The following is a 144179-nucleotide window of genomic DNA, read 5'->3' as shown; positions in this document are numbered from 1 at the left end:
AATCGCGAGGCAAAACGGCCTGAAGAATGAGCATGTCGCTTCTTTTTCCTCGAGCTTGAAAAAAACGGCTCCTGGAAAAAGAGACCTGAGCGTCTCCCATTGATTTCAGGCGGATACGGCCTCAAAATCCTGACCAAAAATCCCTACAGTATGTGAACTTACCCTAAAACAAATCAGACATGAGCCGGCCAACCTAAAATGAAACGAATCCTGAAATCTTGAAGCTATACAAGTTGCATTACCACAACAATTGCAGATCAAACTTCTACTCCAGGTGGCAGAAGGAAAATGTCTTTGCTTTGTAACATTTATGTGATATATTGACATAGCAGATATCAAGTAGTGAGATCGTGTAAATTATTGCATTCAGGAAACCTATTCAAAACCTGGAAAAACTTTATGAGCAGGCCTGTGGATTCAGAGTCGTGGAGTTGGGGCCAATTGTGGCTGGAATTGGAAAAAGTTACTGTTGATACATCTATTTAATTATACAATATTAATAATTGTACAGTTTGTTACATATTTACATTCATAGGAATACTATCACTAGCTTCTTTATGAATTAGAGGATCTTTACTGCTTCAGACCGCTATTTATAAAGGAGTTGGAGTCTGGGTTGATCTGTATATAGGGGTGTCGTAGTTAGTAGTTTAGTCTACTCACTCCACGGCCCTGCTCATAACTCAGTGGGATACCATGGAATCTGTTTCAAGAACGGAACAAAAGGATTCTGTGATAGACCCTTTAAAAATTAAAGCCGGGACACCAGTGTGAACAACACCGTAAATATACTCTTGTTCTACATCAAATGGAAAATAGGAAACTTTGTTGGTTGTGGTGGTATCATGTCATATTCAGGCCACCATTTACAGTCCTATGAAAAAGTTTGGGCACCCCTATTAATCTTAATCATTTTTAGTTCTAAATATTTTGGTGTTTGCAGCAGCCATTTCAGTTTGATATGTCTAATAACTGATGGACACAGTAATATTTCAGGATTGAAATGAGGTTTATTGTACTAACAGAGAATGTGCAATATGAATTAAACCAAAATTTGACCGGTGCAAAAGTATGGGCACCTCAACAGAAAAGTGACATTAATATTTAGTAGCTCCTCCTTTTGCCTCTAGTCGCTTCCTGTAGCTTTTAATCAGTTCCTGGATCCTGGATGAAGGTATTTTGGACCATTCCTCTTTACAAAACAATTCAAGTTCAATTAAGTTTGATGGTCGCCGAGCATGGACAGCCCGCTCTCAAATCGTCCCACAAACAACTCTCAAATGATCTGAAAACAAAGATTGTTCAACATAGTTGTTCAGGGGAAGGATACAAAAAGTTGTCTCAGAGATTTAACCTGTCAGTTTCCACTGTGAGGAACATAGTAAGGAAATGGAAGACCACAGGGACAGTTCTTGTGAAGCCCAGAAGTGGCAGGACAAGAAAAATATCAGAAAGGCAGAGAAGAAGAATGGTGAGAACAGTCAAGGACAATCCACAGACCACCTCCAAAGAGCTGCAGCATCATCTTGCTGCAGATGGTGTCACTGTGCATCCGTCAACAATACAGCGCACTTTGCACAAGGAGAAGCTGTATGGGAGAGTGATGAGAAAGAAGCCGTTTCTGCAAGCACGCCACAAACAGAGTCGCCTGAGGTATGCAAAAGCACATTTGGACAAGCCAGCTTCATTTTGGAAGAAGGTCCCGTGGACTGATGAAACAAAGATTGAGTTGTTTGGTCATACAAAAAGGCATTATGCATGGCGTCCAAAAAAAAACAGCATTCCAAGAAAAACACTTGCTACCCACTGTAAAATTTGGTGGAGGTTCCATCATGCTTTGGGGCTGTGTGGCCAATGCCGGCACCGGGAATCTTGTTGTAGTTGAGGGTCACATGGATTCCACTCAGTATCAGCAGATTCTTGAGAATAATGTTCAAGAATCAGTGACGAAGTTGAAGTTACGCCGGGGATGGATATTTCAGCAAGACAATGATGCAAAACACCGCTCCAAATCGACTCAGGCGTTCATGCAGAGGAACAATTACAATGTTCTGGAATGGCCATCCCAGTCCCCAGACCTGAATATCATTGAACATCTGTGGGATGATATGAAGCGGGCTGTCCATGCTCGGCAACCATCAAACTGAACTGAACTTGAATTGTTTTGTAAAGAGGAATGGTCCAAAATACCTTCATCCAGGATCCAGGAACTGATTAAAAGCTTCAGGAAGCGACTAGAGGCAAAAGGAGGATCTACTAAATATTAATGTCATTTTTCTGTTGAGGTGCCCATACTTTTGCACCGGTCAAATTTTGGTTTAATGTATATTGCACATTTTCTGTTAGTACAATAAACCTCATTTCAATCCTGAAATATTACTGTGTCCATCAGTTATTAGATAGATCAAACTGAAATGGCTGCTGCAAACACCAAAATATTTAGAACTAAAAATGATTAAGATTAATAGGGGGGCACAAACTTTTTCATAGGACTGTATATAGTTGACTAAATACATTTTGAAGCAACTTTGCTTAGAAGCCATGTCATCATTTCAATCTTTTTAATTCAAAAATGAAAAAACAAAACATCAAGGTTTCTGCAAACAACTTTTTCAGCTGCTATTAGCTTCTCAAGAGAGAAAAAAACAAGACACTAGGGCAAATCGTGTTAGCAAATAAAAGTATTTAATGCCTTGGTAGTAAAGTGTACTTCAAAATGAACAGCGCACAAGTTTCTATTCAAAGCCTTTTAGTCACATCAAGAGTGAATAAGCTTATAGACATATCTACTATAAGAATAATAATAATAATGAATAATGAATGAATAATGAAAGAAATAATGAAAGAAAAAGAAGTAAAGTTTATCTAAAGCATTTTCCTGGTAGTCTGAGTCAAAATAAAAAGCTGTCTAATGCTAAAGGTAAGGAGCAAGTGCACAGAAGACGTGATAAACGGATGGTTATTACATAAACATGGTGGAATCAATGATACTGCAACACAACCTGACACTGTATCACTGTTCAGACAATACCTCAACTAGAACCAGATCTAGGACATTTATTAAGGAACCTCAGAAGATCTGATCTATGGGTTACATATCAATGCGCTTTTGGCAAGTCAAGAATGTCAGAAGTCCAGGTGAAAAGATCATATCATCAATGAGTGCAGGGGGTACAGAATAATGGAAGATCTATAGGATGTATGGACTATATGGTGTCTTGAACACAACATACTTTATTTGAGACCCATTGAACAATATAAGATTTTCCCTTTCAGTCTCTAGATTACTGCTTGGGTACTATAAGATGATTAGGGATGATTGAGAGAGAGGCAAAGTCCCTCCAATGGTCGGGGAAAGCCATGTCGCCAGAACCCCTTTCCAATAGATGCTTGCCCAAGGGAAGTGACTTAAAAATAAAAAAATACTTATACTCACCTCTCTTAGTCTCAGCATCCTCTCCAGGCTCTTCCCACCTGTAACAATTTTTAGACACCTATTTCTCACTCACCACACCTCTCACTCACCCTTCCTTTCTCAAACACTCCCCCTTCCCTGTTTCTCTGTTCCTCCCCCATAAACAGGAATTGAGCCAGCAGACTCGGCTTATAATGAATGTCTTCTCCTCTGCTCGCTGAATGCAAGCAGTCTGGGCTGTGATAGAATGCCAGCTAATGTGCAAGCAGAGTTCACACGCAAGTTCATGCTAGCCGGCATCTCTCCAGCCTTCCCTATGGCTGGGGGGGGGGGAGTTCTTCGTGGATGTCAAGTGTGATGTCACTTCCGGAAGGTAAATATAGTGTGTGGCTTCCCAGCACTATTGCGTGTGCGTGGGGGGGCTGCACACAGAAGAGGAGAGGTGGGGATGATGCATCTGCCCGGGTCTACAGGAAAAGGTGAGTATAAAACAGCTAGCGGGGATAAGGCCTTTTCCTGACGTAAAGGGTCAGTATATGGATTATACCGATGACCCGTTACGTCAGCGGAAAAGTTAAAAATGTAATATATGTTTGTCACATGACCTGCGTATATTACTGTCTAAATATACAATATGTTTAATAGATATATATTAGAAAATTGGGAGGGCAAGGGGGGCTTAGTTAAAAAATATTGTTTATACTGAACAACCCCTTTAAGTTATGCTACTGGGGCCTTCTCTACTTTCATTTATTTAAAAAGCCATATGACGGCTGCCAGGATTCTTAGAATAAGCCTGTGAATCTTTATGACTCCACCTCTTTACTGATGATTGGCAGCTCTCCTTGTATGAGAATATACAGTATGTACATGTGGGTGTGGTTACCAAGACTCACAGACTTCTAGAATGAGTCCTGGCAGAAATGTAACTGGTTTCAACTCATCATACCTGGGAAACTACTGGTACTTATACATAGTTGTAGAAATCTGGACTTCTCACACCTCTTCTGTTCCTCCTACTGATATTATTCCCCATTGAATGTTTTCTTTAAGCTGCTGAGGGCGTCTTCCTTAGTAATTTCCTTCCAGCCATTAGGCAGTACAGCTGGTTTAGCTTCATATTCTTGAGCAAATTTTCCATTATATTGGACAAAAATGTATTTCCAGTAATTTGAGGACTCAATGCTGCCGTCGGGTTGGATGGCCCATTCTGGATAGATGGCGCGATAATCTTTGTATGGATGGCAATTACCACATGTATCTGAATTCCTAAACTTCGCTTCAGACACGACAGATGTTGAACAAATGTCTGTGACTAGCATAGAATTCCAAAGCCATCTGTATTTTCCTAAACCTTGAGGTCTGTGGATTGATGCAAAGTGTCCCGTATGGCCCTTACCTCCGGCCTCACAGGGGACTTTACAGAACGGACATTGATGTTCACATCCAATCACTTGTCTGAACAACTCATCCTGAGGCTTCAATTTGATTTTGGAAAGTAAAGATTTAAAACTCATAGACTTTAGATCTGAGTGAACTTGCTGTTCTGTTTGATCAAGGAAAAGTTGGATATCAAAAGAGAATTGAGGAACATTCACCTTGTTATTGAACATAATAATTTGCATTGCTGATTGAGAAATAACTAGCTTAATTTTTAGCTTCTCCAGAACACTTTCTAAGAACTTGGGAATGTCTTTACTCTTCAGAGTTGTGTCTTCTTTAAGAATGTCCCTCACGTCTTTGATGATGGAGCGGATGAGATCTGCCTGTAATGGCTCTAGGGCTCCCGGCTTCTGATAGATTTCTGATAATTTATCCAGGATCCAGTCCTTTGAAAAAGTTTCATAATGATTAATGTATTTAACATATTTCTCAAAAGACATTTCTTCCAATAAGTTCTTCAGGAGATTGTACTGGAAGAAGCTTCTACTTTTGAACATCTGGTTGTCTGAACCATGTAAAATGTCATCGACCATCACTTTCCCCAGATGGCCATACACATAATCAGTTATTGCTGGGGTCAGGCACTTCTCACAGAACTGCTTACCTCGGCTTAGAGATTCATCTTTTGCTTTAAAAACATCAAGAAAGACACTCAGATAATCTGGCTTCAGGTTGTCCATGCAGGTTCTGGGGTCATTTGCTTCAATAAACCTGTCATGTATCTGCTGAAACCTTTTAGACGTTATTCCAAAAATGAAGATCTTGATGTCCAACTCAAATTGTGCAGTGAAGTGAAGAGACTTAAATTGATCAGCCTCAACTTTTGTATTGATCATCTGTAGAATTTCCTGGCAGTAAGTGTCATCGTAGTCCTCAGTGGTTTTCTCCTTCTCGGTGATGTATCTGTCACACATCTCTATCAGTGAGGCAGCAAAGTCTCCGAGCACTTCATAAGGTTTATCACTTTTTCCCCGTACTGTATCCCACATTTTTTTATACCAAACTCTGTCAACATGGCTTACCTTAACAATAAAACTGGTACAGGGCTCTATTAACTTTTTCACAGCCAATAATGTTTCATTTATATCAGGTCCTTTGTTGCTCATGTCTTGTCTAAGCTGTTGGAGAATTGCTTGGCTCACATTACGTCTGTTCAATTTCTCAATCTGTAAATCTGACAGGGTCTTCTTCCACATGGCATTAAATGCATATTCTACCTCTCCATCACTTAGCTCATTGTTCTTCTCTCTGCAGGATTTCAAAAGTCCATCAATTTTCTCTTCAATTACCGTCTGATATTTTTTCTTAATCTCCTGAATCTTTAGGTTTCCTTTTTGTATAGAAAGTGTTTTTTCATACTTGTCAATAGCATTTCTCCTGAGCTCTTTTCTTAGACTTGTAACGCTCTTTATAAAATCCTCACGATATCTTTCTATCAGATTAATGTTTTCTGATTCACTTTCAAAATATTTCTTTATAAGGTCAATCATTTTATTCTCTTCTTTAATCAGAAGAAGATCAAGATCTGTTTTTGTCTCATCTCTGTTTTCATCAAAATTGTGAGTTTTCTGATTTCTAATGACAGTTTCTTTCCTCACTACCCATTCATGGACCTCTTTGGTAAAATTCCATTCCCACAGGGAGAACTGCATTGATAACTTATTATAAGCTTCCGCCACCAGACTGTTTCTGAAGCTGAAGATGAATTTCTCATGTTTGACAGCCGTCCACAAACTCCTCACCCATTCACAAAATTCAGGTATTGTTGAAGCTCTGCCTTGATGTTTCTGGTTTATTAGGAATTGTAATAGATATTTCTTAAGCTCAGAAACATGTTCGCTGTATCCTGAATTTACAGGAGCCATTGGTGGGACCCCCTGCCACAGTCCTGGAATGTACCAGTTGTGTTTGTCCAGGTCATAGTCCATGATATCACTGAATTTTAGAATGCCACTTTTCTTTTCCATTCTTGCAGCCACCTCTGTCATTTCATCTAATTGTTCTAGAAGTTTCTTTCTGTCTCTCATATTCTTGTCATGGGCGGACACATCACTCACATTCTGATGGACAAACTGACAGTTTGGTTTCTTCCCAATCTCTTTCATCCTTAGAAATGCGTGGACTACAATCTGTAAAATATCTTTCATCTCTGTGGTATTCTCCATGGCCATGTTGACTATGGTGATGTCACTCAACCCAACCACTAATGTGGCCAACTCATTGTCATGTTCATAACTGTCATCAAGTGAAGACAATTCAGGAGCTTTTAACCCTTCAGTATCAATCACAAGAATAAATTCACAACTAAGCTCCTTCTGAAGGTTCTCCTTTACTCTAATAAGGGTCATGAAGGCTCCTCGTGTGCATCGTCCACTGGCTACAGGAAACTGTAGACCAAACATGGTGTTCAGAAGGGTGGACTTCCCTGTACTCTGCACTCCCAGCACAGTTATCACTCTCATCCTACATTGTCCTCCAGTCTTCTTATCCAGCTCAGTCAGGACATCAGTTATCCATTGTAAGGGAATGTTGGAGGCATCTCCATCAATCAGCTCCAATGGGAATCCATCCAGCAGGAGATCGGCAGCAGTGCCTGGGAGGTGACTGAACTGTTTATCAGATTGATTTTTTACTGTGGAATATTCAGATTCATAGAACTGTCCTAATTCACGGAGAAAATGCTCAATTCCTAATGAACTCTCAGAAATTTTCTTGTCAAGCTGCTTAAGTTCTTGAGGGTTGGCTGATGCATCAGTTTTCTTACACTTTTCTTTATATTCAGTCTGTAATTCAGATAAATTTTTTCTAGCAATGGAATCAAGATCAAATTTCATCCACTTCAGAAAATGTTGTTTTTCCTCTTTAGATAAATGAGTAATTGCATTAATAAATAACACCATAGCTTCAGGAATATCGTGCTCGTTTTGTTTTTTTAGAAGTGAATTACGATCATCTTGTAACTTTGACACATACATTTCTTGATTTTCTCCACCTTGTTTTGTCATTCGGCATAATTCCTTTTCTAATTTAGACAATTGTCTCCATAGATCTCCTTGTAATGTCAAGCTCTGATTCTTAAACTTTTCTACATCTTTTATCATTGAGGTGATCTTCAAGACATAGTCCTTTGTTGTCTGCAACTCAGGAGAAGCTTCATCTATATTGAAGTTAAGATTAGAAGCTTGTTTAGTGATATCCTTCAGTGTTACCAGTTTAGGCTTAGCTTTTAGATGATCATCTATGATTGTTTGTATCTTGTTCATGAACTCGGCATCATTAATGGTAGTTGACTTTAGTATGACATTTGTTTTCTCAATCTTTAGGATTGGAATTAGATTCTGTATGTGTTTTCTAGTCTCTGGGTTAACAGTCTTGTTTTTACCTGGAGTGACAATGAAATAAAATGTGGTGTCAGATGGACCGCAGGATGATAATAACCTGAATTGTCTCTCCCACATACTCTCAACAAATATAAAGGTGGCCGATGAGATTTTGGTGAGAAATGTGACCTGTTCCCAGTTGGACTCCAGGTCTCCACGTAGGTTGGCCACAGCAATAGGCTCGAAGAAAACATCTGATTTCCCACAAGGAAAGTACCAGGACATCTCCACCAGCCCATCAGATATCTTCCTCTCAATGTTTCCTCCTTCCATGTTGTCATGTATGAAGAAGTCATGATGTTGTTGTGCAGGGTTCAGAACCTGATTTAGTACTTTAGATTTAGATAATTTATTTGGCCCCAGCCTGACGAAAGAGAAGATCGGCATTTCAATATTCACCACGTTGTCTTCTCTGAATCCTTTACTGTCTGCTAGTGACTGAGGTCTCCATTTCTTCACAATGTCTCTCATTGCCCAAAGCATGAAGGTGCAGCCTGAACCATCACCACTGGGAAGCAGGAGAGGAACAGCAAACTGGCACATGGACATTTTTGATACCAGCTCTTGCTGAAGACATTTATTTGAACAACTCAGGACAGCGCACAGAACATCTAAGGGGTGGATGGATTTTGATCTCCGATTTCCTGTTGATTTAATGTCAAAAAAATCAAATGGATCATCGTCTACACTTGATTCTGGATGAGACACATTATTGTCAAGTTCCATTTTTCTTGCATTTCTGTCCAACGCTATAATATTCAGTAGGACATGTTGAGGGAGATCTACTATGGTTTTAGGATTAAAATGGGTTAAGGTCTCCAGACCAATGCTCAAGACATTCCTCAGAGTCAGCTTTGAATTTACGTATTTCTCCATTCCCAGTTCAACCAAGTAGTCTTTGAAAGTCTTTGTTTTGCCTACAAAATAAATCACATTCACAGCAGATCAATAAACTACAACTTGAATACATTGGATGAATTAAATATTCAATATGCAGATTGTTAAAAATTAACATTTTCACATAACTAGTATCATAACACTTTTTTGACCCTACTAATGTAAATCACTATTAGCTATAATTTCACTAAACAGCTTGACTCTATCTGATTTAATGATGGATTCAGCAATCTTTCGAACTAGTGGTTATATTAAAGGGAAAGTGTTACATTGAAAATACAGTATAATCTGCAGGCAGCACCTCATGGAGCAGAAAGAGCTGATTAAATTGATATATACAGTCATAGCCAAAAATCCCAAGTTTTAGCCCGTCCTAAGCCTCCCAACTTCTCCCCAACCATCCAGGTGACATTTTATAATAATATAGACGATTACACAGTAATTAAGCGGCCATTTTCTTGTGACCTGTGGGCATGCGCAGTCGCCTCTGCGCAGGCCCAAGGCCTACAAGTTTCACCGCCTACGCCGGAAGAAGACGCAAGAAGAGGATGTTCCTGATGGAAGTGGCGCTGGAGAGAGTTCTCTGGCAGCATTAGGGACTCCCCAGTGCTGTTTGAGCGCTGAGGACTGCCCCCAGTACTGCAAGAGAACTCATTTGCATACCGCTAAAAACCGGTATTTCTACCGAACGGCGGCCCGGAGAACACATCTAAAGGTAGGAGATGAATAGCCTTTCTTAAGGCTATTCCGACGTGTTAGGGACAAAAAAATTACTTCTAAATGATAGGATCCCTTTAAAAGTACAGCAAATATCAAATATTTATGATGGCCCTGGGGTGAACCCCCACAGAGTCAGTCGCCGTTGCCTTTCCTCCTTCCCCCCCAACATAATCTTTTATAACTTGAGTGTTTTTATATTTATAATTTAGCAGAAGGACCCGGCTTCACACAGGTATATTTAATTTTTGTTTGTGTAGTGGCCTCATAAGAATTGGCACTGCTCTATTTTGTATATGGTTTGTGTGTAGTATAAATATGTTTCAATTTATAAGAATGCTGACATCAAGTATGGCAGTCCAGTATAGGTAAAGTCTATTTATGGCTGTGTTGTTAAAGATGACCTTTCATCAGATTGGGCACAGGCAGTTTTATACACTGCTGGAAAGCCGACAGTGCACTGATTTCAGCACACTGTCGGTTTTCCCGATCTGTGCCCCGGGTAAAGCGCTATAGGTCCCGGTACCGTAGCGCTTTACAGTCAGAAGGGCGTTTCTGACAGTTAGCCAGGGACGCCCTTCTCCACAGCAGCGCCTATCGCGCTGTACAGTGTGAGCGGGGAGGAACGCCCCCTCCCCTCCAGATAATACTCGTCTATGGATGAGCACTGTGAGTAGAGGGAGGGGGCGTTCCTCCCCGCTCACATTGTACAGCGCGATAGGCACTGCTGTGGAGAAGGGTGTCCCTGGCTAACTGTCAGAAACGCCCTTCTGACTGTAAAGCGCTATAGTACAGGGACCGATAGCACTTTACCCGGGGCACAGATCGGGAAAGCTTTTCCAGCAGTATATAGAACTGCCTGTGCCCAATCTGATGAAAGGTCCTCTTGAAGGAAACCTGGTAAATTAAATGTGAAGTTATTATTTCTGATACACATCATACTACTGAATATTTAAGGACCTGCTATTGACTAATGCAGCTCATAAATAGCTTGGTTGTTGTGGAAACCTGGTCTAAAGCTATATATATCAAGACTGAAGAACCTGCGAGTTTCCGTTGGTCCATAAGCACCATGTGATCATGTGTATCTCCGTTTGGATATCAGTGAAAAACATGCGAGCAGTTGTTATGGAAACCTGGAGTAAGGCTGTGTGTATGTGACCTTGCATAAGTGTCATCCACAGCACCCTGTCCCTTTAAAGCTGACCTACAGCAGTGAAGAAATATGGCTGGGTTGTTATGGAAACTGGGAGTAAAACTGTGTGTATGTGACCTTATGAAACATTGTCATCCACAGCGCCTGCCCCCTTTAAAGCTGACCTACAGCAATGAAGAAAAATGATTGGGTTGTTATGGAAATCTGGAGTAAAGCTGTGTGCATGTGGAAACTAAGCGCCTGCGAGCTTCTATTGGCTGATAAGGGACATGTGACCATGTGTAAGGCAGTTGGAACACAAGTAAAAGACTTGCAGGCTTGTATTGGCTAATAAGTAATTTTATGGGGAATACTGTATCTCAGGGATGGTACGTCCCAGAGAACTGAGACCTGGTCTAAAACCTTCCCGGACACCTGATGTACACTGTTGGTCAAAAGTATTGGCACCCCTGCAATTCTGTCAGATAATACTCAATCACAAATTCTTTGGTATTATCTTCATTTAATTTGTCTTCAATGAAAAATCACAAAAAGAATTGTCAAAAAGCCAAATTGGATATAATTCCACAGCAAACATAAAAAAGGGGGTGGACAAAAGTATTGGCACTGTTTGAAAAATCATATGATGCTTCTCTAATTTGTGTAATTAACAGCACCTGTTACTTACCTGAGGCACCTAACAGGTGGTGGCAATAACTAAATCACACTTGTGCCAGTTGAAATGGATTAAAGTTGACTCAACCTCTGTCCTGTGTCCTTGTGTGTACCACATTGAACATGGAGAAAAGAAAGAAGGCCAAAGAACTGTCTGAGGACTTCAGAAGCAAAATTGTGAGGAAGCATGAGCAATCTCAAGGCTACAAGTCCATCTCCAAAGACCTGAATGTTCCTGTGTCTACTGTGTGCAGTGTCATCAAGAAGTTTAAAGCCCATGGCACTGTGACTAACCTCCCTAGATGTGGACGGAAAAGAAAAATTGACAAGAGATTTCAACGCAAGATTGGATAAAGAACCTCGACTAACATCCAAACAAGTTCAAGCTGCCCTGCAGTCCGAGAGTACAACAGTGTCACCCCGTACTATCCGTCGGCATCTGAATGAAAAGGGACTGTATGGTAGGATACTCAGGAAGACCCCACTTCTTACCCAGAGAGATAAAAAAAAAAAAGCCAGGCTGGAGTTTGCCAAAACTTACCTGAGAAAGCCAAAAACATTTTGGAAGAATGTTCTCTGGTCAGATGAGACAAAAGTAGAGCTTTTTGGGAAAAGGCATCAACATAGAGTTAACAGGAAAAAAAAAGAGGCCTTCAAAGAAAAGAACACGGTCCTTACAGTCAAACATGGTGGAGGTTCCCTGATGTTTTGGGGTTGCTTTGCTGCCTCTGGCACTGGACTGCTTGACCGTGTGCATGGCATTATGAAGTCTGAAGACTACCAACAAATTTTGCAGTGTAATGTAGGGCCCAGTGTGAGAAAGCTGGGTCTCCCTCAGAGGTCATGGGTCTTCCAGCAGGACAAAGACCCAAAACACACTTCAAAAAGCACTAGAAAATGGTTTGAGAGAAAGCACTGGAGACTTCTAAAGTGGTCAGCAATGAGTCCAGACCTGAATCTCATAGAACACCTGTGGAGGAGAGATCTCTTGATGGCAGTTTGGAGAAGGCCCCCTTCACATCTCAGGGACCTGGAGCAGTTTGCCAAAGAAGAATGGCCTAAAATTCCAGCAGAGCCTTGTAAGAAACTCATTGATGGTTACCAGAAGCGGTTGTTCGCAGTTATTTTGTCTAAAGCTTGTGCTACCAAGTATTAGGCTGAGGGGGCCAATACTTTTGTCCGGCCCATTTTTGGAGTTTTGTTTAAAATGATCAATGATTTGATTTTTTTTTCATTCTCTTTTGTGTTTTTTCATTGCAAGCAAAATAAATGAAGATATTAATACCAAAGAGTTTGTGCTTGCAATCATTTTCTGGAAGAACACGAGTATTATCTGACCGAATTGCAGGGGTGCCAATACTTTTGGCCAACACTGTACCTGGGTGCCTAATTTTGTGAGGATTAATCCAGTCATTTTGTTGCCCATAAAGAACAGACAGACAGAAACTCATTTTAATATATATAAGAGACTAGCAAGAGGACCCGGCTTCGCACAGATATATTTCATTTTTTGTTTGTATAGAGGCCCCTTTAGAATTGCCCAGTTTTGCACTGGTTTATTTTGTATGTCGTTTGTATGTGTGTCCATAAGCGGTATGTGATCATATGTATCTCAGTTTGGATATCAGTGAAAAACCTGTCATTGGTTGTTATGGAAATCTGGAGTAAAGCTGTGTGAATGTGAACATGTGTAACAGTGTCATCAACAGCACCCTGCCCCTTTAAAGCTGACCTACAGCAGTGAAGAAAAAATGGCTGGGTTTTTATGGAAACCTGGAGTGAAGCTGTGATGTGGGATGGTGTCTGCTGAGCTGTGTACCTAATCCTCTGATGTGTGATACTGTGTGATGAGCTGTGTATCTAATTCTCTGATGTGTGATACCGTGCTGAACTGTGCAACTTATCCTCTGGTGTGTGATTGTGTGTGTTGAGCTGTGTATCTAATCCTCTGATGTATGTATCTCAGTTTGGATATCAGTGTTGGATATCAGTGTTGGATACACCTGGAGTAATGCTGTGTGCATGTGGAGTGACCGTGTGTATGGAAGTTGGAATATGGTTGAAAGACTTGCAGGTTTGTATTGGCTAATGCAGGTCATTGTTTTGGGAATACTGTATCTCAAGAACAATACGTCCATGAGAGTTGAGGCCCAGTCTAAAAGCTTCACGGACACCTGATGTATCTGTGTGCCAAATTTGGTGAAGATCGGTCCAATCGTTTGGTTGCGCATAAATAACAGAGAGACAGATAGACAGACAGAAACTCATTTTTATATACTGTATACCAGTATATAAGAGAAACTTTGTAACAGTTTTATTATTTGGCCGTGTTACTCATGTTTTTTTTTTTGTGGTTCTATCTTCATTAACTAGTTTAACATTTATGTGAATCTGAGGACATCAACAGATAAAAATTCAGCATGGGATTATGGAATAAAGTCTCAGTAACCTGTCTTTAGTAATATCTTAAATTTAAGTATAACATGTCAATTTGCATTGCTCTTTAGAAGAGGAGTACTCACAGTCCTTGAAGTGTTGAGACACCTTAGACAATCCTGGAAATCTGGGAATCATGTTCTCTAGATGATCAAGGAACGTCTTACAGGCTTCCTCTCCATTTTGAAGAATCAGTTCTATCAGATTAAGGGTTTTCTCTACTGTGCTGATATCTCCGCAAAGATATATGTATTTCTCAGGTTTTATTAGCTGGAGAGAGTCCACTTCATCCATGAAACCATCCACGTTCTCCTCAAACACCTCGGCTAATTTCCATTTCAGTCGTGTAATGGTCTTTGATGCTTCCATGACAACTGAATATCAACCTGGGGAAAACAACTGAATATCAATGTGGAAAATTTAGGCTGTTATATTGGGTATGACAGGATTCATGTCAAATATGGCCACATTTACAATATCTATACCTGTACCAACTATAACCCTGAGGGAAAACTTCTGAGCCTGATGCAGAAAAAATTTAATTAGTTAGCACAGAAGGAATGACAGGAGGACACTCAGGGTGGTCGAGGAAAACATGCTAAGGAGGATAACACCAAAGACAGACAAGTGAAGGCCACCGAAGAAGGACAAGAAGATGACTGCAGAGGAGGAAAACACCCGGGTAGATTACAAGGGAAAGGTTGTAAAGGTGGAAGACACCAAGAGAAGGACAAGAGAAATCCTCCATAGAAAGGAAACAGGATAGACAAGAGGAAGACTCACAGAAGAACACAAGGAAAATTACAGCAAAGGTCTGGCGTACATGATGTGAGAAAGCAGAGGGTGCACCACATTTATGATGTTAGGGACATTAAAGTGTCCTCATAAGAGTATGTTGCAGAGTTCCAAATTAGATAATTAATTAACAGGCCTAGATGGCCTGCAGCCATTTTCTTTAAGCCTGGAGAACTGATTAAACACATGATGGTAGTGTATCAAAAGAGTTCTCCTTTATTATAAGAAAAAGGTAGTTTAAATACATTACAGACAAAGAGCCGGCTTGGCTACTCTAATCAGGTACAACATAATTGGTTATAGAGATATAAGACAAGCCTGGCACATGGCTATTGGCTGAGGCTCATTATAATTTTCCACACTGGGATGGACTTTCCCATGAAAAAAAGAAGGATTTGAAATACTTATGTGTGAGCTAACATCCCAGACTGTCTATATGTGTATATCATGGCAAAAGAGATAAGATGACATGTTCCAACTTAATTAACAATTAGCTACATAGATTCTATCTATACAAACTCTAATTGACCTTCATAAACCATAAAATATGACAAAGTGCCCAGATACCATAAAATTAATACTTTTGTCAGTTATGTGTCCATACATCATGTAAAGGAGGTAAGAGATATACAAAGTCAGCTGCATCTTCTCAAAATGAGGCCCTTGAGAGATAAGGATTAGCAACCTCTGCATTAACGTTCATTATCACATTCCTTAAAGTCTAACAAAGGGCCTCCTTGACTTAAGCAGAAAAATCAGTTTATATGTGAAAGAGTATAAGATGGCTGCCAAAATACAAAGATGGAGGACTTAACTCTAACATTTCCCCCATTTTGAGATGGTTGAATACAGAAATTAACATGTAAGTACTTCAGTGACCTAATGTCCACTGCCGGATTTCCCAGATTCCCTACATGTGTTTTTCTGCATTTCAACCTTTATCTCAAAAAATCCTTCTTAGGGGTCTGGCCTCTCAAGTTTTGTATTTTCATCCGGTTGCATAAGTGTTGTACTAGTTTAAACAAACAAAAGAAACATAAGATTAGTACTGCGACTTGCTTATACTATGTATCATTCCTAAAATATAAGGTGGTATCTTCTTAACTACATACTTCAAACATTTCCTGTTATGTCATGAAAACAGTTATATATAACATGACTGAGGCTAATATGGGGCTATGAGTACATATCCTACAATCTGACACATTCAAATCTTCCTTCAAGATCGTATGATGTTTAAGAAACTTATTGTCCCACTCATTGTCAAATGTTCTATGCAGGCTTATTGCCAGGACCATCTGTAACAGTAACATCAGGAGAATCTTCATCGCTTTTTGTGTAGATTCTTCCTTGCAATGTGAAGCATGGATACAGTTAGGTTTTCCTTCAAGCTTCATAGAAACACTGGTTATCAGCAGCACTTGGAAGGACCATCAACTCTTGGGTCCAAGGTTTTTCTCATGTGTCTCTTTATCACCATCAATCTCTTGTCTCAAACGAATAGGTCCCGTCCACTAACTTAAAATCTGAGAGGGAGAAGAAAACTCAAAACTATACATTAGTCAAATGTTTTTGCCAAGACATCACATAGTCAGTCAGTACGCCATAATACAACTCTAACCTAGGGGCTGACCCAAAGTAAGTTTGCTATGGGCTAAAACCAATTCTTCTATCAGGAGGGTACCTTACAGAAAATACAAATACAAGTGACACACTACTTCTTTAGTAGCCGTCTATCTGCAGCCCCGTTTGTGATGGCTTTCTTCACCAGATATGCCCCAGGCCATCCTGAAAAGAAATCACTATACACACAAGCACGTACTTATACCGTCTTACCTTTAGTAGTTACTAAAGTTATAATTATATCATATAGTTAACCTGCAATCTCTGGAACAGGTACAAGGGCTCCGGGCATGGCTCACAGAAACTTTTCACTTCTTACTATATTGTGTTTAACACGTCATGCAGGCTCACACATACAGTCCTATGAAAAAGTTTGGGCACCCCTATTAATCTTAATCATTTTTAGTTCTAAATATTTTGGTATTTGCAACAGCCATTTCAGTTTGATATATCTAATAACTGATGGACACAGTAATATTTCAGGATTGAAATGAGGTTTATTGTACTAACAGAAAATGTGCAATATGCATTAAACCAAAATTTGACCGGTGCAAAAATATGGGCACCTCAACAGAAAAGTGACATTAATATTTAGTACATCCTCCTTTTGCAAAGATAACAGCCTCTAGTCGCTTCCTGTAGCTTTTAATCAGTTCCTGGATCCTGGATGAAGGTATTTTGGACCATTTCTTTCTACAAAACAATTCAAGTTCAGTTAAGTTTGATGGTCGCCGAACATGGACAGCCCGCTCTCAAATGATCTGAAAACAAAGATTGTTCAACATAGTTGTTCAGGGGAAGGATACAAAACGTTGTCTCAGAGATTTAACCTGTCAGTTTCCACTGTGAGGAACATAGTAAGGAAATGGAAGACCACAGGGACAGTTCTTGTTAAGCCCAGAAGTGGCAGGCCAAGAAAAATATCAGAAAGGCAGAGAAGAAGAATGGTGAGAACAGTCAAGGACAATCCACAGACCACCTCCAAAGAGCTGCAGCATCATCTTGCTGCAGATGGTGTCACTGTGCATCGGTCAACAATACAGCGCACTTTGCACAAATAGAAGCTGTATGGGAGAGTGATGAGAAAGAAGCCGTTTCTGCACGTACGCCACAAATAGAGTTGCCTGAGGTATGAAAAAGCACATTTGGACAAGGCAGCTTCATTTTGGAAACAAAAATTGAGTTGTTTGGTTATAAAAAAAGGCGTTATGCATGGCGGCCAAAAAGAAACAGCATTCCAAGAAAAACACTTGCTACCCACTGTAAAATTTGGTGGAGGTTCCATCATGCTTTGGGGCTGTGTGGCCAATGCCGGCATCGGGAATCTTGTTAAAGTTGAGAGTCGCATGGATTCCACTCAGTATCAGCAGATTCTTGAGAATAATGTTCAAGAATCAGTGACGAAGTTGAAGTTACGCCGGGGATGGATATTTCAGCAAGACAATGATCCAAAACACTGCTCCAAATCCTCAGGCATTCATGCAGAGGAACAATTACAATGTTCTGGAATGGCCATCCCAGTCCCCAGACCTGAATATCATTGAACATCTGTGGGATGATTTGAAGCGGGCTGTCCATGCTCGGCGACCATCTAACTTAACTGAACTTGAATTGTTTGTCCAAAATACCTTTATCCAGGAACTGATTAAAAGCTACAGGAAGCGACTAGAGGCTGTTATCTTTGCAAAAGGAGGATCTACTAAATATTAATGTCACTTTTCTGTTGAGGTGCCCATACTTTTGCACCGGTCAAATTTTGGTTTAATGCATATTGCACATTTTCTGTTAGTACAATAAACCTCATTTCAATCCTGAAATATTACTGTGTCCATCAGTTATTAGATATATCAAACTGAAATGGCTGCTGCAAATACCAAAATATTTAGAACTAAAAATGATTAAGATTAATAGGGGTGCCCAAACTTTTTCATAGGACTGTATCTTACTATAGTGATGCTAAATCCTGCCGCTGCCCATCCTCTGCTCACCAGGTCACACACGGCTACTACTAAACAGTGCACTTAATAATAATAATAATCTGCTTATGCCATCAGTGGGGACGATGCTCTCAGTACATACTCTCTTACCACCAGACACCAGGAGTTATTCATCCTCTTTTGATCCTTGCTATTTCCAAAGCTTCTTTCCTCCTGGACCATTTTGGTGCCTCAGTATTGTAAAACCTGAAAAGAGAGCTAAAACGGGTTTGGGCCTAGTATAATGACCAATTATCAGTAAAGCATATCCCCTAGGCCTATGCAGCTGGGCTAGTGGCAGTGTCTGCCCACATGTTACCTCTACTTTCTTTCATATCAGCCTTGGTGTGTGCCTTCACTTCTGACTATACCCACCTGTGTGGGGGCAGCAGCAGGGTCCATCACTATCTGAACAGCCTGGAAATCCTTTTAAGCTTCACATTAACCCTACAGAAAGCTCTCGCTCTCCAGATTGGACCATAGTCCCACTATATCAAACACCTACCCTCAGGCCTTGTACCCTGTCTCAGTGATGGCTTCTAGTTCAGCTTCATGAGCTGAGACCCATACAGTTCTATAATGGTTCTACTTTGTGCTTGGTTCACCCTTGGTTTACCTCATATTCAGTGACCATGACATATCTGGTGCAGAATCCACCATCATCCCCAAATCGAGAATCATCTAAAATAAAAGAACTCAAAATTATCAATAGATTCATATCATTTTCATGACCAAATCAGCAAAAATTGTTTAATTTTAAGTTGTCTCTATTCTCCTTACCCCCCCCCCCCCCTTGAAACTATTGATAATAGATTAGGAGCGACTTGTAGTGCAGAGCAGAATGCAAAGCTTATATTAGAAGACATAAATAAGACACACCACAGTCTGAGTTGTCCAGCCATTCCCATCTTTGCTTTCAATGCACAGAAGACACTTGTTAGCAGTGTCTTCTGGTGCTACGCAGCCCACACATAGCTGCGCTCCCTCACCCCACACTTCTGTGTGTGTGTAGGACTACAGGATTCAGCAAGCTCCAGGGCACACTTCTTAAAGGAACAGAGACACATTCATATAATCTCATTAGCAGAGAAGGCAGAAACACTGAACAAAGGATCACAGCAGTCTCCAGATCACATAACACAATTACACACAAAGGACATCACACAGCAGATATAGAGGTGGCTTCTGATTCACCTAGTATAAAACAAAATAATTTTCCTCTCTTTTTACTTTCTAAAACCAAAACATCGTCTGTGCTACATCTTTTTATCAATCAGCATACACACACACACACATGTTGCTTTAAAATTTCAAAACTTAAGACAACTTTTTAAATTGTCATAACCGTTATCCTACAATGGGGAACAATCCTGATTTATAGGAGCATGGTTCATTATAAGAGAACACAGAATGTAACAGAGCAGAGTATACTGTGTACGTCTGAGAGGGTCCAGTGTTGAAATCAAAGATGGCGTCGAAACACTAGGGCGACACCCCTCCTCCTGCATTCCATTGTAGAACAATGATACCCAATCCTTAATGGCGGATAGTGAATGTTTACACAGTATAGGTGTGGATATATATATACTGCTGAGACAAAGAAAGGTGTGATTAGCATAATCAACATAACAGAACACAAGATAAAGTTACAACACAAGTTGAACACACAACCATTGAACATAGACACATAAACAAAATCAGAATATTCTTTGTTCCCTGAACTCTTGCACAAAAATTTCAACTTGGGATAAAACCCCAACTTGTGGATTGCGGAGGCGACGAAAGGGGAGTGGCCAGTTCCCCCTGCGTGATCTCCCATACCCATGCTATAAGGATTCAAAACTTTTCACTATCATTTTTTTTTTTCCCTTTCTTCCAGATGCAACAGTTTAAATGTCAATAACAGACAAACAATGTAACATAACCATCATATACTTGGATATATCCCTGTATACACATAGTCAGTACATTTGACTGAGATTAACCTTTTGTATGCCCAACCATGTTCCTTTGAACACCATGCAACTTTTTGAATATTTTCATAGCAAACCCCACTTTATAATCACCACAGATGTTTAGAACCTCTTACACTATATCTGAGATTTACCTTGAGGGCTGACTGCCAGACTTTTTTTTTTTTTTTTTTTTTTTTTTTTAACACTTTCCTTTACAAGATTCCAATCACAATTTTACCACTGTAACACATCACAATAATCTTACACAAGTCTTTTAAAGATCAATCACTGACATTGCGAAAAACAGCTTACCCTATACAGTTACAAATTATTAAACCATATATTCATAATTCTCCATACATTATACCAATGGTGTTACATTGTTGCAATCTCACTTATATTCTACCAAACCTGTATATACTATATACCTCTACTGTGGATATACAGAGGACAATAGGAGGTGGGGGAGGGGCCTGACACTCATTTTGAATTTATCTGGTACTTGGGAAAGCTGGGTGGATTCCTCCTTAGTTAGTACAGAAACAGGAAATGACTCAGACAATGAGACAGCCAGCATACAAAATTCATCAGTGGTAATAGCTGATGTTTCCACTTGTACCTCTCCACTAGGATCAAATTTTATATTCGCACCAAGCACCGTTAACACCTCACATTTTGCCCTCTAAGTTTCACATTGAGTGGCACTGTTCAGTCTTCAGCTCATAAGGTATGTGGCATCCTTTAACAACAGAAATGGCAGCCCCTGTATCCACTAAGAAGGGGATTTCTTCCCCCAATACCTCCCCTTTTATTTATTATTGGCACACCTTCTTCTGATGTTTTTGCAGGGAGGACTGGTACAGGGTTGCCAACTCCTCATTGAGGGGTGTTGGCACATTGGTCAGTGCCCTGAGCTGGGGGGTTTCCAGCTTTTAAAGACCTACAGTCCTTCCTAAAATGGCCTGGCTTCCCACAGTGATGACACTTGTAATTGTGTTTTTGTTTGCCTCCTTGTCTGTTGTGAATTCTCTGGCCAGAGTTTTTATTATTGAAGGCAAGCAATACCTTTTTCTCCTTCTCAGACCTGTGATCTAACTCAAGGCCCTTGGCAGCTTGTAATAAGGCAGGGGCTTCACTATGCCGCCATTTTGGTTTACAGGCTCTTTTCTGACCACATCTAGCACATGTCCATCCATCAGGATTACCTGGAGCAGATGGTGCAGAGTTTTGCCCATAGGGAGATGGGTTTTTCTCAGGGGGGGGGGGGGGGCATAATACATGACTCCCTCATGTTCCTTATTTCTATACCCCTCCCTTTCTATTTCCCTGCTTACCTGCCTCCAATTATCCAATATCTCACCTAGCTTGTGATCCTGAACCCAGCCTCTGTACTGAGAGGCAAATCCTTCACAATGGCTGCTGTTTAACACTCCATTTGCACTACATTTTGCTTTCTTCAATAGTTTATTGCATCCTCTTCCAACTGCTCTCTTCCCTGCTCTTTCTCTAACTATCTCTTGAGCTGACTTCCATACTGGCTGACTTTGCACTCCTCCCATTCTGTTCTGCGTGAATTCTTTTCTCACCTCCTTCCCACTGTCTTATCCTGCCCCAAATTCCTATAAGACTTCCTCAGTATAACATATACTGTATCTTATTCAATGGAGACTTTAAAGATCAGTTAGAGGCTTCCCTCCTTCCCTTCTGTCCTTTTTTCCAAGATACTACACACTATATATACTGTATCTATCAAAAGTGACTTTTAAGGTCCCTCTGCCTTTTTCCTGCCCTTTTTTTCCAAGACACTACTGTATCTAAATCAAAAGTGACTAAGGTCAGATGGAGGGGTTTTTTTTTTTTTTAGGGATCACTATGTCCCTTTGTCATGTGACTACTTCCCTTTGTCACGTGACTACTTACTTTCCACAGAACACAAATGAATACAATGAATGCACAACCACAACAAGTCTGCTAACAATTTCAGCCCAAGTTCCTATCTAGCAACACCCATACAACATACTGCTCTTAGGTTCTTGCAAAAAGCTTGAGATGTTTATATAAGGAACATATGTGTTTACCTCACACTCGGACAGGAAAACAAAGTCCTTAGAAACACAGATCAAATTGGTAAGATAAAAGCTCTTACCTGCAGCTGCTGACTTTTTAGATCTGCGGTCCCAGGAACTTCTGTAATCACTGGTTGTCCGGGGATCAGCAAACCTTCTCCTTATCTCTCAAGCCCACCCAGGGACGCCAGATTTGTTAGGGACATTAAAGTGTCCTCATAAGAGTATGTTGCAGAGTTCCAAATTAGATAATTAATTAACAGGCCTAGATGGCCTGCAGCCATTTTCTTTAAGCCTGGAGAACTGATTAAACACAAGATGGTAGTGTATCAAAAGAGTTCTCCTTTATTATAAGAAAAAGGTAGTTTAAATACATTACAGACAAAGAGCTGGCTTGGCTATTCTAATCAGGTACAACATAATTGGTTATAGAGATATAAGACAAGCCTGGCACATGGCTATTGGCTGAGGCTCATTATAATTTTCCACACTGGGATGGACTTTCCCATGAAACAAAGAAGGATTTGAAATACTTATGTGTGAGCTAACATCCCAGACTGTCTATATGTGTATATCATGGCAAAAGAGATAAGATGACATGTTCCAACTTAATTAACAATTAGCTACATAGATTCTATCTATACAAACTCTAATTGACCTTCATAAACCATAAAATATGACAAAGTGCCCAGATACCATAAAATTAATACTTTTGTCGGTTATGTGTCCATACATCATGTAAAGGAGGTAAGAGATATACAAAGTCAGCTGCATCTTCTCAAAATGAGGCCCTTGAGAGATAAGGATTAGCAACCTCTGCATTAACGTTCATTATCACATTCCTTAAAGTCTAACAAAGGGCCTCCTTGACTTAAGCAGAAAAATCAGTTTATATGTGAAAGAGTATAAGATGGCTGCCAAAATACAAAGATGGAGGACTTAACTCTAACAATGAGGAGACATGCGTTTTGTTATATATAAGACACACCCTCCACCGGCTCAGGGACTATGAAGAGTGGCGTTATTAAATTCATTGTGTATGAATAAAGTCAAACCAAAGCATCTCTTACAAAAGGAAAAGACAAGTATTTCAGGGTAATTGCCTCTCATCAGTGCAATTCACCATGCTGGTTTGTCTATGTCATTGACGTGTGTCAGAAGAGATACTGTGCCTCTTTAGGGAGACCCTGCCTTTGCAGACCTCCTTATGTTGTGTAGAGTTTGCCAGACAATGCAGGCTCTCCTAGGAATTCTGAATAAGGAATATGCAAATAAGTTCTCTTTGATGGAAAAAGAAAACTCACTCTAGTGCCACCTCTTGGAAGGTAGCACCCTATTGATAAATGCCTGTTTTTTTATGACACTTAGAGATATTCGAGCAGACTCATTAAGACTGATATATCGTACGCCAGTCTTAATAAACGCTCTGACTGGCAGGACATGAGTGATTTATGAAGAATCAGCCACACATCCCAGCACTAGAATGGAAATCTACGCCAGTTAGGAATCATGATCATATTCCTTCCAGAAATATACAACATACATTGGATAGGTTTCTTCTATATGATTTTACAGTGAAATACTGAAAGCACTATGTAAAAAGCATTTCAATAACAGGCATTTTTATGGAAGTTTTTCTGGGCTCGTAAAACTACAAAATTTATGTTTTCTTTCTTTACAAGAATTTTTTGGGACTTTTTTTAAGCATTTTTCTTTCCTAGACCAAAGAATACAGTTCAGTGCTAACTTGTTCTCTATTGGGAAAACACCTAAAATAACAACGTGGGGCATTATGAAAAATAAGGACAAGGCGCAAAAAAATACAAAAGTCAGAAACCTGCAAGAGTTTTAGAACAGTTTAGAATTTCCTATTGGTTTTTAGCTAATATCAGGACATCGTGTCTGTGCTGCAAAAACTGTGCCAATAACATGCAGAAAATAGTAATAACATATAAAGTAGTGATATAGCAGGGACTCACCTCAGGTCCACGGTGCGCGCACCTAAAACGTCTCTGCAGAGGATTCCAGCACACAGGATTTCTGTCCCTTGCTGACGCCGCTGTATATATAAGGGCTGGAAGCAGAGGGGTATCTGGAACACAGCTGATTTCCAAGAAAAGGGAGAGGTTCATTCTGCTTCCACTTTCCATATCAGATGTTTTTATTGGAATTCATCACCCTACGTGGTGAGTAACCCTTTCAATCCTGATTGTGTAAAAGCCAAACAGCATTACATACAGTATTAGCTACATAGTGGGGGGTTAGTATAATACAAATGTAAGGTAATGTAAACACATATGCCCTGCTGTTGAAGTGTGATGCATAATAGAAATGTTTTGTAATTGGAAGGGACCATACACAAGTCCAGGCTGGTAAGGGTTAAAGAAGTTGTTCAGGATAATTTATTTATTTTTTATTTTAGGCCGGGAAGTTAGAAAAAAAAAAATCATACTCCCCTGTCCAAGGCGCTCTGGTGCCTCCTAGCACAGTCCTGCTGCTCCGCTATTTTCTTCAGGAGGAAGTCCCCACCACACGTGACTGCTGAGGCCAAACGGCATGGGACGTCGCAGTCGGTGACATTGGAGCAGAAGGACTGGACCGTACTGGGAGGCATTGGTGTATTGGGACAGGTGAGTATGTTTCTTTTCTTTTCCACCTTCCCCAACCTAAAATAAAACTAAAAAAAATATATCCTACACAAACGCCTTTAAGCTGGCCATACACATTAGATTTTACACAGCTGAAGTGGCAGATTTGGACTGTCTGCTGTGGATTGGTCATACCTAAACCTAGGCCAGTCTGTCCTATACAGCCAACCATCAACTCAAGTTGGTCTGAACAAAAATTTGTCATGTTGGATTTTTTCTGCCATGATTTGTTGTGTATGGACTAGACTGACAGACCTGGGGGGGGGGGGGGGGCATTTTTGTATTGTGGACGTGTGTTTGTACCTTATAATACACACCCACAACATATCCGTCATTTCCTGTTTTCAGCACTTTATTAGCACTGAATGGCTTTAATCTGTTCATTTTCTACGTGTCTGGGGTAGTTGAACGCTTATTGGAAGGTTTGTGGCTGTTCATCTGTTTGGAGCAGTTGACCATATATATGGCCAACCATAGTTCATTTCAGACAAGTGATGGCAGTCTAAGACTAGATGCACACACATCCTATATGGCAACGGACCATTAGAATTATGGTCAGGTGAATAGCCCCCATTCACTGACAGTGAAATGAATGCAAAGAAGAAGAGCAAAAGACTGTTTGATTCAGGTGACCCTAATAAATCTATCTGCAGGGCTGGGGTGATATGTTGGGTTTTGGTGGCCCTAAACTATCTATAATTTGTGTCAGGTATTTCTAATGCTAGGTTCACACCAGCGTTCTCCTGTCCGTTAAGTGGTTTCCGTCTTCTGCATGCCAGAAGATGGAAACCACAGACCGGGTCCGGCCGTGAGCGGCGGTGAGCGTTTTAGGCTCTCCGCCGCGAAACCGGATTTTTTTATCCGGACACAGACTACTGCATGTCCGACTCTGTGTCCAGATTATAAAACCCGGTTTCGCGGCAGAGAGCCTAAAACGCTCACCGCCGCTCACGGCCGGACATCTCTCTCACCCATTCAAATGAATGGGTGAGAGAGACTCCTGCAGGTTTCCGTCTCCTGCCTCTGTTTTAGGCAGGAAACGGAAACCTGAAGTACGGAGTTCACAACGCTGATGTGAACAAGCCGTAAGTGATGTTGGTGATGGGGTGGACACTTATGAAACCTTTGCACGTAACTCAAGATCAGTACATGATAAGTAATGTAATGTATGTAGGCAGTGACTTTACCAGCAGAATAGTGAGCGCAGCTCTGGAGTATAATACAAGATGTAACTCAGGATCACTACAGGATCACTACAGGATAAGTAATGTAATGTATGTACACAGTGACTGCACCAGCAGAATAGTGAGCGCAGCTCTGGAGTATAATACAGGATGCCTGGTGTGTGGGCTGGTCAGCATACATGCATGCTGTATCTATGGGTATGTAGAAAAACTTTTCAGCTATTATGTTTCCTGCTCCATGCAGTCTATCCCTTACTAGTGTTTTGATTGACCATATGCATTTGCTTTGTGACTATTCCACCCTTGCTGGCTGGACTAGCCAGCTATGAGTATATAGATATGACTGTGGATACATCTGATATCTGACATATTCTATACAAATTGGATTGTCCCTTTTTGCACTAGCCATGAATTTGTCACTTTATGACACATGTTAGGGATTATCTAATTATTTTTTACTTTGCCTAACTTTTTCAGATGCATTGGAGCATTTAACCCATTGTTTGATATATACACACCCTTTACTTACTGAACCTGCCCTCATACCTACCTGTTGGTAGAATATGTCCTGTCACTTTTTAATATGTTGTCCCTTGTCTTTTGTAATTAATAAATAATAAATTTTATGATTATTGGTAGCATTTTCTTTCCGTTTCTTTTGTTTACCCCTTGTGTTGGTCTTGAAAATGCATGCATACTATGACCTCATACTGGGTATTCTCACTAGATGTGTCAATTATTGATCTTTTATACCCTTTCCTCATGCTTGTGTATTTGTTATTCAGTACAGGATAAGTAATGTAATGTATGTACACAGTGACTGTACCAGCAGAATAGTGAGTGCAGCTCTGGAGTATAATACAGGATGTAACTCAGGATCAGTACAGGATAAGTAATGTAATGTACGTACACAGTGACTGCACCAGCAGAATAGTGAGTGCAGCTCTGGAGTATAATACAGGATGTAACTCAGGATCAGTACAAGATAAGTAATGTAATGTATGTACACAGTGACTGCACCAGGAGAATAGTGAGTGCAGCTCTGGAGTATAATACAGGATGTAACTCAGAATCAGTACAGGATAAGTAATGTAATGAATGTACACAGTGACTGTACCAGCAGAATAGTGAGTGCAGCTCTGGAGTATAATACAGGATGTAACTCAGGATCAGTACAGGATAAGTAATGTAATGTATGTACACAGTGACTGCACCAGCAGAATAATGAGTGCAGCTCTGCAGTATAATACAAGATGTAACTCAGGATCAGTACAGGATAAGTAATGTATGTACACAGTGACTGCATCAGCAGAATAGTGAGCACAGCTCTGGAGTATAATACAGGATGTAACTCAGGATTAGTACAGGATAAGTAATGTATGTACACAGTGACTATACCAGCAGAATAGTGAGTGCAGCTCTGGAGTATAATACAGGATAAGTAATGTAATGTATGTACACAGTGACTGTACCAGCAGAATAGCGAGCGCAGCTCTGGAGTATAATACAGGATGTAACTCAGGATCAGTACAGGATAAGTAATGTAATGTATGTACACAGTGACTGCACCAGGAAAATAGTGAGCGCAGCTCTGGAGTATAATACAGGATGTAACTCAGGATCAGTACAGGATAAGTAATGTAATGTATGTACACAGTGACTGCACCAGGAAAATAGTGAGCGCAGCTCTGGAGTATAATACAGGATAAGTAATGTACTGTATGTACACAGTGACTGCACCAGCAGAATAGTGAGCGCAGCTCTGGAGTATAATACAGGATATAACTCAGGATCAGTACAGGATAAGTAATGTAATGTATGTACACAGCGACTGTACCAGCAGAATAGTGAGTGCAGCTCTGGAGTATAATACAGGATGTAACTCAGGATCAGTAGTATATAAGTAATGTAATGTATGTACACAGTGACTGCACCAGCAGAATAGTGAGCGCAGCTCTGGAGTATAATACAGGATAAGTAATGTAATGTATGTACACAGTGACTGTACCAGCAGAATAGCGAGCGCAGCTCTGGAGTATAATACAGGATGTAACTCAGGATCAGTACAGGATAAGTAATGTAATGTATGTACACAGTGACTGCACCAGGAAAATAGTGAGCGCAGCTCTGGAGTATAATACAGGATGTAACTCAGGATCAGTAAAATTTAAATGGAAATTGCTGAAGTGCTGAAAGCTTGATGTTCTGTTTGGGAAAAAAAAAAGTGCTGAAGGGGGTATACTAGGAAGCATCTGACACCTGAGCACAATTTGACTTAAGAAAATATCTTTATTAAAAAGAGTTAAGTATATTTTGAAGCAATAAAGCAAAGTTCAGAACAGAAGACGTGAGGGGCAGGGCTGCATATTTATCACCTCTTTCTAGCTGCTAAATGTGTTTCCTATCTCTGGCTCTGTTACCAAACTACAACTACCAGCAGGTCCTTACAACCGCCTGGATGCAAATACTTGGAATTATAGCTCCCAAACTTGCCAAAACGTCTGCAGAGTTTCCTCATATAATTATCTGCATAAAATACTCTAATCGCAATGACTGCTAACATAACAATGTACAGGCAGGGAATGATGGGAACTACCAAAATATCCGTCCATGTAAAGGAGGTCAAAGCCACACGTCATCAATTTGGATCTCCTATGATTAGAGGAAGGAGGGGGTGGGTCACTGGTCTATGGTATCCTAACGTTAATCTTGAATAATATTATGGGATTACCTATAAACAGAGCACATTCGTCCTAAATGAAATTCTCCTGGGAATTTTCTTCCATTAACTTTAAAGGAAAAATAATTCTGCTGCCCTGTTCCTTTCTCCCCATATTAGATTTACTATTAGATTTATTTAGTATAGGGGCTTTTTATAGATCTAAATCGGAATCCACCTCATTGTCCAGACATTCACACAATGACTCCGTAAGGCAGAGCCGCCAGTGTGTGAGTTGTCATACGAAGTGGTTATAATGGTATACAGAGTCCTTCTGGTCTTTACTTGATGACAGTAGAATTTATTTTACACGGAATGATTCCTTCAAACTTTCGAGAGCTTGCTCCTTGGTTATTTCATACCAGTCTTTGGGTAGACTTGCAGGCTTCGCCTTGTATTTCTTTGCAAACTGGGCATTAAACTCTTTAAAGATAAATTTCCAAAAGTCAAAGGCATTGATACTCGGATCGGGTTGGATCATCCAATCTGGGTAAAACTCCTGGTAATCTTTATAGGGATGAAATTTCCAATCAGTATCCGAGTTTCTGAATGAATTCTCAGTAACAACATCGGTAGAACATAGTGAGGAACACAACACATTGGTGTCCACATATCTGTATCTGCCCAGACCTTGAGGACGATGGACAGTAGCAAAGTGCTCTGTGTGCTCAACACACCCGGCCTCACAGGGAACTTTACAGAATGGGCACTGCTTCCCACATCCAATAACTTTGTTGAACAATTCTTGTTCTGGTTTTAGGGTTACTGAAGCAAGAACAGCCTCGATGGTTGAAAGTCCCATTTCAGACAGGATGTCTTCTCCAAGCTCAAAGAGGAAGGACTCGACATCCACAGCAAACTGAGAGACAGGCACAGAATTCTGAAAACTGATCACCTTCAGATCTTCTTCAGATATGACTAAATCCTTACGAAGCATCTTACGGACATTTCTAAGGAATTCTGGGACATTTGTTCTTTCCTGCATTTGGGAGTTTTGAAAAATGTTTCTTAATTTTTTGAGAATGGACAAGATTATGTTTGATCGCAATGATTGCAAATCTTTGGGATCTTCATATTTCTCTTTAATGAACTCTAAGATACATTCCTTGACAAATTGCTCATAGTTATTGATATACTTGACATATTGCTCAAATGAGTGGTCTTCTAGAAGCTTACAGAGCACCCGCAGCTGAAAGAAAGTGCGGCTCATGTATTTCATGTTGTCATCTCCATTCAGTATGTCGCTGACTATCTCCTGCCCGAGGTGGTGGTTCACATATTGCACTATGGCCGGTTTGAGGCAGAGTTCACAGAAGTGTTGGGCCCTGGTTTTGCATTCATCTTTCTCCTGGAATAAAGCTTTGAAAACAGAAAAATATTCAGATTTTAAGGTTTCCAGACGTAGGTATGGGTTGTTTAAATCTACAAAATGATTGTGTAATTCTTGGAACTTTGGTGCTGCTTTGCCTAACACCAGAAGCTTGAGGTCCAACTCAAAATGGTCGGTGGTGTGCAGGCTCTTCACATCTTTCTGTTGTAGTTTCTCGTTGACCATTTTAAGCAATTCTAAACAAAATGTATCATGATAATTCTCGTTCGTCTTCACGATTTGGTCGACATAGCTCAGACCTTTCTCTACCAAGTATTCTGCGACCTGCTTTGACTTAAAACTGTATTCTTCTTTATAGTAATCTTTTAAACCTGCAACTTTATACCAGATTTTGTCTTGACATTTTTTGTACCATTTTAGATCAATGTGTTCATCTCGGACCTCAAACATTTCACCTACAAATTCAGAAAGGGTCTTGATATTCAACAGTTTCTCATTGATGGCACCTGATTTGTGGTTCATCTCTTTCCGAAGTTGACAGAGCATGATTTGGTCAATGTCTTGTTTTTCTATAGATTTGACTTGTAGGCCTCTTATTGTATCATCCCACATGGCATCAAATTCTGCTTTAATCTCCTCAATGTTTAGTTTCTGTGTTCTGTCCCTGCACAAGCAGAAAAGCGTTGTCACCTTTTCTTCTATTTTTGATATGTAAATGTCCTTCAAACTTTCTATGTTACGGTTTATCTTTTGGATACGAATGGCTTCTCTGCTTTTTTTGGTTATTTCTTCATTTAATTCCTTTGTAAGACTTTTTATACTTTTCATGAAATCTTCCCGATATTTTTCTACCAAATGTGCATTTTCCAGTTCGGAATCGAAATAAGTCTCTAGTAAATGTTGCATTTTCTTCTCTTCTTTGGCCAGTATTTCTGAAGTGGACTGTATTATTTCAGTCAATGTTTCCAACGTTAGATTTGCCGTTGGCTCATTCTTTATAGATGTCAACACCTCGGTCAGCCAGTTATAGATTTCTTTTCTTAAGCTCCACTCCAGTTGTGAATATTTTATTGACAGCTGGTCATAGGCATCTGCTATTAGGCTGTTTCGAAAGCTGAATATAAATTTTTCGTGTTTTACAGCATTCCACAAACTTTTCAACCACTCAAGAAAATCCGGAATGGTTTGTGGCTTCTGTACTTTCTTTTTCAGGAACTCAAGTATATATTTTTTAAGTGAAAGAACTCCCTCACTGTAGCCGGTGTTTATGGGAGCCATGGGTGGAATGCCATACCACAAGCCAGGAATGTACCATGTGTGTTCATTGAGATCATAATCCATGATATCATTAAAGCTTGTTATCCCCTCCAATTTTTCCATTTTTGCTGCAGCTTTGGTCATCTGGTTGAGGTGCTCCAAGAGTTTCTTCCTGTCTCTTATACCCATAGCATGAGCGGACACATCACTCACATTCTGATGAACAAAATGACAGTTGGGTTTCTTTCCTATTTCTTTCATACGGAGAAATGCATGGACTACAATCTGTAAAATATCCTTCATTTCTGATGAGTTTTCCATGGATATATTAATGATGGTGATGTCACTCAATCCAACTACTAGTGTGGCCAACTCATTGTCATGTTCGTAACTGTCCACTAGAGAAGCCAATTCAGGAGCTTTTAACCCCTCAGTGTCAATCACCAAAATAAATTCACAGCCTAGTTCTATCTGGAAGTTCTCTTTTACTTTTATGATGGTCATGAAGGCTCCTCGTGTGCATCTTCCACTAGCCACAGGAAACTGTAGACCAAACATTGTGTTTAGAAGGGTGGACTTCCCCGTACTCTGCACTCCCAGCACAGTTATCACTCTCATTCTACATCGTCTTCCTGTCTTCTTATCCAACTCCGTCAGGACATCAGTTATCCATTGCAAGGGAATGTTGGAGGCATCTCCATCTATCAGCTCCAAAGGGAACCCATCCAACAGGAGACTGGCAGCCAATCTGGGAAGATCACTAGGCTCACTTTGTCCTAGATCTTTATGATTTGGTTTAAAAAACTGTGCCTCATGCATCTGCCCCAGTTCACGTAAGAAATGTTCTAATCCAAGTGAGCTGTCAGACATCTTTTGATCTATTTCTTTTAGCATCACCGTGCTGGTAGAATTTTTTAAATACTCAATTTGTAACTCTTTTAAATTTGATCGAGAAATATCATCAAGAAATATCTTCATCCACATCAAGAAATAAAGCTTCTTAGCCTGAGGCATGTCAGTGATTGCAAACAAAAACTTCTTCATGTTTTCCTGAAGTTCTTGCTGGCTTTGTTGTCTACGTAGCGCCAAAATTTCTCCTTTTAGCTCTGACTTGTAGGCCTCCCCACTAACATCTCCTTGTTTCGACATTCTGCAAAGTTCTTTTTCGTTTTTAGTAATCTTTTTCCACAGATCCCCCTGCAGGACCAGGGTTTGTTTCTTATACTTTGATACATCTATGATTTGACTGGTAATCTTCTTGGCTAGATCCTTGGCTCCCTGGCAGTCTTCCTCATTCTCATCTACAACGATTCCATGTTCATTGGAAATGTCCGCAACTTCCTCTAACGTCATAGATTTAGGAAAAGTCTTGGTCAAACTTCTTATATGGTTCTGTATGCCTTTTACAATTTCAGCATCATTTATCTTGGAATCTTTCACCAAAATGTGTTTTCTGCTCAAGTGAAGAGATGTCAGTAACTTATGTAGAGTTTTGTCTGTTTCCTCATTGCAATGTTTGCCATCAGGTAGAGAGATAATGAAATATAAGTTTGGATTCTCTAATGCAGAACTCTCCAATACTCTCCAGTGTTTTTCTTCTAGACCTTCAGAGAAAATAAAAATAGCAGAAGAGACCTTAGTTATCAAACTGAACTGCTTTGGATTTGATTCTAGATCTCCACGAAGATTCATGACAGCGATGGGGTCACATAAAATGCTAGAGCTTTGACTCCCACTGGGAAAGTACCAGAAGAGCTCCACGAGTCCATCTGATATTTTTCTAGGATGGTAACCACATTCAATGTCCTGGTGCACAAAGAAGTCATGATGAGTGTAGGATGGACTGAGGACATTGTTGAGGATTTTGGATTTTGAGAGACTACAATTGCCTAATCTGACAAATGAGAAGATCGGCATAGAAATGTTCACAAGGTTGTCTTCTCTGAAACCTTTGGTGCTTAGTAATGACATTGGCCTCCACTTCTTTATAATGTTTCTCATGGGCCATAGCAAAAAGGTACATGGCTTGTTCTCATAAGAAGGAAGTACAAGAGGAACTGCAAACTGACACATGGACATTTTTGAGAAAATGAATTGTTGCAGAAAGCTTTCAGCAGAACGCAGAAGAGCGCAAAGAACATCCAGTGGGTGAGGAGAATTTCTAGACAACATCTCCATGGTTCCAAACAGATCGTCTTCTTTGCTGAAGACACTTACGTTGTGATCAGTCATGGTATTTCGTGCAGTTTCATCCAGTGCAATAAGTTTTCTAAGAAAGATCCATGGTAGTGAAGTTTGAGCAGAAGATTCACCCTCATTCTCCTTTGTGATACACATGACATGTTCCAGACTAAGCTTGGCATCTTGGTAATCCTCCAATTGGAGCTCGGTCAGTAGGCAATCCATTCTTTTTTCCTGTCTTAAAAAACAAATAAGAAATCTTAGGCTGAGATATTCTTCTGTAACATCTACAAAACGTATAATAATGAAGAATTATAGACAAAGATTTTATATTCCAGTGGCCATTTCTGTCCCGTTCCAAGATATATAAAGATGTTACATCTACAGAATGAAAGTGTTTTATTCCTCTGTTTTGCAATGTACACACAGGTCTGAAGGTGGAGATGGTGACAATGCCAATGTAGTTAAGGTATTCCTGTGCATCTGCTGTGAACAGTGTTAGGAGTATTTTGTGTCGTGGGTATTGGTGCACACCTTCTGACTTGCTCGCACGCACTGTTGGTAGGCAGCTTGATTTCCTGGTTCATTAGTCTGTCCTCCCATTTGCACCTGGGAGGAGTGGTCTCTACTCTGTATTTAAACCCATGCCTCCCATGGTTCTGTGCTGAGTGTCGCTTTTACAGAGCTAGGCCTTAGCAGGAGGAGTAGGTGGTTATCTTGGATAGAGGAAGTTCCGTGGTTGGTTTTTGGGAGGTTTTGGGTGAACAAGTTGGTTTGTGTGTTTTCCCTTCTGTGTTCACCAATCCTCCCTCCGTGTATAATTGACTGTGTGAGTGAATTGCCTTATCCTTTGATTTCTACTCAGTTTCCCTGTGTTTGTTTCCTAGTGTACGGTTCCTTCCCATATTGGTTTGGGGAATTCCTTTCCTACATGTTTCCTGTGTGCTGCTTGTGTTGTTAGTCAGCGCACACCCTTGTCAGTCCCTGTCAGTAGCAGCTTCACTTGTTCGTTAGGGGTGACCCCCTTTAGTCTCCAGTCCCTAGAGATCTTATAGGGCATTCCTTCTCCCACTTCCCTCTAGGCCTACGGTGTCAGTGAGAGAGGAGCTGTCGGGGTCAGGTTTAGCCTGAGAACAGCCGACCTACACCCGTGAGGCAGGGACCGGGTTAGCTAGTGGGAGTAGTGCAGGGCGAGATTCCCTACTGCAATCCCTTAGCCCCGTTGCAGCTACCTGGACTGACATAACAGTACACTCAGCCGGTAAAAAAAAAAAAAAAAAAAAAAGGGAAAGGTTCGTTTGCATTATGACGGACCTGAAACAGTTGTACCAGGCGGTGCAGCAGATCTCCACTGAGATGGAGGGGATCAAGCTACGAATGGATGCCATCCAAGCTTCTGGCGTATCTCAAGTACAGCAGTTGGCTCAACACACAGCCTCTCAGGTGGAGGGCATACAGAGGCAGGTGAGTAGCGCCCCTGTGGGTCGGCCTCTGGAGCCAAAAGTCAGCTTACCTGAACCCTTCCGAGGTAAGAGGTCAGATTTTTTCCGATTTCAAAAGGACTGTCTTTTGTATTTCCGGCTACGGCCGTTTTCCTCCGGTTCTGAGGTACAGAGAGTTGGGATTATTATTACTTTATTGAGAGATGATCCCCTCATCTGGGCACATTCGTTACCAGCCGACTCAGCTTGCTTACTAACTGTAGAGGCGTTTTTCTCCACAATGGGGTTACTGTATGACGACCCAGACAGGGTACGCACGGCTGAGTATAACCTACGACGTGTGGTGCAAGGGGATCACGCTATAGAGAAATATTGCACAGAGTTTCGTAGGTGGGCAGCAGAAGTACACTGGAATGACCCCGCTCTACTTAGTCAGTTTGAGACAGGGCTCTCGGACCAGGTTAAAGATCATCTAGTTTCTCACCCTGTTCCTGGAGATCTAGATGAGGCCATGCAGCTGGCAATTAGAGTTGGACGGCGCCTCCGGGAGCGTGGAGACAAGAGTCCTGGGGGGCTTAGCCCTCCTCAATTCTCTGTTTTTGGAGAGGACCCGGGGGACCAACCCATGCAGATTGGGGCCACTGTGCGAAGTGCTAGACCCAAGAGTGAAGGGTCCCGCACAGTACGCTGTTTTGTGTGTGGAGGAATGGGACATTTAGCAAGGGTGTGCCCCTCCAGAGAATGGTTCGCCAAGGAGGGTAATAACCCCAGGTCTATTGAGAGTAAGGGGAGAAAACCTACTAAGGAGGGAGGTGTGCATATTTCCTGTACTCAGACTGCCGGGTTGACCCTTGATGGATGGGTAAATGGGCAGAAGTGCCGGATTTTGGTTGATTGTGGTTCGGCAGTCAACCTTATTGACTCAGAGTTTTGCGAGCAACTAAGGGTGAGTCCTTTGGTCTTGAAGTCTCAGATACCGGTGTGGGCTATTGATAAGACCCCTCTACAGCAATCTGTCATCTCCAAACAGGTGGAGGGTCTGGAGTTTATTGTGGGTGGCCACAGGGAAGAGATTGACTTGTTCTTGTTGTCTAAATTACCAGCACAAGTAGTGTTGGGGTGGCCCTGGCTGAAGCAGCATAACCCTATTATCAACTGGGAGACCGAGACAGTAGTTTCTTGGGGGCATGGGTGTAATGGTCGATGTCTGCCCATATCCGTGATGTCTTTGTCTATAGACAATTTGCCTCAAGAAATATGTGAGTTCAGGGAGGTCTTTGAGGAAAGGGCAGCCAAGACATTACCACCACATCGCACCTATGATTGCTCGATTAAATTTATACCTAATGCAGTGTTACCCAAGACAAGGTTGTACAATCTCACTATTCCGGAGAGGGAGGCGCTCAAAGAGTATATTGAGGGGAGTCTAGAGGTGGGGCATATTCGCCCATCTAAGTCCCCAGTAGCAGTGGGGTTTTTCTTTGTAAAGAAGAAAGATGGAGGGTTGCGCCCTTGTTTGGATTTTAGGGAGATTAATAAAATCACGGTGCGGAATCCCTATCCCATCCCGTTGATCTCGGATCTTTTCAGCCAGATTACGGGAGCTCGCTGGTTTAGTAAAATAGATTTACGTGGGGCGTATAACTTGCTGAGAATCAAGAAGGGGGATGAGTGGAAAACAGCGTTTAACACACCCCTAGGACACTTTGAGAATCTGGTGATGCCTTTCGGTCTAACCAATGCGCCCGCGTTTTTTCAGAATTTTATTAATGATGTACTAAGTGCCGTCATAGGGAGGGGGGTTGTGGTCTATCTGGACGATATACTCATTTACACCCCGGATTTGGAGACTCATTGGGAGAGAGTGAGAGAGGTTTTAAATCTCCTGAGGGTTAACCAATTAAGTGCTAAGCTGGAGAAATGTGTGTTCGCGGTCAATAAATTATGTTTCCTTGGCTATATCCTATCGGACAAGGGGTTCGAGATGGATCCTGAGAAGGTCAGGGCAGTCTTGGAGTGGCCGCGACCTGAGAACCTAAAGGCGGTCCAACGGTTCTTGGGATTCTCCAACTATTATCGCCAGTTTATTAAGGGATTTTCTGAGGTTGTGAAACCCATCTCGGACTTGACTAAGAAGGGGGCTGACTGTGCTAAGTGGTCGCCAGAGGCGCTAGCCGCGTTTGAAGAATTGAAGAAGCGATTCTCCTCCGCTCCCATTTTGAGACAGCCGGATGAGAGGTTGGCCTTCCGAGTGGAGGTGGATGCCTCCTCGGTGGGGGTGGGTGCAGTACTTTCTCAGGAGTTCGAGGAGGGTACGCATCCCTGTGCCTTCTTTTCTAAGAAATTCTCTGCCTCTGAACGGAATTATGACATCGGAGATAGAGAACTACTGGCAATAAAACTAGCGTTCGAACATTGGCGTCATTTCCTGGAGGGGGCCAGAAGGCCAGTCCAGGTATTTACTGACCACAAGAATTTGATTTATCTTGGGTCGGCGAAGAGATTAAATGCACGGCAGGCCAGATGGGCTCTATTTTTTGCGCGGTTCCATTTTACCGTGACTTATGTGCCGGGTTCAAAGAATGTTAAGGCTGATGCTTTATCCCGGTATATGTCGACTGAGGAGGAACGAGAGGCGCCGGCCACTATTCTTGGGGATGGAGTGGTGGTAGCAGTATTGGGCACGAAATTGGAGAAAGCCTTGATCGAAGCGCAACACGCTGCACCTTCCAAGATACCTAGAAACAAGCTGTTTGTCCCAACTACTCTCCGACAAAGTCTACTGAGGGAGTGTCACGAGTCGGTTCTTGCTGGTCACCCGGGGGTTTCAGAGACCATGAGATTGGTGTCTAGGAATTTTTGGTGGCCAGGGTGGAGTAAGGATGTCTTGCAGTTTGTTCAAAATTGTTCGGTCTGTGCAAGAGCCAAGGCGTCGCATACCCGTCCCCACGGTCTTCTACATCCGTTAGAACCTCCTAAGGCACCTTGGACTCATCTGTCTATGGATTTCATCACGGGCCTTCCAGTGTCTAAGGGTTTCACGGTCATTTGGGTAGTCGTTGACCGCTTCACGAAAATGTGCCATTTGATCCCGTTTTCCAGGCTGCCATGTGCCAAGACACTATCAGGGTCATTTATTAAAGAAATTGTAAGGTTGCATGGTCTTCCTGAGGAGATCGTTTCGGACAGGGGTCCGCAATTTGTGGCTAAATTCTGGCGGGCTTTTTGCAGCAGGTTGGGAGTTACACTGTCGTTTTCCTCCGGGTTTCACCCGGAGTCTAACGGGCAAACAGAGAGGAAGAATCAGGATGTGGAACAGTTTTTGAGGTGTTTTGTTCGAGAGAATCAGAATAATTGGGCTGACTTTCTTCCCCTGGCAGAATTTTCCTTAAACAACCATGATTCCAACGCCACAGGTACCACACCTTTTTTTTGCTCCGGTGGTAGACATCCTGTTTTCGGAGTATTTTCTTCCATTTCGTCCCCAGTTCCGGAGGAGGAGCTATTTTCTAAAAAGCTGCAAGGGGTATGGTCCCGTATCCGAGAGAATCTGGTGCGGGCGTCGCACCAGGCTAAGGTCCAGGCGGATAGGAAGAGAGGGGAGTTGCAGTTCTTCCCTGGTGAGATGGTTTGGTTGTCCACCAAGAATATCAGGTTGAAGGTTCCTAGCAAGAAGCTGAGTCCCAGGTTTGTGGGTCCTTTTAAGATCATCAAGATGGTAAATGAAGTGGCGGCGCAGCTGCAACTACCTAAAAGGTGGAAGATAAACCGGGTGTTTCATGTCTCCTTGTTAAAGAAGGCCAAGAAGGGAACGTCTCCAGTTAAAGTTCCACCAGTTTCTGAGTCCGGGGAGTATGAGATATCCCGAGTTCTGGATAGCAAATATGTTCGGGGGAAGCTACGGTATCTGGTGGCATGGAAGGGATACGGTCCTGAAGATAATTCTTGGGTTCTGGAGTCGGATATGTCAGCCCCCAGACTCGTGGAGAAATTCCACAAGGAGTTCCCGAAGAAGGATGCTCCTAGAGAATCCGGAGTCTTCTCCTTGAGGGGAGGATCCTGTTAGGAGTATTTTGTGTCGTGGGTATTGGTGCACACCTTCTGACTTGCTCGCACGCACTGTTGGTAGGCAGCTTGATTTCCTGGTTCATTAGTCTGTCCTCCCATTTGCACCTGGGAGGAGTGGTCTCTACTCTGTATTTAAACCCATGCCTCCCATGGTTCTGTGCTGAGTGTCGCTTTTACAGAGCTAGGCCTTAGCAGGAGGAGTAGGTGGTTATCTTGGATAGAGGAAGTTCCGTGGTTGGTTTTTGGGAGGTTTTGGGTGAACAAGTTGGTTTGTGTGTTTTCCCTTCTGTGTTCACCAATCCTCCCTCCGTGTATAATTGACTGTGTGAGTGAATTGCCTTATCCTTTGATTTCTACTCAGTTTCCCTGTGTTTGTTTCCTAGTGTACGGTTCCTTCCCATATTGGTTTGGGGAATTCCTTTCCTACATGTTTCCTGTGTGCTGCTTGTGTTGTTAGTCAGCGCACACCCTTGTCAGTCCCTGTCAGTAGCAGCTTCACTTGTTCGTTAGGGGTGACCCCCTTTAGTCTCCAGTCCCTAGAGATCTTATAGGGCATTCCTTCTCCCACTTCCCTCTAGGCCTATGGTGTCAGTGAGAGAGGAGCTGTCGGGGTCAGGTTTAGCCTGAGAACAGCCGACCTACACCCGTGAGGCAGGGACCGGGTTAGCTAGTGGGAGTAGTGCAGGGCGAGATTCCCTACTGCAATCCCTTAGCCCCGTTGCAGCTACCTGGACTGACATAACAAACAGAGCCTGTGCCCCCAATGGATAACACCCCTACCAAAAGAGCTCAAAAACCAACTTAGCCTTCTATACCTATTCTTTCTGGATCCGACTGACGGACACCAGCTCTATCCTCTTCATACCTGTACACACCTCTACAGCCGCTGTAGCCCTTACAACTACTACACCCAACGGGCACTGCAGCCTCTGTAGCCCTTAGAGCAACTACATTCAACGTCTACTGCAGTCTCTATAGCTCCTGCATTCCTACAGTCACTACATCCCATACAGCTACTATAGCCTCTATATCTACTATGAAAACTAGATCCCCTACATCTACTATAACTACTACAGCCCATACAAGTTGTACAACTACTACAGTCATTGCAGACAATACAGTTACTACAGCCGATTCAGCCGCTACACACACTGCCACTACAGTTATTACAGACTGTACAGCCATTAAAACCACTAAAGCCACTATATCAATACAGTCACTACAGCCACTAAAATCACTACAACCATTACAACCACTATAGTCACTACAGTAACTACAACTACTACAGCCATTACAGCAGTACAACCACTACAGTCACTACTGCCACTGAAATCACTACAACCATTACAACCACTACAGTAACTACAACCACTACAGCCACTACTGCCATTGCAGACAGTAAAATCATTACAGTTAAATACAACCACTACAGTCATTACAACTAATACAGCCATTTCAGCAGCACAACCGCTACAGTCATTAAAGACACAAAAATCACTATACCCAAATACAACCACTATATGCATTACAACTACTGCAATCAATACAGTCACAACAGCCACTACAACCATACAGTCAGGAGTGTAGCTTATAGGGTTGCAGAGGTAGAAATGGCTACTGGGCCTTGGAGCCTCAGGGGGCGGAAAGGCCTCTCCACAACATAAGACACCAATATTATAGATAGCACATTGGAAGTGGGGGCCCCATTAAAAATTTTGCGTTGGGGTCCAGGAGCGTCAGGTTACACCACTGCATACAGTCAACAGAGGCACTTCCAACCATTAAAATCACTACATTCTGTACATATGCTACTGCCAATACAACCATACAGTCACTACATGCGCTACAACCACTACAACCATGCGGTCTCTACAGTCAGCACATGCACTACAGGCAATACAGTCACTACATGCGCTACAACCACTAAAAACCATACAATCACTACAGTTAGTACCATGCACATGTACTACAGGCAGAACAGTCAGCACATGCACTACAGGCAATACAACCAAACGGTCACTACGATCAACACATACACTAAGTAGAATACAACCATACAATTACTACACTCAGCCATGCACTACAGCCTCTACAAGCATACTGTCACTACAGTCAGCACATGCACTATAGACAATACAAGCATACAGTCACTACAATCAACACATGGACTTACAACCATACAGTCAATACAGTTAGCACATGCACTACAGACACTACCACCATACAGTCACTGTTTAGCACATGTACTACAGGCAATATAACCATGCATATGCATTACAGGCACTACACTCAGCACATGTACTACAGCCTCTACAACCATACAATCACTACAGTTAGCAGTTGCACTACAGGTACTATAACCATGCACATACACTACAGGCACTATAACCATGCACATACACTACAGGCAGAACACTCAGCACATGCACTACAGGCTCTACAACAATACAGTTACTACCACCATACAGTTACTGGTTAGCACATGTACTACAGGCAATATAGCCATGCACATGCACCACAGGCACTACAGTCAGCATATGCACTGCAGCATCTACAACCATACAGTCACTACAGTCAGTACATGCACTACAGCCACTACAACCAGACAGGTATTACAATGAGCACACATACTACAAGCTGTACAACCTTACAGTCTATATACTAATTCCTTTAAAGGGATCCTATCATTGGATACCCTTTTCTTCTGACTAACATGTAGGAATAACCTTAAGAAAGGCTATTCTCCTACCTTTAGATGTTTTCTCCGTGCCGCCATTTGGTAGAAATCCAGGTTTTCTTCTGTATGCAAATGAGTTCTCTTGCAGTACTGGTTGGCGGTCCCCAACGTTCAAACAGTACTGGGGAGTTCCTAATGCTGCAAGAGAATTCTCCAGCGCCGCCTCCGTCTTCTTCTGAAACACCCTCTCCCTGTGTCTTCTTCCGTCCTGGGTTTCAATCTTCTAGGCCTCGGGCAGAGCCATCTGCACATGCCAGCAGCCACAAGAAAATGGCCGCTTTCTCAGTAAGCTGTGGCTATTGTGGTTGCATACACAGCTTACGGCCATTTTCTTGTGGCCGCTGCATGCGCAGTCAGCTCTGCCCGAGGCCTAGAAGAGTGAAACCCAGGACGGAAGAAGACACAGGGAGGTGGTGTTTCACAAGAAAATAGAGGCGTCGCCCCAGTAGAGGCTCGCATGCCGGCTCCCATAGAAATGAATGGAAAGTGTTCGGCAGCCCTGCTGTAACGCCGGCGTGTACGGCTGTGATACACACTGGCGTTACGTAGTGTGAATGCAGCCTTAAGGTTATTCCTACATGTTAGTCAGAAAAAAAGGGTATCCAATGATAGGATCCCTTTAATCTTTCCTCTAGATTTAGCTGCTCTTTCTCTGTCCTCTTCCCTGACATGTCTGGAATACTGTATACCAACCCTGGAGCCTCTTTTCTATAACTCTGTGTTATTCTGTTTCTCTACTGTTCCTCCTGGAAATTTATGGATACATTAACACTATCCGTTCAGGGCTAAGTTTGTCAGACTTTGGTATGGAAACACGCCTTCCTAGAAGGGAAATGGTAATACCCAGTTATCAATTTATTCCATGATTTCTGGGAGGAATAACAGAGGAACTGTGCAAAGCGGAATTAAGAGAAAATATTATCCAGAATTATTAAATGGGGAACACAAATATTGACTAAAACAGATAATGTCCTTTTTTAAGATTGCACTGTTACTCTATTGTTCTTCCTGAAAATGTCTGAATTAATTGACAACTGTGCATTACCATTTGCCTTGTGTCCTTACACTGTTTAACAGTGTGAGTACTGACTGAATATGTACAGGCACATCCTATTTTAAAAAAAAAGTTAAAGGTAACACCCATTTCGGTCATACATTTCCAGTAAGAATAACAGAGGAGCAGTAGAGGAGATGTTATAGCCATCTTACATTACACAGAGCTCTACGAAAGTATTTTGTCAGGAGAGAGAGCAGACATGTTCACACAGAGTTTTTTTGCAGGCGGATTTTGATGCAGAATCCGACTCAAAATCCGCCTGTAAAAACAGCTCAATGGGAGGAGGTCACACTGCAGCCTTGCAGCACTGGAGTCATGGTGTTCAAATCCCGCCAAGGGCAAAAAAACATCTGCAAGGAATTTGTATGTTCTCCCCGTGTTTGCGTGGATTTCCATCCCATATTCCAAAAAAGACATACTGATAGGGAAAAATGTACATTGTGAGCCCTATGTGGGGCTCTACACTTAAAGAAAAAAAAAACAGCTCAATGGGAGCCGCTCGCTTTTTTTCCCCGCTAGCTAGTAGCAGAAAAAAGAAGCAAGATGACCTACATTGCCATGGACTCCGTGGCTGAACCAGCCGCGACGTCCGCGGCTCGAGACACGCTCCTGTTTAGGCCCAATCATTCAAGCCTACTCAGGAGCGGTATGCCGTGACGGAATGTTCTCAAGGTGGAAAATGTTTCTGCGATCTTTTCCTCCGTGTACCCTACTACTAGGGTACTACTGTACCCTGATAGTGACACCATCCCGGCTTCACAAGGACCCTTCTCCATCCTGTGCTCCAGTAATAATTTCCGAGTCCTGGGTCGCCTGTTGTTATGGACACTACTCCTGAGGAGGTGACGGGTTAATACTCCTCAGATTGCCCCTCCATGGTTCCACGCCCATCCCAGTTGCCTTGTTACATGAACTACTATAGACTTATTTCTTGCCCTTTGCTGTAACACAGTGAGAAACATCCCTGGTTGTTCCGCCTTTAGTTATCAGGATATACTGGGAATTGTAGTCCCCATATGTTATTAGTTACCTGAGGTTCCCGGTCGTCTCTCCGTACAGTGCGCTCTGGGCTGTGCAGTCAGCTCACAATCACCAGCTTTTATTTTCACTTTCAGTTCTGCGTGGAGGAAAACTCCCTCTACAGGTCATGTATGTTATACTGGATCCAATACTGGTCAGGAATCATAGACTAGAGCACAATGTACAGTATAGTACAGTCCTATGAAAAAGTTTGGGCACCCTTATTAATCTTAATCATTTTTAGTTCTAAATATTTTGGTGTTTGCAGCAGCCATTTCAGTTTGATATATCTAATAACTGATGGACACAGTAATATTTCAGGATTGAAAAGAGGTTTATTGTACTAACAGAAAATGTGCAATATGCATTAAACCAAAATTTGACCTGTGCAAAAGTATGGGCACCTCAACAGAAAAGTGACATTAATATTTAGTAGATCCTCCTTTTGCAAAGATAACAGCCTCTAGTCGCTTCCTGTAGCTTTTAATCAGTTCCTGGACCCTGGATGAAGGGATTCTGGACCATTGCTCTTTACAAAACAATTCAAGTTCAGTTAAGTTTGATGGTCGCCGAGCATGATGGTCGCCGAGCCCGCTTCAGATCATCCCACAGATGTTCAATGATATTCAGGTCTGGGGACTGGGATGGCCATTCCAGAACATTGTAATTGTTCCTCTGCATGAATGCCTGAGTCGATTTGGAGCGGTGTTTTGGATCATTGTCTTGCTGAAATATCCATCCCCGGCGTAACTTCAACTTCGTCACTGATTCTTGAACATTATTCTCAAGAATCTGCTGTGACCCTCAACTTTAACAAGATTCCCGGTGCCGGCATTGGCCAAACAGCCCCAAAGCATGATGGAACCTCCACCAAATTTTACAGTGGGTAGCAAGTGTTTTTCTTGGAATGCTGTTTTTTTTGGACGCCATGCATAACGCCTTTTTGTATGACCAAACAACTCAATCTTTTTTCATCAGTCCACAGGACCTTCTTCCAAATGAAGCTGGCTTGTCCAAATGTGCTTTTGCATACCTCAGGCGACTCGATTTGTGGCGTACGTGCAGAAACGGCTTCTTTCTCATCACTCTCCCATACAGCTTCTCCTTGTGCAAAGTGTGCTGTATTGTTGACCGATGCACAGTGACACCATTAGCAGTAAGATGATGCTGCAGCTCTTTGGAGGTGGTCTGTGGATTGTCCTTGACTGTTCTCACCATTCTTCTTCTCTGCCTTTCTGATATTTTTCTTGGCCTGCCACTTCTGGGCTTAACAAGAACTGTCCCTGTGGTCTTCCATTTCCTTACTATGTTCCTCACAGTGGAAACTGACAGGTTAAATCTCTGAGACAACTTTTTGTATCTTTTCCCTGAACAACTATGTTGAACAATCTTTGTTTTCAGATCATTTGAGAGCGAGCTGTCCATGCTCAGCGACCATCAAACTTAACTGAACTTGTATTGTTTTGTAAAGAGGAATGGTCCAGAATCCCTTCATCCAGGATCCAGGAACTGATTAAAAGCTACAGGAAGCGACTAGAGGCTGTTATCTTTGCAAAAGGAGGATTTACTAAATATTAATGTCACTTTTCTGTTGAGGTGCCCATACTTTTGCACCGGTCAAATTTTGGTTTAATGCATATTGCACATTTTCTGTTAATACAATAAACCTCATTTCAATCCTGAAATATTACTGTGTCCATCAGTTATTAGATATATCAAACTGAAATGGCTGCTGCAAACACCAAAATATTTAGAACTAAAAATGATTAAGATTAATAGGGGTGCCCAAACTTTTTCATAGGACTGTATACTGAGCTTTACCACTGTATCTAATCTTGTCATGTGTGGTACTGTCTACAAACACTGTATCTAATCCTACCATTTGTGATACTGTCTGCTGAGCTGTTGTATCTAATCCTTTCATGTCTGGTACTGTCTACAGCCACTGTATCTAATCCTATCATTTGTTATACTGTCCATAATCGCTGTTTCTAATCCTGTCATCGTATAATACCATCCATTTTCAACCCTTTGGTTTTCGAAGGGGAGGGAATGCCTTCTCATCCGGCACGTCACTGCTCACACTTGGGTTAGGATCGTCCTCGGGGACAATATTTCTACTGGGCAATCTGGTGGTCTTTCAGGTCTCACACCCTCAGAGGGGCCTGTTTTATAGCCCGTCTGGAGCGATCTCTGGTGCAACAGAGAAGTTTTGGGGGGTCCTGGCCAATAGGACAGATTTATTAGATCGCTGTAAAAGTATCTTATTTACCCATATCAGCCAATCACAGCGCAGCTTTCATTTCTTGGAAGCAGAATACAAAATGAAAGCTGCACTGTGATTGGTTGCTATACAGTTTCACTTTTACAACACTAATAAATCTGCTGGACTCTAGAAGGCTTGGGGCCTATTTTGTGACATCCCAGATGTCACGTGGGCCGGGCTTACGTCCTAACGCGTCACGACGCAATTCTGACTCGTGATGTCTGATCCATCATTGAAGATGGCCGACATCAGCAGTATCCCAGAGCCCAGGAGACGTAAGTAACAGTTTTTTTTATTTTAATATCCTCCTCTGGGTCTGATCATTATACTCTGGGGTCTGAAAAGGTCAGACGGGGTTTTTTGGGGGGGGGGGGTGTCAGGGAGCCCATGTGAAATGCTCACCTTGGAGCCCCATCATCCCTAGTTACGCCACTGATCCCTTAGATGTGTATTATTATCTGACATCCTTTATATGCCCCATGAATTGCATTATTATTACCTCCTGACAAAGCCTAGCAGATGTGAAACGCGCATTGGGGTAGTAGGGGGGCGACTTTTCTGCTAACACATTGGGCACCATGTCTATGGTTATATCTATATTATATTTTTAATGAAGTGAATATTGGGGTACCTGTTATGTACAGCACCCTATTACCTTTACAGCTTAGGGGCCGTGATTTGGTATGTATTGAATTTATTTTGCATCCATTCTTTATTATCTTTGTCCGCTCCCCTACTTATGTCTAGTTATGTCATTCAATAAATATTTCTTATTTTACTAATTATTATATATCTGCTTTCGATGGTTTTTCTTTTTGCTTGATGATATTGTTCAGAGAGCTTAAGTTGAGTTATTGTGTATTTTTGTATTGAAGTTTAACCCTTCACTGAACCCCAAGACCCTCTCACATCTCTAACAAGAGAATGAGAAGAGGACAAAGACAAAGATAACTCTGAAACGTGACTAGGGGCGATGGTCTGTCAATATATCATTATGCTATTATAATCTATAGGACATAACTAGTACATGACACCTATGGGAGCAGGGAAAGGTGGAGGGGCTATACATGATCGGGGAAGGGCTATACATGTAGAACCGGTGGTTGACGATAAAACGGTCTTTCTCCATTTTTTCCATTTTTGTCCGGTCACTGTGAAAAGCTTTACATTCAATATCAGCAGAAGTTTGGTGCCCCCTAGTGGCAGCTTCTACAAAGTAAGGGTATATTCACATGATCACGTTAAAATTGTAAACATAGATTTTTTTTGTTGTAGATTTTGTTGCGTTTTTGAAGCCAAAGCCCAGAATGGCTGCAAATGGTATGGACTCACTATTGGAAGCTTTTTAAGAAGCTATGTTTTTCAGCACGTGATCTTTTTATGTGTGCCGATATTTCATAATTATATGTACATGCGTTTTTATATCTAGTTTGGTTGTTTTTATATTTATTCTTTTTTTTTTTTATTTACTTGCATTTGTAATTTTGTGTTTCTATAGTACTTTGGATCTCATGAAGGGGTACTCTCTGTGTAGCGTTTAAAAAAGTCCCGAAATGCGTTATCCATACCGATAAAAGTTCTTCGTTGTACTACGTGCATATCGTGTCCTACCTCTCTGAGAGAGAGCGCGAAATCTCAGAAGGATAAGGACAGAAGAAGGATACGGACAGAAGGATACTCTTATCTTTTACTGTGTAATTTTTTCCACATTAATTTAGAATTTTTTAATATATATTTTTTTGCTATCTCCAGTGATGGCTGTGTCTCGCAGACATATACGATATTCTTCTGATAGCGTGGCCCTTCTGATAGCATGGCCCATCTGTCCTGACCCATATTTCCTGCCTCCCCTTCCTTGTCCTTCAGTGGGAACCAGACTAGCCTGAGCCAGTAATGGAAGAAACCATCTTCGCTGAGTAGAGGGGGTGTTTGGAGCAGCTGCAGTGATAGAGAGTATAATATGGTTCACAGCAGCAGAGCCACACACAAAGAGAGGACAAGAATGACACCCTTCTGGCCGCTCTGAGGAGGCAATCAAAATCCAGAATCTCTCCAAAATCAAATCCATTCCAGTCACTTCTACCATCATGACCAACTATAAATTAGCCTGTTTTCTGAGTGCCCAGAGTCGGCGCCATCACTGCGCACGTATATCTGTCAGATCAAAAATATTCTATCTTCAGACGTTGGATATTGTGTTACTAATACCATGTTTACGACCCTAGCCGCTGTCTTATTTGAGGAATAAAGAGGTTGACTGTGTATATATGACCGTATGTAAAACGCCGCAACTATTATAATACCGCACTCGTATTGACAACGATAGTTTGACCCAAGATATGTCATATTGTATCTGGGAAAGCTGGGTGAGAACTTATATGTCCATGTATAGGAAAGGTGAATATTGATGGATTGTTGCCATGCAAGATTGTGGAAAAACATGGTTGATGATAGCTTCTATGACGTTGTGTTAGCCGAGGACATGGTCATCTCTTCATCGTTCCTTCCGTGTGTAGGTAAAAAATGGCAGGTTATCGTTACTTGGTGGCTGCTTCAAGTAAACCGGTATTAGCGCCTCCCCCTTCATACGTAACTGACGTATCCGCGACAAAAAACCTTCAGTGATTGTAAAAATGTATACATATACTTTTTTTAACGACCAGTTTTGATCCAACTGGGACCTGTTTTCACGGATCCCTCATTGAGTCTATTAATCAGTGAAAAAGCGCAAAAATAGGACATGAGTAGCCATATTGGGATAAACGGGGAGGTTTCTGAAGACTGAAATTTCTGCACCGACAGAGGGTGGCGTAGATTTTAGGGATGATTTACGCCGCATCCATCAACATATCCACTCTGAGGAAAGTAGTGAGGGCGGCATAAAAGAACACTGTTGCACGTAATCCCATCACGGGCACAAAGTGGAGTCTTTTTCACGCGTTTCACGCCTGAAAACTAGCGTAATAAATCTCCCTCAATTACAAAAACGGCCATGACACCCCATTTCTGACAATCGTGACTATGCTTTGAGCACGCTCATTAGACCCATGGTGGGGCCAGAACGATTGGCTATGGTATGGGCGTAAAAATACACCTGCAATATTCCTGTGAATCGGGTTTCAAGCATGTTCACACGTGAAGGATTTACGCATTCGATTCGACGCATATTTTTCAAAGAATCCGCAGCAGAAATCTGAGGCGACAGTGATATCACGTGTAAGAAGGAAAAAAGTGAAGCGGCACTGACGTTCTTATAAAAACATCTTTCTCTTTATTGGTAGCTCAATGCAGGACAAACATCGTGCAGTAGAAATATGCCATAGACGTTACGCGTTTCCACGCTTCGTCCCACCTCACGTAACGCAGCCATCTTCTTTTTGCACTGTCCCGAGCAGACGTAGGGACGTAATGACATCACCAAGGTAATACTGCGCATGCGCGTACTCACACAAGTGAGCATAGTGACTCCCAACACAAAAAAGTAAGATACAGAGACACCAGGCCCATCTGAACATGTTTACACAAAAAAACGTAATGATATTTTTGCCACGATTGTGCCTGTGATTTGCACCAGGATCGGCGCTTGTGTAAATTCGATAGATTGGTACTGAATTGGTGCGAGATTATAAAACCTGCCGCAAACATAAATTGTAGCACCATATTTTAACATTGCTCCGCAGCTGTATCGTATCGTAATGCGATTTACAATATTTTCTACCTCAAAAAAATAATAAAATGACCGCGTATTTATATGAGATGACGCTGCACATGTCACAGTATAGTTATATATGCGTAATATTGTATATAATGTAATATCAGCCAGGACCATAGACATACAAGTATATAATGATGCTGCCTGTATTACAGCAACAGCACCACACACCACTATTAGCACTCCCCCGCAGATCTGGCAGGATGGTTCGCCCCAAGTGCATATAAGACTCTGCACAGAGCCCGCCCCAATCACTGCAGCGTGAGGAGGCTAAGGAGAAGGAGTTTTTCTGTGTGAAATCAACCAGAACAACGATCATGGCGACTAACGGTAAGAAGCCTGGCCTCCGGTGTGTTCTGAGGGGTGAATTATAAGCCTGTGTGTTATATTTATACCCATACCCCGGGCAGCGGCGCTAGTGAGTGAGTCACCGAACCGGGCGGCTGATACCGCAGTGTGTCGGACCAGTAGTTGCTGTGTGTGCGCCGTCACGACCTCGGTATTTTTCGGTATGAGCCGCTGCCGGTTTTCCGGTATTTTTCTTTGTTGGCGGCCATTTTGTTGTGGTGAGGTGGCGCCATTTCACGCTGAGGGCGGGGGTGGTTGCTGTGTGGAGAGGCGAGCGGTGATTGGCTGCGCCTGTTACTAGGCAGAATAGACTGCATTTGATGGTGTGAGAGGATTTAAAGGGGCCGCAGAGGAGCTGGGTCTGTTAGGTTTTTCGGGGAGGGGTAGAAGTGGCTGTAAGGGGAGGTGCAGAGGATGGTGAAATTTTGGGGGTTCCAGACAAGGTCCTAAAGCCACTGCTTCGTCTGAGATCCCCCATTGATTTCTATATGATCCCGCTCAGAACACTGAATACACTCCTCATTTTCCATTGAGGCGGGGTCACTGCGACTGTCAGCGATTGGCTGAGCGGTCATATCCTTTGTTTCGTGAGGGATCGGGTTGTAGAGATCAATAAGGGTCTGAATAGAAGTGGGGGATCGCAAGGAGGGGGATGGGATGTCCTTTGTTTTAACCCATTTAGTTTCTATTGGGTGTCCGGCCAAATGTGCAAAAACCGCACTTGTGACTACGCTCGTTCAGTCTGCGGCCGAGTGAGGTTATTAAAAAAAAAGCTGCTATTGTGTGAATGTGCCGTTGGGCTATGTTCATACAACTGTGGAAAAATTGATGTACGGTCCATTTAATAAATAGAAAAATTACCATTTTGCAACCATGAGGTGCACGAGGGATATGTGAAATGGGACAAGTCGAAACACCAAAGGCTTGTGATTGGAACGCATCTATTTCGTCTTGCTTGCCGACTATCAGTATTTAAAGTCACAATTCTTTTTGTGCAAATTGATTCATTTAAAAAAAAAAACCTGCACCAAGCCGTGCCCCTGACCATGGCGTAAATAATCCCTGGAATCAGACATACCTGCTCACTTGTGTGGGGGCCCCTTATTTATGATGAGGCCTATAGGTCGTCATAAATTGCCGTGGCCGTTATCCGGGAGGTCGGGAGGGAAGTCTATGGCCTGTGTAGATTTTCTGCATCATATACCAAGGCTTTGTGGCACAAATGAAAATAAATCTGGTTGGGCCGGTGGTATGTAGAAATCAGCAGGGATAGGACCAGCTTTATATTTTGTAGCTCACATGGGTATGTGGTAACGGATCACACATGGACCAACACTACACACGTGTGCATGAAACGATCTCCCCTTCTGTGACACCACTGGTCTATTCCCCTGGGACCCTCCACCCCTAGAAGTAGTCAGATCCCTGCTGTCAGTGTCTGAATTAGACGAGGATCTACTGGATTATTAGTGTTGCACAATTCAGTTGTGATCTGTGGTTGATCTATGGACATAACGCCTGGAGCTGCTGTATTGTGCCTTGCTATAATATGGGGGGGGGGCTGTGTACTTACTACAGAGGTACTTACCTTCGTCTTCTGTTTTATTTGCAGATTACACCCAGCAAGCCAGCCAAGGGTAAGAATCCACAAGATTTGGAGACATCATAGCGGGGGATCCCACTATTAACTAGAAGGGGGAGCTACTAGTGGAAGCATCATTGCCCTGGCCTTATACTTTCTGGAAGTTTATGTATCTGAATGGATATCATCATGTAATACATATATGTGGTGATCAGATGATCAGTGAGGGTGGGGGTCTAGAAGAGACCATAAACCGGTCGTCTGATCTCAGGGCCAATCCATCCTATGTATGGGGACACAAATGTCAGGGGCATTCTCATCAATTCTCAGTCGCCCATGTGTCCTGTAACTGTACAGTGACTGCTATATTGGCCATTTATGCCATTATTTCAATTTGTTAAAGGGGTCTTCTAGGCTAAATTTATTAATGGCCCGCTCCTTTTAAAGGCATGTACTGGGTATGACACGGTATCCCCTGGAAACTGTAGGTGATAAGACTTTGATCAGTAGGGGTCCAACTACTTCGATCTAAATGGGGTTGTGTGTTTGTCTGACTGTTGGGGACACCGTTGATCCCCTTTTTTGTAGTATTTTTATACTAGGGCTTGTCCTGCTCCCTCAGTCTGTGATGTATATTCAGGTCCTGAGCTGTGGCATGGAAGTGATCCTCTGTAGACAGAGATAGATCAGTCAGTTTTATGCCCCATTTGCTCAGAGCGCCCTCTGGTGTTTCTATGAATTATATTTCTGCTTTTTCCTTTCTTTGATTAGGTATGGGGCCTACCCATCTCAGCCAGCGCAGAGCTATTCTCAGCAGGGCAGCCAGTCCTACAGCCAGCAGGGTTATGGCAGCTATGGCCAGTCTGCTGGGTCCTCCTCTTACGGTCAGGGTGGAGGATATAGCTCTTCCTATGGTCAAGAGCAGAGCTGTAAGTGTCCCCTATAGTCATTTGTTTGTGTGTTTTTTTCTTTTTGGAGCTTGCCTCATTCCTTTTCTGTTTACTTCTGTACAGCCGGCTACAGCTCCCAGTCAGCTCCACAAGGCTATGGGGCTGGTAACTATGGCAGCTCGCAGACCTCACAGACTCCTTATGGTGGGGGGCAGCAGCAGCCGTCATCTCAGTCATCGTATTCCAGCTACCCTCAGCAACCCCCCGCCAGCAGCAACTCAGGAAGGTAAGAGACTTTTCGCTCTTCTTACTAAATGATGCCAGACCCTTTGACCTCAGCTGTGCCTCTGACAGTCTACTGTCCTTTTATTGTAGCTACGGCAGCAATTCCCAATCCTCATCCTACCAGCAACAACAGCAAGGAAGCAGCTATGGCCAGCAGAGCGGCAGCAGTTATGGCAGCCAGCAGGGTGGCTATGGGGGGCAGCACCAGTCCAGCTATGGAGGACAGCAAGGCAGCAGCAGTTATGGAAGTCAGCAGCCAAGCTCTTATGGGCAGCAGTCCAGCTACAACGCCCCTCAGGGCTATGGCCAGCAACAGTCACAATACAGCAGTGGATGTAAGAACCCCAAAGGATCAGATGTTTTTGCAGACATATATGATTGTTTGCCATTCTGACATCTTTTTTTTTCTCCTTTAGCTGGTGGCTACAACCAGGACTCTCCTTCCATAGGTGGAGGTGGAGGTTACAGCAGCTCTGACCAGGGTGGCTATGGCGGACCTGAAGGTAGAGGCCGAGGGCGTGGAGGGTTCGGTGGCCGTGGAGGCTTTGACAGAGGTGGCAGAGGAAGCCGTGGCGGAAGAGGCGGCATGGGGTAGGTATCTGACCATGGGCAGTGTGTGTGGGCGGAGCATGGATGTCTGGATGCTGATTGGCTGCAGCAGAGAGGTCTTAATGACTAGACTATGCAATAAGGGTTTTACTACAGATATGTATACACTGGTGGTAAACTGATTCCTAAGCACTGACAACCCTGTGGCTGTAAAGAGAGGAATGAAAAGGGTGTAAATGTACCGCAAAGGTCAAGACAAACTGGTCAGTGCACTCTAGGCAGGATGACGGAGGGCTCCTTGTGGTTATATTCATAATTGTACAATGAAAAAAACCCCAAAAAGGTGAAAAATAATGCAACAAAACTGAACCTCAAACAAAATGTCTCCTGGGCTGTAGTAATGTGGTGTACAATATACTTGGGTACCATGATACAAGTGTTGTGTATTATAGTGGTTAAGTTTTATTATAAGCCGTAAGATTTCCAATAAATCACTGAGTTCACAAAGTGTCACGGAAACAAACGGAGCAATAACAAAAAAAAAAAAATGGTCAAAAGTGCGAAGGGCACAATATTATCCTTAAAGCGTGTTCTAGGTCAGAAGGTCTGTGTGTCTCTGTCTACGGCCGATTTGCTTAGTTTGTGTGATGGTGACGTGGGGGGGCGTGGGCAATGCCAATGGTGGAGGGTTAGGTGGGGACGAGCCGGACACAGGATGGGGGGGCAGCACGAGGTAAGTATGGAGAAGATGGCCGCAGAGTTAGGAATACAACTGCCAAATCATGTTTGTTGTGTTGCTCTGCTTGTTAACAAATTCTGCATTTTATGTGCTACAGGTTTTCAAGGTGTCGTCCGCTTTCACACTAGCTTTATATCAGCATAAATATATATATATACACCTAGCCTCTATAAGTGTAGCGTTACACAACCGTAACTACCCGTGTGCACATAGCACGGACAATGAGGTGAATTCTGTGCAAACCTTGGTATTAAAACCACAATGAGAGCTCGTAGAACGAAAAATAATGGTGTCGAACGTAAAGGTGTTGACTAGATGTAATGTCAAAGCCGAAATCGCGCAGAAGGCTTCCTAGCAACAAAGCCGCAAGTGTGTTAGTTGTACCGAGTGCGTGCACACCTAGACATTGTGTGTGACGGATCAGAACTACTTCTCTAGCCTCGGGAATCTCAGTACAAAATGCTTCAATTTCTCCTAATTGTCTTCTCAGCGGTGGTGAACGGGGAGGATTCAGTAAATTTGGTGGTAAGTGAAAGCGTTGTAAAATCTCCAACACAAATTCTTGTTACTGTTCATTTTCTTTGGGTTCATTCATGCCGGAGGAGATCTGGGGGGGGCTCATTCCACTGTCGGTGCCAGTGCACTTTATGTTCAGTCTTATTTTATTTCTTATTATTATTTTTGGTTTAGTAGAACATATATTCCAGGGTGGTGATGCTGACGGCAGCAGAAGCTGCAGGGGTCTGGTTAGTATTGGGGAGGCAGGAAATTGGTCAATGCATGTGCTAAGAGTCACGGGTCCATTAACTTTATCAACCTGGTATATAAGAAAAAAAACCTAAAAAATAAAATTCTCACGTGTGTAATGTGGAAAATGGTTTCAAGCTTAAACTTGTGTGACCAAAATCCATGGTGGTTAAAAAGGTACAAGACAAAGACACTGTGTACTGGTTATGACTTATCGTTGGGTAATATTTGTGGCTAAAAACAACTCAGGTGGTCAAAAAAAACAAACATCTAAAACTATGGTTCAGTGGACGTGAAAAAAAGTGCAAGAGTCACAAAAAACGAGGGTTGAACACAGGGTGCACTAGGAAGGTGGTCGTACATGGTGGCCGGTGTGCCGAGGCTCACATTGTGCCTTCATAGACTGGATGGATATTATAGGAGTACGGCACGCAGGAGTTGGCTCTGCCGCAGTGTATGGTTTGTTTTCTGCTCCTGACATGGCAGACCTGGGTCCTGGAGGAGACCCTAGAGTTTCCGTAAAGACCAGAGTAGACTTGTGTGTAAAAGTCTGTATTGATAATGGATAGTCTGAGCGTTCATATAGCTGTTTCTGTGTGTGGGGGGGTGGTAGCCTGCGTGTGCTGACAGACCTGTAACATGGCGTCTTCTCTCTGCTCTTCTCCAAAGGACCACGTGAAGGAGGACCCCCCCGACATGACATGCGTAAGTGCTCCTAGTATGTCCTAGTATTAAGCCAATATTGCCCTCTATACACTGCTATGATTACTAACAGCAGGTTGTTATTACAGCCGAACAAGATAACTCCGACAACAACACCATCTTTGTGCAAGGTCTTGGTGAGAACGTGACAGTGGAGTCAGTCGCAGACTACTTTAAGCAGATTGGAATAATCAAGGTGAGGGCTGGACATTGAGCCGTCCTGGGGTGTGAGGGCTTACACGTGTGTACATGCTATAGATTTGCTGCTTTTACAAGTGCCATCGCTCTGGCAGTAAATAACTAGCCTTGTACATGGCAGACTACTGCAAAGTGAGCCGTTTCATGGAAATATTGTTTCTACAGGTCTGCTCTTTTATCTGTATCAGTCATTTACACGATGTCATGGAGTATGTGAGCCTTGTCATTATGGTGCGTATTATACACCGCATTCAGACCACTTACATTATGTACGTTCCCTAAACAGACAAACAAAAAGACTGGACAGCCCATGATAAACCTGTACACCGACCGCGAGACGGGCAAGCTGAAGGGCGAAGCGACAGTGTCCTTCGATGACCCTCCCTCTGCTAAGGCCGCAATTGACTGGTTTGATGGTGAGTGATTGTTGGCGTATCTGTGCGCCCTCCATTGTGTGACTTACAGGGAGTTACATCTCTGTATTTATTCCATTCAGGTAAAGAATTCTCTGGAAACCAGATTAAAGTCTCCTTTGCCACACGAAGGGCAGACTTCAACAGCCGAGGAGGTGGAAACGGCCGAGGAAGAGGACGTGGAGGTATGTAAATGGATGCCTGGGCTATTTTTCTTTTAAACTATTGCACCTGATTTTTTATTTTTTTTTTTTAAAAAAGCTCTTAAGCCATGAGGGTGCACTCACATGGTGGTGTAAGGGTATGTTCACATGGCAGACGAAGAGGAATTCCTCTTTTTTTCCACCTCTGGCATTTTCACTGCGGTCTAGACAGGATGTGCAGCGCATCAGCATTCCCTCACTGCATCCCTCTCCTGATTAGGGCCGTACGAATGGGTCTAATCTATAGAGTCTCAAGCCGTGGACACACTGGGCTGAATCCACGGCAGGGTCGAGCAGGACACTTATTTTCTGCATCCTGCTGCAATCTCTGCTCCCATTGAAAAGAACGGGAGGTGGATTCGGGAGGAATCCGCTTCAGATTCAGGGGCAAAATCGGCTTCCAAATCTGCAGCAAATTCCTCCCTAAATACTGCATGTGGTTTATTTGAGAATTGAAAGTTAAGTTTGAAATCAAAAATTAAAGGTTTGTGGATGCAGCCAAGGCCCCATGTAGCAAATCGCCGTGAAAACGCATCACATTTTTTGCCGCAGCATTTTCATTTTTCTTTGCATTTTTCCATAGTTTTCCTCTGTGGACTTTCTGCCCCTATTAAATCTTTACAGAATCCGCCAGTGTTTCCACAGCTATAAGTGACCTGCTGCAATTTTCAAACGCTTTTCCATTCCAGATATTTTTTCCACAATGTGTGGATGGGATTAGCCAGAATCCCATTCACTTTCTAGGTACTGTAAAATGCAATGTTTTCACAACGTGCGGCTCCTGCCTTAACCCCTTCCCGACCCATGTGGTACTATTACCACATGGATGTCTAGTGCTTCACGACCGATGTGGTAATAGTACCACATGGATGTAAACAATCCCCGCAGCGCAGTGCGGGCGTTCTTGGAGCGGGTGTTAGTTGTATCTGACAACTAACAGCCTGCTCCATCACCCTCCATCGGACATGAGTGCCGATTTTGGGTTTTAACCCGTTGATTGCCGTGATCAAACATGATCACGGCAAACAACGGGTTGCCCGATCGTGTAGGGGTCCCCAGCACCCCCCGCTGCGAGATCGGGGGGTGCTGGTATCCCTACTAAGTGGCCAGGGGTCTGTTTAGTGACCCCAGCCAGCCCTGAGTCCCACTCACCTCACTCACCTTTGTATCCTGGCCGGCGTCTTCTGGAAGTGAGTCTGTGCCGTCCGTACGACTCACTTCCTGTTTCTAGAGTGATAACACACAGGCTGTCACTGCAGCCTGTGTCTCACTCTAAACTAGAGAATCAGTGATGCAATCATCACTGCTCTAAGTGTCCCATAGGGACACATGAAAAAGTTAAAAAAAAAAAAAAAAAAGTGGAAAAAAAAATAAGTGTTTTGAAACAATTAATAGTTATAAAGCCCAAAAACCCTTTTTCTCTATAGAAAATGAATTATATAGAAAAAAAAACTAAAAATTAATAAAAACAATACATATTTGGTATCACCGCGTCCGTAACAATCTGTACAATAAAACTGAAACAATATTTAATGTACACGGTGAACCACAGAAAAAAAAAACGGAAAAACCCGCCGGAAGTAGTGATTTTTCGCCATCTCACCTTACAGAATGTGCTATAAAAAGTGATCAAAAAGTCAAATGCACCTCACAACAGTGCCAATAAAAAGCACACATTGTCCCGCAAAAAATAAGCCCTCAACCAACACTGTCAAAGAAAAAATAAAAATGTTACGCCTCTCAAAATATGGCGATGCAAAAAACATTGATTTATGTCTCCAAATGTGTTTTTATTCTGCAGAATTAGTATTGCATAAAAAAATAATATAAATGAGGTATCGCCGTAACCGTACCGACTCGCAGAATAAAGATATGTTAGTTATACTGTACGCTGCATGGCGAAAAATTTAAAAGGTAAAACGCAATACCGGAATTGATTTTTTTTTTTTTTTTTTTTTTTTTTAATCCAGCAAAAAAAAGAGTTAATAAATTGTATTCGGTAAGTTGTAGGCACTCAAAAATGGTGTCATTACAAAATGCATCGCATCCCGCAAACAACAAGCCCTTATATGGCCACGTCACCAGAAAAATAAAGAAAATACAGCATCTAGTAATGCAAGAACAAAAGCCCGCAAAAACCGCCAAATTATTAGAACACGACTGGCTGCATCAGGTAGAGAATATATAAGCTGTGCGAGCGTATATCAGGGGACACCCCAGATTTACAGCTTATGAACGAAAAGACACCAGAAGTGACCCCCCAGAGTGACTCCCCCAATCATAGGAGCTACTGGGACATAGTAGGCAATTTGGTGTTTGCAATGTTCTCCATACTGCTTATATATTCCCTCTTCGCCATCCGCTGTGCAGTCACGTCTGGGATACTAATACTCACTACACCCCCTGATAAATTCTTTGAGGGGTGCAGTTTTCAAACTGGGGTCACTCCTTTGTGGAATCCACTTTTCCGGTACCTTACAGGCTCTACAAACATGACATTGCGTCCAGATACCAAACATCTGAATCTGTACTCCAAAAGCCTCATCGCGCTCCTTCCCTTCTGCCCCCTGCTGTGTGCCCAAACTGCAGTTTATGCCACATGTATGACACATGTATGACACTGGTGTACCCAGGATAATGCACGTAATGTCATATGTGGGAATAAACTGATATTAGGGCACAGCCAGACACAGAAGGGAAGAAGGGTTATTTGGTTTTTGTAGCACAGACTTAGACGGTTTGGGTTTTTTTTTTCTGGATGCCATGTCACATTTGCAGAGACCCTAAAATTGCCCTTACAAAATGGGGTCACTTCTTGGGGAATTCCAGTTCACTGGCACCTCCAGGGCTCTGCAAAAACAACATGGCACCCAGAAAGTCCCTCTAAATCTGTACCCCAAAAGCTAAAAAGCGTAGTGCTCCTTCCCTTCTGAGCCCTGCTGTGTGCCCAAGCAGCAGTTTATACCTACATATATAATTTTTTGCCCCTCGGGATCGCCCACTTAATAGTTTTAGGAGTGCAGGTCTCTGACAACACAAAGTGGGTGCAACGTATTGGGCACCGAAATGACATATTTCTTTAAAAATTAAAATTTTCATTTTGTACATTAATTTTTGGGAAGCATTTTTTAGGCTCAAAATGATAATACCCCTTGATTCATTCCTTGACGGGTGTAGTTTCTAAAATGGGGTAACTTTTGAGGGGTTTCCATTGTATTGGTACTTTAGGGGCTCAGCAAATGCGACATGGCACCTGAAAACTGCCCTCAAAAGCCAAATAGCCATCTTTCCATTCTGAGCCCCACCATTTACCCATACAGCAGATTATGGCCACATATGGGGTATTGCCATGTTCAGGAGAAATTGTGTAACAAACTGGGGGGCTTTTAATTCTCTAACTACTTGCAAAAATTAAAAATATGGCGCTAAATGGACGATTTATTGGAAAAAAAGTAATTTTTCATTTTCACATCTCAATGGTAAAAAAAATCTGTGAAACACCTGTAGGGTCCAAGTGCTCACTAAACCCCTTTATAAATTCCTTGAGGGGTCTAGTTTTCAAAATGGGGTCATTTGGGGGGGGTTTCCACTGTTCTAGCACTTCAGGGGCTCTCCAAATGCAACATGGTGCCTGAAACAGATTTCAGCTAAATTTGCCCTCTAAAATCCCAATAGAGATCCTTCAGCTCTGGACCCTACAGTGTGCCCATACATCACTTTACATCCACATATGAGGCATTTCTGTAGTTGGGAGAAAATGCTTGACAATTTTTGGGGTGCATTTTCTCTTTTAACCCCTTGTGGAAATGCAAAATTTGAGGTTAAAGCAACATTTTATAGCAAAAAATGTCACTTTTCCTTTTGTTGGGCCAATTCTGTTACACTCCTGTAGGGTCCAAGTGCTCACTATACCCCTTGGTAAATTCCTTGAGGGGTCTAGTTTCCAAAATGGGGTGACATTTTGGGGGTTTCCACTGTTTTGGCACCTTGGGAGCTCTGCAAACGGGACATGGTGCCTGAAAAGTATTGTAGCAACATCTGGCCTACAAAATCCAATTAGCGCTCCATCCGCTCTGAGAGCGACCGTGTGCCCGTACATTAGGGTAACAGAACATATGTGGTATTGTCGTGTTCGGGAGAAACTGTGTAACAAAATTTGGGGAGCAATTTTTCCTTTAACCCCTTGTGAAGATGAAAAATTTGGGGCTACAGTGACATTTTATTATAAAAAGAGTAATTTTTCATTTTCACATCTCAACGGTAAAAAAATCTGTGAAACACCTGTAGGGTCAAAGGGCTCACTATACCCCTTGATAAATTCCTTGAGGGGTCTAGTTTCCAAAATGGGGTGACATTTTGGGGGTTTCCCCTGTTTTGGCACCTTGGGGGCTCTGCAAATGGGACATGGTGCCTGAAAAGTATTCTAGCAAAATCTGGCCTACAAAATCCAATTAGCGCTCCATCCGTTCTGAGAGCGATTGTGTGCCCGTACATTAGGGTACCAGCACATATGGGGTATTGTGTTCGGGAGAAATTGTGTAACAAAATGTGGGGTGCAGTTTCTCCTTTAACCCTTAGTAAATGTGTAAATTCTAGGGCTAAATGAATATATTAGTGACAGAAATTGAAAAATGTAAATTTGACCTCCATTTTGTTGTAATTGCTGTGAAATGCTGAAAGGGTTAAGAAACTTTCTAACTGCTGTTTTGGATTCTTTCAGGAGTGCAGTTTTTAGAATGGGGTGACTTTTGGGGGGTTTTATTAGAGAGGCCTTTCAATTTCCCTTCAGAACTGAACTAGTCCCTTGAAAAATGTGTTTTGGAAATTTTCTTGAAAATTTGGAAAATTACTGCTTGACTTGTAAGCCTTTATAATTTCTGAAAAAAATGAAAGGGTGCTTAAAATTTGATTGCCACATAAATATGAGACATGGTTAATTATATTTATGAAAAAATTTGGGTAGTATGACTTTCTATTTGAAAGGCTTGCAATTTCAAAGTTTGAAAACTGCATTTTTTTCAAAATTTTCACCAAATTTCCTATTTTTTCATAATTAAAGACAAAACATATTGTCGAAAATTTACTACTGACATGAAGTACAATGTGTTACGAAAAAACAATCTCAGAATCACTTGTATAAGTTAAAGCGTCTCAAAGTTATTGACATTTAAAGTGACACGTCAGTTTTGAAAAAAGAGGCCTGGTCCTTAAGTCACTTTTGGGCTGTGTCTCTATGGGGTTAAAGGGATAGTTCAAAGTTCTGATAACCTCTATCATGTTGATAGATCACTCCATATTCGCTGGGGCTCTGACTGTGGGGACCCTCATTAATCTAGAGGAAGTCTTACTACCATTCCTATAGATCAGGAGACTGAGCCTGCACCCCGGCTACTCCATTCATTCTCTAGTTCATCACCGGCCTTTATCTTATTCCCTAGGCTATTGATATGACCTCAGAACTTAGTGCCGAGCTGGTGCTTACTATTTGCTATTTGGACATGTTTGCAATTTTAGTAATGTATTTATTTATTTTTTTGTCAGGACCTATGGGGCGTGGAGGATTTGGAGGTCCTAGCAGCAACAACAGCCGTGGAGGTGGTGGATACCCCAGCGGCGGTGGAGGACAGCAGAGAGCTGGGGACTGGAAATGTCCAAACCCGTAAGTTATAGAGGCCCATTCACAGGCTGCATAGTGAATGAGTTATAGGATCTTCTCTGACACATCTTCTGGTTCCTCCTTACAGGACTTGTGAGAACATGAACTTCTCATGGAGAAACGAATGCAATCAGTGCAAGGCTCCCAAGCCTGATGGGCCCGGAGGGCCAGGCGGTGCTCACATGGGTGAGGATTCTGATTTAACCCTTTCCTATAATGCAGCGTTGTGATTTTTCATGTGACTTAACATAATGTGGGGTTCTTTTGTGCCTCAGGTGGTGGTGGCGGTGGAGGTTTTGGCGATGACAGGAGGGGCGGAAGCCGTGGTGGTTTTGATCGTGGTGGCTTCAGAGGCAGAGGTGGTGACAGAGGAGGATTCCGGGGAGGCAGAGGTGGAGACCGTGGTGGCTATGGACCAGGCAAAATGGATTCCAGGTGAGTTATAGCTGAATATTGTAGTAAAAGAAAAGCTGTAATCTGCCCAAAACGTCTGAGGTAATTGTAGAACTTGTATGTATGCGCTTAGATGGGAGGGGCGGTGTAAAGACAGACTTGCCTGTGTCTGGTTCTCTGTCCGCTAACAGAAGTCCTGAGCCTTAATTGACTGCGGAAACCAATTGGTTCATGCCAGGGAGAAAAAGGTGACATGTGCGTGATATCACAGGTCCCCCTCCAGGGACCGCTGAGGCTATAGAATGGAATGGTATAAATAAGGCTTATGTGGGTGCAGAGGGTGGCACTGCCAACGCTCTTAGGGGTGTTAGTTGTGGACTCTACCCATCAGTCTTCACAACTAACACACCTAATGCCTTGGCATTTGGGTGCTGCATGGCCCAAGTAGAGACTAACCATGCCTTATCTATATGCATTCATAACCCCCCTGTTCTGATGGTGACACAGATGATGCCTCATACTAAGTCACAAGAGGCAGCGCCACCTACTGGATCCAAGGCATATATGCCAATATATTACCAACTCCATTCTAGCATCTACATTGAGGTCACTGGTCTGTAGTCTTAAGGGGCTCAGGACCTTGGGGGCAGGTGGTTATGCTTTGTTCTACATCCCCCTGGCTGCCCCAACTCCTGGACAAGCCTTTTTTTTTTTTTTTTTTTTTTTTTTAGGTCTGAATGTATTGCTGTATTTTCATTCGTCTATTTGGGATCATGTCATTGCCTCCACTTATCATTAATTCCATGTTCTTGCGTTTCAGGGGTGACCACAGACAGGACAGACGTGATCGGCCATACTAACTTGACCCCTGCACCATTTCTACGGTTGTTATACTGTTTTTATTTTCTACATATGATGTATCCTATGGATTCTCGCAAAACTGTTCTGAATTTCCGTACACTTTGTATTACCTCCGCAGTGCGCTGTGAATTTTATCCGTCTTTGTAAAGTCCTTGCCCATTAAACAGATGAACTTGTGTGTAAATTTCCTACACGCTGTGCCACGTCTCATCTCTTGCGGATAAGTTGTCACATACAGTGTCGTGTTGTCAGATGCCCCTCGCTGTGGCTGATGTAGATGTATATAGCGTGTGCACTAGTCTAGAGGTCACGCCTCAGGGTTTACTCCTATTATGATCTGAACAATCCATTAGTCAGATCGCCATCTGTTACGTGGAGACCTGCGAATGAGCAGAACAAAACTGTTGACGCAACATCAGAGCTGTGGAACGGGACGAGCGATGACTGCGCATACCTGGCAATGACTGCACAGTCTTGGCTCATTGTACATACCCGGCTGAGGCGTCACTCACCCCGATACTCTTGTATTATGTCATCTGAGGCTGGCTCAGGTCTCTAGGCCTGTGGGAATGATGTCAAATGACGGGACTTGGAGAAATGTAAATCACTCGTCTGGTTGTGGCCATGAAGGATCTTCAGTATTTATGTAAAACCACTTCGGGGGGATCTGATGGGACTTTCGGGTTGTGTAAAGATTCAGTGCTTGTTGGACGTCACCAATAAAGCTTGTGTTCTGAATGCCTTTTGTATGTAATAAGCTCATGGGTACGGCCAAACATGGCAGACAATCGGGGGAGTTAATGTTTTTTCAGGTCATGGTCATCAAACCTGTGTGGTTTTGTGACTGGACCATCAGGTCAGATTTGATATTGTCCCTGACGTTGCACAAGTTAGGGATGGGCAAAACTTAGTCAATGTCTATTGCTCTGATCAGTCACCGTATAAGGACACTTGCACACACCATTGTGTGGTTCGGCATGTGGAGACTTGACATCCATGTAACATGCGGCCTCAAACATTCAGCACGGTCTGCAAAACAGGTACAAATAAGACCTGTCCTAAATTACGCTCCTGACCCTTTACTGCGGACTGTGACAATATGGTAGTGTGTATGGGACATAGAAATGACTAATATGGCTAACACACAGGCCTTAAAGACAGCAGAGACTTGGTTTCCTCGGTAAGAGGTTATTTTAGTTCACCCCAAAGGAAAAAATAACATCACGGAAGCCTTTCTGTGTTACATGGAGAGAGATGAGGGATCAAGCTGTCAGGTCATGTTTATTTGGATACTGATGTATCTCCATATACAGCCACTGGATCATGAAGCGGAGAACCCCTTTATCCCACAGCTGCCAGAGAGGTTATGCAAATATCCGGCATATGGACTAAAAAAATTTCAATAAAAAAATAACCCACATATGGACTAAAAAAATTCAATAAAAAATAACCTGCATATGGACTAAAAAAAAATTTCAATAAATAACCCGCATATACCGCCTCCAGTGATTGATGTACCAGAGAGGTTATGCAAATAACCCACATATGGACTAAAAAATTTCAATAAAAAAAACCCCCCGCATATACTGACTCCAGTAATTGATGTAAAATCACAATGTAATGAGGAAGGATAAAATGTGCGTGATAAGACTCTACCTTGTCCTCAAACAGAATTTGAAGTATGTCACAAGACGCAGTGGCAGCAGCTAGTTCACAACCCCGCTATACTGAGACATGACTCAATGTATAGTGCTAGCGTGACAATTCATCACCAAAAGTTAGCTCAATGATGAATGTGAACCTGCTTGACCTGTGATATTGTGACCTGATATTACATCAATCTCATGCATCTTTCTAATACAGTGCCAATATATTTTTTATAGCGCTTCAGATACTTTCATCGCTTGCTGTACAGTCTCACGTTATATTTGGATTTATTAACTTTTTGGCAGGAACAGGCTACAAGTACCAACCACAAAGGTAACACGTCTGTTTCCATGTGTCTCATTCACTTCTATTGGTGTTGTGGAAACATCATACTGCAAGCCCTGTCATTTGTCTTCACAGTCCCTGCCTTGGTGGTCACAACTTGTGGCCATGATTGGCTGAGATGGTAATAACTAGAGATGAGCGAGTAGTATTCAATAGAGTAGGTATTCGATCGAATACTACGGTATTCAAAATACTCGTACTCGATCGAATACTACTCGCTATTCGCAGTAAATATTCGATTCACAATCAGCGTTGATTGGCCGATTGCTATACAGCATTCGGCAAGTCAACGCTGGTTCTGCAGCAGGCTTTTCCTTGCTAGGTCGGGAGAGCTGGCAGCTTGGTGTTACGAGGGAGCTGACTTTTTGTCATAGGAATGAATTGACCAGCGTTGATTGGCCAGTGTACAGCATTCAGCGAATCAACACTGGTTCTGCCGGAGGCTTGTCTGTGAGGAGGCGGAGTCTAAGATTGGACCACAATGGAGACTGTCGTGGTCCAATCTTAGACTCCACCTCCTCACAGACAAGCCTCCAGCAGAACCAGCGTTGATTGGTTGAATGCTGTACACTGGCCAGTCAACACTGGCCAATGCATTCCTATGAGAAAAAGTCAGCTCCCGCATAAACGCAAGCTACCAGCTCTCCCGACTAGCAAGGATGAGCCTGTTGCAGAACAGTCTTTGCTAGTAGGGAGAGCTGGCAGCTTGCGGTTACGAGGGGGCTTACTTTTTATCAGTGCAACTGCAAGATCTGTGCAGTTAAAGCGCACAGACCCCATAGACTATAATGGGGTCCATGCGCTTTAACTGCACAGCGCTCCTCCTAAACACTCTCCTCCTGCTATTCGTGGACTTGGTGACTCTCCTTTAGTTGAATAGTGGTTTCCCCTGAAACGAGCATTTTTTCCCCATAGACTATAATGGGATTTGATCGAGTATTCAAATATTGAGGCTCTACTCGAAACAAATATCGAATCTCCAATATTTCACTCTTTGCTCATCTCTAGTAACAGCCCTTTAATGGATTCTCGTCTGTTCCGGTTATAGGTCTGGGTCAGGTTGTTTACTTTTTATGTAATTGGTGGGAGGAATAACGCAGTCCCTTCAGGGCGTACAAGAGGCCTCTTCTAAGGACGCTTTATCAGTTGACGTAACTAAGAGCAGTCTAAGAGATCCAAGAAGTTCACCCCTGTGAGTGCTCCAAATGGTCGTGACCTGAGGTGCTCACATGGAGGCTTCATCAGGATTTGGGCGCTTGCCCTGTGCCTAGAGACAAATCAGCAGCCCTGGGGTTGTCAGATTCTGGTGGCACTTACATCACTGTTGTGGGGTCAATGTTCATGAATACGGTGCAGGAAGTAGCTCTGCCCACAACACGCCCTGCATACTTTTGGCAAAGTGTTGAGGCTGGTGCTAAAAATGCCACCTGCAAATATTTTAGTTGCTATTAGTCGAGTCTAGTTCAAATTTTCTTCCACTTTCTAGGCTTTATTCACACATTCACATCTGTGGAAAACAGATAAAATATAATGTGTGTATGTGTATATATATATATATATATATATATATATATATATTCTTCATAAACAATTTACAGGAATATTCTTTATTCATAAACAATTTACAGGAATGCAAAACAAAAAGCAAGACCTTGACAGGACCGGAAAAACTGGAGCTACGAAACTTCTCTCTCGTCCTCTTGTAGGATATTATATCACGCATTAAATTATCTGTCTTGCACAGGGGCAGAAATACCCCATATTGTGCTGCTGTAGGACGAAGGGGAACAACTTTGTATTGAAAGGTAATAGTTTGCATTTGGTACTTTTGAACAATTAATGTTCACTATTTACTTTGCACTGTTTTATAGTGACCGTGCAATGTTATTACAGCCTGTACTAATATCACGTCTGCTATAAAGCAGATACTGTGTGATATAAATAGTAAAGGGCCCACACACAGAACAATGTGCTCCACAGTGGCCTCCCACACTGTACAATCTGATCCACAGAGAGGGCTCTGAGTGCCACCTGTGCCATAGATTTGCCACCATAGCCTTAGATGGTCTACTTTGCACAAAATTCTCACACAATATTGGCTCACATTAAGCCCCATTTCCTTTCATCAGGCCAGTCCCCTTTCCCACAAAGTCTCACAGTGTCTAAAATAGATTCAAGAGCCTGTTAAAGAACTGATGCCCGTAGGATATGTTTACACTTTTTGCAGGCTGATTTTGAGGCGGAATTTGCCTTAAAAAATACCTTCCATTCATTTGCTTTTTTGGGGGGCAAAAACTATAAGCATAGTTTCCAGGTCCATATAGAGTGCTGCAGCAAAAACTGCAACATGTACAAAACACATCAAAAAATTCCTGAAGCCGAATTTTGCAACCTATAAAAAAAACTCCATATGAACATACCCTTAGGCCGGGTTCAGACAGGGTTTGTTGATCAGGATTTTGATGCGGAATCTGTGTCAAAATCCTGACCAAAAAAAACGCCTCCCATTGAAATCAATGGGAGCCGGTCATTTCCTTTTTCCGCGAGTAGTTTGTTCTCGCGCACGGAAAAAAGAAGTGAGCTGCCCGTTCTTCAGGCGGCCACGGACATCCGCCTCGCAACACCTTCCACCCGACTAGGCCCATTAATTTGGGCCTAATCCGTGGAGAAATGCCACGACTGGATGCTGATGCACTGCACCGGCATCCAGGTGCGGCTAGCCGTTTTTTTTGGTCCGGAATCTCAGGCAGCCTCCAGGTCAAATTCCGGACCAAAAAAACTGACGTGTGAACTTTGGAAGATTATGAATGATAATCTGTTTTCCCTTAGCCCAAACAGCAGCACAACTGGGGTATTTCTGCCCCTGTGAGCTGTTAGGACAGATGGAACTTTTAATGAACTAACAGCTTTAACCCCCTATAAGAGGCCGCAAGACCTCCTCCCCCCTGTGTTAGTACCAAAGTATACAAATACAATATATACAATGACAAGGATCTGGGAGGGAGCCTTGTGCTGCTGTTTGGGCTAAGGGAAAACAGATTATCATTCATAATCTTCCATTCCCCCTATGCCCAACCAGCAGCACAACTGGGGATTTAGCAAGTATCGCTATTACCCTAGGGTGGGTGATCCTGGCAGGCTGATGCCAAGACAGACTGTCCAAACGCTGTGGAATCCGCCGCACGCCAATCCAGCCTGTAGTGCCTGGCGAAGGTCAGCTGTGAACTCCAGGAAGCAGCGGCACATATCTGTTCCAAGGAAAGGGAACGTCTTTCTGCCCAGGACGTTGCCACTGCTCTGGTGGCGTGGGCACGGACAAACTCAGGTACCGGAAGGTCTTGAGCACGCAGGAAGCAGGTGATGGCCTCCTTGATCCATTTTGACAGAGTCACCTTCGATGCTTTGACACCTCTATTGTGGCCAAACACATTGATCAGCGGATTTTCTGAACTCCGGAAGGAGGCTGTGCGGTCCAGGTAGATCCGCAGTGCTCTGACCAAGTCCAGCTTGTGCATCTTCTCTTCCCACTCGGAAGTGGGGGAGGGAAAGAAGGCCGGTAAAGAAATTACCTGGTTGATATTCTGAAGTGTAGGTACCTTTGGCAAGAATCCTGGGACAAACCTCAGCTGTACCCTGTCTGAGAAAAAGGTTATAAAGGGTTCCGAGGCCGCTAAGGCCTGTAGTTCTCCAACCCTTTTGGCAGAGGTTATTGCCAACAGAAAGGTAACCTTGTATGATAGGTACTTCCAATCCACCTCAAATAAAGGTTGAAAGAGGGGAGCACAGAGCCCCTGTAGAACCGCAGCCAGATCCCACCGGGGGACTGGAGGTTGTACCTGGGGGCGGAGCCTGGCGGCCCCTCTTAGGAACTGCTTGATTAGAGGATCTTGTGATAGCCGAGTCTCCAGGAGAGCGGACAGAGCTGAAACTTGAACCTTCAGGGTGGCAGGTGATAGCCCCCTCTCTAGGCCGTCCTGTAGGAATTCCACAATTGAATTTCTGTTGGAGTTGCGCTGGTTTTCCTCACACCAGCCTCGGAATATTCGGGCGATCCTCTGATAGCTCCGGTTAGTAGATTCCGCTCTTGAATGGGCTAGTGTCCTTAGCGCTCCCTGGGACAATCCTCTATCTCCACATACGGCGCGGTTAACCTCCAGGCAGTGAGGTTGAACCTGTCCAGTTTCTGGCAGAGCTGTCTGTTTAGAGTTACCAGGTTGTGGACTGATGGAAGCCTCCAGTAGATCCCTCGACTCATCAGAATGAGGTGGGTAAACCATGCCCTTTTTGGCCAAAACGGCATGATCACTATTGCCGAGGTCTGGTCCTGGCTGAGTTTCGCCAATACCTTCGGAATCATCGGAATGGGAGGAAAAACGTATGCCAGTTTGAACCTCCAAGGTATTGACAGGGCATCCACCGCCAAAGGGTTGTCTTCCCGGTACAGGGAGCAAAACCTTTCTACTTTGGCGTTGTATTGGGTGGCCATCAGATCCACCTCGGGGAGACCCCACAACTCGGTAAGATGGTGAAAGATTTCCGGATCCAGGGACCATTCGCTTAACGTCACCAGGCCTCTGCTGAGCTGATCCGCAAGGATGTTCAAGCGACCTCGGATGTGAACTGCCGACAACTGGGACAGATTCTTCTCTGCCCAGGCAAATATTAGGTTGGTCACCTGCAGGAGAGAGGGGGATCTGGTTCCCCCTCGTTTGTTGATGTAGTGGACTGCTGTTAAGTTGTCCGTCCTTATCTTCACAGCTTGTCCCTGCAGGTGAGGTGCAAACGCCAGAAGTGCACAGTGAACTGCCGTAAGTTCACGCCAATTGGACGAGCGCGTTTTCTCCAGACGATTCCATGTACCTTGTACTGGGGTCTCCCCTAGATGCGCTCCCCATCCTGTGAGGGAGGCATCTGTAGTCAACAGGATCCAGGAGGTCTGGACCGTGGACTTCCCGTCTTGGAGATGCGACCACCAAGCCAGTGATCGACGGGCACTGATGGATAACTGGATAGGCTTCTGAAGTCCTGAAGGACTGTGGTTCCAGACTCTCAAGATCTCACTTTGTAATGGGCGCATGTGCCACAGGGCCCAGGGGACTGCCTCGATGGTGGCGGACATGAGACCTAGGACTTTCATGGCCGTCCTGATAGTAACCTTCCGGGTAATGGACAGGTGATGAGCCGCTCGACCAATCTTCTCCTTGCGAGGAGAGGGCAGGGAGATCGTCATACTGAGAGAGTCCAAGATAAATCCCAGGAACTGGATCCGGGTTGATGGAACCACTACTGACTTCTACCAGTTTACTAGCCAGCCCAGCTCATTTAGTAAAGCCACTGTGGTCTCTAGTTGTGTGGCGAGAACCTCCTTTGGCCAGGCTTTTAGGAGCCAGTCGTCTAGATATGGAACTATAAAGATCCCTTGGAGGCGCAGGGCGGCTGCGACCGGAGCCACTACCTTTGTGAAGGTGTGGGGGGCCGAGGATATGCCGAATGGGAGAGCCGTAAACTGGAAATGAGACAACTTTCCGTTTAAGTACACCGCAATCCTTAGAAATTTCCTGTGGGCTGGAAAAATAGGTACGTGGAGGTATGCGTCCCTTAGGTCCAAGGTGACGAAGTGATCTCCGGGCTGCAAGAAGGGGAGCACCGATCTGATGGTTTCCATACGGAACCGTACCTTGTGGATGAATTGATTCAGGTATCTGAGATCGATGATCATCCGCCATCCGCCTGACGACTTGGGAACTAAGAAGACTGGAGAGTAGACGAATTGGCCGCGTTCTGTAAGAGGAACTGGTTCCAGCGCGGCTTTGTCCACGTACTCCTGAACGGACTTCTCTAGATGAAGTTGTTTGGTGCCCTGAAAAGGGCGAGTTGTTATAAATTTCTCTGCAGGATGAGAGATGAAGTTTATTTTGTATCCTTCCTGGATCAGTTGTAAGACCCAGGGGTCCTGAATGTGAAGAATCCAGGCAGCCGAATGATGGGAAAGCCGGCCGCCTACAGCTGCGGGGGCGCGGGGAAGAGAGGTCGGATAGTCAGAAGGATGAGCGCTTCTGCTGGTCACGGGAGGCACCACAACCTCTCCCTCTGGCCTGGGGGCCAGACCGTCTCTGGCCTCGAGAACCTCTTCTGGGAAACCTGCGGCCCCGAAAGGAAGGTCTTCCGCTGCTGGAGGGTTGAGGAAGGTTCTTCCCCTTGGAATCCGCGAGGCCTTCCATAATTCGGTCTAATTCCTTACCGAATAGCCTTCCAGGCTCGAAGGGGAGGGCACACAGATTAAATTTGGAGGCATTATCGGCTCTCCATGGCTTCAGCCATAACGGGCGTCTGGCCGCGGTGGAAAGCGCCATTGCCCTAGAAGCCAGCTTCGTTTGGTAAAAGGTAGCCTCTGATAGGTGGTCTACCATCAGATTATTATCTGACATGGCCGATAGCAGGTCATCTCGATGTACTCCGGTGTCAATGTGCCTACCACCTGTCCTGTCCGCACAGGACAGAAAAAAAACACAGGGGGGAGGAGGTCTTGCGGCCTCTTATAGGGGGTTAAAGCTGTTAGTTAATTAAAAGTTCCACCTGTCCTAACAGCTCACAGGGGCAGAAATACCCCAGTTGTGCTGCTGGTTGGGCGTAGGGGGAAAGCCTTATACTCCACTCCAGTGGCCTCCAGCATAGCTACGACCCTGCAGGAATTAACTTACCCCTCCTCTCTGTCAGCCCCTGGTTGGGTATTGGCGGGCAGGTAGTGAGTACAGTTCCGCCTTGATTTACAGGAAGCGGCCCTGGTGATAAAAACCCTTATAGCCAGCCTGGCCCTATCTCAACCATTGTGTAATCAGTAATATTAAGAAATACTTCAATAGTGTCGCTGATTGTGTCGGTGCGAGAGACAGAGGCCGGGCTGCTGCTGCTCCAGATCGCTGATGTCATCAAGTCACCTCCTCGCAGTCGTTCTCACAGCTCAGGAATCCGCTCGGCACTCGGGAGTTGTGTAATCCAGGTGTGGCGGTTTCTGGCCTCAGAACTCTGACTCTTGCAATTACATGGAAAAGTCACTCGGATGATGGTGATTGTAGTACAATGTCACGGGAGGGGCCCTAAGAACATGCATCAGCAGGTGCCGCAACCAGTATCGCAACATAGAGCAGAGCAGGAGTCCTGTATGACGTCTACTATGTGACACTGGATAACAACCTACAAGTACAGCACAGGCAGTATACATCCAGAATGGATACAGATCTATATAGATATGGAGAACTGAACCCCTGCTCCAGGCTCACATTTATATCTTACTAGTAGAGATGAGCGAACAGTGTTCTATCGAACACATGTTCGATCGGATATCAGGGTGTTCGCCATGTTCGAATCGAATCGAACACCACGTGGTAAAGTGCGCCAAAATTCGATTCCCCTCCCACCTTCCCTGGCGCCTTTTTTGCACCAATAACAGCGCAGGGGAGGTGGGACAGGAACTACGACACTGGGGGCATTGAAAAAAATTGGAAAAAGTCATTGGCTGCCGAAATCAGGTGACCTCCATTTTAGACGAATAGTGGATTTCAAATCCGGGTCATATGAGAATGTGAACTTTGTGACTATGAGACAGGGATAGCTGTACAGGCAGGGATAGCTAGGGATAACCTTTATTTAGGGGGGAATGTTATTAAAAATAACTTTTTGGGGCTCTATCGGGTGTGTAATTGTGATTTTTGTGAGATAAACTTTTTCCCATAGGGATGCATTGGCCAGCGCTGATTGGCCGAATTCCGTACTCTGGCCAATCAGTGCTGGCCAATGCATTCTATTAGCTTGATGAAGCAGAGTGTGCACAAGGGTTCAAGCGCACCCTCGGCTCTGATGTAGCAGAGCCGAGGCTGCACAAGGGTTCAAGCGCACCCTCGGCTCTGATGTAGGAGAGCCGAGGGTGCACTTGAACCCTTGTGCACCCTCAGCTCTGCTACATCAGAGCCGAGGGTGCGCTTGAACCCTTGTGCACACTCTGCTTCATCAAGCTAATAGAATGCATTGGCCAGCGCTGATTGGCCAATGTATTCTATTAGCCTGATGAAGTAGAGCTGAATGTGTGTGCTAAGCACACACATTCAGCTCTACTTCATCGGGCTAATAGAATGCATTGGCCAGCGCTGATTGGCCAGAGTACGGAACTCGACCAATCAGCGCTGGCTCTGCTGGAGGAGGCGGAGTCTAAGATCGCTCCACACCAGTCTCCATTCAGGTCCGACCTTAGACTCCGCCTCCTCCGGCAGAGCCAGCGCTGATTGGCCGAAGGCTGGCCAATGCATTCCTATGCGAATGCAGAGACTTAGCAGTGCTGAGTCAGTTTTGCTCAACTACACATCTGATGCACACTCGGCACTGCTACATCAGATGTAGCAATCTGATGTAGCAGAGCCGAGGGTGCACTAGAACCCCTGTGCAAACTCAGTTCACGCTAATAGAATGCATTGGCCAGCGCTGATTGGCCAATGCATTCTATTAGCCCGATGAAGTAGAGCTGAATGTGTGTGCTAAGCACACACATTCAGCACTGCTTCATCACGCCAATACAATGCATTAGCCAGTGCTGATTGGCCAGAGTACGGAATTCGGCCAATCAGCGCTGGCTCTGCTGGAGGAGGCGGAGTCTAAGGTCGGACCTGAATGGAGACTGGTGTGGAGCGATCTTAGACTCCGCCTCCTCCAGCAGAGCCAGCGCTGATTGGTCGAGTTCCGTACTCTGGCCAATCAGCGCTGGCCAATGCATTCTATTAGCCCGATGAAGTAGAGCTGAATGTGTGTGCTTAGCACACACATTCAGCTCTACTTCATCGGGCTAATAGAATACATTGGCCAATCAGCGCTGGCCAATGCATTCTATTAGCTTGATGAAGCAGAGTGTGCACAAGGGTTCAAGCGCACCCTCGGCTCTGATGTAGCAGAGCTGAGGGTGCACAAGGGTTCAAGTGCACCCTCGGCTCTCCTACATCAGAGCCGAGGGTGCGCTTGAACCCTTGTGCAGCCTCGGCTCTGCTACATCAGAGCCGAGGGTGCGCTTGAACCCTTGTGCACACTCTGCTTCATCAAGCTAATAGAATGCATTGGCCAGCACTGATTGGCCAGAGTACGGAATTCGGCCAATCAGCGCTGGCCAATGCATTCTATTAGCCCGATGAAGTAGAGCTGAATGTGTGTGCTAAGCACACACATTCAGCACTGCTTCATCACGCCAATACAATGCATTAGCCAGTGCTGATTGGCCAGAGTACGGAATTCGGCCAATCAGCGCTGGCTCTGCTGGAGGAGGCGGAGTCTAAGATCGCTCCACACCAGTCTCCATTCAGGTCCGACCTTAGACTCCGCCTCCTCCAGCAGAGCCAGCGCTGATTGGCCGAATTCCGTACTCTGGCCAATCAGCACTGGCTAATGCATTGTATTGGCTTGATGAAGCAGTGCTGAATGTGTGTGCTTAGCACACACATTCAGCTCTACTTCATCGGGCTAATAGAATGCATTGGCCAATCAGCGCTGGCCAATGCATTCTATTAGCGTGAACTGAGTTTGCACAGGGGTTCTAGTGCACCCTCGGCTCTGCTACATCAGATTGCTACATCTGATGTAGCAGTGCCGAGTGTGCATCAGATGTGTAGTTGAGCAAAACTGACTCAGCACTGCTAAGTCTGCATTCGCATAGGAATGCATTGGCCAGCCTTCGGCCAATCAGCGCTGGCTCTGCCGGAGGAGGCGGAGTCTAAGGTCGGACCTGAATGGAGACTGGTGTGGAGCGATCTTAGACTCCGCCTCCTCCAGCAGAGCCAGCGCTGATTGGTCGAGTTCCGTACTCTGGCCAATCAGCACTGGCCAATGCATTTCTATGGGGAAAAGTTAGCTTGCGAAAATCGCAAACTGACAGGGATTTCCATGAAATAAAGTGACTTTTATGCCCCCAGACATGCTTCCCCTGCTGTCCCAGTGTCATTCCAGGGTGTTGGTATCATTTCCTGGGGTGTCATAGTGGACTTGGTGACCCTCCAGACACGAATTTGGGTTTCCCCCTTAACGAGTTTATGTTCCCCATAGACTATAATGGGGTTCGAAACCCATTCGAACACTCGAACAGTGAGCGGCTGTTCGAATCGAATTTCGAACCTCGAACATTTTAGTGTTCGCTCATCTCTACTTACTAGGTGTCAGTCTTTACTGTAGAACAGGAATTCTATTTTTGAACCAGGATGAACATTTGTACAAACCAGGAGTGTTGTCAGCTGATCAAATGTACCATTGCATTGAGCAGGTGATATAGGTGGACGGTAGGGTGGTACTTATGGCGTTATTATATAGGGGGAGGGGGTGCACTGGCAGAAGCAGGGTAATATTATCACATGGCGGTTCATGGCCGGATCCTGTTTCCCCGCTGTTTTGTGTACAATTCTTTAGCGGATTAAGTGTCACTTTGCTTTGTTACTGAGCCAAGGAACACAGAAGCCATTGTCAAGAGCGAAACCTGCGCAGTCTCTCCCGGCCCTCAAAGACACTGCAGCCAGGAGCCTTCATTTTTACCTGGAGACTCAGCGGTTCATGACCCTCAGTTAGTCTTAAAAACTCTCAGGGAGTACTATTGTTCCCTGTTATCAGCTATAGAATAGAACAGCATTGTACTTACAGTACACATAGGGGGCGCCATTGCATTGGTGTCTATTGATAGCTGCAGTATACTGGCTAAAGATGGGTCATCAGCTGAAGACCAGCAGGGTCTGATTCCTGTGATCCTCATCGATCAGCCCGAACAATTGCTGTGATCCCTTCACAGGAAACAAGCCACAGTGCCGTCCATTGTATAGTGGCTGTACTTGATATCGCAGCTAAGCCCCATTCACTTGAATGGGACTGCCCCGATGAGTTCCCCCTAGTGGTGACTGCAGGCAGCCAAAGATTTATCATGTAACCTCAGAGGTTTTGGGGCTCTATCATAACTCATCCTTGCCAGTAGTTCCAAATTTGCCAGGAATCTCCCTAATTTTTGGAAATAACTACACAAAAGTAAAAAGAGGGAGGGTTTTACACAAACACCATCTCAAAAGGGACCGGCTCTTACAAATCCCCACTCAAATTGGGCATCCTCATTCTATTTAGAGCTGCCCTTAAAGGGGTCTTCTGGCCCCCAAATGGATTTTTCATATTGATGACCAATCTACAAGATCAAGGCTGCAAACTTATAAAAACTAATGAAAAAGAAGTGAGCGACCTCGGCCAATCAGAGGGCTGCTCGGAATCTGACCGCCATGTGTGAACACACCCTAAGTAAAGGAGATGACAGCACCAAAAACGCACTGAGGGTTAGGTCCAAAAGAGTGACCTGTGAAAAGGGCGACGTCGCCCTGAGGAATTTTCCTGTTACGACTGCGAGAACCTGAGAAAAATCTGAGAGTTAATGATCAACCTACAATAGAGGACAAAACAAACACCGTTATCTGAGGACTGACAACCAGGGGCACAAGAACCACCTGGGGGTGTGAGGACAATGCAAATCCAAAAAGTCAACACCAAAGCTCCAGGAATCTCATTCTAGAGCCGCTCACTCAGCTTTACCAGTCTCCTGAAAGTTAAGGCAGGCCTGGAATCAGTGGAGTAACCCAGCAAAGGTGGCCATAGTGGAGGTCACTCAGCTTTCCCTGACCGGACACCATATTTACTATCCTGCAGACACTTCCATGACTGTAGACCGTACCCATGTGACCGTGGGGTCCATGACACATGGAGGGTATTCGTGTCCCTGCTCTGTTTTACACAGACTCTATCGCAACAACGGACAGGAACAGGACCAGCTCCATTATATTTGGGTCGGTGGTTACGTAAAAAATATGGCGGCATGTATGGTACCATTGAAATGGAAAAGAGTCTGTATGTTGTCTGGTATGACGGATCTGAAATAGCGGACAGTACACGGATCAACGGATCATATGTGGATTTTACGACAAGCCATTGGATGTAACGGCGACTCTGCGGAGACGGTTTGTCTGCCCGTAACCGCTCTGCCGGGAAGTACAAACAGTGAAATTACAGGTTATCTGTAGTGTGTGACCTAGCGAAACCGGATAAGAGACAGAAAGACAATGGTCATTGTGTAGACTGCGGCATCTGCACACATTGCTTCTGTACCTGGGAAAGCTGGGTGACAACTCCTGTCGTAACAATTCATACTATGTGTCACTCAGCTTTCCCAGAAACCTAAACAGTAGATTCACCCCTTTTTAGTATTGTTTGCTATGTCTGGTAAAGCTGGGTGACTCCCCTCCCTCCTATAGGACATTGCTGGGTGTCCATCTTGGGTTTTATCCAGCTTTTCCAGGGACAGATATAGCTAAGAAACAGCGGTATAGCCTTTATAATAACTATTCAGCAGAGGTCAACCCTAGGACCCACAGAGCTGACAATCCACATCCTCCTTGTGTACCTGTACGGTCACCGCCCAGTATAATGAAGCTGGGACATGGGGCGGAGGCAGTGGCGGGGGAGGGACTGAGGAACAGGTTGTTCAGCTTTTCAGGTGAAACTGTCCTCAAACACCTGTTCACATTCCAGAGACGGCAGAGCCGACATCAGGACCCGACTTCACAGCATCTTATGGTCCACCAACATCACCAGCCGTGATCAGGATATCGATCTCCACCTACAGGGATCTGCATTGCTGGGCCGAGGTGCCTAAATTTATGTGAACCCCCGGCCACCTCCCTATCTGAGGACGTCTGTCACCGGGGGCTGTGTCTGAACCTGGAGCCTTAGGGGCAATCTCGAGAGATTTCACGTCTGAAGCCCTCGATTACAGAGGGTCAACTGTGGTGTCACCATGGAGCAGCCACTCTGCCGCCTGATATTACTACTGGGAGGTAGGTGGGGCGGATGATACATCGGGGAACGGGAAATGTCCCTGTGTGATTGGGAGGACGGAGGCGGAAAGGATCCAAAGGGTTAAATCGTAATTTAGTGGAAAAAAAATAAATCAGAAACTCCCTCAAATTATTCATCAACTGAAGTGAAACCGACCGAGGTTAATAATCCATCGACCTTCTCCTCCAACTGCGGAGAAACTGAAGGAAAGGTCCAGAGGTCACGATATATATACCGTAGTAGATCCCAAGTTATGTATAACCCAGCGCTGTCTGATCCCATCCTGGTAATATCCGGGCAGTAGATCCTTATATGTTCTGTATAATAACCCAGCGCTGTCTGATCCCAACCTGGTAATATCCGGGCAGTAGATCCCTATATATTATGTATAATAACCCAGCGCTGTCTGATCCCAACCTGGTAATATCCGGGCAGTAGATCCTTATATGTTCTGTATAATAACCCAGCACTGTCTGATCCCAACCTGGTAATATCCGGGCAGTAGATCCCTATATGTTATGTATAATAACCCAGCGCTGTCTGATCCCAACCTGGTAATATCCGGGCAGTAGATCCCTGTACATTATATAGAATAACCCAGCGCTGTATGATCCCATCCTGGTAATATCCAGGCAGTAGATCCCTATATGTTATGTATAATAACCCAGCGCTGTATGATCCCAACCTGGTAATATCCGGGCAGTAGATCCCTATATGTTATGTATAATAACCCAGCACTGTCTGATCCCAACCTGGTAATATCCGGGCAGTAGATCCCTGTATATTATGTATAATAACCCAGCGCTGTCTGATCCCAACCTGGTAATATCCGGGCAGTAGATCCCTATATGTTATGTATAATAACCCAGCACTGTCTGATCTTAACCTGGTAATATCCGGGCAGTAGATCCCTGTACATTATATAGAATAACCCAGCGCTGTCTGATCCCATCCTGGTAATATCCGGGCAGTAGATCCCTGTACATTATATAGAATAACCCAGCGCTGTATGATCCCATCCTGGTAATATCCAGGCAGTAGATCCCTATATGTTCTGTATAATAACCCAGCGCTGTCTGATCCCATTCTAATATCCGGGCAGTAGATCTAGTAGATCTCTTTGTATGCTATGTAATATCCAGGCATGCCATAAATGTTGCTGAGGGACTTTACACACAACACCCTACACTGAATCTTACCTGGTAACATTTCACCCCCCTCTGGATAAACAAAATATTTGCTGGAGAGACCATGGAATGACTAAGAATGTCCGTCTGACCAGGAGCTGCAGTCTGTAATCTACATACACTTCAGAGCTAAAATCTATCAGTGTCCACAAAGAACTTCTACTGGTGATGTGGAAGGTGCGATCTGACTCTAGACTAACTTCAGCCTAAACATATAGAGACTTAGGGTTGGTTCACACTAGCGCTTGTATTCCATCCGCAAGGAGTCTGCATGGAGACAATGTAATGTATGTACACAGTGACTGTACCAGCAGAATAGTGAGCGCAGCTCTGGAGTATAATACAGGATGTAACTCAGGATCAGTACAGTATAAGTAATGTAATGTATGTACACAGTGACTGCACCAGCAGAATAGTGAGCGCAGCTCTGGAGTATAATACAGGATGTAACTCAGGATCAGTACAGTATAAGTAATGTAATGTATGTACACAGTGACTGCACCAGCAGAATAGTGAGTGCAGCTCTGGAGTATAATACAGGATGTAACTCAGGATCAGTACAGGATAAGTAATGTAATGTATGTACACAGTGACTGCACCAGCAGAATAGTGAGCGCAGCTCTGGAGTATAATACAGGATGTAACTCAGGATCAGTACAGGATAAGTAATGTATGTACACAGTGACTGCACCAGCAGAATAGTGAGCGCAGCTCTGGAGTATAATACAGGATGTAACTCAGGATCAGTACAGGATAAGTAATGTAATGTATGTACACAGTGACTGCACCAGCAGAATAGTGAGCGCAGCTCTGGAGTATAATACAGGATGTAACTCAGGATCAGTACAGGATAAGTAATGTATGTACACAGTGACTGCACCAGCAGAATAGTGAGCGCAGCTCTGGAGTATAATACAGGATAAGTAATGTAATGTATGTACACAGTGACTGCACCAGCAGAATAGTGAGCGCAGCTCTGGAGTATAATACAGGATAAGTAATGTAATGTATGTACACAGTGACTACACCAGCAGAATAGTGAGCGCAGCTCTGGAGTATAATACAGGATGTAACTCAGGATCAGTACAGGATAAGTAATGTAATGTATGTACACAGTGACTGTACCAGCAGAATAGTGAGCGCAGCTCTGGAGTATAATACAGGATAAGTAATGTAATGTATGTACACAGTGACTGTATCAGCAGAATAGTGAGTGCAGCTCTAGAGTATAATACAGGATGTAACTCAGGATCAGTACAGGATAAGTAATGTATGTACACAGTGACTGTACCAGCAGAATAGTGAGCGCAGCTCTGGAGTATAATACAGGATAAGTAATGTAATGTATGTACACAGTGACTGTACCAGCAGAATAGTGAGCGCAGCTCTGGGGTATAATACAGGATGTAACTCAGGATCAGTACAGGATAAGTAATGTAATGTATGTACACAGTGACTGTACCAGCAGAATAGTGAGCGCAGCTCTGGAGTATAATACAGGATGTAACTCAGGATCAGTACAGGATAAGTAATGTAATGTATGTTCACAGTGACTGCACCAGCAGAATAGTGAGCGCAGCTCTGGAGTATAATACAGGATGTAACTCAGGATCAGTACAGGATAAGTAATGTATGTACACAGTGACTGCACCAGCAGAATAGTGAGCGCAGCTCTAGAGTTAATAATGTAATATTTGTTGATAATGAGATTTCTCTCTATATAATCTTGAGTAACTTTCTAAATCCTGTCCATATACCTTGCTGATATGATATGTTATATTACACCTTACTCCAGTCACATCCAAAGCTTCGTTTTGGTTCTGCTGATCCCCTGTCAGTTCCCAGGGTTCAGGACCCTGCTTCTGCCAGGTTGGTTACGTTTTGTTGTACAGTAACCAGTGTAAACACTACACGTCTCATGATGCTATGCAGCCAAGTGTGGTTGGTACTGGAATTACTGGTAAGTTGTCAGTATGGTGCCAGTAGTCAGGGTGTGGCATCTCAGATTTGTCCTTGTGTGTCAATTATTCAGGTGAAAATGCTGCAATCACATTAGAATGTGTAGGTTGGGATGTGAACTACACGGTGATGTGCTTACTGCCAATGTCACATGACTGGCGCACTTTCTCACTGATCCCCCTATATTACTCTTGTGCTGGATGAGCCTCAGGACTGTGCAGTATCTGAGCAGCTGCAGGATCCTGATATTTTCTGCTTACAGTAGGTCCACACTAGTGTTTGGGTTTCTGTCCTTCGGGTTCTCATGGAGACCATTAAGATGGAGAGCCTGTCTGCTTAAAAAGTGGTTACATGCGGAAACCCACAAACCCCATCTAATATAATGGGGGTCCACCGGGTTCCCATTGATTTTATACTGAAACCAGCAAGAACAGTTCTCATTGCTGGACTTTCCTCTCTACCGATTTAGGCACATTCGGTGATGGAGCGTCCAATACTAGTGTGAATCCAGCCTTAATGACAGATTTGTTTTGTGTGAGATCCAGCTTTGGATGTGACTGGAGAGACCGTGTCATGTGACCGCGTAACAGCCGCCATTCAGGGCGAATCTAAGGAGTATTGTTCTCTTCATTCCTGTAATTATTAACATAATACCGGGTCATACATACACGGGGGGCGCCACTGAGTCAGAACTTGTATGTCATAGTGAACTGTGTATCTAATCCCATCATGTGTGATACTGTCTTCTGAGTGATGTATCTAATCCAGTCATATGTGACTTTACTGAGCTGTGTATCTAATCCTGTCATATGTAACTTTGACTGCTGAGCCATGTATCTAATCCATTCATATGTAAGTTTGTTTGCTGAGCTGTGTATCTAATCCTCTCGTGTGATACTGTCTGCTGAGCAGTGTATCTAATCCTATCCTGTGTGATACTGTCTGTTGAGCTGCGTATCTAATCCTCTCATGTGTGATACTGTCTGTTGAGCTGTGTATCTAATCCTACCATGTGTGATACTGTCTGCTGAGCTGTGTATCTAATCCTACCATGTGTGATACTGTCTGCTGAGCTCAGTATCTAATCCTCTCATGTGTGATACTGTCTGCTGAGCTGTGTATCTAATCCTCTCATGTGTGATACTGTCTGCTGAGCTGAGTATCTAATCCTCTCATGTGTGATACTGTCTGTTGAGCTGAGTATCTAATCCTATCATGTGTGACACTGTCTGTTGAGCTGAGTATCTAATCCTCTCATGTGTGATACTGTCTGTTGAGCTGAGTATCTAATCCTGTCATGTGTGATACTGTCTGCTGAGCTGAGTATCTAATCCTCTCATGTGTGATACTGTCTGCTGAGCTGAGTATCTAATCTTATCATGTGTGATACTGTCTGTTGAGCTGTGTATCTAATCCTATCATGCGTGATACTGTCTGCTGAGCTGAGTATCTAATCCTCTCATGTGTGATACTGTCTGCTGAGCTGTGTATCTAATCCTACCATGTGTGATACTGTCTGCTGAGCAGTGTATCTAATCCTATCCTGTGTGATACTGTCTGCTGAGCTGAGTATCTAATCCTCTCATGTGTGATACTGTCTGCTGAGCTGTGTATCTAATCCTACCATGTGTGATACTGTCTGCTGAGCTGAGTATCTAATCCTCTCATGTGTGATACTGTCTGCTGAGCTGAGTATCTAATCCTCTCATGTGTGATACTGTCTGTTGAGCTGTGTATCTAATCCTATCATGTGTGATACTGTCTGCTGAGCTGTGTATCTAATCCTCTCATGTGTGATACTGTCTGCTGAGCTGTGTATCTAATCCTCTCATGTGTGATACTGTCTGCTGAGCTGTGTATCTTATCCATTCATATGTGACTTTGTATGCTGAGCTGTGTATCTAATCCTCTCATGTGTTACTGTCTACTGAGCCATGTATCTAACCCTCTCATGTTATGACTCATTATCCACTAATCTGGATCTTCAGGGTTTAGTTCATTGTTAGTTTATTCAGCTATTTTGTAGTGCAATTTCACATGATACAGTTAAGGTGCAGACAGGGAAATATGTGGACAATCGGGTCTGTATATGATGTTTGGCGACACAGACCTAGTGATTTATGATGCCATAAGTCCCCGCCGCGGCTCTACTCTCTGGCACTGTGCACATTAAGGGCCCGGATTTCCGTAAACTGATCACAACTGCTTCAGAATACATTACGTGCAGTTTCGATGCTGGTGTTTTGGGGTTTTTTTTCAAATTTTTCAGATGAGTCCCATTTATCTAATCTATACAAACTGCACAAAAGATGGCATCAAAACTGCACCCAAATGCACAATATGAATGCACCTTTAGTAATAGCTTTGGAGAAGTTGGGTGTTCACAGTTTATATAGTGTCTCTTAGCTTTCCTAGAGTCCTGCATGGTGTATTTTACATACAGGGGCAGATAATTCCCCTGACTTTTGGTATCTCTCCATACAATGTCCAGTTGAGGGGAAGGAGAGTGTTCAGCTTCACTTGTAAGTGTCTTGGTTGCTGCAGATTACCGGAGCCTTTCCTTCACCCTCCTGGCTCTGTGTACACAGTTGTATGACGTTGCCTGCGGAGGACAATGGGCGCTGTGTGTGGATCTGGCAGCGGCTATGCCAGGTAGCTCATCAGGAGGGGGCGCTAGTTCTGTCATGTTCAGGTCAGGGGGTCATTTTATTTGCAGCATCTCCCCAGCGCTCACAGGACGGCGACAGATGACACCAACCACACTGAGCTGTCTACTGACTAAATAAAGAGCCCGTCCACAGTATTGTGACAGCATTTCTTAGATTTATCTGTTTCTGGGAAAGCTGAGTAATGACTGGTACCGATGTACAAATTGTCAGGACTGCAACCGGATGATATTTTATACTGTGAAATCTGCTGACAATTCAAAAATAAAATAAAATCACCATTTTTCTTTGGATTTTCTGCACGTTTCAGTCCGGTTGGAACATACCCCTTTTACCATACCTGTCATTTCATTTGACTGTCCGGGATAATCTGCTGTGTGTGTACTATATCCAGTTATTACATGACCTGTATTCTGCAGTATTAGCAGTTGCCCCCTCCGCATGCTATGTCTCCAGTTTGCAGTTCTTCCTCAGCTTGTGACTGGATAGAAGCTGCCATACACCGCATACAGTGAGTAGAGGAGAATCTGCTCTATAACTGTCTCTCTTTGACAGGACACTAAAGGAAGCACTGGACGGTACTGATGTTAGTAGAGTGCTTTGGCTGTGATAGAAAGCATCTATTTCGCTCCAGTATCAAGTCTGGGTTTCTTCTTTTATCACCTGCTTGTATAGGGATGTGACCTGCAGCCCCTCTTGAGATGGATACAGCACAGATTTTCAGAGTGAAAGTCAGTTTACCCGAGGGTAGAGCCAGGAACTAGCCTGATGAGTGGAGAAAGAAGCATTTTTCTCCAATAAGATATATTATAGAAGTTTCTTAGAATCACCTGTGCTATTCATTTTTGCAACTACACAGAATTTTATCAGATCCTGCTGACTCCTCACGTATTATAAATGGAACTTCCTCAGGGGTGTCAGGAAATAATAAATTGTTAAAAGTTGTCAGGTTCAACGAAAACAGCAAAGATGGCAACAAAATGGCGGCAACTATTAAAAGTTGTATCGCATACCTACTAGACACAACAGCGGCGCTCACTGACACGCACGACTGCTGCAGCCAATCACTGGCCTCATTATCATATGTATCTGCATGGTGTAGGTTTTCTGCTTACAATAGGTGCAAATTACTCCAGGCGGCCATATTTCTTGTGCTCCACCCTTTCTCCGTAGGTCCCGTTTTGGCAGATGATGACATCATTGTAACTGTTTTTTGTTTTTTTCTTTTCCAGTTGTCAACTTGGCGTTTGGACAAAGTAAGTAAATGACGATGTATTGTGGTCATGTGATGTAAAACAGGACTCCCAGGTGATTTCCAAGCATCTCCTAGCTGCTGCAGAACATCTTTCATTAAAGGGTGTTTCTGGTCTTGTGAAATTAAAAGTTCTGTTCATTTCTATTATACCTAAAGGGGTTATCCAGGAATTGTAGGATCTCAGGGGCGGCTGGGGTGGGTGTAAAACTAAAAAAAAAAAAAAAAAAAAAAAAAAAAAAAAAAAAAAAAATAGTTATACTCCATTACCCCTGGTCCACTTTCCATTTCATGCCAGGATTCCCCGGGACAAAAGCAAAGGAGGCGACATGACCAAAACCAATCAGTGCCTTAGCGGTTGCTGGTGAGCTATCGGTGATGTATCTGAGTGATGTCTCTGATCTCTCTTCTAGGACGGCTGGGGCTACCGATTGGTCTCAGTGGTCATGTACCCTCCCGAGTCCCAGTACAGAAGGGTAAAAGGACCAGGACTGTATAATGGAGTGATTGTGATGTATCTTCTGTGAAATGTATTGTTTTTACTTGCTCATATCAGTCCATATACCTTTAGGAATGTGTGTTTAAGCTTTGTCTACATTGGAGGTCACTTTGCTTCAGTGGTTTTATGTGTATACAAGATACAAATGAGCTTTCTAAGCATTACCAAAGAACAAGACATTTGGTGTTGTCAAAACAAAAAGGGGGTTGGGGGTGGTGAAGGGGGTGGGTACGGGGTTCTTGGGTTGGGGGTTTGAGTGTCCTTAGGGATTCATCGTTCTTGTTTGGGGCGTGTGGGTATGGGGTAGGCGAGTAAAGGGAGGGGCTTAGTGGTCTTTTGGGTGGTGGGTTTAATAGTCCATGGGGGGTGAGGGGTTTGATACTCCATGCGTCTAATCTTCCTCATGTTTGGTGGCAGCTGAACACGTGTATATTATGGGAGATGGCCTCTCTAGCCAGCCAATTTATGGGCCCTAGATGGCAGATGTCCAAGGAGGGAGGGCTTATGACCCTCAGATGAACCGACCACGCACATCTCTCCTAGCACCTAAGAGGACACCGTTCGTTCTCAGGATTCTGCAAGGAGGGAATGAGGTGGGGGTTGCCTTGGAGGGAGGTGTGGGTAGGGCACTAGCCGTATGCTGAGGGGAGACTTAGATTTTTGGTCACTCAGCAAAGACTCTGCCAAGAAGCAGCAGTGACAGCCTTGCCTTTGGGACAGCATGTAAAGGACACGTTATTTGGACTGATTTAAGGAAGTGCCCTGTGGCCTAGGATGAGGCCCAGCGAACCAAACCATCACTTCGTTTGGTATTATACCTTTTCTATTCTTTAATCCCATTTTATTTTCTGTATTGTATTTTACTTTTATCTGTATTTGCTTGTCCATTGATATATATCTCCGTATATGTTTGTGGCTAGTGCCGACCCACTTGGGTTAATAAATATATAAGCTCTTTTCGTATTACCCTATGAGCCCAGGTACACTCAGGGGACTGGAGTGGGAGGTAAGATAGGTGATCGCAGGCGTGCCAAAGTTGCTTTAGTGTGGCGAGATCCTTCAGTGATTATGACTTTTTTGTTTTGCATCCACCCTAGCTACCCCTGAGCTTCCTATAATTCCTGGACAATCCCTTTAAAGAGAACCTGTGGGGTCGATTTGGGACACTAAACCATGGACATTTCCTTATAGACAGGGGAGTTCAGTGTTCCAAATCATCTAGTTTTAAAGCCATCTGAGCTTGCATTTAAAGAAACCCCATAAAACTAGAGATGAGTCCGATGAGTCTCCCGACACCCGCGCAATTCTCTATTGAAGCCTGAGACGTACACACCGGCTTCACTACATGCGTCCAAGATCAGGCACATGTGCATTGAAGATATTTATACACCTTTTACATCAATTTTCATTTTCCCGCAGTTTCCGATCGCATTGTTGGAGGAGAAGATGGAAACATTCAGCACTATCCATGGCAGGTCAGCCTGTGGTTTGATTCTCGGCACGTCTGTGGAGCAACCATAATATCACCGACTGCTGTCTTAACTGCCGCACACTGCGTCCCATCGTAAGTTTGTTTAGTAGGGGCTGGTCTGATGACATCACATCTTCTACTCCACTCACATCCATAGCTACATTCACAGCACTGTGATAAAATGTCCTTAGAGGATCTCACTGCAATAAGTACTGTACTTATTACCTATTCTGCAATAGCCAATAATTGTTTATTTTGGAAATTCCCCTTTAAGCTCCAATCACTTCCAGAGCTGCATCCACAATTATCTTCGCCCCACCCCGTATGGCCCCTCCACCTGACCCATCTATCAAAGTCAACGGAACCACAATTACCCCTGTCTCACAGGCCCGATGCCTTGGGGTAACCCTGGACTCCGACCTATCTTTCAAGTCACACGTTCAAACCCTCAACACTTCCAGCCGCCTCCAACTCAAGAACATCCACCGAATCCGCTCCTTCCTCACCCCTGAAACTACTAAGACGCTCGTCCATGCCCTCATAATCTCCCGCTTAGACTACTGCAACACCCTTCTCCACTGTACAGCGTGATAGGCGCTGCTGTGGAGAAGGACATACCTGACTGCTAGGAACGCCCTTCTGACTGTAAAGAGCTACGGTATCGGGACCGCTAGCTCTTTAACCGGGGCACAGATCGGGAAAGCCGACAGTGCGCTGAATTCAGTGCACTGTCAGCTTTCCAGCAGTATATAGAACTGCCTGTGCCCCGGACCATGAAAGGTCCTCTTTAAATGCTGTGCACTTCTTAGTTTAGTTGCACCTTTATAAGGCCATGTGCACTTTGTCCCATTTTGTTCAAAAAGTCTGACCTGACCTTTTATGCTGCCTATGGACTGGAGGGCTTTTGCGCCTATTTAAAGTGCCTTAATACATGTGCCCCATTGTCTGATGTCAGCACACTGCCCTGTCTAAGAGGTCTGCTGTAACAGGCAATTTTTTTTGCGCTATTGAAAACAGATCGCCGGAAAAACAAGCAACAGGTTATAGTTGGAATTATTCCAAATATAAATTGTCCCATCTAATAGGCCCTTAAGGCTACGTTCACATGTACATTGGCTAATTAAGTCCTGCAAGATTGATTTTTTTTTCTGTCAATGTCTGTGAGAAAATATCAGTTAGTTAATGGGGCCCTTCGGGATCCATTGTTGTTCACGATAAAATGGACCGTCTTTATTAGAGATGAGCGAGTACTGTTCGGATCAGCCGCTCCATAGAAAAGAATGGAAGCACCTGGTACTTCCGCTTTGACGCCGGCCGCTTAACCCCCCGCGTGCCGGCTACGTCCATTCATTTCTATGCGAGCGTGCTGTTCGGATCGGCTGATCCGAACAGTACTCGCTCATCTCTAGTCTTTATCATTTAATCCAACAGACCATAAGAACAGATGAAACAAAGTAGATGTGAATATGCCCTTCTCCTCTGATATTCCCTACAGGTATAAAGAAGGAAGGAGCATCAGGGAACAGGGTGTTATTCGGTTGAGAACATTGTAGATAGTTATGGGATGCATTGGTGCTTAATGCCGGGGGCAGCTCCATTACCAATCCTGAAACTGTGCTGGACTGTCTCTGGTGAATTCAGTATCAGTTACTGAAGTTAGTATCAGTATCAGTGTTGAGTAGAGATGAGCGAACACTGTTCGGATCGGCTGATCCGAACAGTGTTCGCTCATCTCTAGTGTTGAGCAAATAATATTCGTCGAATACCTTGCCGGCATAGGAATGCGTGTAATTGGCCAAACACCAAAGGGTTAAACGCTTTGAAGATTCGATGCGTTTAACCCCTTGGTTTTCGGCCCATTACACGCATTCCTATGCCGGCGAGGTATTCGACGAATACTATTCGCTCAACACTAATAGTTACATAGTAGATGAAGACATCAGTCCATCAAATAACCCTACAGTGTTGATCCAGAGGAAGGCAGAAAAAATGCCAATTGCCCCATTTCAGTGGAAAAAATTCCTTCCCGACTCTAATCTGGCAGTCAGTATAAAATCCTGGCTCAACGTGTCCTTAACAAAATCTAGAACCCATAATATTGTTCTCTTCGAGAAAGGCATCCAGGTCCTCTTTGAACTTGTTCAATGAATCCACCATCACCACTTCCTGGGGCAGAGAGTCCCAGAGCCTCGTTGTTCTTATTGTAAAGGATCCCCTACTATGTTGCTGGTCAGATTTTCTCTTCTCCAGACGTAGAGGATGTCCTCTTGTCACTGGCCTAAGAGTAAAAAGATTAGATAGTCCTTTGTGCTGTCGCTTCATGTATTTGTACATTGTTATTAGATCTCCCCGTAGACATCTGTTTTCTAAACTGAATAACCCCAATCGTTCAATTCCAAGACACTTGCATAGCGGTATCGGTCACTCCACTGATGAATGTTGTCAGTGTGGTGGACCCAAGGTAATGGGCACACTACCGTGCAGGGTACTGACTCCTATTCTTGTTGTGTTTTCCAGGGAACATAAAGATACAGATTATCAGGTTATTGCTGGGACGACCTCTCTTTCCAACACAGACCCTCTTACCCAGACAGTCGGTGTGGATAGATGTTTTAGGAACCCATCGTACACATCAGAAGGCTATAGTTTTGACATTGCTGTGGTCAAATTAAAGGCCCCATTGACCTTCAACAATAATGTCCAGCCCATTCGACTGCCTGCTGCCAATGTCCAGATTCCAGCTGGTTTTAAATGCAAGATCACTGGCTGGGGCCATATTCAACAATCACGTAAGGGCTGGCACATTATCTATTGTTTCACCCCCTCCCCCCTTATGTACAGTGCAGGTTACTGAGCACATTTTTATCTTTGCAGAGCCACTCAAACAACCCCAAACTCTTCAAGTTGGGCAAGTGACAATCATCAGCCAAAAGACGTGCAATTGTCTGTACAAAATCAATCCCACTGATAACACCATATCATCTATAAATCAGGACATGATCTGCGCCGGGACTGTTGATGGATCTGTCGATGCCTGTCAGGTACATAAACTCTAGTCAGTAGTGACCACTTTCCTTATACAAGGGGGTCTTTGGTTAGACCACTGCAGACCATTTTCTTTTTTTTTTGTAGATTGTGAGCCCCACATAGAGCTTATAATGTACATTTTTCCCTATCAGTATGTCTTTGGAATATGGGATGGAAATCCATGCAAACACGGGGAGAACATACAAGCTCCTTGCAGATGTTTTTTTGCCCTTGGCGGGATTTGAACACCGGGACTCCAGCGCTGCAGGGCTGCAGTGCTAACCACTGGGCCACCATGTGGACCCCCCCCCCCCCCCCCCCCATTTTCTTTTTAGCATCAATGACTTTTTTTTTTTTTGTCATTGTTAGGCCTGGATATTGGTGATTGTTATTACCACTTGGCATTTATTGACCTACATAACCTTGACTTCTATTCTTATTACCGTTTCAGGGTGACTCAGGTGGACCCCTCTCCTGTTACACAAATGGCAATTGGTACCAGATTGGAGTAGTCAGCTGGGGTGAGGAGTGTGGAGCACCAAACAAACCTGGCGTCTTCACTTTAATCACTGCCAACATCAACTGGATCCAGAGCCTCGTTCCAGATGCTCTGATCGATAACTTCGTTGTGGATGCGACCCCGGTGCCAGATCAAGAGAATGGCTGTAAAGCAGCGGATGGCACACTCCACCCCTACCCTAACAGTGGATCCATGGTCCTAATCACACTAGCAATGTTGCCGCTGTACTGGCTGTCCGCTTATTTCCTGACCGACCTGTAAACGTCCTGAGATCAATGTCGTGTCGTGTGATTTTCTTCCCACATATGTATTATACACTCCATCCCTGTCTTTATACTGTCCTCTGCCTTTTTCTAAATGTTGAAGTTTGGCTAAAGCCATGCCCGTAATTCAGACTATGCGACCAACGACAGGCGCTCATTTCAGTTGATACTTTGTCCACAATGGCGAACTCTCTTCCAGCGGCCGGTGTGATACTGGCCCCATTCCGGGAAAGGCAAGCTCTGGCTCTTTGGACACCATCTTCCTTTGGTCATTTGCTACCAGATGTCCTAGAGGGAAGGAGCAACACCTTACAGCATTGATGGAGACTTGAGTTGTTTTTTTGTATGTTGAAAGTGGTCCATATGTCTGCCCCTTAGGGGTGGGGTTGGACTCAGACGATGCCTCCATGGACCATTGAGAACTCTCCTGCAGGCTTTTATGGCTCCTGCATCTCATCTAATGGCTGTAAATAAATTCTAAATGATTTACATGGTGACCGTGTGGCCTGAGTTCTGAATGAGGTGACAAAAAAGATTGATGGTGAACACCGAGGAGGGTGGGGAACAGAATTTCTGTTAGGATACACCCTTGGCTGACAACTTCATATGTGAAGAGATTTTGGTTATCGTATATACTCGAGTATAAGCCGACCCGAATATAAGCCGAGGCCCCTAATTTTACTACAAAAAACTGGGAAAACTTATCGACTCGAGTATAAGCCTTGGGGGGAGATGCAGCAGTTACTGAAAAATTTCAAAAATTAAAATGGTCGGAGTTTTTGGGTGCAGTAGTTGCTGGGGGAGTTTTGGTTGTCTGTCTTCCCCTTCCCTGAGCTTGAAGACTGTTTCCCCCCCCCCCCCCCACTTTGAATTCAGTCTGGCTGACTATAGGGTATCTGCAGTGCTCCTGTTAACCCCTTCACGACGGAACAGGAGCACTGCAGATCCCCTATATTCAGTAGACCGGGCACTGTCAGACACAGGGATACCTAATGTGTTTGTGTTTCATAGATATTTTCTACTTTTATATGTATTCCAGGGAAAGGAGGGATTTAGAACTTTTTTTTTTTTTTTTATTTTTAAAGCTGCTTCCCCCCCCCACACACACACTATTTTATGGGAGATTCTATACATTACTATTGCGGCTGGTCATAGACTTCCCCCCCTCCCCTAAAAAAAATTACATAAATAAAAATTTTTTTTTGCTTGACTCGAGTATAAGCCGAGGGGGTCTTTTTCAGCACAAAAACTGTGCTGAAAAATTCGGCTCATACTCAAGTATATATGGGGTACTTTCATTGCTGGGTAATAATACATTCACGTAAGGCTCACTGCCCTTTGATGACATCAAGGTGACAACTCGAGGTCAGAGAAACCATTGACGTTCTTTATAAACAGTAAAAGACACAGCACCCCATAAAGTGTAGGTTTTATTTTGCCACCTTTACATCTGCGAACTGTAGCCCTCACCATCTCCAATGACCGTCCAGGCGGAGACTTGCTCTCGTCATCACACCTCTGCAATTTCTGCATCAAGAAATTATATTATAATAGTTGTCCTCTTATATACAAGGAGAATCCCTATGAGAACGTTAAAGGGACTCTTACAACCAAAACGATAGTTTCCCATATGCTCCGTTCTGGTATCCCAAGTGTCAGTCTTTCACCTTGTTTTTTTTCTTGCAGATTCTATTAGACTTGGGCTGGGGCTAGGTCTCAGTCACCGCTCCACCCCTGAGTCTATATGGTGTGCTATGTGTCACCCATCACATACATCAGCAGTTTCTATATGAAGAATACCATACATGTTCCCCCATTTCTTTATAATGGAGGTCATAACTGGTCCGGCTCCTGGACATTATACTTGGTCTATAGAGGATAATCACAAGCATCCTCCTCAGCGGGCAGAGATGACACTGTCTCTAGCTGCCCAGGTAATGTCATGAGTGACAGAGAGCGTGCAATCTAAAAACCAAAATAGTGTCTTTTTAGAAGCTGAGATGAAGACAAAAAAAAAAAAGTTCAAGTTTTCTTTTTATTCCCACATTATGTCTGTGATACGTCACAACGTTATTTTTGGGTAGAGAATGGCAAACAACCAGAAGAGAAATGGAGACGAGTGTCCACAGAACATTCCACTTTATTCCACCACCATCTTGCCCTGCCTACATATCAGGGGGTTAATGGGTATAGCCCTATATACATTAATAGTACAGGGTAAGGAGGGGCGGTATATTGCTTTCCACAAGGATAATTGGCATATTCTTAGGACGTTGAGCTCTTCCGCTGCCATCCTGTGGGTGGTGCAATTCTTAATACTCCATCCTTTATTGTAAATCCATAATCCAAAAAAATAAAAAACTATATAAAACCCTTGAACAGAAATGAACTCCAGGATCCACTACAGACAGCGCCTTCCATCTGTCTCGCTACTGAAGAGCACAGTTACCATGTGTCCGGCTCGTGTCTGTTGGGGAGAACATCCCTTCATAGGGAACAGTTCAACTGCCTCACAACAATCTTCTTTGCCCTTCAATGTCTTCACTTCTTAGCGGCCTTCATTAACTTGTGTTTTGGAGGGGCCCACTTTAGGTTTAGTGAATCCACTGTCAGGGGGAAACAAGAGATATAATGTAGTGAATACGAGTCTGATCAATGGATGCTCTTCAGCGAGGGTGCAGTGATGTCACCGAGGTGGGGCAACACGGTGGCTCAGTGGTTAGTACTGCAGCCTTGCAGTGCTGGAGTCCTGGGCTCGAATCCAGCCAGGAACAACACCTGCAAGAAGTTTATATGTTCTCCCCGTGATTGCGTGGATTTCCTCCCATTCTACAAAGACATGGGATAAAAAAAAAAAAGTGATGTCACTGAGGCATAGAGTCTTACCTGTAATGGGGGGCTTCTTGTACTGTGCGCTCTTAAGGTGTTCCTCTACTAGTTTGGGGGTGACACAGATGACATGTTGTCCTTTCCAGTATTTGACCATGTTCAGTGACTGCAATGTTCCGATGATGTCATTTTGTGTGATGCTTGTCATTCGGCTGCGGGGGAGGAATGTGTAAGGGTTACAAGTACAGGACACCATGAGGAACATGACAGAAGATAGGCGTCGGGCTCACCTCAGGTCCTTGATGGAGAGTGTTCCTCGGAAGTCTCGCAGAATCTCCAGGAGTACCCAGGACCAGTAGCTCCGATAGCTTAGCTTGCCCAGGTCTGACAAAGGCTTTTCAGGTGAGCCCACTGTGTTCTCCAGTTTTGAGAGTTCATAACCTGAGTCATAGGAGACTGTCAGTGGCATCGAGCAGAGGATCACAGGCTCATAACAAGGACTCCTGACCACATCACATCCTGGGGGATCAGGAAGCCTTACCTCTTACCTGTCCCTGGCACGAATTCTAAGGCTTAGGCACCACACTGTCCTTATGAGGACTCAGCAGAGCAACAAGTGAAGGACAAGAAAACCTTTAGTAGACTCGCACAGATCTCTAGCAGGTAGAAGGAACCAGATTATTTCCACTGCTCTGTGCCCCTCCCGGAATACTTATACCAGGGATGACATCACGATACTGAAACTTGGCACCAAGCACGGGAGCAGAAGGCTGGCAGAGGACAGCAGGCTCTGAACCACATCCCCAGCATCAGAGAGGTCTCAGGCTCCATTCAGATGAAGTTATTTTTATGACATCTGATTAATACATGCAAATTCACGGCCAATTGGTCAGACAAATAAAATAAATAAATAAATCCCAAAAACAACCGCTATGTAATCAGATGGCCGGCCATTTGCCTCCATTAAATGGATCTACTAAACAGATAAAAAGTGTGATCTGATGGACTCCTGACATGTACTGTCTAGATCCATGATGGCAAACCCATGGGACGCGTGTCAGAGGTGGCACTCAGAGCCCTCTCTGTGGGCACCCATCTGTGTACTGTGTGGGGGCCACTTTGCAGCAGATTATACTGTGTGGAGCAAATTGTACTGTGTATGGGCCACTGTGGAGCAGACTGTACGATGTGGAGGCCAGATTGTACTGTGTGGGAGCCACTGTGGGGTAGATTGTATTTTGTGCAGGTCACTGTGGGTCAGATTGTACTATGTGGGGTCAGTGTGGAGCACATTGTACTGTGTGGGGTGAGTGTGGGTCAGATTGTACTGTGTGGGTTTCCTTCACTATTTGTATCACACAGTATCTGTTTTATAGCAGACAAGTTATACTATTACAGACCATCCGTAATTGACCACAATTATGGATCTGCACAATACTAAGGTCAAATTGCCGTGTTGACACTTTGTGATAAATTAGTGGGTTTTGGATTGCAGTTTGGGCACTCGGTCTCTAAAAGGTTCGCCATCACTGACCTAGATGGTTCATTTCCCTGCTTCATAATTAATTTATTTCAGATTTCCATTAGACTTTGTAGAGAATGACTCAGGTCGGGGTTTCTGATTTATAGAATATCCATTAAAAGCATACCTCCAATTATACAACAGCTTCCCATACATGTCTAGTTCAGGGGAATAAAGAAACCTTTTAATTGATATATTGTCTTGTTAAATAAATCTGTTTCTTTCTCCACTTTTCAGGCTGAGTTACTCTTTCCAGAGAAGTCTATGGAGAGCTGAGAAGGAGGCTGCAGGAAAACACACAAATAACCGCTGCTACAATGAGTCCAGGAGCTCTTCTCATACAGTATCTTCAAGATAAGACTGAAACACTGGACAGACTGAAGCAAGGAATCTCCTGTTAGCAGCCTCCTCTCCAAAGACTTCTGTGTGCGAGGTTAAAGATAGTACAATGACTGAGTGAAAACATGGAGGAGCGCAACCTAATAAGTGGAGAGGGAAATCATACATTACAAAGTTTCTTATTTTAGTTTTCTTTCACCAAATGCATGGTTCATTCTGACACCAACTACCTTCTCTGGCAGTCTGCAGAAAACCCCTTTAACTCTTAAGAAGTCTCAGAAGACATAACAGTGCAGTGTTCAAAGCAGTCACTTACTGAAGGCGATGAGAAACTTTCCGTAACCGCGCCGCTGGTATGGTGGCAGGGTCAGGATACAAGCCACGTTATTTCCATCTGGAGATTCTTTTTCCTGAAATGATACAGCTCCCATTAGCCATTTCTGAGGTCTTAAGACAAAGCAGATGGTTGCAATTCATTTTTCCTGATTTTACCTTGGAGAAATATCCCACGATGTGCGCTCCTTGCCGGTCAACTTCGGTCAAAATGTAGAAGACGAACGGCTCCACGTCAAAGTACAGAGTCTTGTGATCCAGAAAGAGCTTGGCCAGGAGACACAAGTTCTGGCAGTAGATTTTGTGGTCTTTTCCATCAACCTCATAAACCGAGATGTTGTTCTTTCTGTAGATCTCCTTGCCTGGAGGCTGCCGCCATTGGCACAGGCCCTGGAGAGGGACAAAGACAGAGGAAGTCACGCCTTTTCTTCAAGTCACTTTGCTTTTGAATCACTTTAGTGTGAATCACTTTATTGGTGCCCATCACATACAAAAGAAACTGCACGGTTTCTTACCAGGTGATAGCGATAACTCTTCTCAAACTTCATGTACTTCAGACAATACTCGCACACCCACAGTTTTGGCTGCTTTCCATAATCTTCTGGGAATGGCGAAAAGTACCACGCGTCGATTTCGTAGTTCCCGATGTGGATTTTGTCTACATATTTAACTTTTGTGATCTAAAGATTAAAGAAAAAATAAAATGATAAAGAATAGCAGGAAATTAAGTGTGCAGTGCGGGATAGTCACAGGAACTTGTGTCCTCGCGGTCACTCACCGCCTCGTGCTCCTTCTCCAGCGCAGCGGTGGTGGGATCCATCTCTGCATAAGTCTACAAACAATATGGAAACTGGATTAGAAAGATGTAAGTCTGTCAGGAGTCTGGGGTCATATGAGCCGCTAACTGTTCTGCGCCTCATACAGGGACCGCTACATAGAATAAGCAGTCGGAGGAGCTAGTGCTGTAAGGCCGGGTTCATACGGGGTTTTTTGGGCAAGGATTTTGAGGCCATGTCCGCCTCAAAATCCTGACCAAAAAGACGGCTCACATTGAAATGAATGGGAGCCGGTCAATTCTTTTTTCCGGGAGCGGTTTGTCCCGACAAAAAGAACCGACATGCTCATTCTTTAGGTGGAGTCGCCTTGTGAATCCGCCTGAAGACATTCCCTCCTCCCGACTAGGCCCATTCATTTGGGCCTAATCCGGAGCTGAGTGCGCGACTGGATGCCGATGCACTGCACTGGCATCCAGTCGCAGCTACCCGTATTTTGGACCGGAACCTGAGGTGGCCTCCAGAAAAACCCTGTGTGAATCCGGCCTAACAAATCCACGCCATGTTAAGGTAGTGACCGGATGGGCACCCCCCAGTTATACACTGTATAGGATAGGTGGATGTGGCGAATGGCAGATTCTGACAGCTCACCTTCTGAACATGGTTGATCTCATCATGTTTCCTTTTCTGGTTTCGGGTGATTTTCCTCTCTGGTTGTTCTGACAGTTCATTCAAGTACTGGTCTGTGTTCTTCTGAACTGCGTCTTTTGCGGTTTTGGTCAGCGCCAGGCGATTTTTATCCACCCACTCGTCCAAACGACGGTTGACTGAGACAAAAGAGAAATGGGGAGACAAAGAACAAAAGGTCACATGGCAGCCTGGCACTCAGGGATGTGAAAGAGGCTGAAAGCTACAAGGACCAGGTACTTACAGCCGACATAGTGCACGTAGAACTCTTCTCTTCCCTCCTGCTCGTTCAGCCGGGACTGAATCACCTCCGCAGAGTCTGCAAACAAGACAATGTTCTCCTAAGGATGCGTACACATGTACAGGTTTTTTTAGGCTAAGGACCTACGGGCCGCAATCGCAGCGGTAAAGCGCTGCTGCGTGATCGCATTGCAGTTCTTTCTGCAGCGCAGAGTTTTCCTCTGCGGACTTTCTCTTCCCATTATATCTACGAGAAAGCCGCCGGCGTTTCCGTAGATATAATTGACATACTGCGATTTGCAAAGCCGCAACGGCTTGGCAAATTGCAGCGTGTCCGCACTGTGTTTTTTTCCGCAAAGTGGGCATGGGCATGAATCCCATCCCCTTTGCTTGCACTGTACAACGCCATGATTTTTCGCGGCATTTGCGTCCCGTGGGGCCCCGGCCTTATGCAGTTTTTGAAGCCAATATTAGGTGTGGAGAATAAAAAGAGAATAGGTAAAGGACAAATTTCTCTGCATTCACTCCGACTTTTGGCTTCAAAGACTACATTAAAAAAAAAACGTGCACACGTGAAAACACCAAAAAAATATCACGTTTATACGTTGATGGCTCAGATGGTAAAAAGTGAAATCTTCCCTCCATGATATTACAGGTCCCCTCTCCTAATTTCTATCACCCCTAAAACATTCTGGAAGTAGTGACATCATTTTTGTAGCCTTCAGTCTCTTACGCCAGGTGTTGTCTGCTCTCCGGCACAGGTAGGTCTCGCCAATCTCCACTGTCACCTCCGGGTCTCGGCCTCCCGTGGTCGTCTCTCCTCCGGACACCACCTCATCATCCTCTTCTTCTTTGACACTCCCTTGCTCCAGGCCATCTTCTTGGGATGGGAGAGGATCATGCTGGTTCTCTCCAACTCCTCCCGGCACAGATTTGTGCTCCTCAGGAACGGAATCATCCATGGTCACCACTGGAAAAGTATACAGGAGTATAAGCTGGTAAGGAAACAGGAGCCAACCACCTGCTGTATAAAAGCCTCTGGACCCCTGGCTGGGTTGGACGATATAATAGATACGGATGGCATGGTGTAAACAGAAAACGCAATGGCGACGTGGTCAGTACCCATTAATGCAACAAAATCCAGCAGTAATATGTTAGGTTGTGCACAAGGCTAATATACAGGCCTGTCGTATAATAGACATTTACTGCCGACCATATGCAGACTGTAAGGTAGCGGCTGCTCTGGGTGTAACGGGAGGAAAAAACAAATCTATAAAAAAATAAAACAAACAATATAAAATTAACAAATGAATGTCATACATGACTAGGTCAATCACATTAGATCAACCCTGTCTTGTGTACAGATCACAGCCCTATTACACACACCCTGAGTACACAAAGCTTCCTCAAGTGTATGCCGAAGACATTAACCCAACGTGTCCCAGGATCCTGATCACACATCATCCGAGCGTTATACTGGGTATAGATGTTCAGTAACTGCAGCCCTGCCCATGTGCTGGGGATTGTGGCCAGCAGTGGGGTTTTCTGGCTAGTAATATGATGGTAAATGGCTGCTGAGCGTCACATGTAAATCCCCAGTACTACTGGCAAAGCTACGAGGTCACCTGACACTGGACTCGGCTGGGGTTTTGGCTACTAGAAGGTGGAGATCCAGGCTTAGCGCAGGTTGTTGATCGGCCACTTCAGGGCTCCTCTCTCCGCAGTCATATATTCATTTATACGAGAGCTTCTTATCTTTATAGTCAGTTTGACATTTTCATTGACATAATCTGTCCGTGTGCACAGCGGCCAAACTAAACAAAGCTGCAGAGGGGTCAGTGAACCGATCCGAGCCTGGGGTCAGACAATAAGTGGAGATTAGACTCCACTACAGCCAAGATGGAGGCAGTGACCAGAACATAACTGCATGCTAATGGGCCAGAGCCAAAAGCTCGCGAGTGACCGCAGGGCCACATCAAGCACATGGTTTCTTGGTCTTTGGCGGCAGACAGAGCGCTGAGGAGAGGTGAGTGTTTTCTGTTTACGTCTCACCTGCCTCAGGCCCCTCCATGCTTTGTTCAATTCGCATAGAGAAACCATAAATACAGAAATATATATAATGGGGCACAATTATTTAGTTAGGGCGGGTTCACACCTGCGCTTTGCAGGTTTCTGTCCTCTGCCCAAGAAACTGGACAGAAGACGGAAACCGGCAGTCAGTTTTCAAACCCATTCATTTGAGCGTCTTCTGGTCTCTGCGGCGAAACCGTTTTTTTTTTTTTTAACCAGGCACAAAGTTGGACTTGCAGGACTTTGTGTCCGGTTAAAAAAAAAAAAAAAGGTTTCGCCATTGAGACCAGAAGACGCTCACGGGCACTCACTGCCGGGTTTCCATACCCTGTCGGCAGAAGATGGAAACCCACAAAGTGAACACCAGGCGCAAGTGTGAACCTGCCCTTACTTGTGTGTATGTGGAGGGGGGGTTGGTGTAACTTGCATCTTTTTTTTTTTTTGTATTTTTGAACTGTGCTTTATTTATGATGCATTTTCACATTATTATTTTTTTTATAAAACAGTTAAAGAGGACCTTTCATGGTTCGGGGCACAGGCAGTTCTATATACTGCTGGAAAGTCGACAGTGCGCTGAATTCCCGATCTGTGCCCCGGGTAAAGAGCTATCAGTTCCAGTACCGTTTTACAGACAGAAGGGCGTTTCTGACAGTCTGTCAGGTATGTCCTTCTCCACAGCAGCGCCTATTGCACTGTGCAGTGTGAGCGGGGAGGAACGTCCCCTCCCCTCTGATAATACTCGTCTATGGACAAGCACTGTGAGCAGAGGGAGGGGGCGTTCCTCCCCGCTCACACTGTACAGCGCTATAGGCGCTGCTGGGCAGAAGGACGTTCCTGGCTAACTGTCAGAAACGCCCTTCTGACTGTAAAGAGCTACGGTACCGGGACCGATAGCGCTTTACCTGGGGCACAGATCGGAAAAGCCGACAGTGCGCTGAATTCAGTGCACTGTCGGCTTTCCAGCAGTATATAGAACTGCCTGTGCCCAATCTGATGAAAGGTCCTCTTTAAGCTACCCTCGTCTCTTTTGAGGAAAAAAAAAGTATATATGATAGATAGATAGATAGATAGATAGATAGATAGATAGATAGGAGATAGATAGATAGCTAGATAGATAGATAGGAGATAGATAGATAGATAGGAGATAGATAGATAGATAGATAGATAGATAGATAGATAGATAGATAGATAGATAGAGTTGGAGAGTAACAGATCTAATATAAGCAGGCTCTTCCACCCCTGTGAATATCAGGCAGCACAGGCAATACATGTGCTAACATCTCCACCTAGAGGCAGGCTGACATATTACACATCCTCTGCTAGTAAATCAGGTTGGATGCTGAAGCCTCCCGCAGCACAAAGTGATCTGAGTTTTAAAGCTGCAGCAAGTGAATTATTTCTGCAGGTTTCATCTGTGACTTTCAACCACTGCAATGTAAACTTTGTAAGCTGCAGGGAGCCAATGCAAAAACAGCCACAGTGTTGCTTATGCCATTCCCATAACTTCCATAGAGGAGACTGGGAGCTATGGAGACAGCTGAGCACCTGTATGGGGTAATGGCGTACGTGGCCTGCTCAGCAGTACATTCCGGATAAAGAACAATCATTCCCAGCTCTGTAGTAATCTGTTGGGATGGGAATAACCCTTTAAGGCCAAGGACCCATGTGACATCCCGCAGCGCTTTGGACAGAGGATTCCTCTGCAGACTTTCTGCTTCAATTACACCCATAGGGAAACCACCGAAGTTTCCAGAAGTATAATTGACATGCTGCGATTTCCGAAACCGCGATTGTTTTGGAAATCGCAGCATCTCCACTGCGTAGATTTAACCACAAAGTGGGAATGTGATTTTCTAGAATCCCATCCACTTTGCTGTGACTGTAAACCACCGTGGGTGAGCTGCAACCTTGACGCCACATGGGGGGGCCACAGCCTAAGGTAGTTTTACCATAACAGAAATGTTATCCTCTGGCCTGTTAGAAGGGACATGATGTGAACTGTAGTGCGGTTACTCTTCTTACCGGTGGCAGTACTTGAGGTTTAGTCCTCTGATGTGTCATGTGACCCAGTCTAAGTGTCCAATGGACACAGCAGATCAGGTGTAGCCAGGAAGTCGGACTCTCTAGTCATTCCTAGGAGACTCCCTACCTAGCCATACAAGACGCTGGGTCAGTTGGAGAGTTTTAGGCCCCACGAACGACAAGGACGACACAGAGAATGTCCCATCCTGGTCCAAGTAATGGGAACAGAATGGTCTGAAGCCCCCCCTAGAGGTAAGTATTACAGAACACTCTCAATGTCATCCATGTGAATTTCACGGCTAACTCTTCCTCACATCACATGCACACTTGGTCGTGTTCAATGGGGCTTTATTGTTGGTCACATGACACAGCTGAGGTCCAGAATAGAGTTAAACAGGACCTTTCACCATTTTGCCCATAGGGGGGGGGGGGCGCACGTTCCTCCCGGCTCTCACAGCGCAGTGCGATTGGCTGTTCTGTGAAGAAGGACGTCTCTGACTGACTGTCAGAAACGCCCTTCTGACCATAGAAGAGCTGCGGTACCGGACCGTAAGCTCTTCACACCGGGCCCAGATCGGGAAAGCCGACAGTGTACTGAACTCAGCACACTGTCAGCTTTCCGGCAGTATATAGAACTGCCTGTGGGCAAAATGGTGAAAGGTCCTCTTTAAAAACTCACCCCCACAGATAATATTGATGGCTCCTCCTTTAATATCAGTCATCAATATCATAGCAGCAGGGGTCCAACCAGGACCCCCACAGATCAGCTGTTCTCCAGAGTCAGAAGCAACAGCCATGTTCTCGGTGTAGTGTTGGGCTCCTGCAGCTCCACTCCCATTCACTTGTATAGGAATTGAATGCAGTAACCCCACAACATACTTTTTTTTTATATATATTTCATTGTACAGAGCTGTATACGGCTGCGCTCAGATCTACACTGGGTGGCACATGGCCGTCTAAAATCACCGGATAAAAAAAACACCTTTTGTCCGGTGATTTCGGATAAAAAGAAGAAGTCGATGGGTCCCTTGGGCTGGGTTAGTGACCACTATTTTAGAAGTCCGTTCGTCTGTTCTTCTGGTTCCCCGACGCACCAGAGTGAACAGTCAGCACTAGTGTAAACCTGACATAAGGTGATTTATTTTTTGTGGGGCAAGCTCTAGTTTTCATCTACACTATTTGCAGGAATGAACGGCATATTGAAAGAGAACAAAAAAAACCCATCAATTTGGTCACTTTTTTTTTTCCTCTTACATCCTTCACTCTATGAAATAAATAGTTTTTGATTTTAACACTTGAGACCTTTTCAGGCATCGCCATTAGATTGCTTCTATACCACAGATCAGAGGTTGACAATCAGTGCTACGTGTACCCAAGGGGTGCACTGTGCAGTCTCATGGGGTATATATACATGGCATGGCTGGCAACCCTTGAAATCGTCAAAAAAAACTCCCAGCAGCCATGGCTACTAAACAGCTGGTGAAGATTCTGTCGCGTGCGCAATTTTGTCCTGTAAAATGAAAGTGAAAGTAAAACAACCAATCAGATATCTAAGTCGCATCTCAAGCCTTCTCAGATCAAAGGCACTGCTACTAGGTGTAATAAGCACCGAAGACCCGGCGCCATTTTTTTTTTTTTTTTTTTTAAAAACCCTCCCAATGTTACTAGGCAACGTTTAACATGTTGTGTAACGCTAACACATCCCCCAAACCGAACAGGCGACCACTGAGACCAGTTATTGGCCGCTACAGTCACCTGAACTGTCAGAGGAGTCAGCACAGGACAATACAGAGGACCCAAAGTCAAAATGGAGGAGCAGGGCTAGGAAAGGAGAACTTGTCTTATTAGCCCTCCCTGACAAGCCCTGTACAGACGAGGGTGATGGAGGATACATCCCTGTATACACCCCTGTACAGAGGAGGGTGATGGAGGATACATCCCTGTATACACCCCTGTACAGAGGAGGGTGATGGAGGATACATCCCTGTATACACCCCTGTACAGATGAGGGTGATGGAAGATACATCCCTGTATACACCCCTGTACAGACGAGGGTGATGGAGGATACATCCCTGTATACACCCCTGTACAGAGGAGGGTGATGGAGGATACATCCCTGTATACACCCCTGTACAGAGGAGGGTGATGGAGGATACATCCCTGTATACACCCCTGTACAGAGGAGGGTGATGGAGGATACATCCCTGTATACACCCCTGTACAGAGGAGGGTGATGGAGGATACATCCCTGTATACACCCCTGTACAGAGGAGGGTGATGGAGGATACATCCCTGTATACACCCCTGTACAGAGGAGGGTGATGGAGGATACATCCCTGTATACACCCCTGTACAGATGAGGGTGATGGAAGATACATCCCTGTATACACCCCTGTACAGATGAGGGTGATGGAGGATACATCCCTGTATACACCCCTGTACAGAGGAGGGTGATGGAGGATACATCCCTGTATACACCCCTGTACAGAGGAGGGTGATGGAGGATACATCCCTGTATACACCCCTGTACAGACGGGGGTGATGGAGGATACATCCCTGTATACACCCCTGTACAGACGAGGGTGATGGGGGATACATCCCTGTATACACCCCTGTACAGACGAGGGTGATGGAGGATACATCCCTGTATACACCCCTGTACAGAGGAGGGTGATGGAGGATACATCCCTGTATACACCCCTGTACAGACGGGGGTGATGGAGGATACATCCCTGTATACACCCCTGTACAGACGAGGGTGATGGGGGGATACATCCCTGTATACACCCCTGTACAGAGGAGGGTGATGGAGGATACATCCCTGTATACACCCCTGTACAGAGGAGGGTGATGGAGGATACATCCCTGTATACACCCCTGTACAGAGGAGGGTGATGGAGGATACATCCCTGTATACACCCCTGTACAGACGGGGGTGATGGAGGATACATCCCTGTATACACCCCTGTACAGACGAGGGTGATGGGGGATACATCCCTGTATACACCCCTGTACAGACGAGGGTGATGGAGGATACATCCCTGTATACACCCCTGTACAGAGGAGGGTGATGGAGGATACATCCCTGTATACACCCCTGTACAGACGGGGGTGATGGAGGATACATCCCTGTATACACCCCTGTACAGACGAGGGTGATGGGGGGATACATCCCTGTATACACCCCTGTACAGACGAGGGTGATGGAGGATACATCCCTGTATACACCCCTGTACAGATGAGGGTGATGGGGGATACATCCCTGTATACACCCCTGTACAGATGAGGGTGATGGAAGATACATCCCTGTATACACCCCTGTACAGATGAGGGTGATGGAGGATACATCCCTGTATACACCCCTGTACAGAGCAGGGTGATGGAGGATACACCCCTGTATACACCCCTGTACAGATGAGGGTGATGGAGGATACACCCCTGTATACACCCCTGTACAGATGAGGGTGATGGAGGATACATCCATGTATACACCCCTGTACAGATGAGGGTGATGGAGGATACATACATCCCTGTATACACCCCTGTACAGATGAGGGTGATGGAGGATACATACATCCCTGTATACACCCCTGTACAGATGAGGGTGATGGAGGATACATCCCTGTATACACCCCTGTACAGACGAGGGTGATGGAGGATACATCCCTGTATACACCCCTGTACAGATGAGGGTGATGGAGGATACAGACATCCCTGTATACACCCCTGTACAGATGAGAGTGATGGAGGATACATACATCCCTGTATACACCCCTGTACAGATGAGGGTGATGGAGGATACATCCCTGTATACACCCCTGTACAGATGAGGGTGATGGAGGATACATCCCTGTATACACCCCTGTACAGATGAAGGTGATGGAGGATACAGACATCCCTGTATACACCCCTGTACAGATGAGGGTCATGGAGGATACATCCCTGTATACACCCCTGTACAGATGAGGGTGATGGAGGATACATACATCCCTGTATACACCCCTGTACAGATGAGGGTGATGGAGGATACATCCCTGTATACACCCCTGTACAGATGAAGGTGATGGAGGATACAGACATCCCTGTATACACCCCTGTACAGATGAGGGTCATGGAGGATACATCCCTGTATACACCCCTGTACAGATGAGGGTGATGGAGGATACATCCCTGTATACACCCCTGTACAGATGAAGGTGATGGAGGATACAGACATCCCTGTATACACCCCTGTACAGATGAGGGTCATGGAGGATACATCCCTGTATACACCCCTGTACAGATGAGGGTGATGGAGGATACATACATCCCTGTATACACCCCTGTACAGAGCAGGGTGATGGAGGATACACCTCTGTATACACCCCTGTACAGAGCAGGGTGATGGAGGATACACCCCTGTATACACCCCTGTACAGATGAGGGTGATGGAGGATACAGACATCCCTGTATACACCCCTGTACAGATGAGGGTCATGGAGGATACATCCCTGTATACACCCCTGTACAGATGAGGGTCATGGAGGATACATCCCTGTATACACCCCTGTACAGATGAGGGTCATGGAGGATACATCCCTGTATACACCCCTGTACAGACGAGGGTGATGGAGGATACATCCCTGTATACACCCCTGTACAGACGAGGGTGATGGAGGATACATCCCTGTATACACCCCTGTACAGACGAGGGTGATGGAGGATACATCCCTGTATACACCCCTGTACAGACGGGGGTGATGGAGGATACATCCCTGTATACACCCCTGTACAGACGAGGGTGATGGAGGATACATCCCTGTATACACCCCTGTACAGACGAGGGTGATGGGGGATACATCCCTGTACAGATGAAGGTGATGGAGGATACAGACATCCCTGTATACACCCCTGTACAGATGAGGGTGATGGAGGATACATCCCTGTATACACCCCTGTACAGACGGGGGTGATGGAGGATACATCCCTGTATACACCCCTGTACAGATGAGGGTGATGGAGGATACAGACATCCCTGTATACACCCCTGTACAGATGAGGGTGATGGAGGATACAGACATCCCTGTATACACCCCTGTACAGAGCAGGGTGATGGGGGATACATCCCTGTATACACCCCTGTACAGAGGAGGGTGATGGAGGATACATCCCTGTATACACCCCTGTACAGAGGAGGGTGATGGAGGATACATCCCTGTATACACCCCTGTACAGACGAGGGTGATGGAGGATACACCTCTGTATACACCCCTGTACAGAGCAGGGTGATGGAGGATACATCCCTGTATACACCCCTGTACAGAGCAGGGTGATGGAGGATACATCCCTGTATACACCCCTGTACAGATGAGGGTGATGGAGGATACATCCCTGTATACACCCCTGTACAGATGAGGGTGATGGAGGATACATCCCTGTATACACCCCTGTACAGATGAGGGTGATGGAGGATACATCCCTGTATACACCCCTGTACAGATGAGGGTGATGGAGGATACATCCCTGTATACACCCCTGTACAGATGAGGGTGATGGAGGATACATCCCTGTATACATCCCTGTATGAACAAGGCATCATGGGACTTGTAGTCGCTACATGTGACCAGGTCATCCTTACATTACATGTATAGCTCGCTCACTAGCGCCATCATACGGAGCTGCCGTGGTCTATAGTGACTGAAGATCAGACCCATCATCCATTACCTCATCAATCACATGACCGGCTCCTCTGACGTCACACCACCTCTAATTGCGTCAACGGAGGACAGAGCGGACTCTTCCTAAACCTCCGCACTTCTGGTGTCGATCAGAAAACGTAGGCCGCGGGTAAAACAGCCGGAAGTACGTCACAGGTCACGTGGTGACGAGGAGGCCATCTTTATTCTGGTCGTAGAGCTGTTAGAACTATTGTGAGCCGGAGGCCATCTTACTCTGAGCCCAAGCTCCTCCCTTGCCTTTGTGTAGAGGCCGCGCATGTGCAGTCCGCCTAGCAGAGCTGAGGTAGTGAAGGTGCCGGTACACGTCTCCTCATTCTCCTCGGTCTAGGCCCGGTGTTTGTCGCTGTGTCCTCACACGGTCTCCAGGCCCCCCTCTGTGAGGTGATAGTTTCCAGGCTCCCCTACCGTCGTCGTTTCCCGCTGTCCCCACTATCACGTGTTCCGTCGCTATGGCCTCTGAAATCTCAGAGCAGGAGAAGAAAGAAGTCCTGGCGGCCGGGGATGGGGCGGACAACAACCCCGAGGAGCCCATGGACGAGGACGACGACGTGGACGATGACGGAGGAGATGGAGACGACGGAGACGTGGAGGAAGATGTGATCGTGCAGATCGGGGCCACCTACTCGTGCAAGAGACAGGACGGGACCTACCGTGAGTGGCCAGCCCTCGTGTGTGCGGCCTATGCCCGCCATATGTGCGCACTCTATACGCAGTACACGGCAGATACGCACTGTTATATACACCACACGCCAGATTATATATACTGTACACACCAGATTATATATACCACATGCTATATGTGCACACTGTTATATATACTGCACACACCAGGTTATATATAACACACGCCATATGGACACACTTATATATATACTGCACACACCAGATTATATATACCACACTGCACACACCAGGTTATATATAACACACGCCATATGTGCACATATATATATATATATATATATATATATATATACTACACACACCAGATTATATATACTGTACACACCAGATTGTGCACACTCTTATAAGCACCACACGTCATGTGTATATACTGTATATTTACACACTATATATAATTACATACAAGGCTATGGAGTCAGAAAGTTATTGCCCCCAATTTAAAGGGATTGTCCTGATAACTAGAAATCCCTACACTAGTCTAAACTTCGTTTATGAAAAAATCTATAGTTCCCCGTATTCCTGGACATTTTCTGACTATCCGGTGACAATGTTTCCTTATTTCCAGAACCAGCTTGTCACTGCTACTCTCCACCCCATTATACTTTTTTCTTGACGTGTCTTCCAGTGAGACGGCTCTTCCTTTTGTAATGATTCTGTCTGTGCGCGCTCTTCATTACTGTGCACGCTGCTGCCGCTGGTAATTCGCCACTACAGCGCATCCTCGCATGCGCAGTAGAGATGGATCATTTCTGTATGCCAGTCTTAATAAATATGCGGACTGGCACAGGCAACTACAATCTTATGAAAGGGCTGTGACCTCTTCATAAATCTGTCAAATTTCTCAGCACCAGAATAGAAATCTGTGCCTGGCAGATTATGGCTGGGCAATAAATTGAAAAATAACCAAAACTGTGAATGCGGACCACTGATGTGAATTTGTGCGCGTCAGTTATTTTGGTTTTGCTAATCCCCTGCCCTGGGCTCCTGTGTAGGGTCTCAAACCTTCTCCGGGCTCCTGAATAACACCAAGGAACGCTGACACAAAGATGTCAGAGACCTGAAGAGGACCAGAGGCAGCACCGAAGCCCAGGGGAAGTGAGTGAGGGCGGGTTCACACCTGCGCCCGATCTCCGTTTTTAGGTTTCTGTCTTCTGCCGACAGAAGACGGAAACCTGGCAGACAGTGTCTGACCATGAGCGCCGGTGAGCGTTTCATGCTCTCTGCGGCGAAACCGTTTTTTTTTCTTAACTGGACATAAAGTCCTGCATGTCCAACCTTGTGTCCGGTTAAAAAAAAAAAAAAAAAAAAGCGGTTTCGCCGCTGAGAGCACAAAACGCTCACAGCCGGACAGTTTTCAAACCCATTCAAATAAATGGGTTTGATAAATGACTGCAGGTTTTCGGCTCCTGTCCAGTTTCAGGCAGGAAACGGAAACTTGCAAAACGGAGACTGGGACGCAGGTGTGAACCCGCCCTTACACTGTCAGGTCACCTCTCCAGGGACTCGGCTAACTATGTTCTGTGATCTGGAGAGTTTATAACAATAGCTGATTTCGGGTCAGACATTTTCAATATGAAAGAAACCATCCGCCAAATCTTATGAGGGGTATGGTTTTTAAATGAGACGTGGTCTTGTGAGCGCAATCCGCTCTAAGTATCACTATATCACCATTTTGAGGTACAGATTGGTACAATTTGGTATATGAGGCGGCTCAGACAGATGGCGCGCATAGTGGGTTATGTTTAATGGCACAAAAAAGGTAAAGATTAAACACATTGTAGGGGCGGTTATACATGATAGAGGCAGTTACACGTTGTTGGGGCGGTTGTACATGATAGACGGTTATACATTGCATAGATAAAGAGAAGGTGCGATTAATATAATTAACATAACGACTATAAAGTTGTCCCCATAGTTTCGGCACATGGCTATTGGATAAGGCACAGTAGGAGCCGTATCCCATTATGACTTCTAAGGTGCGATGAACTATCTGGACAAAACAAAGAAAAGGAGTTTAATATGGCTGCAGGCCTACTCCCGGAAGTAATGTAAGATGGAGATGGGCACAGGCTGGCATCCTCCACAGTCTAAATAATCACCATTAATTGTAATTGAGGTAAAATCCCTGATTAATCTTGATTTAGGTAGTCATCGGCTAGCCGGAATATCTACATTCATACACACCCTCACACTGTATATTCGTCTAATAGCCCCTTATATACACATGTTAAAGGCATTTTCCATCTGGAAAACCTGGTGATGGAACAAGTACCCTGTTTCCTCCTGTGCCTCAGTAGGCACTGCCAGAAGTGCAGAGGCACCATTGATACGTCACCGGTACCCAATAGGTGACCTCAGAGTTCAGGAACTAATTACAATGCCGGAAAACCACTTTTCTATCTTGGGGTTAAGTAAAACCATAAAAACCCTTTCAAATATTTGGGGTTCTTCTGAATCTCAACTAAGGACAAGATGTCATGGAATAGAACTATTGAGCAGTTAACTTTTTTTTTTTTTTGGTCGAGGCGCTAAGCAGCTACCTGCAATAAGCTAGAAACAACAGATTTGTTGTTGAGTACTGGAGCTTACTCCCTCTAACTACGTCGGTCCTATTCACTGTCATATCTAAGTGTTTGCCTCCAGTCCCGGTTATTGGTGTGCAAGCTGTACGTTGCAGCTCCCGAGCACACACATCACCAGGCTGTACATGCACGATGGCTAGTAGTCTCCGACAGCACTGCGTAGGTGTTGTGTGGCAGGAAGACGTTAGCATCCTGTTGTAAGAGGATATCTAGAGTAGACAAAGGACTGAATAAAGGGAGTTTACAGAGCCAGATTGGCTGGTGGTGTTTGGGCCTCAATGTAAAGATGTGAGTGGTGCAAAACTAGAACCTTGGTATTCATAACTGAGCTAGTATATTACCATGAAGACACCCGATCTATTGTAGTCTTATCTATACTCAACAAATGTTCATTGTGCTTTCCCGTGGTGACATGGCAGATGTCTAGGCCGTAGCCCAGTTCTGATACCATCTGGTAGTGTTTCATTTTCCCTGTATTAGGAGAACGGTTAGTGTGATTCCCTGTGTATCCTGCAGTATACACCACACTAAGAGGCCGGGTCCACATGGGGTTTTTTCGGTCCAGAGGCGGAGGCCGCCTCAGGTTCCGGAGCAAAATACGGGTAGCTGCGACTGGATGCCAGTGCAGTACACCAGCATCCAGTCGCACACTCCGCTCCGGATTAGGCCGAAATGAATGGGCCTAGTAGGGAGGGAGTGTCTTCAGGCAGATGTCGCGAGGCGAATCCGCTTGAAGGAATGAGCATGTCTCTTCTTTTTTCTGGGAGCTGGAACAAATCTCTCCCGGATAAAAGAACTGACCGGCTCCCATTGATTTCAATGGGAGCTGTCTTTTTGGTCAGAATTTTTGAGGTGGATACGGCCTTCTTACCCTTATCCGTCTGTCCTGTGCTATTATGATGCGGAGCCTAAACACAGTAACACTTTGTAACTTTTCATTTTCTTTAACTTGCAGATGACGCCGAAATTGTGAAAACTAGAATGAACAAGCAGGCCGGCAGGGAGGAGTTCTACGTGCATTATGCTGGTTGTAAGTAATCACTCGGGGCCTGAAGGAAGGGATATCTCGATTCCTTCTCTCATTCTGGTTTCCAGCCTAAGCTGGTAGCTATAAGGAAGGGGGTGGGGGAGTTATTTTTAAGGTGCCGTTCTTCTGGAAATGTCTAGTCCGCATTCTGGAGCTTCTCATCAGTCATCTAAAGCTTCAAGCTTTCAGATTGTTTCATTAACAGACTTCGAGCGTCACTTGCCCCATAAGATCCAGTGTTATGCCGAGCTATCGGTCACTCTTACTCCAGGTGCCACCATTCTGAAAAGTCCTTATCCGGCACTTCTTATGTGGCTTGTGCCACGAGATTTTTTTTTTCCTTTCTGATCTCTTGCTGCTCCGGCCAGCTACTTCTTGCCGAAGGGCGTCTTTGTTGGTCATCGCTTCCATGAGAAGAGAAGTCAGCAGAAGAAAAATCCGTTGCTTACCTATTATTTAACATGGAAAATTCTAAGCTAAAATAAAAAGTAACCACGAAGAACCTTCTAGTCATGGCGAGTCCTTGGGCTTCACTTCCGCCCTATGTTAGCGTTCTTTCCCCTTTATCATCCGTTGCAGCACTCTGGCTGCCTCTTGCTTGTTCGCCTTTTTTTCCCTGGGATTTTCTATTGTCCGTATTACAAGATCGAAGCGTTTTCAGTCAAATTGAATCTTATTATTTAATCCATTTTAAAGCCTTGGCACACGAGGCTTGTAGTGTCCGTGCAGGGGGCGACACGTACTGCTTTGTCCACCTCCCCATTCACCCTCCGTTCCTTCATCACGGTAACGGGGTCTACGTCCTGAGATGGGCGTTATACACAGAAGTTGCATCCTGTCTTTATCTGAATACTTCTCAGTATTTATTTTTTTTTTATAAAAAAAAAAAAATTTTAGTAGGTGCCCAACGCAGAAGACTTTTGACCTCTGGCACACTACTCGCCATTTTTTGTTCTTCTTCTTGATGAATCGTGTTTTCGTTCTGGATGCTTGTGTCATGGTTAGGCTGTATTTCTACACGTTTATGCTCGACCGCCCAGTACTTGCAGTTTTGCAGCTTATTGGGGCAATTCGACTGCAAGTACCTGCTACGGTGGCCGATTGAGCCTCAGCACTATAAACCTCGGTAAGTTAGACCTGACTCAGGCGCTCCCAATCCTTTCTCCTCATTATATTCTGAAATTATATTGCAAGTTCAATTTTTCCTTCACAGTGAATCGTCGTCAAAACGAGTGGGTTGACAAAACGCGGTTGGTGATTCCCAAACCGGTAAAGGAGGTGGCCGACGTGGCAAACGGTACGGGCTCGGACGTTGCCGAAAATGGAAAGGCTTCTCAGAAACGGAAGAATGAGGAAGAGGATCCTGAACCGAAGGTAACTCAAGTCAGCTCCACCAGTGCTCACCACTTCAATGGGATTGTCTGTAATACCGCCGCTCCTTATATGCCGACGTTCACACAAATAAACCCTTTCTATCCTTTGTTTTGATACTGAGATTATGTGTAAATTAAGGTTTCTCAGTTATTTTTAAGCCCGCTTATTTTTGCCGGCTTTTTAAAATCTAGGATATAACAATGGTTTCAGAATTGAAATCGAGGAACATTATTGCATGACCAATAAGACTATATTGCATGGTTAGGACGCAGGGGCCGATCGCTATCGCCCCTTTACCAGACACAAATCCGTTCCTCTGTCACTCTGCAAAGCTGCAAAATATGCCATCACCTCCTGGGGTGGATAAACTTTTTAATTGCTTTGAAATATGTTTTTTTTGTTGTTTGGTTTTTTTTTTTTGTTTTTTTTTGTGGTTTTCTAGTTTGGCCCTTAGGCTAAGGCCACATGTTCCAAAATGCAGCGTTAAATGCAATTCCAAAAAAAAACAAAAAAAGCTTGTGTCTTCCACTCTTTGTGGGGAAATGCAGCATTTTCGCAGGTAAAATTAAAATGCTGCAGTTTCTACACAGTGTTTTTGAGAAAGCGGGGGATGAGAATTAAAAAAACTTCAATTTTTTTTTTTTTTTTTTTATATTTTCCTCGCTGCATTTCCACAGCTGTGGTCTCAGCCTTAAAGAGGTTCTCCTTTGGGGCAACCCCAGTCTATATAGTATTTAGACACTCCGGAGGGGCTGCCCTGCTTGGTGCCTCTTATTTATTTTTTTTAAGCAGTGGGTGGAGACGGACGGATACAATGTGCATCTGTGGTGTGAATGTGCACCATGCAATACAATATTCTTGCAGTGGTTACCCTGTGGACTTCAGCAGCTGTACTTGAAGCAGTTAGCTGATCACTAGTCATCCTCATATTTTTTTTTTTTTTTTTTTTTATTTGAAGGGGTGGCCCATGTGGGGACAACCCTTTTTAAAGTGAATTGTCTTGTGGACAATGATCTGTCAATAATAGTAAATTCAGGTTCTAGGAGAGGCCAAGTCTCCGAGAACAGTGATACCCTTCAGGCGGCCATAATTCTGATTAGTGCACACTATATTCCCTTACAGTACTGTACATCTATAGGGTAATATAGTGCCACTTCTGTACTGTGCTAGGCTTTACTCGCCCCTCAGCACAGCAAAGTTTGTACGTGTACTTGGAACAAGCCTTGAGATTGTGCAGGAATAACTTAATAAATGTTTTCGGGTTTGTATGCTTGCTTTATAATGCACACGTGAAGATGTAGCAGAGCTTTGTTTGCTGTCTCGGTTGCTGCACTGTTTTTGGCTCTGTGCTATGATGTAGCTGTTTTACAATCGTCTGTAAAATAAAGCAAGAAAGTGGAGTTTTGCTATGACAGATGACATTCACTTAGCACTTATTCACTTCAATAACTTATTCAATAAGCATTATATTATCCCCAGAACCTGGTCTAGAATTCTCTCATCTCTGCCAAATCCGTTTTCCCTACGCTGTGCTGAGGAGATTCAACCAGATGTAAACAGCACTGTCCACAACTGGGATACTGATTTGGCTAAACCCCACATCATAGCGTTAAGGCTTGTTGAAAAAGTCGGGCATGATGTTTAAGGGGGCTGCCCCTCGAGGGCAGCAAGCAGAGGCACTGTTTTCTTATTTATATCTGGGAAAACAGATTTGCATATTTTTCCCATAATCCCCCAGTGGAGCGAAAAGGGCTTTTTGTAAGTCGCCCTACACCTGTGAAGGTGATCTCTCCTTAAGGAGTGATATTATCCCCCTTACGGAAACAGCATAAAAAAACAGACAAGCAATTCTGCTCTAAGTCCTGCTGCTAATCCTCTTAAGATGGTCATTTCCCCTTCTAATTGAATGAAACTCCCAGCAATCTTAAGGATTGGCGCAGCCATTGTTAGGCGTCTTGTCTTCATACCAGTGATCTCCTCTTGGCTTTCTACTCGGTATAGCCTTGGGTGCATAGAAGTCCTAAAATGGTCCTGATGATGATCTTGCCAAGTCTCGGGAGGGCTTGGCTGCTCTTGTCAGAATAAACAGACACATAGATGATCGTCTTAGTGGTGGTGGTAAGATATTACCATACAGCTCAAGGCATGTGTCATGGCCATAGTTTACTCTGTATGTGCTTTAGTCTATGAATATAACTAAGGGCTCGTTCACATCTGCGCCCGGTGTCTCCGCTTTCATGTTTCTGTTTCCTGCCTGAAACTGGGCAGGAGACGGAAACCTGCCGGCATTTTTCAAACCCATACAAATGAATGGGTTTCAAAAGTGTCCGGCCGTGATCGCCCGTGAGTGTTTTATGCTCTCCTCGGAGAAACTGTTGTTTGTTTTTTTTTGTTTTTTTTTACCCGGACACAAAGTCGGACATGCAGGACTTGGTGTCTGGTTTAAGAAAACCGGTTTTGCCGTGGAGAGCATAAAACGCTCATGGTCAGACAGGTTTCCTTCTGCCGGCAGAAGACTGAAACCTGAGTACGGAGACCGAACGCTGGTGTAAATCCAGCGTCAGCCGGCCATGCACACAAATTGGCCAAAATAAAGGATTTTGGCCATTTCACCTGCTGATCATTTGAGAGCTATACCTTCAATGGTGGGGGGAAAAAAACAAAACGGCACTTTTAGAAGTTTTAGTTGGTTTTGGGGTGATCGCCAGATCGCTTCCCAACTTGCGCAGACCCTGAGCAAGTTTTCTACAAACACCAACGATCCCACCACTGACCGAGTGGCCACATCACGGCCAATTTTTTTTTTGTGTATAACTAGCCTCGCACAAAAACTTTGATTGCCAAGTAGGTCCATGCAAGGTCAAGGTAGGTCCTAATGTCAGTAGGTGTGACCCGAGGTGCAGCATCACTACTGAGACTTAATCACTTTATGTTCTGAAGTGATGGCTGAAGACCTTCATGCACCTACAGATTCACGTGGCACATTTTACTGACTGAGAAATCAGTTTCTGAAATCCAGGCACTTTTTTGGGGGAGTTTCAGAAGTGTTTTCTTCAAGTAAACACACAAACATGCCAAAAAAGCGTATTTAGAATTTTGTTTTCTGCCTCATGTTCACTTTGGTGGAAAATCGGCTTCTAAAACGCTGTGTGTCACCCTCTGCTATCCAAATCTGCAGCCTAAATATGCATTGTATGAACTGTACCTATCTCTCTTTTGAAATCGGCGGGTAGATTTTGAGTAATATCACCTTACATGCTGACGGAAAATCTTGGGTGAACTTGCCTCTCATCACATCTGGCCGACTCCTAGATGTTCTGAATCCCCCATAGCAAATAATTGGGAGGATGGGAGGATCAGACATGTTTAATGTTTTCACCCCCAATCCTGTAAGCTGTGACCTGAGGTGCCGGCAGTCGAACCTCACCATCAAAAACTTTCGGCTGGGCTAAACATGTACGTGTAGAGTGGCCAAGTGGAATAACTTTCTGCTCCACTAGTGTTTGGATATCAATTATTGGAAATGTACGGCGCGTCCAGTGGAGACAAGCAAATGTTTTAATGCACTAACTACAGTCTCCACGTTTGACCAATAAGTACGGTTTGTTGCCCATCTTGTCAGATGCCTTTACCCTCTTGCGGTAGGAAGACTCTGGAAGGCTGCTGGGCTGTATTTATTACCTATAGTACAATGTTGTTTTTGGTAATCTGTCCGACCAACCTTTCCTTTAGCTCCGGTGCGGCTGCTCTCTACCATCCCCCACCCCTCTTTTCTTTAACCTCTTCTTTTGCAGTAATCTTGCAGAAACGGTCCAGCGGAGATGTGGTAACCAATGCTGGGTAAGCCCGCTGCAGTCCAGCTAGTTATTTTATGAACCATTTCTGGTCAGGGAGTATCATTGCCGAGCACGGCCTAACAATTTTACACCTCAATTCTGCTCAGCGGAAGCCAATTATCCCTTCTTCTCTCATGTATTATGCATTTTAGAAATGGGAAATGTCCACTCAGTCAGATATTTTGTTCTTCTAGAAAGTGAAAATTGAAAGTTCAGTGATGGCGTCTGGGGATTTTGCCGAGGAACTGACTTGCCTTCTGTGCAACGAGCTCTTCAAGGACCCCGTCATGGTGGAGTGCGGCCACAACTTCTGTCGTAACTGCATTGACAAGGCCTGGAATGGCCAGGAGTCCTTCACCTGCCCTGACTGTAAGGAAGAAATCACTGAGAAGAGGTATACCACCAATAGAGCCCTGGCGAACCTGGTGAAGAAGACTGCTGGTACAAGTGCCGTCCTGACCCCGGCTAAACCTGCCGAGAAGCCTAAGCCAGCGGAGAACTGTCCTGAGCACGATGAGAGGCTGAAGCTGTACTGTAAAGATGATGGGACCCTGAGCTGTGTCATCTGCCGGGACTCCCTCAAACACGCAAGTCACAACTTCCTGCCAATCCTGGATGCAGTGGGAGTGTACAGGGTAAGTTGTGAGGTAACACTCCTGTATATTCTGAGGATCAAAGATTTTAGTCTGACTTTAGACATTTAACATGTCTACAGGCAGAGCTGTCGGCCATTGTGGCTCCATTAGAAGAAGCCCTCAAGGTGACTGAACAGCTGACCAACCAACAGAGTGAGAAGGTTGAGCAGCACAAGGTGAGCGTTTATCCCATAGTGTGTTTCCTTATTACACGGGCATATCACCATCCATCCATTCATGAATTGCGGTGTTTTGTCTCCTTACAGACCAACATATCCGAATTCAAGCAACACATTTTATCAGAGTTTGAGAAGCTGCATGCTTTTCTGAAGGAACGAGAGGAGAGTCTTCTGGAGCAGCTTAGAGAACAGGGAGAAAACCTGCTGAAAGAGATGGAGACCAACATGGTGAAGCTGCAGGAGAACCAGGACAATATTAAAGAGACCATAACTATGGCCAACGAGAGGGTGAACGATGATGACTCCATCTCTTTCCTCACAGTAAGCGCCGTTCTCTACAGTATACGGTTCCTGGCCGCCTATATCCTTCATTTAATAACTTTTTTCTGTTTTTGTTTTTCCCTGCTTACAGGACATCAAGTCTTTCATCGAGAAGTAAGTTTCTGCTCTAGTATTAACGTAGCATTAATGTTGTATTTCTACGTAGAGGTCAGTATGACAATATCACACTCTTGTCACCAGATGCCAGACCCAGCAGAAAGATGTGATGTCTTCAGGCAACAGCCTGCTCTCAAAGGATCTGTGTCAAGGAACATTTAGAGGTCCCATTCAGTATACGGTCTGGAAACAGTTGAAATCTTTCATTGTGCCAAGTAAGTGGTGACAGAAATGAAATCCTATAAAAGCCTTCAATTAACTTCGCTGTTTTTGTTTGTTTTTTTTTCTTTACTATGGAGTCTGCTCCTCTTCCAAAAGTACTGGTGTATGATCTCAATTACAGTTTGTAGGTTATACATGCTATATAACAGGAGATGCATTTGCTGTATATAATTAGCCATCAGCCACAGGTGGGGAAAATGTTTTGCATGGGGTATATACAACAGTAGCCATGTTGACTCTGAGGTTTATATGTCCAGGTCAGTTCTAGATCAGCGTCTTGTCACTCTGGTTCCTGAGCAGTGATCCCGATTTTCCCCAGCGCATTGCAATAAAACCGGGCACCTGAGAATACAAACTGATCTCAACCTGCACAAAGCAGGAAAAGTAGCCATGGACGAGAATTTTGGGAAGCTTTTTCTGAGGCAGGAATAGCATTAGAGGGTTCACTTGTAACGTAAACTTGTAAGGGTAAGTTCACACGGGGTATCTTAGTCAGGATTTTGAGGCCGTATCCGCCTCAAAATCCTGACCAAATAGATGGCTACCATTAAAATCAATGGGAGCCGGACAGTTCTTTTTTCCTGGGAGCCATTTGTTTGGGCTCCTGGGGAAAAAAAGCGATATGCTCATTCTTTCAGGTGGATTCGCCTCGCGACGTCCGCCTGAAGACACTCTCTCCTGATTAGGCCCATTCATTTGGGCCTAATCCGGAGTGGAGTGCTCAACTGGATGCCGATGCAATGCATCGGCATCCAGTTGCAGCCACCAGTATTTTGGCCCGGAACAGGTTCCGGACCAAAAAACCCCATGTGACCCCGGCCTAAGGTGTTCTGCAGTAATAAGGTTGGCAAGCCTAGTCTCCTGACTTCATCTCGCCAAGCCTTTATCCAATTAGTTCATTAGGAAATGATTTTCTAGATATCTAGGATTAAAATCATCCGGTTCTCTAAACTTCTATTCTTTCTTTCTTTTTTCTCAGGTCTGACTCCAATGCTTCTAGATTCTGCCACTGCACATCCCAACTTGGTACTTTCCGATAACATGACCAGCGTTAAATATGGAGATGTTAAACTACCAGTCCAGGATAATCCCAAACGGTTCAGCCAGTGCATCCTGGTCCTGGGCGCTCAGGGCTTTGATTCTGGCCGCCATTACTGGGAAGTAGAAGTAGGCGACAAGACCGCTTGGGATGTTGGCATGGCCAGTGAGTCCAGCAACCGTAAGGGTAAGATCAAGCTGAACCCTAAAAATGGCTACTGGGCCATTTGGCTGAGGAATGGCAATGCCTACAAGGCTCTGGAGTCTCCATCCAAGACCTTAGTCTTGAACACCAAGCCAAAGAGAATCGGGGTGTACATCGATTACGAAGGAGGTCAGATTTCTTTTTACAACGCCGATGACATGTCTGCTATCTACACATTCAGGGCCAATTTCACGGAGAAGCTCTATCCCTACCTGTCCCCATTCCTGCATGACTCCGGCCTCAATGCCCAAGCCCTGCGTTTCGTGCACGATTAATGTCACTGTATTTTTACTTTTTGTTTTGCTTGTTACGCCAGAAAATTCGATGGAAAGATTACTGTTTAGAGTTCTTGTTTTAGTTCAAAACGTTGATTTTTGCAATTTAATTTTTTTATGAAAATAAAACTTGTTGAAACTGCTTTTGTGTAATTTCCTTTCCATACACAGAATTTACTTTGTATACGGTGTCATTTTAAGTAAGATGCCGATCATCCCACAATCCCAGGATTTGCACACTACCGGTTATCCAATATTACAATACGTTGAATGTTCCTGTGTATAATCTGCGACCTGATGGTCCTAGATAGCAGCAATGTGGTAGATGACACTTGCTTCATTGTTCAGAGGTTTTACCTAATTTTAAAAGGCATCTTTACATTTTCCATGCCACTATCTCCTGCAACGATCACTGCCCGTTTAGAGAACCTTTCACAAGTCCACTTATTTATTAGGTCATATTTAGAGATGAGCGAACACTATTCGAAACAGCCATTTCGAATAGCACGCTCCCATAGAAATGAATGGACTTAGCTGGCACGTGGGGGGGGGGGGGGGGTTTAAGCGGTCGGCCACCAGCAAAGTCTGTGTGCCGACCGCATCCATTCATTACTATGGGAGCGTGCTATTGGAAGCGGCCGTTTCGAATAGTGGTCGCTCATCTCTAGTCATATTATTTAATAGGCGCTGCTCTACGGATTTTGGTGCAATAGGAATTTTTTTTTTTCTCTAGCCCCCACTCTTCCTGAGCAATCAATGCTATTTTTGTGCTTGATATGCCATAAAAGGGCGGGGGTCAGACAGGCTCAGGTTACAGGTGTGATTGTCAGCTCTGACACTGGCTGTCTCTGAAGCTTTGAACCACCTTACCTGACACCTCTGTCATTACAGAACTTAAAGGGATTCTACCATTAAAACCTCTTTTTTTTTTTTTTTTTTTTTTTTTTTTTTTTGTGGATAAGACGTCGGAATAGCTTTTAGAAAGTCTATTCGTCTCTTACCTTTAGATGTGATTTCCGCCGTACCGTTCCTTAGAAATACCGGTTTTTACTGGTATGCAAATTAGTTATCTCATGGGGATGGGGCCCAGCATTTAAAATGCGATGGGAGTGTGCTCACTGCTGCTTGAGAACACGATCCTGCGAGGCCTCTATCTTCGGCTGGATCCTCCCCTTCTGTCGTCTTCCTCCTGCGTCACCTCCGATGGCTGCGCAGTTGGCTCTGCCAGTGAGACACCAGCAGAGACGAGTGCGAATGCCAGCCGGCGGCCATTTTTGGGAGGCCGCTCCTGCATTGAATTTCGAGCAAGAGCGGCCTCCCAAAAATCGAAGCCGGCCGGCATGCGCAGTCTGCTCTACTAGTGTCTCACTGGCAGAGCGAACTGCGCAGGCGTTGGAGGTGACGCAGGAGGAAGACGACAGAGAAGGGGAGGATCCAGCTGAAGATAGAGGCGTCGCAGGATTGTGTTCTCAAGCAGCAGTGGGGACGCCGCCAGAGAAATAATTTACATACCGGTAAAAAAACTATATTTCTGAGGAACGGCATGGCAGAGATCCCATCTAAAGGTAAGAGACGAATAACCTTTCTAAAGGCTATTCTGACATCCACAAAAAAAAGGTTTTAATGGTAGAATCCCTTTTAAATAGCACCAAACTACCTGCATTTCTTGCTCAGGAATGGTGAACTGTGGATGTCTTCAATGGGGCTAAAACTATAGAAGATGGCAAGCTATGGTGAATTTGGAAAGAGGTGGCCCTGAGCTGTACGGGATAGTGAGATTGACACCTGTGTGAGATGTATTACTGTGGGGGATATGATGAGCTGTGACATTGTGGGGTGCTCCTGTGTGCGCCATGCTAAAGGTACTGGACATTGGGAGTGTCTGGAGGTGCATGGGAGTTGAAGAATGGATGAATCTTTAATATCTGTTGGGTTTGCATGAGAGGCACAAACTCCTCCATTGGTGACACATGGGGGCATGACTGTGTGCTTTAGAAACACATTGGGAGCTGTGGAAAACTTTATGGGGTGCTCAGCGGGGGAGGGCTTGTAACACTATGGGGTGCTCAGCGGGGGAGGGCTTGTAACACTATGGGGTGCTCAGCGGGGGAGGGCTTGTAACACTATGGGGTGCTCAGCGGTGGAGGGCTTGTAACACTATGGGGTGCTCAGCGGGGGAGGGCTTGTAACACTATGGGGTGCTCAGCGGTGGAGGGCTTGTAACACTATGGGGTGCTCAGCGGGGGAGGGCTTGTAACACTATGGGGTGCTCAGCGGTGGAGGGCTTGTAACACTATGGGGTGCTCAGCGGGGGAGGGCTTGTAACACTTGGGGGTGCTCAGCGGGGGAGGGCTTGTAACACTATGGGGTGCTCAGCGGTGGAGGGCTTGTAACACTATGGGGTGCTCAGCGGTGGAGGGCTTGTAACACTATGGGGTGCTCAGCGGTGGAGGGCTTGTAACACTATGGGGTGCTCAGCGGGGGAGGGCTTGTAACACTATGGGGTGCTCAGCGGGGGAGGGCTTGTAACACTATGGGGTGCTCAGCGGTGGAGGGCTTGTAACACTATGGGGTGCTCAGCGGGGGAGGGCTTGTAACACTATGGGGTGCTCAGCGGGGGAGGGCTTGTAACACTATGGGGTGCTCAGCGGTGGAGTGCTTGTAACACTTGGGGGTGCTCAGCGGGGGAGGGCTTGTAACACTTGGGGGTGCTCAGCGGGGGAGGGCTTGTAACACTTGGGGGTGCACTAGAGATGCTGACTGCTTGTGGGGGGCTGCACAGTAAATATCTCCTCTGTAGGGATCTTCTATGGGAACAGTAACAATGAGGGTGTTTTGCACCAGTATGAATGGTGGGGTTTATCCCTGTTCCACCCATTTCAGTGTACGGGAGACAGCCACAGTACAGCAGTGCGAATACCAGGCCTCTGCTGTATGAAACCACCTCCGTATATCCAACACGGCAAACGGCCTACTAGAATATAGGAAGCAGCCATTGCTGTGTGAGGCGGCTATATACTAGCACTGCTGGCCGCTCTTTGTATGGAAGTGACGCATGCGCCGTTGAGCCAGGAGGCGTGTCTCCGTGTAGGATCCTGTACACGCCCCTTCTCAGTCTAGGCCCGGTGTCTGTGCCGTTATCGTGATACACGGTCTCCAGGCCCCCCCGCTGTGAGGTGACAGTTTCCAGGCCCCCTTCGACATCGTCTTTTCCCGCTGTCTCCACGGTCACGTGTTCCATTGCAATGGCCTCTACAGCGCAGCCAGAAATCTCCTCAGAGCTGGAGAAGAAAGAAGTCCTGGCGGCCGGGGAGGAGGCGGACAATAACCCCGAGGAGCCCGTGGACGGGGACGAAGACGGGGATGATGACGGAGGAGATGGAGACGAGGGGGACGTGGAGGAAGATGTGATCGTACAGATCGGGGCCACCTACTCGTGCAAGAGACAGGACGGGACCTACCGTGAGTAGTCACATCATCCATATATATATACTGTACGTGTATACACAGCCCATGTATATACAGTGTGTGACGTGCATAGAAGTATTCAGCTCTAATATATACATTACATCATGCAGTATATAATATATATGTATAGCTCTTCATATATACACCTCACACTGTATATAAAGGTATACAGCTCCTTATATATACACCTCACACACTGTATATACAGGTATACAGCCCCTCATATATACACCTCACACACTGTATATACAGGTACGTAGCCCCTCATATATACACCTCACACACTGTATATACAGGTACGTAGCCCCTCATATATACACCTCACACACTGTATATACAGGTAGTAGCCCCTCATATATACACCTCACACACTGTATATACAAGTATGCAGCCCCTCATATATACACCTCACACACTGTATATACAGGTACGTAGCCCCTCATATATACACCTCACACACTGTATATACAGGTATACAGCCCCTCATATATACACCTCACACACTGTATATACAGGTACGTAGCCCCTCATATATACACCTCACACACTGTATATACAGGTATACAGCCCCTCATATATACACCTCACACACTGTATATACAGGTATACAGCTCCTTATATATACACCTTACACACTGTATATACAGGTAGTAGCCCCTCATATATACACCTCACACACTGTATATACAGGTATACAGCCCCTCATATATACACCTCACACACTGTATATACAGCTCCTTATATATACACCTTACACACTGTATATACAGGTAGTAGCCCCTCATATATACACCTCACACACTGTATATACAGGTACGTAGCCCCTCATATATACACCTCATACACTGTATATACAGGTAATAGCCCTGTATCCTATTGAAGTGATTGGGAGCGGAGCTGCAGACACCACATCTATACGCTGTAATGGTGCACTTTGCTTTCATTCATTTGCATAGGAGCTGGATCAGATGATGGGTGTAGGGTCTGGGTGTTGGGCACCCACTTATCAAAAAGTAGGCTTGTTTACTATGGACAACCCCTTTAATTTATTACCGTCAAATGCTGGGGTACACATAGAATGTTTAGTGTAGGATTCCTATTATAAATCCATGTATAGATATAGATACACACACAGTGGGGGAAAGTGGGGTGCTATCAAACCCCAGTGTCTTCTACATTGGCGGTGATATCCCCTGTATCGGTAGCACATGTGCCTCTTACTCCTCTGGGTGTCCATGTTTGCTGCTTCTTCCTGACTTAGATCTCAGTCACTATTTATGGCAATGACCCTTACACCTTCTTACTGCACCCATAAAAATAGCAAGAGCAGTGTAAAAACACCAGATGTGGCAATTTTCGTTGCAAGCCCATCATTAAAATCTTTTTAACCCCTTCTATTCAGCTCCTTCACATATTTTCTCGATCACACGTAGGAATAGCCTTAAGAAAAGCCGTTCTTCTCCTACCTTTAGATGTCTTCTCTGCGCTGCTGTTCGGTAGAAATCCCAGTTTTTGTCTATATGCAAATGAGTTCTCTTGCAGCACTGGGGGCGCTCAAACAGCACCCAATGCTGCGAAAGAACTCTCCAACGCCGCCGCCATCTTCTGGAACGCCCTCTCCCTGCGTCTTCTTCTGTCCCGGGGTTTCAATCTTCTGGGCCTCAGGAAGATGGGCAGAAAAATGGCCGCTTACCCAATAAACTGTGTAAGCGGCTACAAGAAAATGGCCGCTTACTCAGTAAGTTGTATAAGTGGCCACAAGAAAATGGCCGCTAACACAGCTTAATGAGCAAGCGGCCATTTTCTTGTGACTGCTGGCATGTGCAGTAGACTCTGCCCGAGGCCTAGATTTTGAAACCCAGAATGGAATAAGACGCAGGGAGAGGGCGTTCCAGAAGAAGATGGAGGCGTCACTGGAGAGTTCTCTCGCAGCATTGGGGACGCTATTAGAGAACTTATTTGCATACTGAAGAAAACTGGGATTTCTACCAAACTGCGACACGGAGAAGACATCTAAAGGTAGGAGAAGAATAGTCTTTCTTAAGGCTATTGTTACGTGTCAGTCAGAAAAAATGGGTATCCAATGATAGGATCCCTTTAAATAAAGGGTTAATTCCAGAAAACTCTTGTAGGGAGATATTAAACCTCCCCAATGTATGTCGGACCCGATGCTCCTCATTCCTCTAACGCAGGTCGTTTTGACTCCTCTATTTCCTCTCCTTCAGTGGATCGTTCTATATTTCTTTCCCTCTTTTGATTTAATTTTTTCAGATGAGGCCGAAGTTGTGAAAACCCGGATGAATAAGCAGGCGGGCCGGGAGGAGTTCTTTGTCCATTATGTCGGCTGTAAGTAATGTTTTCAATGGTGGGTTTTGAAAGGGTTGTCGTAGAGTTGTCACCCACGGGTTAGATGCTCAATGTATGATCACCGTGGGGCTCCATAATATCTAGAATAGGGGTTCCCGGGAAATCCTGCCTTACTGTAGGCATTGAACGGAGCAGCAGGTACTCAAACTCCTCACTGTTGTCTGACAGGGCAGAGGAAAAGACACCCGAGGATAAATGGTGGGGGTCTGACACCCAATCCGACTGACTGGAAACAGCTCTACTCCTAGTAAGGCAAAAATGCTGTGGGTGGGGGTAAAAGTCCATTGCAGGAAAATCTTTTTTACCTCAGCATATATTCCTGTGAATTGAACAATTCCTGCAGCTCCTACTCCTCTGCTCTCGCCCGAAGGCAGCTCCAGCGGCTGTAGTGCACCCCATTACTAAAACCTTTATATTATTTCCACCTAGACTAAAGCTGTATTCACACGACCATGGTACAAAACAGCTGTGAAGAAGGGACCTTTTTCATGGCCGTTTTGCACCAGAGAGGTCACCGTTGTCACTTATTGAGGGATCCGTGAAAATAAGTAAAAATAGGACTTGGTGGCGTCATCAGACAGTAAAAACCGAACGCTGATGTGAGTAGCTGTATTCACCGGAATGGATTTTAATGTAGCTGTGTGATGGCTGACAAAAAGATGGCCGTCACACTGTCGTGTAAATATAGCTTACGGTCGGGAACTAATTTGAACGTGTGACCTGAAGAAACCATGGGTGTAATCTCGTGCTTTGTGAAAGAGTCACTAGTCACATTGTGCTATTGGCATTTGTAAACTAAAATCGAGGGTGAAAGTAAAACTGAAAGGTACATGTGGGTGTATAAATCTGAAATCCATGCTTGTGGCAGATGTAAAAATGTGTTAATACCATGTAGGTTTAATCTGCTAGACGTGAAGCAGATTTTGTACTGAAAATAGACAAAATTACAGACCCCCTAAATCGGAGTTAATGTGTGCTATATGCTGGTGATCATTTTGTTCTCCTTTTCTGTTACATCTGCGTTTGGGCCATTTCGTTCCCCTCTCCGTATGAAAAATGCGGAGAGAAAAGTCCTGCAAGCAGCCCTTTTCTCTCCTCATTTTTCATGTGGAAACCACATGGACCTCATTATAGTCTATGGGGTCTGTGGGTTTCCGAAGGTAACCGCTTTTTCGTATGCGGATTAGGTTTCCGTTTGGGGGTGGTCCCCATGCAGAGATGTGAACTGTGGCCTCAGCAGTATTGTTCTAGCAGAGCTACTAATTGGAGGAGGAAAGTTTTTTGACAACAGTTTAGTCCTCCCCGGTAGCTCCATTGTCACATCCTAGTCCGAGAACCCTACTTACAGCATTATTTATCTACGGTTAGTGGATAAATGCGAGCACTACGGCTGAGTTCACACAGAGTTTTTTGGTCAGAAATCTGCCTCAAAATCAGCCTCCCAATCAAACTTCTCTTAGATATCTTAGGGTATGTTCACACGGTTCTGCCATAAAATGTGCAAGCCCCCTGAATCTGCCTTCCATTGTTGTCATTGGGAGGCAGTGATCCATGCTTGTTTTTTCAGCGCTGAAAAAACAAAAAAAAATGCCCTGCCCCATCTTGCCAGCGTCAGAGGCAGAATAGCTACTGACACCTTGGTGGGTGGCCTCAGCCTCATCAACCCCAATGAGATGAGGCTAATTGGCACGGAAAATAGGACTGTGGGGTCGGTGGGCCAAATCTCCGATTACCGTATCTTCCCACAGTCTGACTCCTTCATAAATGGCTGACAACCATGGTCAGTCAGAAGCAGTGAAGATCCTCTAATTCGCTAAAATAAAATCGAATTATTCTTTTTTTGTCTGAAGCAAGAGCGGGTAAGTTTTTTTTTTTTTTTTTTTCCGACACCCACAATTGGCAACAACTCATACATAGCGCTGGTGTAAACCGCAGCTTCTTCTACTCAGCAGATTTTTCACAGCAGGTATTCGTCTGAGCAATTCTGACCCAAACCAAAATCACGATTAATTGACCATTTTACCTCAATCATGGTGGACGGTTATTTAGGCAACTTTGTTACATGCCACACAATTTTGGTTTGGATATTGTACAGTTAATGACGTATCCTTTAGCTAATGGCAGCGTGAAACAGGATGGTTGATGAAAATCACTGAAATAATCCATGTGAGGAACTTCACATTTATTAAAGGGATTCTACCATTAGAATCCCTTTTTCAGGTAAAATCACGTCGGAATAGCCTTAAGAAATGCTGTTCGTCCCCTACCTTTATATTTCTGCACTGCGCCGCCGTTCCATTGATGTACCATTTTTTCCCAGTACGCAAATGAGTCTCCAGACAGCACAGGAGGCGTCCCATGTGCTGCCTGCAGACTCTCCAGCGACGCCTCCATCTTATACAGCCACTCCTCTCTGCTGCGTCCTTCGTGTAGGCTTCTTCTGGTGAGCCTGCATTCGGAATCTAAATTCTGCACATGTTCAGTCAGCTTGGGCTTCAGGCAGAGCCGACCGCGCATGTCTGTTCAGCCATTTTACTGTGGCCGCTTACAGGAGCTTACTGGTCCTGTAAGCAGCCGCAGTAAAATGACCAAACAGACATGTACAGTCAGCACTGCCCCATGGCAGAGCCGAATGCGCATGCGCGGGAGTTAGATTCCGAACATAGGCTCGCCGGAAGAAGCCTACATGTAGGACGCAGCAGAGAGGCGCGGCTGTAGAAGATGGAGGCGTCACTGGAGAGTCTTCAGGCAGCACAGGGGATGACCCCTGTGCGGTTGGCAGACTCATTTGCATACTGGGAAAAACCGGTATATCAACGGAACGGCAGCACGGAGCAGAAATATAAAGGTAGGGGACGAATAGCCTTTCTTAAGGCTATTCCAACATATTACCTGAAAGGGGATTCTAATGATAGAATTCCTTTAATTGAGTTGTCTGTCGATTAATTGGCCAGCCTTACCTGTGGGTGTGTAGCTAAGGGCTTATTCACACAACTCTGATGTGAAAAACTGATGAAACGTTCTGTTCTTCACTTTTTTTTCATTGTTGATCCACACTGCACCCATTTCCACAGATAATAGACTTTAGTCTATTTACTGATCTATGAATTGGTCAAAAAATGGGTCACACCTTTTATTTTTTGGCAGTATGTGGACCCTGTTTCACACGTAGCACAAGCTGCCGCAACATCCTCTGTATATGGGACATTCTGTATAAAGCCATGAATAATAGTAATAGTCTACTAGTGGCAAACAGGAGGTGCAGATGATCCCATAATGTAAGGAGTGGGATACTGTGTGAAGGACATGACGATGTAATGGTCGCACAGGTAATATTCATTGTATTAGCCAGTACATGTGGGAATTTTATTTTTTTTTTCTTTTGTCCTGTTGCATTGAATTTGGTTCATTCTGGTCGTATAGTCTGTATACCCCCTGGTGAGAAGGCTATCTCTAGGCAGAGGTGTCACCCTATGATGGAGAGATTTTGTTCTGATTGTAGTTGGTTTCATACATATTCATTTGGATCTCATGGGTTTGTTTTTTTTTTAATTTTTATGATTTTCATTTTCCAAGTGTTGCATTTTGCAAATGAGTTCTTTATTGTACCCCGTGGCACATCGTCTGTCCCTGGCGACTGACTCGGTAAGTGTCAAGCTTAAAGAAGATCCCACCACTGTTTTCACCTGACTATATGAGCTCGCTTATTTCCGCAGTGAACCGTCGCCAGAACGAATGGGTGGACAAAACCCGTCTGGTGATTCCCAAACCAGTGAAAGAGGAGCAAGTGGATAACAGCACAGACCCCGAAACAACCGAAGATGGGAAATCTCCTCTAAAACGAAAAAGCGATGATGGCGCACCTGAAGCTAAGGTAATGCGGCGTTCAGTCCTCCCAGTCTACTTTGCCAGCTCTCGCCGCAGTGTCTGATATTTTATTTTTGCTGGCGGAGTAGCCATATTTACCCCTCCGTTGATCAGATCCTGATTAGTTACATTATTATATTTTGTTAGATTTTAGAATTTTTCTAAATGTAATAAAATATTCAATGGATTAAAGAGGAAATGAACATTACAAATCTAAAGGCTTCGAGATAAGGCCTTCTCTGCTGACAGGTCTTTTCCTTAAAGGGCCCGTTCACATGGCGGAATCCGGATTCTGCCTAAAAATCAGATCAAAGTAGGACGCTGAAAAAAATAAGCATCCTGCTGGATCTGGCCACCGATTCCATGGCTGAGTCAGACTCCCCAGAGATCAGGTCCATTTATCTGAGCCTGATCAGTGGTGGAAAGCGAAGCTCAAGTGTCCTCCTGGAAGATGAAAAATGTCTCGGTCCAAGATGAATGTAAGCACGCTTCTGATCTCACAGGATGGCACTCTAGTGTGAAAGATCTGTAATTTGTGAGCAGTAAAATCAATGGAAAATTCTATTTCTCAAGCACAAGATACAGGGTTTGGGGTTTTTTTTGTATGAAGTGAATTTTAATATCCACAGCATACCAATTTTTTGGTTTTTTTTCCAAAATACATGAAATCTGCATGATTTTCAGTGCAGATTTTCTGCCTGTCCCTTACATATACAGCCATGGAGCCCTTTAAAGTTTGTTGTGGGTTAAATTTCCTCTTTAATGCTGAACAAAACTCCTCAGGATGTTCTGATGTCGGAGGTTTCTCTGCGGAGGACAATTTTTCCATAATTTTTTTTTTATCCAATGCTTTGCTATCCGGCACGTTGTCATTTCTGTATTGCCTGGCAGAGGCTTCATCCTTATTGTACGGCGCAGACTGTGTCACTGTGTAACCTTGTGAAATAAAGATGAATTACCTGTTGTATGTCCTGATTGATTTCTACAAGACTCTCCCTTCTGCAGTCGCTTTTTATTAGCTGACACTGTCTTTTCCTTGAGTCATGTGATCTGGACGGTTTTGTTATGTGCATTCAGTTTTTATTTTGGGCCACAGGATATCCGTTTACTCAGATTCTGGGTGATATTTTTTTATTGGCAACCCCTCACTCAACCAGGAAAAAAAAATTTTTTTTTTCTTTTGCTTTTCTCTTTACATTTCGGTAAGTCATCCAAAAAAAAAAAAGTTTAACAACAAAATAAATGGAATTTCCTTATTCAGATATATATTTTTTGCTTCTTTTTCGGCGATGAAATACATTAAGATCTGGACAGTTTTATACCTTTTGTGTAGCCTAAAGTTCTATTTGCATGAACAGGTTAAATGGCCGTGTGACATTTTTTTTTTTTTTTTTTTTTTTTTTTGTCACCCAGCTGCATTAAAATTGGTTCATGTGAGTGGGACTGGTCACATGACTGATTTTTTTTTTTTTTTAACTTCTATTTTGTGAATTTGACCACTTTCTTTATGCTTTCACGGATTCCTCAACAGAGACAAATCTTTGCGGAATCTGTTAAAACAGCTGCCCCATGGCAGCAACACCGCCATGAAAAATGTCCCTTTTCCATGGCCTTTTGCCCGACAGTCATCTAAATAGAGCCACAGTCTCAGGCACACTTTTGGTTGCCACACAAGGTACTTTGCTTGGCCAAAAATGGTGGACTTTGCTCATATGGATCTCTCATACTTTCACAAAGCATCAGCAGTGTTTGCCATATTGTGCTGATCCTGAACAGTTTCGCTTTCATTTTGGTTTCTTCCTTTCTAAACTGACTCCTGATTGGCCAGTTTAGTTGTTGATCATGATGGTGGGATTGATAGAGCAGCCACAGGGCTGCCAATCTTTTATGGCTAACATTAGTATCAGCAGATATTCTTTTAAGGCCAGAGACGCACTTTGAGGGGTGTTTTTTTTTGTTTGTTTGTTTTGGGTTTTTTTTATTTATTTATTTTTTTAGCCAAAGCCAGGATTGGATTTGAAAAGAATAGATAATATAAAAGAAGGACTTCAACTTTTTCTTCCTCCTAAATACACTCCTGCTTTGGCTTAAAATGCGGCAAAATCTGCCCCCCCCAAAAAAAAGCAAGTAAACCTCAGGGCATCTCCAGCTCCTGGCACCATCTGACTTGGTGCTACAGCATGGAGGAGCCGTATTCTTTTTCTGTTGTTTGGTAATAAACAGAATGGATAATGCGTGCACAAGTCTAATAGGGCCGGGACCCCACGTGGCGTAAACACCGCGGTTTGGTCACAGGGGAAACGCTGCGGCAAAAACCGCTGCGTTTACAGGCACTGCAAAGTGGATAGGAGTCTAGCAAATCCCTTCCACACATTGCAGAAAAATGCACGCAACGGAAATGCTGCGATTTCTAAAACTGTTGCAGTTTTGGAAATCGCATCATGTCAATTATACCTACGGAAACACTGGTGGTTTTCCTATAGGTATAATGGAAGCAGAAGGTCTGCAGAGGAATCCGTGCACTGCCGCCGCGGTTTTTCCCGCAGTGTTTTTTTACATGGGCTTTAGCCTAACTCTTAACCAGCTTTACCAGTGTCACTTGTGGATTATCATACATGTACATTTATATGTTACTGCGTTATTTGTGGCCGTGACCCTTTGTTTTCCTTTTAGCTGTAAGATTAAGGTTATAGAAAGACTGTCGGTTTATGCCATATGATGCTCATTTTATTTTAATTTTTTTCCAGTTTTATTTTTATTTTTTCCCTTCATCTACTAATATTGGAAATGGTGAAATTTGCACGTTATAGAGGGTGGTGGCAAAGCGCAGCCTGTTATATTGTAGTACATGTTGAATGGAATCACTTCAGCCAGCGTTCACTGGACAGTCATGAGATCATTGGCCACCGTATGCAGGTGGTGTTTTGCCCACGTGTGGCAACCATGGTGTTAGGACACAGCCATACACCTAGTTTTTAATTTTTTCAATACAGAGGTTATTTAATATAAGGTATCGAGGGCCTATCCTTTGCATAGGTCATTAATATCAGATCTGTAGGGGTAATACACCCCACACGCTCACCCGTCAGCTGTTCTCAGCAGTGAACTGGAAGCAGATGGCTCAGTACACGGCGTAGCAGTTGCCCTGGGCTATGGCAGCTCTGCTCCCTTTCAAGTGAACTGGAGTTGAGGCCACAGCACATTGTGGTGCTACACAGTGTACAGAGCTATCTGCTTTTGACTCCATACACTTTATTCCGAACAGCTGATGGGTTGGGGGAGCCTTGTGTGAAATCCCCATTAAACTGATATAGGTGACCTATCAATTTAGATCATCAGTATCTGAATCCCTTTAATAATCAGGGGTTATAATGGAACAGCACAAAAACTTAAGATAAAGGCCATTGTTGACTTCACACTCCAAGAACACTCCTGCCTTACCTCCAATTATTCTCTTGTTTTCTTTTTAGAAAGTGAAGGTCGAAGTTGAAATGGCTCCATCAACCAACTCAATGATGGCATCTGGGGACTTTGCTGAAGAACTGACTTGCCTTTTATGCAACGAGCTCTTCAAGGACCCCGTCATGGTGGAGTGCGGCCATAACTTCTGTCGTAATTGCATTGACAAGGCCTGGAATGGCCAGGAGTCCTTCACCTGCCCTGACTGTAAGGAAGTCATCACTGACAAGAGGTATACCACCAATAGAGCCCTGGCGAACCTGGTGAAGAAGACTGTTGGTGCAAGTGCCGTCCTGACCCCGGCTAAACCTGCTGAGAAGCCTAAACCAGCGGAGAACTGTCCTGAGCACGATGAGAGGCTGAAGCTGTACTGTAAAGATGATGGGACCCTGAGCTGTGTCATCTGTCGGGACTCCCTCAAACACGCAAGTCACAACTTCCTGCCAATCCTGGATGCAGTGGAAGTGTACAAGGTAAGTTGTGAGGTACACTTTTTAGATATTTGTAGCTGCAGACCTTAAAGTTTACGTCCAACTGTTCACTTTGTTCCAGCCGGGTTAAGTATGTCACCAGGAGACCAAGTCTGGTGTTTGAGCTGTTTTATAATCTATGATATCTTGTGCTATGGCAGTGCAGCGTAACGAATTTCCGTAATCATACCACCAAGTCCTGTATGGCGGGGTAATGGTGTATTCTCTCCTTACGGTACAGTCTCTGGTGTTTGCTCTGCCTTCCTCTCCCTGCTCTGCAGAGTGGTGATACAGCACTACAAAACTAAAGGTCTTAACAAATCAAATAAAAATATATTTAATATAAAAATGGTACGCCTCCTCACTGATCCCTGCGCTAGTCCGGTTCTGACTGTTCCCTGCTCCCGAATGGCCTCCAGAAGTGCCCATTAAGGTGATCACTTACTGCAGCGGTGGTCTGTTTCAGTCAGTGGTTGGTTGAGTAAGACCCCCCTGGCATATTTATTTTGATTGGCTGTTATATCTATAATTAAAATCCTAGAATATCTCTTTAAAGGGATCCTATCAGTAAAATGCAATTTTTTTGACTAACACGTAGGAATAGCCTCAAAGGGGTTGTCCCATCACAAGGATCCTATCTATACTGCTTGTTAATGTGGATGTAAGACTTTTCCTAAATACACTGCTTCAGCAAAACTGCTTTGTTTGTCCACTATCTTACTTTATTCAATTCATTGTTGACACAGCCCTTGACTTATCTGCTCAAAAGTCAAGTGATGTATCTGCCTGCTCTCAGGGGGGAGGGAGGAGGGGCTAAGTGCACGGGAACGAGCCTGTGTCTCGAGCTATTCCTGTGTCTACACCATGTGACCTAGCTTCCTGCACTCAGATAGGGGAGAGGAGCTGCTTTCATTTCTGAACTCGTCTTCTGTTCTCCCAGTTATCAGGCTAGCTAATTCAATTGTGTTCATTATGGCAGAGACAGGCAGTCTCTGTATGTAACACAGAATGGAGTTGCTCCTGCCTGTACTTCATAGTCCAATATTGTGCATATAGTGTTTAAGGACCTTTGATGACATCACAGGCTCTTCAGCCGCCCCATAGGATCATGCTATGCGTTGGGCAGAGCTACACATTAGTTTTGGGGCGGAGCTAAACGGCAGGTTGCATGTGAAACCCCGCCCACCAAATGATGCAAGAAACCAAGAAGAAAGACGATTTTACAGCAGTGAAGACTGGTGAGTATGCGACGTGGGAATACCCCTTTAAGAAAGGCTATTCTTCTCCTACCTTTAGATGTCTTCTCCGTGCCTCCGTTCGGTAATAATCCTGTTTTTTTTTCGATATGAAAATGAGTTCTCTCGCTGCACTGGGGGCGGTCCCCAATACTCCGAGAGAACTCTCCAGCAACGCCTCTATCTTCTTCTGGAATGGCCTCTTCAAGCATCTTCTTCCAGTGCTGGGGGGTCACACTTCTACGCATGCGCAAGTTGGCTCTGCCATTGGGCTTCGGGCAGAGCCGACTGCACATGCGGACGGCCATTTTTTTGTGGCCGCTTACACGAGCATGCACAGTAAGCGGCCGCCCGCATGTGCGGTCGCCTCTGCCCGAGGCCTAGAAGTTTGACCCCCAGCGCCGGAAGAAGACGCGTGAAGAGGCCACTCCTGAAGAAGATGGAGGCGGTGCTGGAGATTTCTCTAGCAGCATTGGGGACTCACCCAGTGCTGTTTGATCGCTGGAGACCGTCTCAGTGCTGCGAGAGAATTCATTTGCATACTGAAATAAATGGGGATATCTTCCGAACGGCAGCACGGAGAAGACCTCTAAAGGTAGGAGAAGAATAGCCTTTCTTAAGGTTATTACTACGTGTTAGTCAGAAAAAAATTGCATTTTAATGATAGGATCCCCTTAATATACTGTGATACGTGTAAACATATTTGCAAAGTTGGTTTACAATACATGAAGACATTTATAAAATGAAAATGGTTAAAGCTAAAGTGGAGATCTTTATGATATTGCTTCATCTCCAGACAGAGCTGTCGGCCATTGTGGCTCCATTAGAAGAAGCCCTCAAGGTGACTGAACAGCTGACCAGCCAACAGAGCGAGAAGGTTGAGCAGCACAAGGTGAGTGTTCGTGTCCTATGGTCAGTAGGAGCAGAATGTAGAGCTATGGTACAAGCTATGGTTCTGTCTCCATGTTTGGTGGACAGATGATATCCTTAGCGTTTCCTTGTTTTTATTCCTTGTCTCAGAGCAATGTGTCGGAGTCCAGGCAGCACATCGAGTCAGAGTTTGAAAAGTTGCGTACGTTCTTGAAGGAGCGAGAGGAGAGTCTTCTGGAGCAGCTTCAGGAACAGGGAGAAAACCTGCTGAAAGAAATGGAGATCAACATGGTGAAGCTGCAAGAAAACCAGGACAGCATAAAACAGACCATCACTATGGCCAACGAGAGGATGAACGATGATGACTCCATCTCCTTCCTCACAGTAAGGACTGCTCCAGTCCGGTACATTTTTTGCGCATGGTTTATGGTGTTGATTCTTTGTCTACTTGCTTTAGTCTTACTAATGACTTCTTTTTTTTTTTCTCCCTCTAGGGCATCAAGTCATTCATTGATAAGTAAGTGTCCGTCACATCTGTATCACTAAGAATTCTGTTACTGAGACGTTAGACTGACTTGTGCTTTATACCTTATTATCCAGGTGCCAGGAGCAGCAGAAGGATGTCATGGTAGCTGGAAACACCCTTCTGTCCAAGGATCTGTGTCGAGGAACATTTAATGGACCCATTCAGTACTCGCTTTGGAAGCAGATGAAATCTTTTATCGTGCCATGTAAGTACTGAACACTAGAGATGAGCGAGTACTATTCGAAACAGCCGTTTCAAATAGCACGCACCCATAGGAATGAATGGAAGCGTCCATTCATTCCTATGGGTGCGTGCTATTCGAAACGGGAGTTTCGAATAGTACTCGCTCATCTCTACTGAACACCTATGGTATGGTTTTAACCCCTTTATGCTCTGCATCGGACATTCCATGTCAAGTGAAACAATGATTTTTGCCTCTATATTTTTAATACTTTTAAGATTTTGTTACTTGGTAATAGTGTCAGAGAATGCAAAATGTTCTAAAAAAAAAAATTAAATAGATTTTCAAAGTTCGGAAAAAGTGCGAATTTTGGTGTTGCCTGCCTTTATATTTCTTTTCATAACACGGGCTAGAAAAAAGATAGAAAAACAAAATAACCACCATTCTACTCAGAACTGTACAGGCGTTCGCCAGATATGTTACTGGAGTATCTTTGTTAATATTTTACCCATATTTTACTATATTTTATTATGTTACAGCTTAGAAGTAGGAAAGGACAGAGGAGAAAGCTTTGATAGGGCTCAACCTGAGAATGAACAGGGGTAGACAGTGAATGCAGAGCAGATGACAGGCCGGCAGTTCTGATAGTCATGTGAAGTATCTGCCCACCGTATCTGACCATGCCTGGACATGTTCAATCTTGAACAAACAGAAGTCTCTACACAGGCACCAAGGGAGTCGGTAGGCTACAATATTGGTGTGTGTGTTTAAAGATTGAGTAAATTAATATTAGTAGTTTAATGATTTTCTTATTAAAGGGATCCTATCATTGAATACCCTTTTTTTTCTAACTAACATGTAGGAATAGCCTTAAGAAAGGCTATTCTTCTCCTACCTTTTAGATGTCTTCTCTGCGCTGCTGTTCAGTAGAAATCCCAGTTTTCTTCGGTATGCAAATGAGTTCTCTCGCAGCACTGGGGGCGGTCCCCAGCGCTCAAACAGCACTGGGGGTGTCCTCAATGGTGCGAAAAAAATGTCCAGCGGCACCTCTATCTTCTTCTGGAACACCCTCTCCCTGTGTTTTCTTCCGTTCTGGGTTTCAATCCTCTAGGCATGCGCAGTCGGCTCTGCCATCGGGCCTCAGGCAGAGCCAAGTGCGCATGCCCATGGCCACAAGAAAATGGCCGCTTACACAGCTTACTGTGTAAGCGGCTATTTTCTTGTGGCCGCAGACAGACGCAGTCGGCTCTGCCTTAGGCCCGATGGCAGAGACGACTGCACATGCCTAGGAGATTGAAACCCAGGACGGAAGAAGACACAGAGAGAGGGCGTTTCAGAAGCAAATGGAGGCGGCGCTGGAGAGTTCTCTCGCAGCATTGGGGGACGCTCTAAAGGCAGGAGAAGAATAGCCTTTCCTAAGGCTATTCCTACATGTTGTTCAGAAAAAAAGAATATCCAATGATAGCATCCCTTTAAGGGCAAATACACAGCGCTATTCTGAGTGATCATCGTTCAGAAACCCCCCCCCCCCCCATTGATTTCAATGGGGTTAAACACATGCAGTGTTTTTTGAAGCACCCACAGAGTAAGTAAATCACTGCTTGCACTACTTTTTGATCGCTGCAATAAACACAGAATTTATCACTATCTACGTAAAAAAGCTGCCATCGTTTTCACTAGCGATTAAAACAAACTAATGCAGATATAGTGAAAACTCGTTAGAAAAATTCTGCCAAAACCGCAGCGTTTATCCACAGACAGAAAAATCTGTGTATGCGCTAGCCCCAATACTCACTTGATAGTAACGCAGTTATAGCTCAAGTGTACTATAAATCTTTATTTTTATTACCCATCTTCCTTTCTTAATAGTAACTCTCTTTTTCTCACACAGCAATGGCTGCTACTTTTCAAGGAACAGCATTTTATAATATAAGCTGTTGCAATCCTTTTGAAAAAACTGGACACACAACAAGAAAAAATCTTAGGCCGGTACAAGATTGGATGCTATATATAAATCCATCAGTCAAGGCAGGCATGAAAATTTGCGACAGTTGTAGAAAGCAACTTGCAAAAGAGAAAAATACTCTGCAGGGAGAAAATTTCGAACAACCTGTTACTTCCAATCTAGAGGATTATATAAGTCCTGATTTAACAATAGAGTGTGTAAATAAATCACTTTCTAACGTCGAAGAATCGCCCATTGAAAAAAAAATGCATTATCCAGATTATTGCCAAAAAAAATTAGAAAAAGTTACAAAAAAATTGACGAATGAGTTGGGAGGTGAAGGAAAAAATGACACTGATTCAGAGATCATTCCTCAGCTTAAAGATAAATTGACTAACATACTTGATACTGACTACACTACCGAAGAGTTGGACATGCAAAAGAATAGAAAATGAATTTACCGTTAGCAATAGAATGGCTAGAAAAGCCAAATCTCTGGTTGAACAAAAAGATTTTGTGTCTTGTCCTGATCCTAAACCAGGCAAAACATTAGATGAAGCTATAGTGGGTAAAGTGAAAGATTTTTACAATAGTGATGAAGTGAGCCGAATTATCCCTGGCAAGAAAGATTGTGTGTCTTGGAAAGTGAACGGTAAGAAAACTCATGTCCAGCAGAGGCTTGTTCCTACCAATTTGAAGGAAACCCATGAACGTTTTAAAGAAAAAGAAAATCCCACTTCTGCCAAAATTTGCTGAACTGCGACCGAAGAATTGTGTCCTGGCCGGTGGTAGTGGTTCACACTCAGTCTGCGTATGTACAGCACACCAAAGCACTAAGCTCAATATTGAAGGGGAGTAAAGCTGTAAGATATTCAGATTGGGGAGTCCAATAAAGTATGTCTGTCTCAAATATTGTGTCCAGAAAAGAGTTGGAGTTGTAACCTCAATAGCTTCAAAAAATGTCCTTCAGTATTGGCTCTCAAAGAAAAAATAGGAAATCATTTTGAAGAGACTATGGTAGATAACATAGCTTATAGACAGTGGATATCTATTAAAAGTGCAGAAGATTTTCTAGAATGTTTTTGTGATCAACTAATAGTCCTTAAGAAACACTCATTTTATTTTTTTTTCTTTGCTTGACAGTTGAGACTGTTTAGAAAATCCCACTTGAGGATACACAGCTTTTTTCGTTTGGTTTGTTCAATGCGTTCAGGTTGAAAATGCTGAACAAGTTGTGTCTTGATGATAAGATGTATTTATTCTGGCACTTACGGCATTTGTTTTTTTGTGTTTCTTTATTGTTGCATATAACTGTTGAATTCATTAAGTTGTAATTTGAAAAGAAAAAAGGAAGAAACTCGCACAAACATAAAATCAGATGATTCGAGGCTTATTAAAAAAAATTGGTCCCAAGTTGAATCCTGTACAAATCTAACCCAGAACACAAGTAACATGCATTTTTTTCCACAATTTTAAAACATCCGTTTTTTTCACAATTGCACATCAAAATTTTGAAATTGATTTCTCCAAAACAAAATGTAAGTCTTGTGACATATCAAATGAAAGCCGATACTGTTCTGAGAAAAATGATGCTTCTCCCACCTCGTTATCTTAATCCTAGCCTAAGATATGATAAAAAATGTAGTCATACCAGAATAAAATTCGCACTTTGAAAACTAAGAATCTGCAAAACATTAATTGATGAAAAAAATTAAAAACTTTTCATTTGTAATTAACTAAAGTTGTACTTCATAAATAAAAAAAAATCTAAAGCAGTCAGGTGAAAAAAATATTCATATTTAGATTACTTGATATGGAATGACATAAAATAATATAAATGTATATATATTTGTTGTTTTCTTATTGTTTCTTTACAGACTTGTCCCCTATGATGCTAGACCCTTCAACAGCGCACCCTAACTTAATCCTGTCTGATGGACTGACCAGTGTTAAGTATGGAGACACCAAGCTCCCACTGCCCGACAACCCAAAACGCTTCAGCCAGTGCATCCTGGTCCTGGGTTCTCAGGGCTTTGATTCTGGCCGCCATTACTGGGAGGTGGATGTGGGAGACAAAACCGCCTGGGATGTTGGCATGGCCAGTGAGTCCAGCAACCGCAAGGGTAAGATCAAACTGAATCCAAAGAATGGCTACTGGGCCATCTGGCTGAGGAATGGCAATGCCTACAAGGCTCTGGAGTCTCCATCCAAATCCTTGATCCTAAACTGTAAGCCCAAAAGAATTGGTGTGTATGTAGATTATGAGGGAGGTCAGATCTCTTTCTACAACGCTGATGACATGTCTGCTATCTACACATTTAGGGCCAAATTCACTGAAAAGCTGTATCCCTACTTGTCCCCGTTTCTGCATGACTCCGGCCGCAACGCTGATCCTCTGCGCCTTGTACATAACTGAGCGTTCAGGTTGTCATGCTGGGTGAGAGATGGCGTCCATTCCTGCACTGGTTTTAGTCGTACTGGGTTTTCATTCCTGATGCCCATATTGTTGGTTCAGTTCCATTTCTTGTTAGATGTAATTGTTAGATTCATGAGACTGTGATTTTACATTTCTTTTGGTTTGTACGTTTAAATAAATTCATCATATGACCCATGACCATTGTTCTTTAATATGTTCGGAATCACGAAGGGCAATTTCTGCTGAAGCGGAGAAATTAAAGGGGTTTTTTGCATGTACCAGAAAGACCCCGAAAAATACAGCTGGCTCAACCCCCTTATCCAGGACCATCCTGGTGGACATTTTTTCAAAAGTGTAAGTTTACGACACAATTAGGAAACAAAAAAAAAGTCTGAATATGGTGACAATTTTCTTGCACATAGTATAGCAAGTTTAAAATGGTGTAAACTTAGTTGAAGAATCAAGAGACTGAATATTGCTGCATGGGCAATGGAAAAAGTTATTTTTTTTATTTTTGGGGGGGCACATCAGAAAGTGAGCAAATTATAAATAGGATTAAAATTATGAATGGGATTAATAGCCTTAGACTATTAATTAGTGGGAGCTACCAAATTGCCCATAGATTTGGCCTTCCTGGCAACAAAATTTCTGAACGAGCGCTGATCGGCTACAAAATGCTTGTTCAGCACCGGCCTGACTACACAGGCTGATGCAGGGAGTGTCCATATTGACACGACCATGTGCTGCTGACGGATTATGACTTCTTTTTTTTTTTTTTTTTTTAACTTTACTCTGGGGGCAGATCACAATCGCCTTATTTTGCTGGAGCTGCCGTGCTTATTATCCATTCCTCCTTCAAAACGCTTATCTCGGATTTTCAATAGGGCGAATAGTACCGGAGTAGCCAGTACTGGCACGAACCTACCTGCCACGCCGGGTCTTTTGGGATACAGGGTCGTACGACCACTCTTTGGAAAGCCCTAGATCTCTACTTTCCAATGAAACCAGTAACGAGTCAATAGGACGTACTTAGGCTGAGCTTCGTCTCCCAGAAGAGAAGTATCTTCAAATCTTTCAATGGTCGTGGAATAGGCCCACTTTGGGAGGCTGCAGCTCCTCAAAATAAGGTCCGAAAACCCATTCAGCTGATGACAGACAATGAGTCCCAAGGCACCCTTTTGACTATAATGGGGACTGTTGGGTGTCTGTTATATATGTCCTGAGATCACGGAACAATAAAGTTGGGTTTACAGGAATGCAAATTTCTTTTTTGCAGCTTGGCAATTCCATCCTGATTCAAAAACAATAATAGCTTTTGTGTTAAAAGGCTTGCGTAGACCGTAAAGCATAGTGATGGGTGGCAGATTGAAAGGCATCAGTTTAGTCTTAATTCACTAAACCAACATTTTAAGGAATGGTAGCTATTAGATCAGAGGAGAGCAAACTGGTTAATGATCAGATGTTTTATATGGATATCTTTGCAAAGTTTTTTTTTTTAAATGTTATTTGTTAGTGGGCATGGTTAGTACTTCATCCTCTTCATGTATTAGCTGTAATGGTAGGATTTGGCTATGATTCCCAAACTATAGATTTCACCTTATTGCCAGGGAGCTTTCAATTCTTATAGTAACAGCACTGGGACTTGGCCTTCTTCAATTGGGAATGGTGCCTTTAGGGTGTCGCTTCCAATCAAAATTGTCATAATATATGATGCCTGCATGCATTAAGTGAAATAGTGCCATGTGCAGAACATCTTGAACCTACACAAAGGACTTGTATAAGATTTTGTACAAACAGGAAACCATGTACATCTGGAGCTGTTATACCTTCATCAGCGTTTACTAAGATGAATTGTGTTTATATATACTCTTAAAACTACTCTTTCCCAGTATATAGAGGGGTTTTTTAGCCTCATAAGTAGCTCTTGGCAACTTCTATAGAAGGTTTCGCAACCACCGTGTGTAATAGTAATGTTTGTCTGTCCTCTGAGGTCAGAAAGCGGTAAAGGAGATATAATACAGTGAGAAAGAATAGTAAATGCAAGAGGCATAGCTGCAGATGAACCAAATAGGGGGTCAGCATGTATAGGGGACACATTTGCAGAAATTAAGTGGATGGCAGTGCAACAATCAGGGTTACGCTGAAGGATAAAAGGATATAGAAAGCAAATCACCCTGAATAGTCAGTAACATAATAGATACAAGAAACTGCTTTTAGATGTAAACTTGAGTTTTATTGAAATTTTTACAAAATAGACAAAACCATAGGACATTACAAGAATGCAAAAGAAAAACAAACCAGGAGCAGGTCTAATATCTTTAAGACAACAAAACAGCGCCCGAAGTAGGCGAAACGAGGTCCATGCGCCAGGAGCACTCAATTCTAAACAACAAAGAAGGAGCATCTGAAGACACAGCACGGCCCTGAGAGCGGGACCAAAACAACAAAGGACCGAGGGAGGACAACACACCACAAGTACAGGAAACAATAGGAGAGAAGGAAAACAACAACTAACATGAAAGAGAGAAAAGGGACAAAAGCACCCACAGGCCCAAAGAAGGGACCATCCGAAAAAAGTTAGGGAGAAAGGGAAGAAAACTCAGTCGAATCCTGAAACATGACCCACGGCCGCCAAAGGGTCTCGAATTTAGACGAGTCCACAAGGTCCTCTGCGACTATAGCCTCCATCCTCCTAATGAGGAGGAGTTCCTGGAGCCACTCAGTCAAGGAGGGAACCACCAGGCTACGCCAATGGCGTGGGATGACCGTTCAAAAAACTGCTTTTATTTCATGTTTTAGTGAAATGAAAGGGGAATCTCTAAGGTGATAACAGGAAATGCAACCAGGAGCCATAGATTTCAGTAGAAAGGGCTACATGTGGGAGATCGAGTTGCTCCACTTTATGGGAAAAAGAAATTGTCCTTAAC

General features: G+C 44.1%; 7 protein-coding genes across 9 annotated transcripts; 4 read left to right on the top strand and 3 right to left on the bottom strand.

Annotated features, from left to right (window-relative positions):
* Window positions 1–4146: 4146 nt before the first annotated feature.
* Window positions 4147–24540, bottom strand: LOC142217543 (up-regulator of cell proliferation-like). 2 transcript variants are annotated; one of them, XM_075285827.1, is made up of 3 exons: window positions 24493–24540; window positions 14185–14484; window positions 4147–9155 (listed from the first exon to the last, which is right to left on the bottom strand). In XM_075285827.1, the coding sequence occupies exons 2-3, from the start codon at window positions 14465–14467 to the stop codon at window positions 4441–4443; spliced, it is 4998 nt and encodes a 1665-aa protein (XP_075141928.1). In that variant the 5' UTR covers window positions 14468–14484; window positions 24493–24540; the 3' UTR covers window positions 4147–4440. The 2 variants fall into 2 exon arrangements, with proteins under 2 accessions (XP_075141928.1, XP_075141929.1); XM_075285828.1 differs by lacking the exon at window positions 24493–24540 and having other exon boundaries at window positions 14185–14566.
* Window positions 24541–29218: 4678 nt separating this feature from the next.
* On the bottom strand, window positions 29219–44227 carry LOC142217547 (up-regulator of cell proliferation-like). Its single transcript, XM_075285833.1, has 2 exons — window positions 44167–44227; window positions 29219–34070 (listed from the first exon to the last, which is right to left on the bottom strand). The coding sequence occupies exon 2, from the start codon at window positions 34055–34057 to the stop codon at window positions 29366–29368; it is 4692 nt and encodes a 1563-aa protein (XP_075141934.1). The 5' UTR covers window positions 34058–34070; window positions 44167–44227; the 3' UTR covers window positions 29219–29365.
* A 6171-nt stretch (window positions 44228–50398) lies between these two features.
* On the top strand, window positions 50399–64436 carry FUS (FUS RNA binding protein). Its single transcript, XM_075285856.1, has 15 exons — window positions 50399–50464; window positions 52095–52119; window positions 52836–52993; window positions 53078–53240; window positions 53330–53574; window positions 53656–53830; window positions 55018–55052; window positions 55944–55979; window positions 56066–56172; window positions 56461–56590; window positions 56671–56772; window positions 62332–62449; window positions 62535–62632; window positions 62722–62881; window positions 63660–64436. Exons 1-15 carry the CDS (start codon window positions 50452–50454, stop codon window positions 63697–63699), a joined length of 1605 nt encoding a protein of 534 aa, XP_075141957.1. The 5' UTR covers window positions 50399–50451; the 3' UTR covers window positions 63700–64436.
* Window positions 64437–78274: 13838 nt separating this feature from the next.
* PRSS8 (serine protease 8) lies at window positions 78275–91908 on the top strand. The gene is made up of 6 exons (XM_075285868.1): window positions 78275–78576; window positions 85622–85645; window positions 87560–87704; window positions 90129–90400; window positions 90486–90652; window positions 91090–91908. Exons 1-6 carry the CDS (start codon window positions 78537–78539, stop codon window positions 91417–91419), a joined length of 978 nt encoding a protein of 325 aa, XP_075141969.1. The 5' UTR covers window positions 78275–78536; the 3' UTR covers window positions 91420–91908.
* On the bottom strand, window positions 89471–108088 carry KAT8 (lysine acetyltransferase 8). Of its 2 annotated transcripts, none has more exons than XM_075285859.1 (11): window positions 107940–108088; window positions 98878–99114; window positions 98149–98223; window positions 97869–98044; window positions 97223–97276; window positions 96960–97124; window positions 96604–96834; window positions 96428–96521; window positions 94541–94691; window positions 94308–94462; window positions 89471–89889 (listed from the first exon to the last, which is right to left on the bottom strand). In XM_075285859.1, exons 2-11 carry the CDS (start codon window positions 99104–99106, stop codon window positions 89882–89884), a joined length of 1338 nt encoding a protein of 445 aa, XP_075141960.1. In that variant the 5' UTR covers window positions 99107–99114; window positions 107940–108088; the 3' UTR covers window positions 89471–89881. The 2 variants fall into 2 exon arrangements, with proteins under 2 accessions (XP_075141960.1, XP_075141959.1); XM_075285858.1 differs by lacking the exon at window positions 89471–89889 and adding an exon at window positions 93435–94027.
* Window positions 108089–108182: 94 nt separating this feature from the next.
* LOC142217556 (nuclear factor 7, brain-like) lies at window positions 108183–120520 on the top strand. Its single transcript, XM_075285845.1, has 9 exons — window positions 108183–108604; window positions 112175–112249; window positions 113460–113620; window positions 117651–118091; window positions 118172–118267; window positions 118358–118591; window positions 118683–118705; window positions 118793–118923; window positions 119910–120520. Exons 1-9 carry the CDS (start codon window positions 108403–108405, stop codon window positions 120446–120448), a joined length of 1902 nt encoding a protein of 633 aa, XP_075141946.1. The 5' UTR covers window positions 108183–108402; the 3' UTR covers window positions 120449–120520.
* Window positions 120521–123542: 3022 nt separating this feature from the next.
* Window positions 123543–141423, top strand: LOC142217555 (nuclear factor 7, brain-like). The gene is made up of 9 exons (XM_075285844.1): window positions 123543–123910; window positions 126188–126262; window positions 130000–130157; window positions 133621–134082; window positions 136111–136206; window positions 136335–136568; window positions 136679–136701; window positions 136785–136915; window positions 140714–141423. Exons 1-9 carry the CDS (start codon window positions 123694–123696, stop codon window positions 141250–141252), a joined length of 1935 nt encoding a protein of 644 aa, XP_075141945.1. The 5' UTR covers window positions 123543–123693; the 3' UTR covers window positions 141253–141423.
* The last annotated feature ends 2756 nt before the right edge of the window (window positions 141424–144179 follow it).

The sequence above is a fragment of the Leptodactylus fuscus genome, chromosome 8, assembly GCF_031893055.1.
Source record: "Leptodactylus fuscus isolate aLepFus1 chromosome 8, aLepFus1.hap2, whole genome shotgun sequence".
In the NCBI taxonomy this organism is placed as follows: domain Eukaryota; kingdom Metazoa; phylum Chordata; class Amphibia; order Anura; family Leptodactylidae; genus Leptodactylus; species Leptodactylus fuscus.
The sequence above is the reverse complement of the archived record's forward strand: the minus strand, read 5'-3'. Positions and strand labels throughout refer to the sequence as shown.

Excerpts from the sequence above, each read along its gene's own strand:
- LOC142217543 (XM_075285827.1), bottom strand. The coding sequence starts at position 14,467 with ATGGAAGCATCAAAGACCATTACACGACTGAAATGGAAATTAGCCGAG. Across the intron at positions 9,156-14,184 it reads GTCTCAACACTTCAAGGACT|GCAAAACAAAGACTTTCAAA; the intron begins GTGAGTACTCCT and ends TTTATTTTGTAG.
- LOC142217547 (XM_075285833.1), bottom strand. The coding sequence starts at position 34,057 with ATGGATTGCCTACTGACCGAGCTCCAATTGGAGGATTACCAAGATGCC.
- FUS (XM_075285856.1), top strand. Across the intron at positions 52,120-52,835 it reads ACCCAGCAAGCCAGCCAAGG|GTATGGGGCCTACCCATCTC; the intron begins GTAAGAATCCAC and ends TTCTTTGATTAG. Across the intron at positions 62,450-62,534 it reads GACTGGAAATGTCCAAACCC|GACTTGTGAGAACATGAACT; the intron begins GTAAGTTATAGA and ends TCCTCCTTACAG.
- PRSS8 (XM_075285868.1), top strand. The coding sequence starts at position 78,537 with ATGGAGCAGCCACTCTGCCGCCTGATATTACTACTGGGAG. Across the intron at positions 85,646-87,559 it reads CAACTTGGCGTTTGGACAAA|TTTCCGATCGCATTGTTGGA; the intron begins GTAAGTAAATGA and ends ATTTTCCCGCAG. Across the intron at positions 90,653-91,089 it reads GATCTGTCGATGCCTGTCAG|GGTGACTCAGGTGGACCCCT; the intron begins GTACATAAACTC and ends TTACCGTTTCAG.
- KAT8 (XM_075285858.1), bottom strand. The coding sequence starts at position 99,106 with ATGGATGATTCCGTTCCTGAGGAGCACAAATCTGTGCCGGGAGGAGTT. Across the intron at positions 96,522-96,603 it reads TCGTGGGATATTTCTCCAAG|GAAAAAGAATCTCCAGATGG; the intron begins GTAAAATCAGGA and ends GTATCATTTCAG. Across the intron at positions 94,692-96,427 it reads AAAGTTTCTCATCGCCTTCA|GTTATGAACTCTCAAAACTG; the intron begins GTAAGTGACTGC and ends CCTATGACTCAG.
- LOC142217556 (XM_075285845.1), top strand. The coding sequence starts at position 108,403 with ATGGCCTCTGAAATCTCAGAGCAGGAGAAGAAAGAAGTCCTGGCGGCC. Across the intron at positions 108,605-112,174 it reads GAGACAGGACGGGACCTACC|ATGACGCCGAAATTGTGAAA; the intron begins GTGAGTGGCCAG and ends TTTAACTTGCAG. Across the intron at positions 118,592-118,682 it reads ACTCCATCTCTTTCCTCACA|GACATCAAGTCTTTCATCGA; the intron begins GTAAGCGCCGTT and ends CCCTGCTTACAG.
- LOC142217555 (XM_075285844.1), top strand. The coding sequence starts at position 123,694 with ATGGCCTCTACAGCGCAGCCAGAAATCTCCTCAGAGCTGGAGAAGAAA. Across the intron at positions 126,263-129,999 it reads CTTTGTCCATTATGTCGGCT|TGAACCGTCGCCAGAACGAA; the intron begins GTAAGTAATGTT and ends TTATTTCCGCAG. Across the intron at positions 134,083-136,110 it reads ATGCAGTGGAAGTGTACAAG|ACAGAGCTGTCGGCCATTGT; the intron begins GTAAGTTGTGAG and ends CTTCATCTCCAG.